Source organism: Aythya ferina (assembly GCF_964211825.1).
Source record: "Aythya ferina genome assembly, chromosome: 26".
NCBI classification, from domain to species: Eukaryota; Metazoa; Chordata; class Aves; order Anseriformes; family Anatidae; genus Aythya; species Aythya ferina.
Genome location: NC_140324.1, coordinates 2,602,478 through 2,720,571, shown reverse-complemented (window position 1 = coordinate 2,720,571; position 118,094 = coordinate 2,602,478). Strand labels below are relative to the sequence as shown.

General features: G+C 44.0%; 4 protein-coding genes across 15 annotated transcripts; 1 reads left to right on the top strand and 3 right to left on the bottom strand.

Annotated features, from left to right (window-relative positions):
- Positions 1-3,967: 3,967 nt before the first annotated feature.
- On the bottom strand, positions 3,968-28,408 carry LMNB2 (lamin B2). Its single transcript, XM_084498701.1, has 12 exons — positions 28,117-28,408; positions 18,824-18,960; positions 13,952-14,108; positions 13,214-13,339; positions 11,744-11,914; positions 9,216-9,341; positions 8,780-9,000; positions 7,859-8,150; positions 7,264-7,371; positions 6,282-6,401; positions 4,783-4,884; positions 3,968-4,473 (listed from the first exon to the last, which is right to left on the bottom strand). The coding sequence occupies exons 1-12, from the start codon at positions 28,315-28,317 to the stop codon at positions 4,432-4,434; spliced, it is 1,803 nt and encodes a 600-aa protein (XP_084354827.1). The 5' UTR covers positions 28,318-28,408; the 3' UTR covers positions 3,968-4,431.
- A 15,093-nt stretch (positions 28,409-43,501) lies between these two features.
- Positions 43,502-45,737, top strand: RPL36 (ribosomal protein L36). The gene is made up of 4 exons (XM_084498700.1): positions 43,502-43,565; positions 43,649-43,743; positions 44,979-45,113; positions 45,607-45,737. The coding sequence occupies exons 2-4, from the start codon at positions 43,651-43,653 to the stop codon at positions 45,694-45,696; spliced, it is 318 nt and encodes a 105-aa protein (XP_084354826.1). The 5' UTR covers positions 43,502-43,565; positions 43,649-43,650; the 3' UTR covers positions 45,697-45,737.
- Positions 45,738-48,054: 2,317 nt separating this feature from the next.
- On the bottom strand, positions 48,055-67,525 carry LONP1 (lon peptidase 1, mitochondrial). 2 transcript variants are annotated; one of them, XM_084498695.1, is made up of 18 exons: positions 67,114-67,522; positions 65,539-65,627; positions 65,013-65,132; positions 63,328-63,556; positions 62,738-62,799; positions 62,045-62,174; positions 61,560-61,643; positions 60,101-60,321; positions 58,279-58,417; positions 56,582-56,760; positions 55,331-55,418; positions 53,426-53,548; positions 52,625-52,741; positions 52,183-52,323; positions 51,932-52,097; positions 50,569-50,777; positions 49,115-49,279; positions 48,055-48,435 (listed from the first exon to the last, which is right to left on the bottom strand). In XM_084498695.1, the coding sequence occupies exons 1-18, from the start codon at positions 67,501-67,503 to the stop codon at positions 48,271-48,273; spliced, it is 2,817 nt and encodes a 938-aa protein (XP_084354821.1). In that variant the 5' UTR covers positions 67,504-67,522; the 3' UTR covers positions 48,055-48,270. The 2 variants fall into 2 exon arrangements, with proteins under 2 accessions (XP_084354821.1, XP_084354822.1); XM_084498696.1 differs by lacking the exons at positions 48,055-48,435; positions 49,115-49,279 and adding an exon at positions 51,387-51,478 and having other exon boundaries at positions 50,644-50,777; positions 67,114-67,525.
- A 1,712-nt stretch (positions 67,526-69,237) lies between these two features.
- LOC311423990 (excitatory amino acid transporter 4-like) lies at positions 69,238-108,124 on the bottom strand. Of its 11 annotated transcripts, none has more exons than XR_014685959.1 (12): positions 107,882-108,124; positions 97,698-97,861; positions 86,891-87,148; positions 85,827-85,964; positions 84,905-85,109; positions 83,916-83,958; positions 82,041-82,381; positions 79,187-79,420; positions 77,950-78,144; positions 77,375-77,509; positions 75,103-75,854; positions 69,238-71,003 (listed from the first exon to the last, which is right to left on the bottom strand). XR_014685959.1 is itself a non-coding variant. In XM_084498698.1 (12 exons), the coding sequence occupies exons 3-12, from the start codon at positions 87,102-87,104 to the stop codon at positions 70,972-70,974; spliced, it is 1,641 nt and encodes a 546-aa protein (XP_084354824.1). In that variant the 5' UTR covers positions 87,105-87,148; positions 97,698-97,861; positions 107,882-108,123; the 3' UTR covers positions 69,238-70,971. The 11 variants fall into 11 exon arrangements, 3 of the variants coding, with proteins under 3 accessions (XP_084354824.1, XP_084354823.1, XP_084354825.1); XR_014685960.1 differs by having other exon boundaries at positions 86,891-87,143; XR_014685962.1 differs by lacking the exon at positions 107,882-108,124 and adding an exon at positions 106,659-106,705.
- Between the last annotated feature and the right edge of the window lie 9,970 nt (positions 108,125-118,094).

The following is a 118,094-nucleotide window of genomic DNA, read 5'->3' as shown; positions in this document are numbered from 1 at the left end:
AAATGAAAATTTCTAATTTGTCTTGACATTCAGCTAAAACAATACTTTCAAAAATGCAATCACTATCTCACCTTCCACTCACTGGTTTACAACAAGGCTTTGTCTCCTGGTTATGTAGGATGTGGGGTTTGGACCCAACAGTGGCAATAAAATCCAATATCAAATATGGATTTGCCTTCGTTTAGAGATAAGACTTCCAAAACAAGATACAGAAAGAAGAGACTGAGTAGCTTAATAGTGAGGAAATACTAGAAGTGGCTACACGACATAAAAAACACAGATCATGGATGTTTGCATACAGCATCAAAATCTTCTTGGTACACACGAAAGAAAAATATTCTCAAATGTTCTGGTGTGTAGAGAGGATTTCTATGAGCCTCTTCTAACCAACCCTGCTCAGGTTGCAGTTAAAAGGCCTTCCTACAGGATGAGCATTAACAAGAAGGAAAAAGGGTGTATAAAAAAATAGTAAGATCCCTGAACTGAACTTGAGGTGTCCTGTTGCTCAAGGATAAACACACACAAAGAAGTGAATCTCCTTTCACAGTAAGGTCTGCTTCGCACTGCAATATGATTTTTGTGACTAACGCAAGCTGCAGACAAACTCGTCTGGCTTTTACATTACAGTCCATGGGAAGCAGGTGTTTATTTTCTTCCTGAGACTTTTGGCTCCTGCTACAAACACAAACAATGCCAGCTAACTCCCACCTAATGGCAAAACAGTGCTGAAGACAAGTGATCAATACATCAGTGTAAACTACTGTTTTTGTCAGGGCAAATCCAGAGTCCTAAACTAGCCTAAGAACACAGACCGTGAAATAAAGGTGTGCAGCAACAAAGCAATCATAGCCACTCTATTACATGGAATAAGTCACTGCAATACAACGGCTTAAGTAACAAATATAGAAGTGTGGTGAAAGAAGTGTCACGAAACAGAGGCTCTATGTAATTGTATCTCACTCCGCAGGACTCCATGTTACCCATGTTTTTGCAGACAGCTGGATTTGTTCAAACAACCATTTTTACATAGTACAAACTTATGAGTAGGTATACATTTACCAGTATTTTATGTGATTCTCTGTGCTCTACACAATGAAAAGATCAGCTTAACTCTCTTCCTGTAGTTATGCTGTTCTTATTCCTTCCCCTTCACCCTGGTGCAAATTATTCAGGAATAATTTTTATTATTTCATCCAGAATAAAATTGTTTGCTTGTTCTTCTGGAAGGAGAGCATCCAGATGGGCAGTTACACTCAAATACCTACTCTGACATAAGCTATACTGGTTAATTTCTCTAATCAGAGAAGCCTTAAAATCCTTTTTCCTGATAAGTCGAATATCTTATATATCAAATACCTTCAAAGCTCTACACTTGGTATCAGACAATGGAGTAGAAGCGTCGACTGTCATCTAAATTCCTCAAGAGTGGTGAGTGGCTTACCTACAGGATCAAATAGGAAAGGGGACACTGCTTTTTATTTGAACAAAAAAGCTTCCTTTAAAGAGAGAAGCTAAAGAATCAATGCTTTTTGCTTTGGTAAAGCCAAAAAAAATAATCTCCTAGTAAGGAGCACCAACTTTAGACTGATAGTACAAAAAGTGAAAGTAGTTATACTGAAGCTCAGTATCAAAAGCAAGAGGAAAGGATAGTGTCTAAAGAAAACAGACACAAAAAGAAAACAAGAAGTGGAATACAGTAGTTTTTCTGTGTCTTTTAGTTTACAGCTTGGAATTATTTCTTGAATTCTAAGTAGCCATTTAGAAAGCACTGTGGTGATGGAATCATACATTTAGACTGCTGTATTAAGCTTCTCCCACAGTATCAATCATTGTTGTCTATGAACACCTATAAATGCCTAAACTTAAGGAAAAAAGGAAGTGTTTCTAAAGTTACAAGAACAGCTTCAAATCTAAGGACAAATTCTGCAGACTGTTACTGAAGGGCACAGTGCTCACCACAAAACACCTGCAAGCACTGATCCTTAAGGCTACAAGAAGACACATTTCCCATACAGTAGCTGTTAAAAAAAAATATGGCTCAGGTAGCAAGAGGTTCTTCCTCATTCAAGCTGCCTTTCTAGCCCATTCTTTACAAAAAAAAAATCACAGAAAAAACGCAAATGAACTGCACATTCATTGCTTAGTATTTAAGATCACAGAACAATCTTATATTTACAGGACAATCTTAAAGGAGAATAAGAAATCTGAAAACTGGCCAATGTAAAAAAATAAATATAGATCTTAAGAAAAAATGCAAAAAAAACCCTCAAACACTATGGAAGGATATTATAGAAGCTGTGGGTCAGACAGGGAAATAACGTCCAGTGGTTGGAAGGTGCATTGCAAAAATATTTTTACACTGATTGCATTCATTTGTGTAACAGCAATTTAGAAAAGGTAATTGGTAACAGTATGTCTGAGAAACATAATTTCATTAGATATGTTTTAGAGAGAGAAAGAAAGACATGACCTACTACATATTTAACCTTCTACGCAAGCAGAGTGGGAAAATTACATTAGAAAAATGGCCAACAATGTCAATAAATTGATCCCATTAGCCCAAACAGCCAAATCTTCCTACTGCTTTTTTGTAACGTATCTTTTGATAACAAGCATAATTCTAACTTTGCATTAGTTTAACGTCAGTAATTCAATTATCCCACCCAAAGAGAGAAAAGCAGCATCTTGAATTTATTTTTGGATGGCAAAATATATCCATAGAAGTCACTTTGTTCCCACCCTGCTTGCATTGCAAAGCCTTCAGTCAGAGCCACTAAACTGACTTTCTAGGTTATATCTGTCAGTCATAACATTGTTCGAGAACATACATCCAAAAGCCACCGAAAACATTCAAACCTTGTAGTCTGTTTGATGAGTCTAAACTATTTGAATGACAAGATCAGAGTTCAAGAGTGCGGGTAAAAACAGGATTCTATGCTGTCATCAAATGGTATCCAAACTACTATTGGGAAAAAAAATATTTGCTTGTACAGTAGCCAATACGTTCTTTGGAACAGTTGATTACTTTTCCTAGTGCTTAAAGATGCACTGCTATCTGAATATTAACCTTAGGGGAGTCAGTTACCTCCACAAAAATGCAGCATAGGAAACCTGAAGCTAAAGGGACATGGTCAGAGACAAAATGCATCACACTGAAATAAAAATCATCTGCTACTAATACAAAGCATTCTTTATATAAAAAGGATTATTCACTTCACTCACTGTTACTTTGAGGATCTGAATACTGCAAAGCAATACTTATGTCCAAACCAACAGCAGTTCCTTTTAACTTTAAAAAAATGTCATTAAACTATTTCTGTGCTATTTTGCAAATAGTGCTTAATATATCTGACAATGCCCCTCGGAATATATGACAAGTATGAACAAACTGCATCTAGGTTTGACTAAAAAACTCAACATTTACACAGGATAACCTTTAAAACTCCAAATATTTATCATTGCCAAAAGTAAAAATATTTTCAACATTAAAATCTTAAGTCATTCTTTTCAATGCGGAGTATGTCAAAATGATTAAATCATGATGCTTAACATCATAAATACTGTACATCACAACTTGCATTCACAATTTAACAAGATCTCATTTGCAACAATGTCAAAATCCCTGGAAAACACAACAATTAGAACTCTGGTTTTGACACGTCCATACATTAAGATGGTGTCTATCTCAGGTAAGCAGAAGCCATCACTCTCCATCTTCCAAAGTAATGATATGGAGCTATGGTGTTGACAAGATTCATCTGTTTGTACTAGGCTGTCAAATCCTGGAGCAGGACAAAATGCCATGGTCCTGAGCCAAGACCAACAGAAAATGCAACTACCCTTTGTTACTTCCACTGGTGGAGTAGCATTTCTAATGAACGCGGTGTACAATTTTCTTAAGCTGGGCACTGCTGAGGACACCAGCAACTTACTACCATTTCTTAAAGGACAAACTATCATGAATCAATCCTGAGGCCCTGCATTTGAACATGTTTTCTTAAAATTCCCTCTTTTTTTTTTTTTTTTTAAATATAAGTTATCCTGGTTATATATGCACCGACTATAGATTTACCATACACTCAAGGAGTCTCGTCCCATTTTAAGTAAAAAAAAAAAAAAAAAAAAATCTTTTCTGCTGCAGGTTTGTACATAAGACTTTAAACTCTGTATGGGGAAAAAAATATTTCAGTACAGTGATTCAACCAGAGGGAGAAATAAAGAAATCTATTAAAAATTCTGGCAGTTTTGTTCAGTAAAGGTTTTTTTTTTTTGATTTTTTTTTATAAAAATGTACCAAGGAGTAAACTTCAAAGAAATCAGATGATACGTATAAAAATAGTTTTCAGTGGCTCTGGAAGGAAAAAAATAGCAAAAATAAAAGGAAATAAATGGAAAAAATAGCAAATAATAGTTTCTTTTTTTCTTCTTTCTTCACATCACTGCGCATCCTCTAGAGGTTGTTCTGGGATCCCCCTAAAATAAGAAAGACAGTGTTAAACTCAACTACACGACAGTGTTAAACTTCACTACATCCTTACTAGCTCTTGATATGAGCTTGACTCAAGTAGCAGTTCCTGGAGGAATTGCTCACACTGTATTCTCTCTGCACACTGTAGTGATGCTGCAGAGCTGCAAGCTGTTCTGATATTGCCCTCTGCAAGCATCTGTTGGAAAAATGGACCAGAAACTCAGAACTAGTGAAAACTTGAAGGGACCACCACAATCTCATTGCTGTTCAATCTAACCAGGCACAAATTAAAAACCTGGTCTGCATCTTATTACCTGTTGGTTGAAAATGTCCTCCTCTCCAAACTCTGCTTCATCCTCTTCCTCTTCATTCTCTTGCATGACTACCGACTTAGTAACAGTTCTCACTGCAACTTCCTACACAAAAGGAAAGACAAGGAGATGGCCCATAGTTTTTGCTATACCATCAATATAACACCCCACTTAAAGTTTTGAGGATTCAAAGCAATTTGCTCCAGCTTCAAAGTTAGCTGTGCAACCAAATACCTGAAACACCCTGAAAAGCACGAAAACATTCCTAGTTCTAACTACCAAAAGACAAGTAATGTAATTTAGCTTCAGGAATTTTCTTTCATTCCCTAGGTATTTGAACAGTAGCAGCCATGTTTCAGGTGGCCATTACTCAATTTTATACAAGCTCGTAGAAGACTCAGCTAGGAGCTGTCTGAGAGATATTGTAACATCAGAAACTAAAGTTTTTCATTATGATTACACAGCATTAAGAACAGTCATTATTTGTTAAGCTTTTTGTACCTATTGCATGTGAATTATCAGGACAGTCTTCCAAACCAGGCACTAAAAAGAATTTTAAAACATCAGGGAACTTCCTTTACTACTATTTTTGAACACTTTATTAGCAGTACGAAATTCTTCTGTAAACCTTGCAGCCTTGAAATTGTAGGAGCAAATTTTTAGTTGTGGAAAAAGTTGCCCTCAACATACACTTCTAAGCAGGGATACTACAGGTAACCACAGCAGGTAAGGACATGGATTTGAAGTATTTCCAGACACTATTTTAACCACTTCTTCTATTTGAATACTAAGCCAGAGAGCTTTCTATCTATACAAATGACCCTCCCTCCTACCTTGTCCTGTGCTGCTGTTCAGGCACAAAGTGCTTCCACAGAATTGCCAGCAAGAGAGGCAGCATGAAAACTGATACAACTGAGGTCTGTTTCAGTTTCCTATTTCTATCGGACCACTGGGATAATGGCACATTTATGAATAACAGCCAAAGCACGATCTTCCCTTGCAGGAGTCTTCTGCAGGGATAGTTCGAAAAAACAGTTGTGGGCAGATGTAGGACAACGAAGAACACAGAGAAACCAGTGCCAAATGAAAACTGATATACTTCCAACACTGAAAAAGCAACTATCTTTCCACATTAATAATGACACTGCATCCCAAAATAAGGTGGGTCCTACACACTAACTTTTAATTGCCAGCAATATTTATTTTCTCTGCCTCTTTGACTGAAAACACAAACTTAAATGCCAAGCAAATCCACCACTAGCAGGGAGTTTTTCTAAAAATGAGAAAAAAGTAGTCTACGGATGTAATAAGGATAACAATCACAGTTGTCTGAAGATTCCAAAAATCACAAAGATACAGGTATTTAATTACTTCAGTGTTGTACCTTATACTATATTAGAAGACAATGGGGGAAATCTTTGTTTGTTTTGTTTTCCCCAAAACAATTTCATCAGTTTGGGAGATAACCCAGCCCGCATTCTTATTCAACAGGCAGAGCCTACCTCTCCATCAGAGTTTACGAGGTATGTGCGGATATTGCCTCCGGTGCCCCAGCTGCCTTGATTCTTCCACACGAGAACAGAAGGGGGGCTATGAGATACACCTGCATCTGCACCCCAAATCTAGTGAGAAAGACATTCTGTAATCAGATATTTGTGTACATTTTATTTTTTAATATCCAAAAACTTCTAACTCTCCCACTTCTCTCTCCATGTTAGTTTTGTTTTGGATCTCCAGTGGTAATTTTACCCTACTTTTGCCTATGCCAGTACTTTTAGGAAGACATTCTCAGTCTGCAACAAAATTAACACTAGCCATAGTTAAGGGCAAGAGAAAATAAGTTATTCTAATATTGCAGTCATCAATTCTTTTCTGAATATAGCAGTTTCTACTACCACAGTCTCAATGACTACACTGTATGAAGCCAAGACATAAAATGCAACTTGTAATGTGCCAATTTCATTTTTGGCATGCATCTAAGCAATTGATACTTAAGTAGTAATAGCTGGAATTGATCAAAGGAAAGCCATTTTTTTAATTCTGAAAGGACATCTATTGCAGACTAAATATCAAACATAAAATTACAGAAAAGCAGCTGTTCTACTATATTTAAGGCTTAGAGTATCTAGTCTTAAAGTCTACCAGTTCAAATAAATGCTCCGAAATTTTCCTATTTCATGAAGTAGAGCAAGATTAACATTCCAAACCTGGACAAAGGTGTTTGAAAAAATCAGTCCTTGCCTCTCCTCCCACCCCAAATACCTTTTCATCTCTTTGTGTCACAAATAGTCTTAAATACTAAGTGTTAATATGGAAATCCAACTTGTATTTTGCCTTTCTGTAACTGAAATCCTACTCCTCTAAAGTAAAATGCAAGAAACCAGAAGTTATACCCTAAATCAGGCCAAACCAAATGTTAGATTTACAACTGCTGCAGTATCAACAAAATAACATTGTTTTTGACATACTTGAAGTATAACTTACTGTTACAGTCTGCCCAGCCCTGAGGACATACTTCGGAGTAAATTTATAAGCAATTTCCTCTCCGTCTCCGATTTGTCTTTTCAGTCTCCAGTTACCCAAAGACTGATCCTAATGAGAAAAGTCAAAGTTATTTAGGGTGAGCAAAACAGAGCAAACAGGCATCAGAACTTTCCCTAGATCTTTTTCAATTACATTTATTTACATGGTTGTTAGACATCTGCATTCTAACTTGAAAATATTTTTCTATACCCAAAAATAGTGTTATTTGTAAATCCTACAAGGTCATTCAGCAACAATTTAAGAGACATTTCACAGTTCTGTTATAGCCAGCAAGGCTGTTTTCAACAAGCTAGGTACCAGCACATGTGTTTAGATATTCAGGGCACAAACTACATTCTCTTACTGCATCAAACACTACACTCATGCTAGTGCAGTGTAGTAATATTCACCTTTCAAATGCCACTGTTAATTACTGCAGGATGACACACCTTGAAAAAAGCAATTTCTCTCAAGTGACTTTATCTACGTGCGCTTATTAGGCTGTGCAACATTTCAATTTAGCTTCTTGTTTCCTAGGAGTTCAGCTGGCACTCACCTTCTCTGAGTTGTTCTTCAGTTGAACATATTTGCCCTCCAGGTCTATCTCATCTATGCTGATACTTCCAGTAGCTGAAGCTTGCTGGGACATTTGGAAGCTACTGCTACTACTGCTGCCACTAATACTTCCAGTGCCAATTCCACTTGTTCCACTGCCTGAAAGCTCCTCTGCTTCAATACGTTTTCTCTTGCCTCGGGAAGAGCGAATAAGTGAAGTGCTGCTACTGCTGCTGCTGGAGGTAGCCCGAGAGACTGTAACACGGGACGAGGGACTTGGAGAGAGCTTCAGCCTTAACAAAATCAAGCAAGCATTTTATTGAAATGGAAGAAAACTAAGTGAAGATTTTTTTTTTTTTAGCTCATTCAGGGAACTACACACACAATAAAATGCAAAATACACTCAGTAACCAGACTGTAATATGCCCCAAAGCTGGTAACAGCCTCACTGCGTCTTGCCAGCAGGACTTCATATAAAGGAAGAGGGAGGCTATCCAGTCCTCCCAAGTTTTCTAGTAACATGACTACATGAGGTGAAAGCGCTGGCAAGAGCAACGCAAATCACATCATCCCTCCCTCCAGTATTTCTATTACTAAACACACTATTCTTGGCCTAACAATTTAAAAACAGGAAAACATAGAAGTATAAGCACTTAAATAAAAAGAGGAGATGAATGTCAAGTACAGAATAAATTGCACCGCACTTTGAGATCATTATGAAAAACAAAACAATGTAAGGACAGGTGTTTGGACAAAAACAGCTGCAAGTGTTCCATGTAACACACTGCAGTGCAAAGCCAATGTGATTGCAGGGAACTGTGATATGGTCACTTCTGCTAAAATGTTTAAAAAAAAAAAAAAAGGTAAGAAATGAAAATAACATTTGCTAGTCCTAAGATAAGCATATGGAATCTGTACTTACCTTTCCTCTTCTCCTTCCAGGAGTTTTCGGTAAGCACTGATCTCCATATCTAGTGCTAATTTCACATCAAGCAGTTCCTGGTATTCTGCAAGCTGCAGCTGCATCTGGTCCCTCATTTCTGTCATCTCCCTCTCCTTGGCATCTAGCATCTTCCTAAACTTATCCCGTTCACCAGCCATCATTTCCTCCAATTCATGAATACGATCTTCTGCTGCACTAGCCTAGGGAGACAGTATAACAGAAAACCCAGTTGGCATCCATGTGGGGTGCAATAAAAAAATAAGTTAAAATTTACCACCCTTCCAAAAAAAGATAAAACATTTATCTCCGTAAACTTCAGAAAATATGGAGGGACAGAAATTTGAATATTTGCAAACATTACAGTGCTTTATATTAAAAACAAGAGCAAAGTTGGCCCCTTTTTCCCCTTTTATACCTGTTTCTGAAGGCCGGAAAGCTGGTAGCTGAGAGATTCTATCCTCATGCGAGCCTCCTTCAACTCCTCCCGAGCCGCACCAGCAGCTTTGTCATTTTGGTCAGAGGCCAGTTTGGCATTCTCCAGCTGGAAGGCAAGTTTTATAATAGTCAGTTGCATTGAGATAGATATCCTGAAAATACCCTTTTGGTAGGAAATGAAAGACATTCAACCTTAAATAATTTTAAATGGAAATCTAGTAAGTTTATGACCAGAATTTCATAATATCAAGGAAATGTCCTAAGAGCCAAGAAAATTTGAGCCATATTCCTGTAAGATTATACTTGCAGCCTTAGAGTTTCTAAAGGCTCAGGTTCATGTTGCCACACACGATCTGCCTTCTTGCCATAAAAAAAGACGCAATGGACTGGAGCAAACGTTAGCAAGTTCGTGTCCTGGTCTAACAGTTCCCTGAATGCCCAGGGTGCAGGTTGAATATAGAATTTCATTAGTGTCATGTCTCAGCTGTCCAATTGTAACTTCCTCAGTTGGAGACGGGATCCTGATGCCTACAAGCTTTCAACAGATTCTTCAGGCAGGAATTAGCCTCTGCTCTCTGCATCCACACAGCACAGAGCATTTTTCTTCTGTCCCTTTTGAATCTGCTACTGGAGAGTTATGATCATTTTCCCTACTTCTACTGAAAAATAATAAAGATTCACCTTCTCTGTGCCATTCATCCTTTTACAGACATCATCTTTCCCTTCTCTTGACTCATCTCTTTTTCCAGGTCAGGTTTCAAGTATTCTTCATGCAGGACTTATTTCATACTTTGGATAGTCTCCTGAGCTGGTCTTCTCTGTATTACTCTATGCTACCTTCTCCAAAAGGACCAAAGCTTCACACAGCAAGCACTTCAGATAATGTCCTGCCATAGAGGCAAAATGATGCTTTTGATTTTTTTCTATTTTTTTTTTCTAGTGGTTCTAACTAAACAATCTGGTTTTAGTTGTTAATTTCACCTAGTGAATAAGCTTCATTTCTAGTGGCCAATTTTAGTCAACTCTGACAGAGCAATAATGGAGTTCAAAGCTATTACATTAGAAGTTGCACTGAAATAGCAATAAAATCTTCCTTGGATTGTGACAAGTCAATCCAAATATCTGGTTGTATAAAAATATGCGTTCCTAGCTTCCCTGAATAACGTCAAAATAGTTAACTTATTTTATATATTATCCATGTTGTTATTACCCTTTGAAATAGTTAATTTTTTCAGATCAATGTTCCTCAAACTGCAAATCATCAAACCAAAGATCTCAAAGGGAGTCTCAAAGTGGAGCATGTGGGAGAACAATGTTAGCAGTAGCACAATTTATCCACCACAAAAAGAATTAGAAGTGGCTACAATTATTGCTAAGTATTTTCAGTAACCAGAAGATTGACAGTTACTTTATTCCTTCAGGTAGAGTAATGAATATAAAAATACATACTTGTAGCCAGCAATTGCACCAGTACCAAAGCTGCTACTCCCCTCACACCTCCAGTGCTGAATGAACTGCGACTTGCTAACTCAAGATTTGTACAGGCAAACAAAACAAAATAGAATCATAGAAGTTGGAAGAGATTTTCAAGATCACCTGGTCCAACCATAATCGCCTACTACCAATGTCACCCACTAAACCACATCCCTAAGCACCACGTCCAACCTTTCCTTAAACACCCCCAGGGACGGTGACTCTACCACCTCCCTGGGCAACCCATCCCAATGCCTGACTGCTCTTTCTGAGAAGAAATGTCTCCTCATTTCTAACCTAAACCTCCCCTGGCACAACTTGAGGCCATTCCCTCTAGTCCTATCACTAGTTACCTGTGACAAGAGGCCAGCCCCCGTTTCCCCCCAACTTCCTTTAAGGTAGTGCAAACAGTTTAAGAAGTTTAAGAAGTGTTCTTCTGGATAAAATTACTCCTCACTATGCTCACACCTCCAACTTACATACTACGGTTTTCTCCATCAACACCTGTTAAAAAGTCCAGTATCTCGTCTGACCCCCACCAATGAAACTACAACTGCACACAGTAATTTTCTAGAATCCAGAACTAACTTAGATCATTTAAATGTGGTAATATTTACACACATTTACTGTATCAGGGCTAGTAAAAGCACTGCAAAGGCCCCAGTAAGAGAAAAGTGACTATGCAACCTTGTAATGTTCCTCTCAATATGGCCACAACTAGATTGCAAGCTTGATCGGACAAAGGCTTGTTCTGAAATCCACCCATTCCCCAAACTCCCCAGTGACCAGAAGTTCCAAGAGTTCTCTTGGAAACTGGCCTTTCTCAGCTAATGCTATTCCTGGCTATTACCTTGGGCTATCACCTCAGTGGAAATGGATCTGCACACAAGCACAAGAGGAAACATTTGGGCAGCAGAACAAAGCTTGTTTAAAGTATAATTACTAGTCTCCTTAAAAGCACTAGGACTAATGGAAATGGTTTTATTTCCCTGACCAGAGTTCCTGGCAGACAGCGCTGTGGATAGCAGTCGTTACCTTAGCCTGGTAGGTCTGCTCCAGCTCCAATTTGTACAGTTTGACTTGCTCATCATGTTGATTTCGCAGATCCTCTAGGGCCTGAGCCATTTTGGATTCATACTCCTGCTGACGACTAGTGTCCACCTCGACCAAACGATGTTCATGCCGTTTTCTTGTCTCCCTTATCTCCTGAATAAAAAAAGATAAAAAGATTAAGCTCCTGCTGCTTTGTGGTTTTACCCCACTGTGCAGCTGAACTCCACTATAGCCACTCACTCCCCCCCTCAAAGAAAAAAGGGGAGAAAATACAATGGAAACAGCTCAAGGGTTGAGAAAAGGACAGGGAGATCGTTCAACAATTATCACAGTCAAAATAGACTCAGTACAGGGAGGTTAATGTAATGTATGGCCTATCACTAGCAGACTAGAACACTGAGAAACTAAAAGCAAACTGAAAACACATTCTGCCCACATCCACCCTCTTTTACCTCCTCCTCCCAGGCAGTGGTCAGACACATGGTCTGATTTTTTTGGGTGGACCCCCCTTTGGGGACCCAGGAGTTGGACTCAATAATCCTGGTGGATCCTTTCTAACTTGGATATTCTGTGATTCTATACTCCAGCACCTGTCCTTAGCCACATAGCCTTGCCTAGCCCCTTAATTCAGTTTGAGCACTCACTTGATTCCATGGTAAAGCATAACTCAGCCACTACATTAGCAAATATTAAACTCAACAAGAAGAACCAGAAGTATTTCCTAGTTAATCAGACCAAAATGGTTTGGTGCATGGTCAGCCAAACATCACATCTGGCATGGGTGAGATGACGGGTGGAACACGTGGCAGCTGCTCAGAGCACTAATTAAATGAGCTCGGGCTGCTAAATAATCAAAGGTCAGAGCTGGTGTTCACAGGATGAAATAAACTGACCTGATACGTTTACTACTAGTACACAAAGGCCTTGCTTCCCTTTCTCATTCCCCCCTCACATGTCCTCACATGTGTATTCTTACTACTTGCTTTAGAGAAGCTCTAATCCTCCTTAGAATCACTATGAGCCAGTCCAACCCACTAAACAGGCAGAAAATTTCCCCAGCAAAAAGCAGGGCAATTGTATACTGTTCTCATCAATGAATACAGGTTACACTCAGGTCTAACAATCACTGAGGGTGGTGCAAGTAAGGGGCAGGGCCATGCAACCAGGTGTAGAGAAGGGGAATAAGACTTACCCTTTCACACAGCAAGCAGTTACATCAGCTCAACAGCCCAGGGAACAGTAATACCCTTGTCACTTGGCTCTTATGCCTATGCAACCACTGATTTATCATGCGACTCTTGCAAAACCTTTAACTCTTTTATTACTCAACCAATTCATAGCAAGAATAATATTGATTTTCCCTACGTGGACTAGCTAGTAATGGTTTATAATCAGTGTGAACAAGATCTACATACACTTCACAATATAATGAGATTATAAGGTTGATAATACCTCCTCAAACACATTCTTCCTGAAATCCAGATCCTCTTGCAAGCTCTGGCACCGATTTTCCAGGTCCACACGCATGAGTGTCTCCTTCTCCAATTGCTTCTTAGCCACAGCATGACCATCTTCAGCCTGGTAGAGAATTTGGAAGATAATGATTTGACTGGATGTCTTTTTTCCCCCATCCACAAGCCCTTTATGGTCCTCAATTGATATTTTTGGACCAATAATCCATAACAATAGATCTAATCTCAAGTTATTAATTAAAAAAACAGAAAGTGAGAATGTGTGCATGAGTACTTAGAAAAGCTTTCATGTTTATAAAGCACCTGTTTAAACCACAGGATTATTTCAGTGCAGATTGGTAATAAAACCAAGGATTATTAATTTCTCAAGCATATATTTCATGTTCTTTTTCTTGCCAGCACAGTCCCACTGGATACTTCCGCGTAAGTTTAAAATTATCCAGGATGCTACAAAGGACAACATTTAGTAACAAAAATATTTGGTAAATGTTTCTAAAGTATTTTTTTCACTATCAAAATTTCTAATATACCATGTTACTTTGGTTGTTTCACAAACATTTCTTAAAATTTATTTTTATATCTAAGAAGAGAAGGTAAAAATTAACCCTAAGTGAACTGAACCAGTGATGTTCTAATATAAACTAACAACAAAATTATTTATTTATTTATTTAGAAGGAACAACCTTTCTCGTGCTGAAGGAAACATTCACTGCCATACCTTAGCAAGTTGGGCACGCAAATCGGCCACCTCTGCTTCCAGAGTGCGTTTCTCATTCAGGACAGTGTTGAGTTCTGCTTCGCTTCTATGGAACAGCACTTCAAGATCCTTAATGCGACCTTGAGCCACAGACAAATCTGCATCTTTCTTTTTGTAGCTGAAACAAACAAAATTTACCTATATTTACACATGGATGCACACACACCTTGAGAATACCCTGGTTGCAATTACAGATTTGTGTTACTATACACTTATACTATGACTGTTGTGCCACTAGGTGGCTCCAACTGCAGCTAATTAAAATAATCATAAACCTGTCTTAGAACTCAGCTTGTGCCAATGTATTTTAAGTGTATTGCCTAGAAAAGATGAACACATCACTGGCAGGCAAAAAAAAAAAAAAATCCTACCAAAAATTCTATCTACTAGTCTTCATTGCAAAAGAACTGTCCCAAGAAGTGGGAATTCCTCTCTCATCATCTGTTTCTTCACTTACACTTGAAGCCTCATCATCTTGATAGCTTATCAAAGAACGTCGTAAAGGACAACGACACTAAAGATGGGTATTGTGAACAAAAATACCTAAATGAAATATAACTGTTCTCTGAGGCTTTTCAATCACCACCTCCTGTTGTCACGTTTATTAATGTAGTAGGAAAGCTGCAAGCAGCAAAATTAAGTGCTGTAATAAAGAAATCATCCTGCCATGTTTCTACTTCCACACTGTAGTAGCTATTCCACTCTGAGGAACAAACTTAAGAAGAGCTTAATTGCATTAGGAGAATCAGGATAATATAAATATTTTATCTTAAAAAGACTGATGTTTCAAAAGCACCTGAGCACAACTTAGAACCTAGTTTCCATGGATTTTGCTTCCTCTCTGGCCCTAGCACCAGCGTGTCCCTTCTGCTGTGCTCATTTTCAGCAGAAGCACAGAGCAAGCACATTGACACCGTGGTTCCTTCCAAGTAACTTTATTGATCCTTTCACAGGATGGCATATCCTTTCACAGGTGGGCATATGCATAAGCACAGATGAATATGAAGAGTCAGGGTGAATTTAGCTTTTGTAAAGGGAAGATAAGCTTCCCACGAAGTCAGTAAAAAAGCATTTGGAAAAGAAAGATCAACCTAAGCCAGTCTGCTTGGACTCCCAAGGTTTCAACAACATCACTTGCCAAAGGTGGCCCAATTCAATATGATCTGCTCTAAGAAAAAAAAAAAAAAAAAAAAGGCTTGGGATGCTTCTTTTTGTTCAATTATCCCAAGTACTAAAACACAGAAAAGGTTAGAACATCAGTATGCTACATGGTAAATAATAAATAAATAATTAAAATATCTGCCAGGGTATCCAAAACCCCCAAGAGATGGATCTGTACTCACACAATACTGGGGTGATAACATTTGTCACTAGCTGAAGAAGCTGCCTGAGTACATGGCAGAAAGACATCAGCATAAATGCTTGCACTGACAGACAGAACATATTCTCTCCTAGACCATAAGCCCTGACATAAATCCTCATGTAGCAAGCAAGGGTCTCGCAGCTTCCCAAGCGTGCTGGTGTTGCGCAAGCAGACAGCCCCAGGAACAAGCCAAGAGCGGAGTAAGCCTCGGGCTCCCTCCTGTGCATGAACTGGGCCCAACACCACACCCAGCCACACCCCAGGGCCTTCCTGGAGCATCCTCAACACTTCCAGGAAAGTGTTTTGCATACTAACAAATGCAGGCTTTAGCGGAGAAAGACAGGGAGAAAGGCATCTCTTGAAGATGTTAGCTGTATCTTGAAGGCATCTCTTGGAACTTGGCTATATTCGTGGCAGTAGCTAGAAAAGCCCTACAAGCTTGTAGCTCCACAACTAAAATTCAGTTCAGTTTAATCCTCAGGAAAAACTTCCCTGCACCCTTTTCAGCCATTGTTTTCTCCTACTGTGACTCCCCCAACTATCCATTTTCTTCCCTCTCTCACATGGGAGACCAAAGGAAAGATGCCCCAAGACAGAAGCCTGCTGTCTCCTTTCCCAGGAACCCAATCTATTCCAAGCAATCAAGGGAGCAGCAATGCCTGGGATCCCTCCTGGCATCCCTATGCCTGCTGCAAGCTTGAAAGAGACACTGAGGTAATTGTAAGCAACCATAAATTACAGGCTGACCTGCTCTTCCATTATACACAAAGCACTGACCTAAACTTGGCATGGGACCAGAAGCATCTGTCAGCCTGGGCAGGGAGGATTTTGGTCATCAGCTGGCTGTCAAGAGGACACCCTGCAAACAGACTTTTCAAAGCTGTGTTTGCAAGACTCGTATCTGAGATCTGGCCACATCACGAGCATAACCTTCCCTATATGTCCCCAGACAGACACAGCAGGAATACTCCAAGTACCTTACGAGCATCTTAAGGGACTGGAAGCAACTTGGTAGAAGAAAATTCAAAGCCAAGAAAGAATTCAATTCTACTCCTATAAACTAACAACAGACAAAAAGAAGTGTACTTTCCTCATATTTAGCCTATGAGCAGAATTACCCTGTCAAGTCAGTGAAGTGACAGATAATGGTACTCAACTCAATTGTCCAAGAAAAGTGCACAAAAGGGAGATAACTCGAGGGAAAACACCATTGCCACCACTTCAAGTGCACAACGTTCTACAAAATATTTGCAAAGTCTCTTAGTGCTGTCAAAAGCCTAAAGAACAGGAGACAACTTGCAGTGATTCTCATCAGCTGCAAAGCAAAGACAGTTCTGACAAAAATATCTTAAAGCATAGAAATACACCCTGCAGAACAGGAAACATGAACCAAATTCCTGGAGATACTGGGGCTGTTCGTTTCTGGACCTTGCATTAAAACCCACGCAAGCAGAATATTTGCTATCACCAGGACAACCCTGATGTCCATCTAACTCTGACTGCCACGCAAAACATAATATCTGAAATCAACATTAGGACTGTGTCCTGGTTTCAGTTAGGACAGAGTTAGTTTTCTTCCTAGTAGCTGGTAGGGTGCTGTGTTTTGGCTTAGGATGAGAAGAGTGCTGATAACATGCTAATGTTTTAATTGTTGCAGAGCAGTGCTTACACCAAGCCAAGGACGTTTCAGCTTCTCACTCTGTCCTGCCAGCAGGCAGGCTGGGGGTGCTGCAAGAACTAGGAGGGAACAGACCCAGAACAGCTGACCCAAACTGACCAAAGGGATATTCCACCCCATCTGGGGTCATGCAAAACAATATATAGGGGCGGCTAGCCAGGGTGTGAGGGCTGGACTGGTCAGGGTTCGGCTGGTGAGCAACTGCATTGTGCATCACTTGTTTCATACACATTATTATTCTTTGTACTATTATCATCATTATTGTTATTATTTTTCTGTCTTAATAAACTGTCTTTATCTCAACTCACAGGCTTCACTTTCCCATTTCTCTCCCCTACCCCAGGGAGGAGGGGAGAGGGTGAGCAAACAGCTGTGTGGTGTTTAGCTGCCAGCCCAGTTAAACCACAACAGACTGCTGGCCCACAGCTTGTAAGCAAGAAGATAGCCCCAACAAGAGGGACATGGAAGTAGGACCGGGTGGTATTTGTCTCACGTAACTTCAGATGCCTACACACACCACAAGGTCTTTTTATGGTTAACAAAGGCCTCAACAAGAGCCAGTAAATATTAAAGCACAATTCTTCCAACCACATGCAGGCAAATTTTCTGATATGAAGCATGCACCAAGTTCAATAGGCTTTATGGTGACTTATTCAAACAGATGTTTACACTACAGATATTTCATATTTGACCATTTCATTTAGGAGCAAAGTCCACAAAGTCTCTCTGATGGCTGACTTTAACAAGAGGGTCCAGCACAGAAAATAAAGATCCAGTGATAGAAAACAACAAAAATGCTCCATCATAAATAAATCAGCTAGTCAGAAAAAAAAAAAAAAGAATATATTTCATTATTTGTATAACCAGTTAAATGCAAATGAAGAAGGAAAATGGGAGACTTATGGTAGGCTTGTACTGGCATTGCCAGGCTAAGAGCAATTTTATGTCCAACAGTGTTCACAAACATACTGACTTGCTCAGGAGAAATCTGTACATCCCAAACCTTATCTACTAAAACAGGTACCAAAATTCAATCAGAAGCAAAAATCTTTTTGCCATGGCATATATTCACTTTTAAATTAATTTTCAGCTGCTAAACAGTATTTGAGCACAAAGGCTCCCTAGTGCAAACAGAAATAATGGATTACATTGGCTTCATTAGCCTGTTTATTATGTCAATTATCTTTACTGCAGACTAAACAGTATTTTTTTTTTTTTATGTAGTCACTACAATGTCTCTTACAGCACGCTTATGCTGTAGCTTCATGCATTTTCAAGCCAACATCGCTTCTACATTCCCAGTGTGCTCAGGGCCATGAATTTCCCTTCTCCTTCATTTCTGCTATCAGACATGCACTGGACCAGACAATAAAATTGATACTGTTTAAAAATTAACCTTCCTTGGATGGGTTAATTTTAATCTAGTTTCTCGATCCATTTTACTGAATAGCTGCATGCGTGCACACTCACATCAGAAGAGGCACAACAGGACAGAAGTGGGCACAATTAATTGTTTCAGCATCTAGATTTCAAATTGCTCATCAAATCACAGTTGATTAATCTTCCATTTACAGATACGTTTGTGTACATACCAAGCTGATCATTTGCTCTGACTAGCTGTACATTCTGAGGAATTCCCCTCTACAAGCCTGCACCTTCCCATTGATCTGTAACACTTCCAGAAGTCACCCACTAAGGCATTTTAAGAAGCATCAGCAGCATCAGTCACGCTGCAAATATTGCCCATTATCATATTAAAAAACAAAAAATGATCACACAGGGCTTTCCTTACCTTTTATTGAACTCCTCAAGTTCTGCTCTCAGTTTTCCGATTTCAATCTGTAATCTAGCCCTCTCTTTGGCGGTTTCATCCAGAACTCTTCGAGCATCAGCCAGTTCAGACTCATAGAGACTCTTGATTCCACTCACCTGAAGTAAAAAAAAAAAAAAAAAAAAAAAGTATTCAGACATGAGAACATCCCAAAGACTAAGCATCAAAGAACTGAAATGGATTAACAGGTTTCATTTAGCTTTCCTTAAAAAGAGTGTATGATATGACTTTGTTGCTTAAGAGCATTCTATATTGAACATTTTCAATTATTATACCCCTACAGTTAGCTGTGATCTAGTCCCAAAGACAATATTTCAGATTTATTCCCAGTGGAACGTAACAAAATATACCAAGTTTGAAGTGTGCAAGTCTTCCAAAGAGATCAAGTGAAGCAAACCGGCACACCCTACAGATAGACCTTAAATTATTCACGCTTGTTTCCAAGATTGGTGCTTTGGGTGATTTTTTTGAAGCAGTAATATCATTTAAAAACAAACTATGACAAATATTTTCTGGAATACAGACTGAGGTCCAATTTAGCTCCACTGTTCTTGTACTATGAAGCAAAAAAGAAATTGAAATGAGATGAACTACAAAAATACGAACTGTTCAGAGAAACTCCCACTCCTGTACTCTACCTCAGAGGATAAGGATCTATAGACCTCTCCCTGTCCAGACTCAGAAAAAAAAAATTAAAAAAATCTATTATCAGCCATTCAGACTGCAACAATGCACATCAAAGTCTTCAACACCTGTATTTTTTATTTATTTATTTTTTTAGAACATGAGATCATTTGAAAGGTGTATCAGATAGCAAGAATTTCAAGATAAGATTGTTGGTATTGCTTCTATCAAAGGGTGCCACAACAGCTATTATTGATGTAAATTCAGACAGAGCAGTAAGGGAGTGGGACGAGCCAAAAGCCGAACATACCAACTTTAGGAAGAGAAATTTCATAAAGCATAAAATGTAGAGACAAGAAAGACAACTGTGTTGCTCCTAGGAGTGCCTATTTCAACAGAGTGGCACCAATGACAGACTCAACCAACTGGTCTTCAAAAAAGACTGATTAAAGGCAGTCAGGATATAATTCAGTTCTTGATAGAGTACATTTCACAACCGTTCTGAAATTAACTATGATACGACAGTCTGAGGGCTGAAAAGCCTTAGCTTGCAAGCACACTGCATACCAGAAACAACTTGGTTGGCTATCCATGCAATCTTACATCTTTCTCTAAAGAATTCATTTTTTCAAGCCTTATTCAACTTGTTTTGTTATTTTTTTTTTTCCATAGCTGATAGACAGGAATTGCCTGTGACACAGGGCAATACAACTCTGCATTACCAGTTACAAGATTCAGGAAGTTCTACAAAGATGTGTATCTTGACTATGCTAAGATCCTTCATACAGCACTCCATTACGCCCAGAAGAAAACAGAGATTTTAAGGCTGTAAAGCCTTCCCCTATGGACAACTCGTCAGTGAAAATACAGCATTTGCAAATACCAGTACAAAATGCAACTGTCCAAGGGCCAAGCACTGATGCTGTACCATCAGGTACTACATCCACAACGCTCCCTCCCTAATGCTGGCCACCTCCACACCATCACCCCTACAACTTTACATTTACTAAAATACTTGTGCTAGGATGTTCTGTGGGAGCTTGGGTCTGTGTTGCTGTAGGTTCAGAGAGGTAACGTGAAATCCCAGCGAAGGACACAAGCACAAATCACTTCCCAGTCCTCCAAGGCATTCACCAGAATTGCATGTACAAAGAAAGCCTCTTTCCCCAGATTTTTGCAAACACTGCCACAAAAAGGTAACATAAGGATCAGAGCAGCAACAGGCAGTGAATGATTTACGCTTCAAATTCATGGCACTCCAAACACCACCACCACCAGAACAATATTCTGAACTGTGAATAAACACACTGCAATCCTTGTCTTGAAAGAAGATAGCAAGAGTGAACTAAAAATGGTATGATGCAAGCCATTTCAGAACCTACTGGTAAAAAGAGAACCAGAAACCATGCTACTTAATTAAAAAGGACTGACTCACATTGCTGTTGTAGTAACTTAGTATGGTTTTTTTTTTTTTCTGCTGTAGCATGTTAAGCTCTACTCTGCTCCTGTTCCAGTAACAAAGATGAGAAGGAAACACATAGCTCCAATTCACAGTCTGAAATGTTATCATGACAGCCACTTTCAGTAGCATTTTAAGCTAATCAGCAGACAGAAGTAACTGAGAAATGGGCCTCATCTAACCTGGCCTTGAACACCTCCAGGGATGGGACATCCACAGTCTCTCTGGGCAACCTGTTCCAGTGCCTCACCACCCTCTGAGTAAAGAATTTCCTCCTAACCTCTAACCTTTTAGTTTAAAGCCAGTTTAAAGCCCCCTTGTCTTGTCATTATCTGACTGAGCAAGGAGTTGCTCTCCATCTTGTTCAACTAGCAATAGGACTAGAGGGAATGGCCTCAAGTTGTGCCAGGGGATGTTCAAGTTGGAAATGAGGAGACATTTATTCTCAGAAAGAGCAGTTCAGGCATTGGGACAGGTTGCCCAGGGAGGTGGTGGAGTCACCATCTGGGGATGTTTAAGGAAAGGATGGATGTAGTACTTAGGGACATGGTTTAGTGGGTGATATTAGTGGTTGGGGAACAGTTAGACCAGATGATCTTGGAGGCCTTTTCCGACCTTAGTGATTCTATGACAATCCCCTCCCTCCCCTGCTGGCCATTCCGCTGCTGATGCAGCCCAGGATGCAGTTGGCCTTCTGGGCAGCAAGCATGCAGAGCTGGCTCATGCTGAGCTCTTTGCCCACGAGAACCCCCAAGTCCTTCTCTGCAGGGCTGCTCTCAATGAGCTCTTCTCCCACTCTGTGCTCATATCTGGCATTGCCCCAACGCAGCTGCAGAACCTTGCACTTGGACTTGTTGAACCCTCAGTAGGATCACATGGACCCATTTCTTAACTTGGGCTTGATGACGCTTCTAGCCCATGCTGGCTACTCATTAAAAAGACCAGAAAAATAAAAATTAAAAAAAAAAAAAGAGAAAGGAAATTCAATAAATGCATCTAGCAACTGTGCAGCCCATTTCAGGGTCTTTGCCTAATCACAATTCCCTGCAGAGGGTCACCAGATGGAGCCTACTTGTCCTTGAACACTCCTAAAGAATACTGGGTGCAAGAGAAAATTTCCAGTATCTTCCCTTTTTTGTCATTTTTTTTTTTTTTAAAGTATCAGTGAAATCATCAGGATGGATCATAGCTTAGAGGCAGTGATCCTTGCGTATCAACCCAGCTCTCTTGGACCCCTTTTCTCTTTAGAATCCTTTTTTTTGGCTTCTTGTATCCATCTGTTGCAGCACTCATCATGTGAGCTACCCCACTTCACCTCCATGACTCCAGTGAGGTTGTAGTGACCCCAATGCCCTGTTCCTGCTGGTTGTTCCCCACATTGCACACATTAGCATCCAGACATTTCAGAGAAGCACCATGATGATCCCCCAAGAAGAGCCCGAGAGCTTTCCCCACAAGGCTGTCCCACAGGCGCTTCCTTCTTTGCCTGCCTATGTTGTGGAAGATTCCATTTCATCCTTGTTCTGTTAATTACTGTCTCCTCTGTTCACATAACCCCAGGCCCTTTGCCTACCTACCACTTCCTCACCAGATCTTAGAGGAACCTCTGTCCTCCTCATTATTGCTAGTCTGAAGTTCTTATCAGGCTGACCAGTCTGTTGACAGAGATACCTTTGCCCTGCTTAGGTAGAACCTCTCTTCTAAGCAGTTGTCGATCCTGAAAGACGGCTCCATGGTTCTAGAAACCAAAATCATGTTGTTAACAGCAGTGCTGCAATCGACTGCTGCTCCGCGGGATCTCTCCTGTCACCCTCAAGCTCCACCTGCTCAGCAAACCATCCGAGCCTCCATCACACGAACAGTTGCCCACAGAGACGTGGAGTCAAACTCGATGCTCTCCAGGTCACCCCTGCCAGCATCACCTGGATGAGCAGCAGGGGTTAACAATCAGATGGCCAAACGAGTCTCAGGAGCTCCTCCGCAACTACCTGAATGCCCTGGTCAGCAGCAAACCTCCCCAGAAGGCAGGTCAGGTCCGTTTTGAAAATGTAGGCACCGTCTGAAGACGGGGGAGAAAGGAAATGAGCACATGAAGCACAAGAAAGCAGCGATATGTGCACAGAACACTTTGAAAGGCAGAACTGCTGGATGTTCTTAAGTCTACTTCAACCTTCCTACCTACTGTAACCCAACTGTGCTGAGAGCACTCAAGAAAGCCTGTGCAGCAGCTGAAGGGCAAACAAATGAACACAAGTGGTCCTACATCAATCACTTGAAAATCCTCAAGACATCACTCAGTGAAGACACAGGAGGCACACCAAGGCAACAAATCCACAGGCTAAGAAGCATGCCCCGTCCCCCAAGCAAGCCTGGACAAACTGGGTGAGGAAGCATTAATCAGATTAATGTGCATCAATGTGCCAGAGGTACGTGCATTCCCACCAGGTGTGGCTCCACACGCTCCTGTTCACCTGCTACAGGCTGCTGAAGGACTACCAGACTCACCAAGAACACCTGTTAGGGCACGGGTACTCTTTTTTCTGATGTGATCCCACCCATCCAGGCTATTGAAACATCTGCCTAGGACCAGGCACTCATCAGCATCAACATCACTGACAAAGGTAGATCATTCCCATTTTGTCAGTAGTATCGCACCCGTTCAAGGAAATCTATAGGGTTGAGAACCAGCTTCTTCACAGAGAGATGCTTGGTGCCACGGCACCATCTGAGTGAAACTGAACATGAGGTCACAGGTCTTGGAGGAACAGGGTTGCCTTTGCCCAAAGACTTCAGTAAGACAGCTTATGCAAGCATTCTCCCTTCTTCTTCATCCAGGCACAGCAGTTCAGCAGGTGTGAAACTACTGCAGGAAAGTGAGCTGCATACAATCACCACCCTACAGACGATGTCCGCAGTGGCAGAAGACCCTTTATCCTTATGCCTTGAGGCTATGACTCAAACGACCCAGCACTCACAAAAGCATCTGAACACATATTTCTCAGAGGTGGCAATGAGGTAGCATCAAAGCCACGTATCACAGCCCTGACAGTAGCTGTTTGCACAGCAGCTGCAGCACTGACAGGTAAGTGATAAACCAGGTGAGACCGCCGTGAAACTTTTGGTGGCTGTGACATACAAGGCTACAGCCACCTTCAGTGACACCCACAGAGGTGAGAAAACACAAGTGAGCAGGGAAGCCTGGAGATACTGCCTCTGCCACAAGTGTGATTGCTGCCAGTGCTGAAGTCTTCCAGGGATCTTCACTCCCCCTACTCATCCCACCCCTCTTCCTGAGGGTGAGAACAGCGGGATGTGCTCAGAACAGTGTACTAACCCCCGCCAGGCCTTAAAAATGCCTTTTCTGGAGGTAGGCAACCATAAGCACTGCAGTGGGAGGGAGGGTATTGGTAGTTCTAGCCACAAAGCCCAAACGCCAGAAGGCAAATGCAGAGGCTGGGAGACTGATCTCTCACAGTAGAAGATCAAGCTTGCAGCCATCTGAGGAACCTAAGGGTGGACAAATCCATAGGACCTGAGGAGATGCCTCCAAGGGTCCTGAGGGAAGTGGCAGATGAAGTTGCCAAGCCACTAACCACCATAGCTGAGAAGCTGTGGCAGTCCAGTGAAGCTCCCACTGACTGCAAGAGGGGAAATAAAACCCCCATTTTAAAAAGGAAAAAAAAGGAAGACCTGGGAACTACAGGCCAGTCAGCCTCACCTCTGTGCCTGGCAAGACCATGGGGCAGATCCTCCTGGAAACTCTGCTAAGGGGCATGGAAAATAAGGAGGTGATTGGTGACAGCCAGCACGGCCTCACTAAGGGCAGATCATGCCTGACAGATCTGGTGGCTTTCTACAAGGGGATTGCAGCTTTGGTGGATGGGGGAAGTGCAACTGACATCTACATGGGCTTGTACAAAGCATTTGAGACTGTCCCCCATAAAATTCTTGTCTCTAAATTGGAGAGACATGGATCTGACAGAGGGACAACTCAGTGGGTGAGGAACAGGCTGGATGGTCAAACGAGCAATGGACAATCACCGCTCTACCGATCCCATGACTTTTCCTACTGCTTTTCAGAACAACCTTAAACCTCCCATTTGCCTTTGATCATAGACATGTCACCTGCTCTCAAGGCAGAAGTTTCAGGTGTTAATGCAGAGCCCAGAGGGTGAGCAGTCACTCCTGCTTGCAACCCCATGCCACGCATCATTTGGATACTGAGGTTCTTCTGAAAATTTTCAGCCAGTATTAGGTTAAACTATCCCAAATAGTTCAACATGTGCAGCAGCAAGCTGTCTCCTACCGACTATGTATAAGTGGTAAAAAAAAAAAAAAAAAAAAGACTCTGGAACAAAAGCTAACAAAAAATTAACCAGGCCTGCTCCCTGGTATTAAGAAAAAAAATCATCTTTGATTCACATTGAATATTTAAGAGGATAATCAGGATATGGAAGTGTCTCAGTTTCTATAAAGCGCTGAACCATACCAGAATACCATCCTTCTTTTTGTGGGAAGGGAACAAGCACTCTACTCAGACTTACTCAACATTACACTATCACGACCAGCAGGTCATACATCATAGGCTTAAAGAAGTCAGATAACCCCTTTTAAACAACGTATTTATTAGAAAGAAGAAAAAGTAGCAGACCTAATGCATACTGAAATTAAAGTCTTGGAGTGCAGAAAAAAATCTGTAAAAGGTCAAGATAGTTATTAAACGTGGTAAATGTAACAAGAAGAATATCAGGAGGGAAAATGCAGATAACCACAGATAAGCCAGAGATATTCAAATATTTAGACAGCTAAAAAAAATAATCAAAGGAGACAAAACTTGCACACAGCTGAGGTTAACCAAGGGGAGTTTTCACCATGAACACCCTGAAAGAAGAAAATAGTATATTTTAAACATGCAGGACTAATATAAAGATATAATGATGTACCCAAACAGTGTGCCAGTATAACTAGACTACACTTAATAGTGCTTCTGAATAGTATTTTTTTTTGTTTGTTTGTTTTGCTGGTGGTCTTTTTTTTTTTTTTTTTTTAATTAGTATCTCATTTCATGCTAAGTCTGATTATTTTAGGAACACAACTTCTAATGGTGTTACAAGAAAATTGAGCTATCAGCACAAAATCCAGTTGACCAGTTTGGTACTGGAAGGACAGGGTTCTGCCACCCCAGGAAACCCGAAAACTGACAGCCACTTGAAGTTTTAAGGCTCACACAACCTTGAATCACTGTCCACAATCCTGAATCAAAACACTGATAAGACTGCCAAGTCTCTCAATTCCAGACACATGTATAGAAAAAAATAAGCTGTCCTAAAAGGAAGGGGGAAGCATTTAACAGATAGTCCAGGAAGCAAGTGAAATATCTTACAGGCATTGGCTCTTAGCACAGAAGGGCTTGAGGAATCCTAGAATATGCCCAAGAATTAAGATTAAAAAAAAAAAAAAAAGTCTGGAATAAAAGTAAAGAAAGGAAAGCTCCAGGGTAACGTAAGCAAAGTATTTATATCAAAATCTTCAGGCTTACTTTCCCTAATTACTGCATCTGAGTATTTTTCCAGAATTGGTAACACAAAACAGTTATTAGAAGGTGGTTTAATTTATACTAGATGTAAGATTATTTTTGTGTGTTGTGCTTGCCCTGTTCTTCCTCTCATTCCATATGTTCTTGTTAATGGAATTATATTCTGCCTCCTATATTTGAAGCATGCAATCCCTGTTTTTATCTCCAGCCTCCAGCAATCTACAACTCAGAAGTTCCCTGAACCAGACATGGTTATTCTGTTTATAGCATGATTTCACACAGAACAAGTGACACAGGCAATTTTTTATGTTTCACAATACCTAGTTATCTCGAAAACACTGAAGTTATATTACAACATTAAGTGATACACATGCATTTCAAGGTACTTTGGTGTACACTGACTGCAGGTAGGCTGACCACTCCCCAAACAAGCCATAGCCACATCTGGCCTACTTAAACTGAATTACATGAATGGAAACCCTTCTCCCGCTACCATCACCAAAACAGATCCCTTTAAAAAAAAAAAAAAAAAAAAGCCTACATTAGTGCCACAGCAATCCTTCACATCACACAAGTTTCAATGCTGCTATCTGCCAGCTTTCCATGAAAATTTAACTTAATTAAGTTTAATTTGTGAAGTGGGACACCTTACCTCGCAGACTGCCTCCAAGAGATGGAGGAGGGCTTGAGCTGGTACAGGATGGGTGGGACTGCCCCCAGCTGCACCCCTGACTACACCCTTCCTCCATAGGGGAAGGGGAGTCCTGGGGGAAAGGAAGAGAGGAGGGAAAAGCAAAACATGGCTTAGAGAAAAAGGACCAGCCAGTCTGCCTCCCGGATCACAGAGAAGGGACCAGATCCCCTTCCACACTAACGGATTTGATCCATGGCATTTGAAGGGACTAAGAGAGATTTTCTCTAGTTATAACCAAAGTTGGCATCAACCCTTTCAAATTCTTCACCTCATCGTAACAGCCACGGGGCAGAGGGAAAAAAAAAAGCAAAAAAAAAAAAACACAAAACTTGACAGTCTGTTTGCTACAACTCAATCGACGCGGGGGTCCGAGCGCTCAGCCTTGGTTTACCTGTGACTGGTTTACCTGTGACAGGGGAACGGGCTACAAACTACAGCGGAGAACCAGCATGCAGCAGATGAGACCTGCCCGAACGTTTCGATGCCTCCGAGAGCCGCATTTTGGGCGGCAAGCCCTACCCGGCCAAAAGGAGAAGGGCGGCGGGCGGCTCCAGCCCGGGCGCCCGCCTCAGGCTCCTTCCCGCCTCACGAGTTTCCCCTCGCTGCCGAACCCGGCCTGAGCTAAGCTCCGCGCGCCGCCAGCAGCCCCTCAGCCCGGCATCGCGGCCCCTACGGCTCCCTGAGGGGCCACATAAAATCAGGGTGGGCACAGAAACAGGCTGGGATTTCTACAAACCCGGCCCGCGGAGCCTCCACAGCGCGGCCCGCGCCGGGCGGGAAAGCGGAGGAGCCGCGGGGGAAGAGGTCGGGCGAGCCCCAGGGCCGCGGACTCCCCCCTTTTTTCGGAGGGAGCGGGGAAAACGCCTCCAGAGAGCCGCCGTCGTTACCCCTCCCGCCTCAGGAGCCCCGGAAGGGGGCCCGCAGGCCGCCCTGGGCCGTACCTCCCGAGTAGTGACCTCCTCCTTCTCGGAGATCTTCACCAGCAAGCGGTCATTCTCCAGCTCCAGTGCCCGCACACGGTCGATGTAGACGGCCAGGCGGTCATTGAGCTGCCGCAGCTCCTCCTTCTCCTGCAGGCGGGAGATGCGAGTCGGCGACAGCGGGGTCCCGCCGGGGGTGCCGCGGCTCGGGGTGCCTGACATGGCGCTCGCTTGGCGGGCAGGCGGGCAGCGGGCTCATTCAATCCAGCCGCACCGGGGGAGGAGGGAGCGGTAAGATGGCGGACATCGCCTCCCCCACCGCCGCGCCGCCTGGGAAATGAAGTCTCGGCGCCAAGATGGCCGCGCTGCGCCGCAGGGCGCGCCGGGAGGCGCAGTTCTCCTCACGCCCTCCATTTTGTGGGCTGTGGGCGGCTGGAAGGGCTGCGTGTGCCCCTCGCCTGGAATTGGGAGTTTGTAACGTGCTTTAAAGGCTGGGTTGGGCTGTCGTGGCTATGAATAAAGCACAACGTTAAAGCGAGCAGTCCTGAAAGTGGTGTTTTTACTGCAAACGTGAGGGATCGGAGCTATGGGTCAGGGCTGCTCCTCAAGTGTTTATTGGTGCTTGGATCTCAGCAGCAGATCCTAGTGTGTTGTGCAGAGCAAGTACAAGCAGTGCTCCTGCTCCCCACCTCACCCCCAGCTCCTGGGGTCCTGCAGTGATCCTGCTGAGGTGCTGCGAGCTGCCAGGGATGCAGAGCAGCTGCTCCTTGCTATGATCTGCCTCTGTGCTTTGTTAACAAAGCCCCATGCCCACCAAAAATGTACAAATAGACCTGTACAGTCAGCAGCCTTCCATATCCTCCAAGGGAAGCATTGATTTGAAGTGATGCTGTGTTCATAATTCTCACAATTTTACTGCATTCAGCTCTGGGGCCCCCAGCACAAGAAGAACAGAGGGACATCTTAGAACAAGTCCAGAGATGGCCTCCAAGATGATCAAGGGGCTGGAGCACCTCTCCCATGAGGACAGGCTGAGGATTGTTCAGCCTGGAGAAGACAAGGCTTTGGGGAGAACTTACAACAGCTTTCCAGTACCTAAAGGGGGCTTCAGGAAAGCTGGGGAGGGACTCCTTGTTAGAGGGTATAGTGACAAGGAGTAATGGCTTTAAACTAAAAGCGGGTACATTTACATCAGGTATAAGGAAGAAAATGATGATTTTCAGATGAGTGGTGAGGCACTGGAACAGGTTTCCCAGAGAAATTGTGGATGTCCCATCCCTGGAGGTGTTCAAGGCCAGGCTGAATGTGAGTTCGAGCAACCTGGTCTAGTGGGAGGTGTCCCTGCCCATGGCAGGGGGGTTAGAATTAGACGATCTTTAAGATCTCTTCCCACCCAAACCATTCCATAATTCCATGATTTTACTGAAAGTTGTAATATTTTTCTTATAGCATCTATTTTCACATTACATATCTAAAAGTGTTGTATCGGCCTGTTTTGAAGTGTTTATGAATTTGCTGTAATTCCTGTCTGCATTGAAATCCTGTAGGCCAGGGACCTGCTGTTTGTTTATAATGGGGGTAGAGCATTTCAAAATGAATACCAATTAGCTATTTCCAGGAGGGACTTTTTAGGAGTGCTGTTTTGTAGGTGTTAGAAACTTCCCCAGTCTTACTGAGAAGGTATAAGGCTTCCTAGCCTCCAGCCAGGCTGTTCAAGAAGGAAGTTATCCTGAGATCCTTTTGCCATCACAGGGAATGTAGCCAAATTTGTAAAAAGCCACTTGGAAGTTTTCACTTCCTAAATGCTTGAAGTATTATCTTCCCCAAAGCATATTTTTACTGAACATACACCAATTTCTGTCATTCTTACACATAAACTACTATATATTGTATTTCCATTTTCATAAGCTAGTTCCTAATGTCACAAAACTTCTGAGGTTGAAAAGCACTTACTGCAGTTTTGCCTTTTGGCTACCAGAGAAGGCTTAGAATAGGAAGATTTTCTGCCCGAGAAGACGGAAAACTAGATACAAAATCAGTGGTATGTGATCAGCAAAGAAAAACAAACAAACAAACAAACAAAATAGTAATTGTGTGATGTAAACAGAAAGAAAGTGAGAAAATATTGCATGCAATATATGAAAACAAACTCATGGAGGCAGGCTGAACAAATAAGCACAAGTGTGTTTATCTTTAACACATAAGCTAGATGATTCTCATGTTAGAGGATCTGGGATCCTAAGATCAAGTACACCTCAATCTGGAAGAACCTCAGTACATCAATACTCTGTTGTTGGTGAATAGCTTTAAGTCCCTATTGCAATAACTGCATATCTTTAGCAGTTGACCCATATAAACAGGTTTTCACCTAAGTATATCTATTTAAAAAATATGTATCCAATATGAAAGAGTTGTCTTGCCTTCCTCTCTTGAAAACAGAGCATGCCCTCCTGGCTGCAGATGATCCCACCTGGCCTTAGGTGTCATCTCTCCTAGGAGAGGGTTGGTTGCTTCTTCACCTGTCTCCTTCAGGGATTTCCACACTGAGCCTGTGAAGCTGTGGATGTCAGCAGGTTACTTGGAGGGAGTTTGTGAGAGATGAAAATAAGCACCTAGATCACTATGCCTGTCATTTCTATAGGCATTTATGCAGTGTTGGTATTTTACCATTACTGTTATCAGATTTTCTGTGTCAGTGAGATCTGATAATAGGTTATACATGATTATAATATGATTACTGAGTGTGAAACACTCAGTAAACACTCAGCAAACACTCAGTGTGAAACAGTTTCCTGACTGAACTCATAAACAGTTGTCTTTGTCTTGAAATAGATCCAGGAAATGACAAAGAAACGACAGACTACAAATCCCAGAGTGCTGTGGCCTCTCTGCTCAGCAGGGAGGTCTGACCCACCATCTGCCCGCTCAGGGCAGGGAGCCACACCAAGGACAGCCCAGGAGGCTCTGAAGCCACCTCCTTCCTCATTGTTTTCATCTGCGTCTCTAGATTTGAAGTACAGTGCGTTTTTTGAATTTCGGCGCCACTTGCAAACTGTAAACCAACTGCTGCTGGATCGGCTCCAGCCCCCAGCCTTGCAGGAGCTGCCCGTGTGAGTCTGTGTCATTTCAAACGTAGCTGCCTTCCCCTGGGCGAAGCAAAGAAAAATGCTCGTGAGCCTCAAGCTGTGCACTTGGAATGAACTTTTTCTCTCCCAGCATACAGTTCCCCACACCAGGAAAATCGTGGAAGACCACTAATAAAGTTTGGTTATATTAAACCAGAAGAAAAATATTTTTTGGAATGCTGAAAGCCTCTGAATAAGCGTTTTTGGGCTAGCTCATTTCTTTTGTTATTTGATGTGACACCCTGCACATCTATCATATTTTGGAAATTCCTTTAAACCTTTTTCCTCATTTTGTTTGATAATGTAATTCATATATAAGTCCCCTTTGTTCAAAAAGTTTAGCCCAAACTCCTCCTGTTATTTTTTGTCAGATTTTTAAATGATGCCTTACTAACTTTGTATGTTTCAAGTTTGTTTGTTTTGCCATCTAATATTACCAGTTATTTTCATAGTGCTGATCCCATGTCACAGTAACATATTTTTTTTCACATGTTTCTTGAAATACCACTTAAGAGATGCGTGGATGTGGCACTTAGGGACATGGTTTAGTGATAGACTTGGTAGTGTTAGGTGGATGGTTGGACTTGACGATCTTAAAGGTCTTTTCCAACCTAAAGGATTCTATGATTTAATATTTTCTACACTTCTTAGAAGGTGCCTTTCTTAAGCAATAGCCAGAACATTAGCAAACTTTTGTCTTAGGCACTTGTCTTCCCTCCCTGTTTGCTGAATGTGTATTTTTGCTTTTCATACCTCTGCTAAAGAGAACAGTTTGAGAGTGGGATGGGGAAGAGGGGAAAAAAAGGAGGAAGGGAAGTGCAAAAGCCAATAGTCAGTAGATGACTGTGCTTCACATGGAGTACTACACATGCTTTACTGGTGGAATCAGCATCTGTTCAAATACTGGTCGTTTTGTATCACTGTGATGATATAGGTTAGTGTTGAACCAGAGTCAATTTGTCTCAATATTTAGCAATTAGTTTACTATTAAGGACCATGAGTTCAGTGGTACACAAAATAATTTAATACTAAAACTCCGTCTCTGCTTTCAGAAGGTAGAAATGATTTGCTACATAAGGGCACAATCATTTACTTTGTTGTCCCACAACAAAGGGACAGTCTAAGGATGTGTAAGCCTTACCCGCCTGGGGTGGCAGAGGGCCATGGCAATCAGTGGAGCTGTGTTCCTGGCTTTTCAGATTGCAAACTTGTTTGGAGCACATGAAGGCTGCTGTCTCATCAACTTTACCAGGTTTACTTTTCATGTAAAGCTGAGGACAGGCTGGTGCATGTACAGCTTTCATTCTGATATAAAGTCAGGAACTTGGAAGTGCCTAGGCTCTGTTTTGGAGCCCTATATCAAAGGTACTTGCAACACCTGACTGTTTGGGTAGGTTAGGAATAAATTCTTGGGATGTCAAAGAACATAGGTAGCAGTGACAGGCTCTGCCTAGCACTCGAGTGCTTCTTCCCATTAGATAAATGAAAAAATAATTAAACTGGGTAATAAAGTCAAAGGAAAACCTCACATATCCTTTGACGCAAAGCATGTTCTCTGTCATTGGCCACTTTCCTGTACATTTTGATGTAAAGAGTTTTCTGATGCTGTCTTGGATTCCATAATGATTCTGACATTTTGACAAATCTGGGGACACGGGCTTTCCATTGCTGTTTCTTACCTCAACTGTTTTACTTTCTCAGCAGCTGCTGTCACGTTCTCTACTTTCTCATCCCACCCTTTGTTATTCATATGTCTTTCATAGCAAGATTGTCTCTGCCTTTCCTCTGGTCATCCAACTTCTTCTCTGCCTCATGTTCCTTATTTCACTCTGAACTGCCTAATTAGTTGATAGTCTCAGATACTTTCATTAATTTTAGGAAGGGACATGGATTGAACACATAGCACAAAACATTTTCCTAGCAGTCCACATTCAACCCAGCTCAGTGGTAATTTAAAAATTGCTACCAATGACTTAAAGACTGGAAGAAGTATTCATACTACACCACAGATTTCTGTTCCTGAATTCCAGCTTCCACTAAATAAAATTGCTTCCAGCAGGGAGATCTTCCTTGCCTGCTTATGAAAAAGTTTGCTAAGAGACATATAAAGAAGAGCAAAGAGGAATACAGTGCACAGTTGTGGGATTAAAGCAAACAGCTATTAGACTGTATGTAGAACAAGGATTTTTTCAAAACAAGACACCCTCTAATGTGTAGCAGATGTATTTATTTCTAATTTCCAGGCAAATAATGTTTGGCAGGACCCTTGGACAATAACATCCTTCTGCTACAGCATTTACCTCCTCACTGAGGCAGAATTCAACCTGTATCATGCTGGGAAATGCATTAACCAAGCCTGGGGAAGAGAATTCAGGTCTGTGCTTCAAATTGTTCACTCCTTTGTGGCAGAAAGGCAAGTGACTTTCAATGTCAGGAGGGCCTGGGCAGTTCTTTAGGTTCTAGTACTGAAACCAGATCCTAGTCTCATGTGACCAGAAAGAACTGAGAATTTTATTAAAAAAGAACACCTCATTTTTTCCCATCTCAACAAAAAAAGGAAGAAGCTAGGGGCTCCTCAATTTAAAACAATCCTACCTCGTCACTTCTCCATGCAGTGATTTATCATCCCGCCTGCCAAAAAGCCACTTCCGTAACACGAGAGCAGTGGAGAGGTTTTCTTCAATAGAGCCTTTATCGGGCTAAGGAAGTGTACCATTAGGTACTGAGATTTCCCTTTGCTGGCTCCCCATAGCTCAGGAATTCTTCCAAAGTAATAGGAAGACAGACTTCTTGGCAATAAAGTACTGTGAAAATACCACTGAAAACAAATGAGGTGGCCAGGTGGGAACAATACTACCATTTCCTTCTAGTCTGGCTGCAGGCAGCCCTGGAGCCTGGGGAGGTCAAGTCTTCATGTGTATACCTAGCTGCTATTTGTGGAGGTGATAGCAAATTTAATCTAAACTCAAGGAAGGGTTTGTGCTTATCACCTTTAATGAAATGTTATACCAGTAAATTTGGACATTTTGAGTTTTGATTTTCACATTCTGAGTCTTATTCTAGTCAATAAAGGACATCCATAGCATTCCATGGAGTTCAGGTTCCCTCAAAACGAGCAAGTTCCTAATATTTTAGCTATTTGGTAGCTTGGAGTGCCTAGTGCAGGAGGGTGGGGGCTGGCTCTGAAACGCAGTTCCTCTGGGTTCACAAAGCTTGCTTTATCAGCCAGGAGCAATCCCAGCTCTGCCTGCCCCTAGGATCACTTAGATCATCGCCACTCCAGCAAAGCTGTGGGAGGGGAGCATGTAGTGCTCACACCCCCGCACTGTTATATAAAACCCTGGCACCGATCTCAAATGCTAGTGAAAACAAACCCAGTGTTTTTTTCAAAACAACCATTTGGCGCCTTATTTTCAAATCCTCAAACCAACTGCTGCTGGCTCTGTGCCCATCACCATAGAGCTACTTACATATTTTCCCCCAGCAGCTGTAATAACCTGCTATGTTCCTCATGTCTGGCCAGGCAGGCTCAGGCTCTGTTGTGGTCTTGCTGGAGATAAGCAAAGATTTTATTCTGTTCAACAATCAGCCCCAAAACCTCAGTGTTAGGAACTCAGTTTTTAGCAAATAGAGGTAAAAGTAGAAATCTTTGGTTTCGCTTTGAAAGATAATTAGCACATCATGCACAGTAACATGAGAAATGCTGTGTACATGTGGGATTCTTTGAGACAGCCTCTGTCAAAGGTACAGTTTACAGAGTAAACATATGTGAGGTGGGGAAGACAACATCTGTGGAGATAAAGAGGCATGTGCTTAGGATCAGTCTCTGTTGTGTATATTGTATGATTAATACAGGAGATGGGAAGAATGCATGCATGCATTCAGCAATTCCAAAGTGCACTCTGCCCTAAGACATCAGTGTGTTTTACAAAGGATAATATATCAAGCACTGTAATGGGCTTGCAACAAAATTCACGTGACTGTGAAATTTACACAGTTAATATCTGTGAAACCACCACAGTGCAGTGACAGAGTGACCATATTGCCTATTGGAAAGATGAAGATATCATGCAGTGGCAATGGGAGGCATGAATGTCATTGCTCAGTGGGCGATATGCCCAGGTGCAAGCAATTTCACAGCTGAGCCTGCTCGGATTGAGTCCTTGAGCTCCCTCGAGTGCAAAAGATTATAACTCTGTGGAATCCAGAGAAACAACCTGTAAGCTTGAAGTATTGAGCTTCCCAATCTGCCAAGAGATAATAACTGACATGCATTTGCTAGCTGACAGTTCTTCTTCCCAAGAGAACAGACCAGCTCTCCCTCAGCATACCAGAAAGTGCATTGGGAGATTGCTTCAGTTTACCAGCACTGTGACCACTACCTGAGACACTAACCTCAGGCATAGCCCCCCCCAGCCACAGTGTTACAACCCAGGGCAGATGTGCACAACCCCTGTGGCACATGTGGATGTGTTCTTGATGCCTGCTCAGTGTCTAGCACCCCTTCAGTGGTGGTCTCCAAGAGTGGTCTACCTGTAAGCACCCATTGGACGTGTGAGACCTGGACTCTGCCTGCCCAGTTTAAAACAGTCAGGTTACGCTGATGTATGTTGGATGATAAAGAAGCAGTTGATAACCTTTGTTATGCAAGTGTTGATGATTTTGCATTTTTGTAGCATTTGTATGGGATACCAAGGAGTGCTTAGAAACAGTGCAAACTGCTAACTGGCCGCAGATGCTGAGGGACTCAGGGTTTGGTGTCGGGCTATGACCAAGTGAGGCCATTGACAGCTAATACCTACAATTTAACTTAAAAAGCAGTAAAGAGTTAAGTCTGTAACCCCACCGGCACCTCCTGCAGTGCACAGCTAGCATCACGTATGAACTGCTACTTGTAGGAGCCTGGCTGCCTGCCTGCAAGTCAGCATGTGGATGGCTCCGTTAGCATCCTCATTCACACACCTGCATCGTGCTGGTCTGAACAGGACTGCAGGAGCAAGGGCTCTGGTCTGTACAAGCCTGCAAAGCATTTGTGTGCTGCAGAGTATAAATCCCTACCTACTCTACCCCTCCCACTAAGCAAATACATTTTGTGTGAAATGTCACCCAGCGGTTTTGGTTCAGCAGCCACCCCGCCCAGTTTCCCAGTGGCCAGGGTTGGGTCTGCAGGACTGTCCTGAGGCCAGAGGGGAGAAAACCTCCACCCTGCAGCTGGCAAGGAGCTGGAATGTCTTCCAGTGTAGCAACTGGGTGCCTGGAGAGGCACCTCAGTGAGACTCAGGACATCTTTGGCTGAATGACCAGAAAGCAGGACTCCCACATGGAGAAAATCTTATGTGAAAGGTCTACATTACATGGGCCACTTAGGGGCACTGTGACTGTTTACCTATTTGCCTTTTCTGTCTTTTCACAGATCTCTTGAATTCAGTTTCTTTTTTTCTTTCCAGGTTTTCTCCACCCTGCACATTTCTCCTTTGATGTTGACAGCTAGCAGCACCCTGGCCATACCAACCAACTCATGACCAACTTTCCTGTTCATTCTTGTCAAAATGCCTTCTTATGTAAAATCAATAGCAACATTTGCTTTCCACAGGACTCTCCTGTTGGTGTGTGAACAAGGAAGGATCAACACCTCCTTGGGAGGTGGATACCCCCATTACTCTACTTTCTTCTACTCTGGACACAATCTTGCAGAGTTGTCCTTGCAATCCTTGACCTTTCAGTTGGGTCTTTTCCTGTAAAAACTTACTTTGGGAAGGACCTCCTCTTTGTAGTCCCCCGTTTTACCCAACCCTTGCATCATTCTTGCTGCTTTAGTGTTGCACAGTCACTGTAGCCTCTGGGGCAGAAGAGCATCTCTCCCCTCCCTTCTCCTTGTCGTCTCACTTCTACAGCTAGGATTTAGTGCTGCTTCCCTGCTTTGTATCCATCTTTTCCTCACTCTACCTTTCCTGCCTCCATAACTGGTGGCTGCTTCCTCCCCATCCGGTGGTCACAGGTATGTCCTGGGCTCTTCAGATGTCCCCAGGCAGCAGCAATGAAGCGTGGGCCGGTAATGCATTCGTGCAAGTGAGAAGTGGGAAAAGTTGAGTTTCCAGCTGCCTGGTGGTGTGTGGTGTGAGCAGACAGCACAGCTTTCTGCAGGCTCCCTGCAGCTGATCCTCTGGGGCAGTGTCACTGGAGACAGACAGGGCTGAGCTGGGGAGCTCTTCTTGTCTCCACCAGGGCTTGCTGGTCTCAGGCTGGGTGGGAGACTTGCTTAATGGGAGCAGGTCTGAGCAGGCAGTGACCATCCACAGGTAATACCATTTCAGACAAATGCTGCAGGAGAGCCCATGCCAGAGGGATGAGGGATCCCTTCACACAGACACCACACAGCCTGGGATGTGCACATATCCACCCGCACAGAGCACAGCAGCTTGTAACAATTGTCCTGTTCCTGTTCCAGGCTGCCGTGCCCAGGTAAAGGAAAACAAGAAACGAGGGCCAGCTCTCAACTTCCATCTGAGAAACCTTTCCATCCTCAGCAGCAGCAGCAGCAAATAGGGAGGTAAGTCACTGCTGAAGGGTGTGCTGGCAGAAGGGAGAAGCAGTATGTGATACACTGGTACAGCAGCTGCAGGGGAAACTGAAGTCCTCCTCTATGCAATACCCTACATAAAGAAAGGAGATTTGCTTCTCCAAGCAATATCCTTTTACCCAAGCTCAGCCTTTTTACTTGGAAGTGATGAGCAACTTGGAAGGAAGACCAAAGCTCAGGCATATGCAATTGCAGAAGAGGATCAAAAATTAAGACATTCCCTTGCATGGCAGCAGAGTTTAAGTACAGTAGCCCAGATTGTACAAACCAACCTCCGCAGCCCTGGAAGGGTTAAATTATTTCCTGCAATAGCAGCAACCCTCCTGAAATGGCAGCTGCAGGTGGTTCCTATGCTCGGACAGAGGAGGCATTGGACTGGCCAGGTGGATGACAGCCATCGTTCAGCAGCAGCCCCAAGGAACAGGCAGGGGTTGTTGTCCAGTTTTTCCTGGAGCAGGTGGGCTCAGGAACAGATGCTGGTATGGGACAGCTTGGGTGATGGCTTTAGCACTGTGCCTGTGCTATAAAAGGCTACAAAAGAAGCCTGTGCAGGAAGCATAGCACCAGAGACATACGTTGGCTTCTCTGTTCGGTGGTGTTAACAGAGGGGGACTGTCATCTGCCTTTCCCCTCTCGAGAGTGCTGTTTTCATGGTTTCTGTATGTGTGTCTGTATGTCCATGCACTTGCACTGCTTCAGAGGGCAGATTTTGGTTCAAGTGGAGCAGCTGGTGCCCTTGTTTATGGGGTCACATAAGAGAAGGATTCTGCTTTTTTTTTTTTTTTTTTTTTGGTTTGCTTATTTATTTATTTTTATTTTCTGGACAGAAGCTGCTGGTTTCTGATTTTGCTATTGGAAGTCTTGCAAGATACCAAATATTTCAGGGTGATATTTTCTCAACCCCAGTTTACTTACCAAGACCAGAGCTTTCTTTAAATTTAGTTCAAATGGCAAGAATCAAAGACCAATGTAAAAATTTCTCTACAATGTGCAAAGCAGTGTTTTGTATAAAGTGTGCTTAAACTTGCCTAATAAACCACCATCAAAGAAAGTGTTTTGGGTCTCTAACTGCCTCAAAGCAGCGAAAAACTTTGTGAAGGAGATGGTGAACAACACAGTCCAGCAGAAGCCAGCCAGAGGTCAGCCTGGCTGGGCTGAGACTGATGCAGCACGTTCCTGTGCACTGAGGCTTGCGTAGTAAACACTATGTAGGAGATAGACAAAGCTGACAAAGACAGTGGAGTCATTCTTACATAGGAGGGCTGTTTTTATTAAAGATCGAGTAGTGGGGAATCCTCAGCTTGCTTGGGCAAGGAAGGGCCACCCTGATTTGGCTCTGATCACTCCCCAGACAGCCCCATTGCACATCAAGGATCCTCTCCACCTTCAGCATCTCACCAAGAGAAGCTGCAGGGACCCATTCCCTAGCTCTCTCCTGTCCCCTCAGAAGAGCACAGTGGAGCAATGGTGGCAACTGTGACAGAGTGCCCAAGCTGTGCCAGCATAGCACTGCGTGCCTGTGAGAGGGGCACACTCAGAATCTCAAGTTTCTGTGTCTGACAGCCACAGTCACTTTTTAGATGGCAGAGAGATGTTATCACTGCTCCTGTCCCCACATCCTCTTTTCGGAGCCCTGTTCTAGCTGTTCCTGTTCTTGGTGCGTTCTTGGTGCATGGGGGTATTTTCATCCCTAACTGTGATGATCTCAGTTGCAGAAATACCGCATATGATGAGTCCTGTGATGGTTACGTTCGTGAGTAATTGTTTCCTGGAAGACAGTGCAGCTCCATCACTTGGGGAAACACCCTGCAAGAACATACGAAGCTGAGCTGATAAAACACATTAGCACGTGAGAGCAAACCTCAGTGCAGATCCGAACAGCTCAGATCCTTGCAGAAGTGAGTGGAGCTCTCAAGAGTTTAGGTCTAGAAGGGACAGCCAGGAGAGCACTGGGAAGCAGCACTTCCCAACAAGATTGGTGCACTCAGAGCAACAAGGTCTCAGCTCAAAGGGGAGGCCTCTGGCTGCCTGTGGGAATGGTGCTGAAGTATTTTCACACTGGTTGCTGTGTGTATTTTTGTTAATTAACCTAAGACAGTAGACTTTAAATTTAAAGTGTCCTGGATTTAGGCATGAGGCTGAGCCTCCTTCATGAGCAATCTCCTTCTTGCCTTCCTGATGCCCAGCTCTACCAGTTTCCCTGGATCTGCTGTCTCACAGAGTCACAGAATCACAGAATTGTCTATGTTGGAAGAGACCTCAAGATCATTGAATCCAACCTCTGACCTAACACTAGCAAGTCCTCCACTAAACCATATGGCTAAGTTCAACATCTAAACGTCTTTTAAAGACCTCCAGGGATGGTGACTCCACCGCCTCCCTGGGCAGCCCATTCCAATGCCTAACAACCCTCTCGGTAAAGAAGTTCTTCCTAATATCCAACCTAAAACACCCCAGCGCAACTTTAGCCCATTCCCCCTCATCCTGTCACCAGGCACATGGGAGAATAGACCAACCCCACCCCGCTACAGCCTCCTTTAATGTACTTATAAAGAGCGACAAGGTTGCCCATGAGCCTCCTTTTCTTCAGGCTGAAAAAGCCCAGCTCCCTCAGCTGCTCCTTGTAGGACTTGTTCTCCAGGCCCCTCACCAGCTTTGTCGCCCTTCTCTGGACCCGCTCGAGCACCTTGATGTCCTTCTTGTAGCGAGGGGCCCAAAACTGAACACAGTACTCGAGGTGCGGCCTCACCAGAGCTGAGTACAGGGGGACAATCACTTCCCTAGACCTGCTGGCCACACTGCTTCTTATACAAGCCAGGATGCTGTTGGCCTTCTTGGCCACCTGAGCACACTGCTGGCTCATATTCAGCCGACTATCCACCAATACTCCCAGGTCCTTCTCCGCCAGGCAGCTTTCCAACCACTCAGTGGGCAGAGTGACCCTGTGCTGCTTTCTAGAAGACATCCAGCAGAAAAGTATGGCTGGATCCAGGCAAATGCAAATGCCTACAACATGCAAGGCCTTGGTCAAGGACAGGTAAGACACGAAGGTGGACCATGGCTAGACAGCAGCAGGCTACAGCTTCCTGACTGTTCTCACTTCTGTGGAGGCAATTAAGTTAATGTGTGGATCTACTTTTTGAAGGCTGGTGCAATGTTGTGCTTTCTCAGTGATCATCAGTGATTTCCATGAGCTTTCAGAAATTAGACAGCAGTCTTGCATTGATATCAGCCAGGCGTCTTTGCACCACTGGCTGCATCTCATTTGGTCCTGTAGAGATGTAGGTATTTTCTCAAGAAATCTCTGTCTGTAGGCTTAAAAGTCTGGGAGAACCTGTTGGTGAAGACGAAGGGAAAAAAGGCACTGATTCAACCTTGGCCACATTAACCACATTTGGTGGTGAAAGCACATTTTCCTTGCTTGTTCTCCGAAATGGCTGATTCATGTAAAAATTGCCTTGAAGAGCATAACAGACAGCCGTTGTGTAAAAGTGAAAGAATTAGTCATCCTAGAGTCACCAGTTCTAAAAGGGAGATTCGGAAGAATCTGACTTGAAAAGACCCACAAACTTCCCTGCAGCCAACTATTTTACAACTTGGATTTTAAATACCTGTGTTCTTATATGCCTGCTGAATCATCGACTCCGGGGACCAGCTCAGGTTCATCCCCACCTGGGAATGTCTATGAGCCCTTTTTGCCTGACCTAGCCAACCGAAGCTTTGGGCAAAAGAATTAGTTACTCATCTGGGAACAGCCTCCATCCTTCCTGTACTTGGGCCAGACAAAACCTCCACGCTCCCCTGATGGAGACTTTGCTCATAACAGCTCTGAGAAATTAATAAGGGAAAAGAGCACGGAGACTTAATGCGGAATTAATTAAAGGGGGAAATTCTGCTGAGATGCAAACCACTTGCAAATGCTGGAAATGTGGGACAAGGCATTTACCTCTGATGGAATGTAGCAGAGGCTTTTGGGAACTGCAAGACTGGATTTTCAAGTAGGTGATAAGGGACTTGTAAAAGCAATGATGGGAGGCAACGGATCTAAAAGGATGGGGGAAAGATGGTTTTTCTCAGGGTTTTTAGTGAAGAATAGGGAGGCAAAATGAGGAGAAACCCAAGAAGAGGTTGGTAGCAGTACATCGATGTGTCTGCACATTGAGTGGGAAAGAAGAAAGCATCATGAGTGGAATATTCCAGTAGCCCGGTGAGTGGAGGAAAATACCCATCCCGAAGCACATCCTGGTTCAATTGTGCTCGCAGAATCAGGCTGCAGAAGGCAGTGGCCTCTTCCTCTTTCAGGCAAGTGCTTGTTTCAGAGCCACCTTGCTGGCTGGTGGCTACAGGGACCAAGTGGGTGGATGTTCCCCTTCTGCACACCCAGAGCTGATGTAGGCAGCAACCAAAATAGCCCTAGGCAGGGGACATGACATCTTGTCCAGCTTGGGGCGTACAACATCTCCTGAACGAAAACAAGGGCTTGTGGATGGATGGAGCTTTATTTGCCTTGTATGATAGTTCTGTTTTAATAAACATTATACCAAATTTGGGCTGATTGTAGAGGTGCTTATAACAAATTTGGCATTCCTAATGTTGCTTTAATGACTTTCAGAAACGTTAGAATGAAGCAGATTCGGGATTTCTTTTGTCTCTATGGGACAGTCACTTCCCTGCTGCACAGGTCCGTCAATATTCTGCCCTCCTGTGGAGAAAAAAGTTACAGCTGGACCTGCTCCAGGATGTATGGGATGAAGATTCCCCAGCTCTTGAATCTGTGCCATGAGCTGGGTGACAGGGAATCCAAACACGATTCGCGTGTTGGTTGAAACAACCACCCTGGTACAGCAGGAGTGAGTCTCGCATCCGGACTAGTTCTATACTGTGTGATCTATACATCTAATGTGATCTTTACATCTAATGGTGAGATGTAATAACTTCTTAATTATATTCTATAATTTGCTTTAAAATGAAATGTTTTCAATTTTATATTTTCAATTCAATATTTTCAGTTAAAAATATTATCTGCCTTTGAAAGTAGAAAACAGTTCTTTGGGTTGAACTACGTGTTCCTCTCTGTTCTTTCTAAGAGGCAAGGACTTGTTCAGGCAGGAAAATCTAAGCGCTTTCATTTCAAAAACTTCTGTTTATGCTGTTTAATTTGATCCGTTTATCAAAATTAAAATATATTTGTAAAACTATCAGGGGGAAATCAAACAGCTTCCTTCCTTGGTTTGCCCTTCAGAATTTAGCAGCAACCTGCTCGAGTCCTCTTACTGCTACAGAGCCTGAAAAGTCTGGAAGTGTGCACAAACCCTCACATCCTATTGAACATTAATGCTGCCTGCTAGCAAGGCCTGAGGCCAAGGGGCTTTGGGCTTGCAAGTGGTGGAGCTGGAGCTGAGGAAGCAGCAAGAGGAAAAGGCAAAAACCTTCCCCAGCAGCTCCTGGAGAAGCAGCCACTTTCAGCAGCATTTCAAGCACGAGCTAGACAGAAACTACAGGCGCTCTGGCACAGAGAAAGGCACAAATGCCATTCCCAATTAAGGACCATTTGCCCCCAGGGCAGCTGCCCTCCTGTGCCTGCGTTCAGTCCCCTCAGGGAGCCCGCCAGTCCTCCAGTCCGCCACCTCTATGGTGCTGAGGCGAGATAGAGCGGCCGCCGGGCGGGGCGAGGGGCGGGCTGGCGGAAGTGCCACCGGAAGTGCCGCCTCAGAGCCCCGCGCGAGGTCTTTCCTTCCGGTGCGGCGCCATCGGCGGAGAGGCAGGTGAGGAGCGGGCCGGGCCGGGCCGGGATCCGCCTCCATCCGCGTCCATCGGCGGCTCAGCGCTGACCGCTCTCTCCCCGCAGACATGGCGATCCGCTACCCGATGGCCGTGGGCCTCAACAAAGGCTATAAAGTGACGAAGAACGTGACCAAGCCGCGCCAGTGCCGCCGCCGCGGGGTGAGTACGGGGCGGGGGAGGGGGGGGGGTGTGCGCACGGCCCCTGAGGTACCGGGGGAGAGGGTGGGGGGGGGGTCGCTGGCAGCGGAGCAGAAATTGGAGGCGCGGCCCCGAGCTAACGGGGGAGGAGTCGGTAGTGGGAGAATAAGGTAGGTGGACGAGAAGGTGAAAGAAAAAGGTAGGTGAGCACGGCTTAAGTTGAATTAGTAGCAAAATAGAAAACGGGCTGGATGGCTGCCGAAGGCCTTCCTAGTCTGCTTGTTTGGGGAACAACAACAGGTTTCTATGTCACTGACAGCTGATGACAGATACCAGGAGCTATGAAGGTTCAGCACGTGACAGAAATTCAGTTTGCATCTTTTCTCACACTTTGGTTAAATGGAGTATTTGCACAGGGTGTTTGAGATGTGTAGCACTGCACACCCTGGGTTCCTCCTGGCCCCATCTAAAGGTGTTGGTGCATGCAGATGCGTGCAATAAGAGGTGTTATGGCTAAAATGAACAGAGAGCAGTGTGCCTCTGAAAGCACCGTGCTGCTTACAGCTTACAAGGGGTCTTCTGAGATGTGGTAATGGCATAATTGGTTTGGGGCCTTAACCTAGGGTTTGCCACAGCCCTTTGCAGTCCAGGCCTTCAGTCCAGGAAGACAAGTTCCACCCAACCATACTACTATGTACTTTGTTTTCAATTCCTAAATTGCATTTTGGTACTTAAATAGTAATGTACCAGCAGTTTGCCTACATTCTTTGTAAAGTTGCTTGTGTGGTGTTGGATTTGTTTCTGTATGTGAAACATTGCTGCATGGTACACCCAAACTCCTCTGTTTGCCGAGGGGAATATTTTCCTGAAAGCTCTGATGCGCGAGTATGATCAGTGTTCCAGGATGACTGAGTGCAGGTGACTAACATACAACTGGAGACTGCTTGGTTTAGATTATTCAGGTGTTCCAGCAGGGTGTATCCCTGCTCTCTAGGAGGTGTTTTCAGATAGCTAAGTCTGCTTCCTCTCCAGCTGTGCTAGAAGTGCAGGCAAGCAGCCAAGGTAGTTGAAAACCTTGCAGGTATGTGAAAGGGCTGTGCTGATCCTGGCACTTAACAAGGATGGTTTTTGCATGTTGCTGAATTGAGCTTTAAAACAAAAGTTATTTTATTGTAACTGCTTTGATGGAAATATTGATGTTGGCTGTGTTAGTGCTCGTGTTCATTGTGACTTACATTTTTTTCCCCTTCCTGTAGCGCCTGACCAAACACACCAAGTTTGTGCGAGACATGATCAGGGAAGTCTGTGGCTTTGCACCCTATGAGAGGCGTGCTATGGAACTGCTGAAAGTTTCCAAAGATAAACGTGCTCTGAAGTTCATAAAGAAACGGGTAGGTCAATTTGATGCCATAATGAGGATATCAGAAACTATTTTTGCCAACTTTGTTTTCTGCCCTTTCCTAGGGAAACTTTGCTGTTTATGTATTTTTTTTTTCAGTTGTTAGCGCAGTTAGCAGTCGAGTGACAGTGAGAGAGAGGGTGGCAGACAAAGATACTTTGCTGACAAGGCTCCAAGCTACAGCAATAGATTTTCTTTGCTGTTTTTGTATTATTTGCAAAGCTGGTGCTGGGAACAGGATAGCAGCATTGATGGAGGCTGGGTACCATTAACCAGGTGAATTGGGAGTTTGTTAAAGGCAGCTCCAATAGTTGAGAGCATCATCTGCCTTGCCCCCAAAAATTTAGAGTAGAAATACTACCGAGCTGTGATGTTAAGTAGTTCCTGGCTTGCCAGTTGAGGTTGATGGGGTTGAAGTCTGACAAGGTTCTTTTCCCTGCTCTTTGCTGGGATGAATGCTGACTGTACTGCTCTCGTCTCTGCAGGTTGGCACTCACATTCGGGCCAAGCGAAAGCGGGAGGAGCTCAGTAACGTCCTGGCAGCCATGAGAAAAGCTGCTGCAAAGAAGGATTGAGTTGTACAGTCTGTAACTCAATAAAGTCCTTTCTCACAAAAGCGGTGTAGCAGCTGTTAATGGTCTGTCTGCTTCAGTCTGTGGGGACTGGGATAGCTCCTGGGGATGCTGAATCCCTAAGATACAGTAAGCTGGAAAAAATGCTGCAGATGGTGATGCCCTTATTCTGCCACTCCCTCCTGCAACTTCTACCTTCCTAAATGTGGATGAACTCCTTTTAAAATCCCTTTTGTGCCTGTTGCAGTAGCAGGGCAGTTCCTCATCGTTCTCAAAACAGGCACTAGGGGAAAGGGAAATGCAGGAAAACCATCCAGAGCACAGAAGAAGCCCTGCAGGGACTGCAGGCAACTCTGCGAGTGTTTTCTGTATGTGTAGAGCCACAGCTTCTGCTCCTCCAGAGCAGCATGGCTCATGGCCTTCTCATGCTGTCTGAGAAGAGGCCTGTCATTTCAAAGAGCCTCTCATAACATAAAGAGACAGTGCAAAAAGCTAAATCCTGTTGCAGAAAACCTGCACAGGGCTTCTGAGGCTGAATACCCCATCCTGCCCAGCAGCCTGCCACAACAAGCAGTAATGTACCTGACTATAACCCATCCCTTCTTCCTTTCTGTGAACTCTACCTGTTTTCCACTCTTCTGTTAAGTCTACCTTTTGACTCCTGGTGGTTGCAGAAGTCCCCAGTATAGCATCAAGGAGGAGTTACATTCCACAGAACTCCTGTCCTACATTTGGTGGCAGCTGGACAGAGGATATCATCAGGTAAGGGTGTCACGATGTTCTCCCTTGAACTCCAGGCTGTGCTGTTGTCATCTGTCGCACCTGCTGTAAGGAAAGGGATGCTTCCCTTACACCTTTGAGCATCCCACCTTCTTTTAGGTATGTCGGCCTGGCTGTTCCACTGAACCATAAGTAAATCAATAAAAGGAAAATGAGGAGAGGAAATGACTGCCAGTAGGTGGTAAAGTCTGCCTGTCCTGACACGCCAGCTCCTCTCTGATCATGAGGGAGAAAGACCAGTTCATGACTGGCCCATCTGGGGATGCAGACAGAAGTTGCTGCAAAACACAGTACCTGTTTTCTAGCAAAGCACCATGCCCAGATCTGGAGTTAGTGCAAGAAGTACATATAAAAAAAAAAGTAAAGACGGTGATAATAGAGAGCTATGCTTTACCACTTCGCGTTGTTGTCAGGTCCTATGAAACAACAGGCCTAGATCTGTCTTTCCTTTGTATCCTGCAGGCTGACCAGGGAGTTTAACTGTGTTCTGGGACAGCCTTAGCTCAAACCTTTTTTGTCCAGGCTTGTGCCGTCTCAGGCTTGGTGTTGACCCTGAAACTGTCCTGTTGATACATTCCAGAGGAAGAACACGTCTCCTGGTTTCACTGAACAGGGCTTCCTTGGGATAGGGTTGGTCTCTGCAATAGACCAGTCTTCGAAGGCTGCAATGCCAGGGAAATCCTTTCTCAGCCTCCCCTACCGGTGTGTAGGTGTGCAGGCAGACATCAGGGGCAAGAATTGTTACTAACAGTAACAACTTTGCACTTCTCCCTCTTGATACTTCAACGTGTTCCTTCTGCAGTTTCTATTGTTCTTGCCTTTCTCCCTTTGCATCCTCCGCTCACGCTAGTTTCAGCATGTTTTCAAATCATTAAAGAACTGGAGTTAGTACCAGCTGCCCGAATTCCTTATTCTCCACCGAGGACTACCTCGCTGAGAGACAGGGCAGCTGCTGTTCTTCCAGCAGAAGGAAATGCATTTCAAATGCTTCATGGAACTACTCTTCAGCTATTTAATGAGTCCTATTTAAACTCAGTTTTTCTAGTGCTTGACATAGATGAAGTACTCAAATTCTCTAGAACAAGCCTGTGTTTATTGATGCACAATAGTCACACTAACACATTTAATTCCTTTTTTCCCCTCAGTGAACATAACACAGCTGCTATAGTGACAAAGCCTATAGTGGTGTGCAGTGCTGACTACTGACACTGAGCAGGTTTCTCTTTTGTGCCAGTTTGCTCTCTTTAAGCTTGAAACTGTTACTGATGGTATATGGTTTATTCTATAATAAAAGAACCATTTTTCTCTGCAGCTGAATTTGCTAGATCTACTGCAGTGTCCGAGGAGAATTTCAATTTTCCCTCTAGCTTAGTGTGGGCTTTTAAGCCAAGACAGGGAGAGGTTTTTGTGAGCTACTCAACCACCAGTACCACATCATGACCGCTCTATATGTTCTAGTTAAATATTTCCTGAAGCAGATACTAAGATTTACAGTGAAATAACTGAAAACATTAGTCTCTTTTATACTTAAGGGAAAACTAGCTCCACTGCTGCTGGCTGATAAGATGCACGTTCTCTAGGTAAAATTTCACAGCTTTATTTTTATTGGAAATACTTAAGTTGAATCATAATTCAATATGAAAGAGTGAGAAATACTTTATTCTACCAAAGCTCTAATTCATTTCAGCAGCTGCGCAGCAGCAATAGCTCCATGTCCCACTTCAGGACTGCCCCATTTCTGAGCTGAGGCAGAGCATTAAGGTACAAACCACCTTGAAGTCATCAGGTTGTTGAACATCATCCTCCAGCCGAATCCAGTTTTGAAAACGCTATATCAAACACCTCATTGTAGTGCTCAACAAAATGCACTTCTAGTCCTTCTGTAATGAATCCAGCAAGGTCGTAATAATCCTTTTTATTCTCTGATGGCAAAATGATGCAGGTAACACCTGCTCTCTTTGCCTATGGGGAAAAAGAAAATTATGCAGTCTGCGTGTTTAGTCCTAGAAATCCATCAATCTGCTAAAAACAGAGATTCTCTCCCACTTCAGAAAGCGAGAAGGAGCACAGTTATTAAGGAACATGATCTGGCTTTACTCTCTTCTTCAGAGAGCAGCAATGACATTACTCACAGAAGCTGTCACTAGGACAGATCATATTTCAAGATCTCCTCAAGCCCCCCAAAACACTTTCCAGGGGGTGTGTGGACAGATGAAGGGGGAGGTATTTTAGTAGGACTATGAGAGCACACCAGGGGACTGTTACGCTAATTCGTAGTGTTTTACTGAGTTTTAGAAGCCTGCTCCAACTTGTCTGAGGATAAACCTTAAATTCAAATGAAGTCTATCAGACCAACCCACCACAGCATGACCCATAGCACAGTTCTACAAAGCCTTTCGATACAGACACATGCATCAGAAACAGCACGTAAGTGGAACCCTCTCATCAACTGGCAAGTTTTCACCCACTCTCTGGGTGATCTTGCATTTATCTCTGGGGGCCATTCATGCTCCTGCAAGCGCAGCTCATCATCAGACCTGCAGACATCCTTATTGTATGCTATTCCTTCTGTAATGACCGTCATAAAGCAAAATACTCCTGAGATGAATCCATGATACATGGAGACAGAGAGAGCTCTTACCGCAATAGTCTTCTCCTTGATTCCACCAACAGGAAGAATCTTTCCAGTTAATGACACCTCTCCAGTCATGGCCACATTCTGCCTCACCGGGCAATTCATGGCCAATGACAGCAAAGCTGTTACTATTGTACACCCTGCACTTGGTCCATCCTTTGGTGTTGCTCCCTTTTTAAAAAAAAACAAAAAAAAAACAAGTACAAAAACACTTCTTACCTCATTCAAAGAGTAGCAAAACCAGACAAAACCTTTGCTCTTGTTGTTTTTACAATGGCACCAATTTCAGGTTGGTGAAAATTCACTACACAAAGCTTTTTGTCAAGTCGTCACTGATGGAATTCTTGAATTGGCCCATCTAATACATTCCTCATCTTATTCACGAGGAATAAACCAAATGAGTCTGGAATTTGGTTTCTGGACTGATGCCACCATGATACTCATAAGGCTCAGGACTTGAGCAAGTTGCAATTATCATCCTGAGCAAAAATGAGCGTGAATGCATTAAAGCTTTTTGTTGAACTAAGCCAAACATGGATGCAAGTAACAGAGGTCAGTATCACAAGGGAAGAGAGCATCAAGACTCACAAAATAATGGAGAACAATACTAAAAATCATTCAAGGCAGAAAGTACTGTTCAGTTTAGTACCCCAAAAAAAAAAAAGCCTAAACCAGTGACAGCCTGGATTTATCTGGTATCAAACAGATCTTTGAGGTGAAAGTTGAGGTGATGAGGTGAAAGCCAAGGAAACAAGTGTTTGAGGGAGCAGAGGAAGAGAAAGCATCTGCTGCTTTCTAATCCTCCAGGAAACCAATACTCAGGTTACAACCAAGTTTCTACTGCACTGAAAGCTTCAATAAGGAGACTGTGCACTATGGTAAATCATGCTTTAACAGAAGCGAAGCTTGTGTACAGTGGTACGACAAACTCTGTCTTCAGCAAAGCACCTGCCCAAAGCCTGGCAACACAGTATATGAGCACCTCTAAGGATCGTGCATGTCTATTCTCTATTCCAAACACTGGAGAAATGCAATCACTGACTAGGAACCACAGCCCAGAGAAGCATCTTCAATAATGTTAAAATGATCTGAAGCCTTTATGAATAACTAGTAACACAGAAACAAAAACTTCAGCTTCCTTTAGCTGCAGACTCATCTCTGCCATGGTTCCACCACCTGCACAACAGGGCCAATAGCTATAACAGAAGCCTAAGATTGCTTGCAGTATTATGAAATCCCCTGTATTCTTGCCACATATTTGCTGCAGACAGGAACAGACACATGGCTCATATGAATGTTTTCACAGGATCCTGAGGAAAATGTCTTCTTTTCTAGGTTTTACTGCTAAAAGAGTGCATTCAATACATGGACAACACATGGACAAATTGTTTCCCAACTTCATGTCATAGGTAGCAAGTAAACCTAGCTGCTGTGCACCTCTGAATTCTGTATCAGATTACCTCTGGCACATGCAGGTGGATATGGGAGGACACGAGGAAGTCATTGCTGGGTTCCTTCTGCATCAGAAATGCTCTTGCAAATGTGTATGCTATTTTGGCACTCTCTTTCATTACATCTCCCAGTTGCCCTGTTACTTCAAGGGACCCATCCTTGTTCTCCTTGTCTTTGGGTCGCTTCAGGGATGTTTCAACAAACAGAGTGGAACCGCCTAAGAAAAACAATAGAAAAAGGACATTCTGAAAGAAGTTAAAGGAAAATTTGAGCAGGCGGCTTTGGTGATGCAGAAGTGATGTCAGATTTGAGTCTGTGGCCCTCTAATGAGACAGAAGCTCTTGGGTAAAGAGCAATTAAAACCTGCTTTCCGGATCCCTTCAGAAAGCTTAGGTAGAATTCTCAGCAGACCTGCATTGACAGCCTCCATTCATTGCTTCTTTAGACTTTATACTCCACCAACACATATGCAACCCAAAGTTAGTGAAAACAAGCAGTTCTTATAAAGGTTTAAGGCACATTTTTGGCTACAAAGTAAGACAAGCTCACACTATAACAACACTTCTGGCCAGTTCTAGTTTCCATTGTCAGACACCTCTTTACGTTCTCCGCTATACTGATTTCTTTCCCTCCTAACTACTTCCAGGATTTCAGTTCTACCAAAAGTCAATTAGAATACACAGGAGTCATATGTAAAACCTTATCCTTTATTATGTACTGTATTTCCTTTCAGTGGTATTCATAAGCCTCCAAGGTACTATTGGGAGTAATCCAAGGACCTATGTAACTAGTCACTTCCACCCACCCCAACAGAGTGCTGGAATACCTGTATCTGCCCTTGACATCGAAAGCCAAGTCAGTGGTGAGACATCATGGAAGAGATACAGCATGCCCCAGCTGTGCCGTAAGCACCTCCTGCTTTTAAGGAAGTAAGACAAGGTTTTGTCCTTGCTTTTAGCAAGTATTATGCTTTTAATCGTTACTGTTCCTAATGGATGCAGTTCATACAGGATACAGAGCATGAAGAGAAAACATTCTGGCCTGAAGTCAAAATTAGCCTGGGCTTATAAAAAAAATGTCCTTTCTTTAGGGAAGAAGAGGTCAGAATCTAAAAAGCAACAGAAGTTAACATTACGGATGCCAGCAGAAGAACTTTGGTGGACTTGGGAGAATTCAGTTTGACTACCACACTCAATTTTTGAAAATTATATGGAAATGTAGACACACATTTCAGTTTTCCAGCTAGTACTTACATTTCAGAACCTGCAGCCTCACCTCAATGCAGGATAAGAGGAAGCATTTCTCCTGGAAATGCACATTTACCCAAAAGCCACTGTTTAACTGCACATTGGGTACCTGCACAACTCTTACCCATAGCTGTCCAGGCCAGACCCATCACCACTCCTGGAGGAGTGGTTTCATACATTCGATCCACAGTGAAGACGGGCTTTCCTACAAAGTCCTGCAGGTTTTCGGGTGTTACTTGGACTGTCTCTGCTTCTCCACTCACAATTTTATAGGCTGATTTTCTCAGTACCTGAGTGAGACAAGAATTTGTTTCTGTAGGAAAAGCTGCGAATGCTGAAGCAAAGAGGTCATGGTGACACATAATTTTCCGTTACCTTTTCTACTTGTTTCTGCAGATTCCTCACCCCACTCTCTCTGCAGTACTGCTTGATGAGAACAGTCAAAACATCCGATGTGATTTTGGCTTTGTTTTCATCCAAGCCACACAGAACTCGTGCTTGAGGGACCAAGTACCTCTGAAAGAGATCATCCAGCACATTCTTTTGTTAATATTTGTGGGGAAAAAAAAAAAGCCTGGTAGTTCCAATTTACTTAACTTCAATCTGCCATTAGCTGAATGACATTTGCTGGAGTCCACAGACTGTTATAGAATGCTGGAATTATTTTAAGTGGGTATTCAAATCAGAGGTACACCATCCACAACACCATGTGCCTAATATTTGTTGATATAGTTGGATGTAGATATGCAAGCCTGAAGCTGCCAAAAAACATTATTAGATGTAATTTACAGTGCATCACTGAAGTAGTTTCTCTCACCTCTGCAATTGCAAGTTTCTCTTCTGCTACATATCCTGACACATTGATCACTTCCATTCTATCCCGCAGTGGCTCTGGAATGGTTTCCGTTACATTGGCAGTACAAATAAAAAGTACCTGAAAGCATAACCAGATCCTTTTAGGCATTTTCATTAAGCTGCTACTTTATTCCAAGCAGTACATCCTCACTGCGTTTCTGTCTGAAGAGCTGGAGCAAGATCTGAAGGGATGGAACAAGGTCATGTCCTCTGTGGAGTCTTTTTTTTATTACAGATAATGCTTTGGATTCTAGAACTATGTAATAGGATGTTCCCTATTGAAGCATTACTGGATCTGGTGCTCACCAATGCAGACAAACTCATTAAAGAGGTTAAGATCAGTGCCAGTCTGGGCTGCAGTGTCCATGCCCTGGTGGAGTTTGTGATCTTGAGGAATACAGGCTTGGCAAAGAGCAAAGTCAGGACCCTGAATTTTTCCAAAAAGCAAACTTCCAACTATTTAAAGACTTAATGGAAGAGATGCCCTGGAACATCGTTGATAGGGACAAAGGAGCTGAACAGAGCTGTTAACTCTTTAAGGATGTTTTCCTTAGGGCACAAGAACTCTCCAACCCCCTGGGTAAGAAAGTAGGCAGGGAGGGCAGAAAACCGGAATGGCTGCGCAAGGACCTGCTGGCCAGCCTGAGGCACAAGAAAGAAATGCAGAGGCTGTGGAAGCAAGGACATGTGGCCTGGAGACAAGGAGGTTATCCAAGACAGCCAGAACCTAATCTTTGTTAAGTCTACACCTTAAGAACCTTACCTTTGATAAGTCCACAGGAACATCAAGGTAATGATCCAAGAAGTTAGAGTTCTGTTCTGGGTCCAGCAGCTCTAGAAGTGCTGAGGATGGATCCCCCTGATATCCTCTTCCTATTTTATCCACCTATGGGAGACACAATTTACATGCTACAAGATGTTTCTCACCACAATAGATTGCCATGTAAAGATTCTTTAAAGACTCCATCTCAAAATCTTCATGTGTTTGTTCATAAACAGCCACTACCAAGCTTTCTGTAGATTTACCCAAGTTACTATGATCTGATGAGCCTGTGGCACACTAACAAGACACAGGACTCTTAAGAGTGGTGTGGAGAAGCACCACAAAGTCTCAGAAGTGTGCGTGTAATTAGAAACAAATGAGTTAGCATGGATCAGCGGGCTATTTGCCAATCCAAGCTATATTCACAGAACCCAGAGTGGGAGGACTACACGGTGCTAGCTTAAACCATTCCCCTAATATTTAATCTAAGATGCCTTACTTACACTGCTCAAAGTGCAAAGTGCGTACTGTGGTGGTTTTACCCTGCTACGCAGCTGAACTCCACCACAACCACTCTCACTCCTCCTCCTCCTCAAAGAAAAAAAGGGGAGAAAATAAAATGGAAAGGGCTCAAGGGTTGAGATAAGGACAGGGAGATCACTCAACAACTATATCATGGGCAAAACAGATTCAGCACAGAGATATTAATGTAATGTATGGCCTATCACTAGCAGGCTAGAACAGTGAGAAACTAAAAGCAAGCTAAAACCACCTTCCTCTGCATCCATCCTCTTCTACGTCATCCCCTGAGCAGCACAGGAGAACGGGGAATGGGGGCTGTAATACCCCTGCAGCTGTAATACCAAAACCAATGCATACTCAAATAATACACATACACACAGCCACTGAAAACAGCTCAGCTAGAGGACTTGGCTACTTTGACAGAATCACAAACTGGCTGAGGTTGGGATAGACCTCTCTGGAGGGCATCATCTTGTCCAACATCCCTGCTCAAGTGAGGCCACCTATAGAGCTGGCTGCCCAGGACCAGCTTTTGAGCATCTCCATGGTTGCTGTTACTTTCTGTGTTGTCCATGCTCTCAGAAGGAGGACAAGCTCTCAACAAGGTGCCTCTTCACTGCTTTTTCCCTCCGTAAAAAGAATTAACTAGACAATAGTTACACAGTGTGCTGCTATGGCCAACACACAGCTCCTCACCAATGCCACTTAAGTAGAAGTGCCATGAGTAACAGATTTAATTATCTTTCAAATCATTACCAGTTACTTAATGGTTTCACTACACTGCAACTCCTTACCCAGCTTCTTAGTCCTCTATAGCATTTCCAAAACATCTGCTGTTGATCTTTCCCATGCATGGCATGTAATGGAACTAGAGATATCTCTGGTCCATTCTGAACACCTGCTTTTATATCCCGTCCCTATTTGCTTTTCCACAAAGCAGTGGACTGGTAGACCTGGCTCTTATTTATTCTCAAATCAGACCTGAAAGTGACTGTAAACATCTTACTCCTTATAGTATTCCTTTAGACTTGCCAAAAGTGACTTTTTCTAATAATCATATGTTTTTGTGCACAATGGTGTATCAACAACTAGGTAGGGAATGTGAGAGCTACTGAATTCTCTGAATACTCAGCCAGCACCACTACAATCCTCATGATCCAAATAATTGCAATTTAAAGCAAAGAGCACAACTGAAATATAAAAGCTGAAGTCTATTACAGGAAGAGAAAACAAAGGTCTAAGGTATCACTGTCACCTAAAGAACCAGAGAGCCCAGCATAATTTAAAAACAAAAAGAATCTAGTCACTGCTGCAGCTTTTCTATTGGTGTCAGTAACTGACATATGTTTTTAAGAGCAAAAACTAGAAGGGCAGATACATCACCTCATCGATCAGTATAAGTGGATTCTCCGTCTTGGTCTTCTTCAGACACTGGATGATTTTTCCTGGCATTGCTCCAACGTAGGTCCTCCTGTTTTACCACAGAACATGTTTAGGGAAGAACCATGCAGTACAGCACACATCACACAACACAGAATGCAGATGGTGGAACAGGTATATCCTGCTGGAAAACAAGCCTGCATTTCTTTAACATCTATCAAAAGCATTCTCCATCAACATACTGAGCACCCAGACCCATACAGTCTGCTTCTACTAGAGATCGGACTTGAATTTTGTCAGAATACTCCTGGACTGCAGTTTTTATCTTTAGTTTTAATCTCTTTTAAATCAGTGAGAAGCAAATAGGTAAAGCTAAGAAGTGAGAGGGTTGAAAAGCAACCTCTTGTTTTTAGTTAAATAAATGTTCGGAAAGGGAACGTTTCATTTCTTCACTTGGTAGACAGAAAAAAAGGAGGATCAGTGTAAATCAAGAGGTACACTGAAGGTACTTATTGCTAACAGCAAAACACAATCCTGTTAGAGGAACGGGCAGAAGAAGAGCAAGAGGATAACAGCAGGATGAATGCCAGGAGGCACGGAGCAGAGAACTTCCTGAAAAGCATCTAAAATATTTATCTCTACTTCTGTATCACACAGGGCAGAACCTCACAGGTTCAACCCATGCTGTAGAACTTGCAGAACTGCTGCTTTTCTTACTAGTTTGAAAAAAAATGTTTTAAGGTATACACAGGGGAAAAATACCCCCCTGGCAGGAGCTGCTTTACTGATTTTTGTATTCACTTCCCATTCCTCCATGAATATTCTTGTTCCCAAGTTTCCCTCATGCAGCACCTCTCTCCTAATCATTCAGACACCAAGTCTCAGTTACATTTGAAAACAAGTGAATCGCCTTGTTCAAACTGTCCCCATCCTCTAGTGCTGGCTATTATAGACAAACACAAATTAACGTTTGCATTTAAGTCCAATGCTTTTGTGAAGCTCTCACAACTTTTCAAAGATCACCTGTAAGCATACGTAAGAAACAGCAAGCAATGGCATTTTGAGGCACGGATATTATTTCGATGAACTCCTCCCTTTGCTATCATTTTCACCTCTTCCTCTATGCCAACTCTTGCTGAAGGGAGTTGGAGAACAGAGATGAAATTACACACATTGTCCAACTTCAGTCACACTCCTATTTTGACGACATTAATAAAAACTGCTGGACAGAGAAATTGCTCAAGGTACACTCACCTGTGTCCTTTTATTTCTGCCACATCGGTCATCCCTCCAACACTGAAGCGGAAGTACTCTCTGTTTAGGGCTCTGGCAATGGAGCGGGCAATGCTGGTTTTGCCAACCCCAGGGGGGCCATAAAAACACAGGATTTTCCCTTGGGTGGATCCTCGCAGCTGGCTGACTGCGATAAATTCCTGCACAACAGATGAAGCACCAGTAGTGAAGAGGGCAATTGCAGCATATTTGTTATTGTGTCAAGCAACACTTAGAAAATGAGCATCATACACAAAACCGGTCCCCAGAGGAGCTGGAGGGGGCAAGGGGAGAAGTTAGATTACTGGTGCAACTCTTCCACTGCATGGAATCAGCCACATCAGTAATCAAATCCACAGACCTGCATGATGCAACTCAATCTGACTCTGTATAAAGACTGGTTACAGACAGCATAAATAGTGCTAGTGCTGATGAGCAGCATGGCTGGCTGATACTCAAAAAGGACTGCCTGCTTGCTGACGTGCAACATGGGCTTACTGTAAAGCATTTAAAATAATGAATTAGATAGTGGGATTAATTCACATGTCTTGGGTACTACTAGGGAAAGAATCCCCCTTTCAGGATCAGAGAGAAGACATTTCACAACCTTTACCTTTTTCTACAGAGGGGAACAAAGCAATTTAATAAAAAAGATCCAGGATGGCTAGGGATTTATGGTTTGTTATACATATCAATATTTCACTGGTAGCTTAGGAGGTGCCTGTACAGCTTCTGTTTCTGTGCACAGTGATTACTGAGGTGGCCTAACTGCAATCAGTTCTGTCCACAAGGTAACACAGAGCTGTGCTACATACGGCACATCGAACAATAAGAGAAACTGTCTTAATGCACTGTTGGAAGGAAATGGCTTCTAGGTCAAGCTGAAGGCTAGCTGTACTCGGTAGCTTCACTGAATCTGGCAAGGTCTCGCTGCAAATTTCTAACACAAAATCAGTATTTGCACCTGCCTCCTCTCTACAGGGCATTTTCACGCGCTCCTCCCAGAATCCTGCCAACACTGGGGTCGTGTTTCACTGCTTGAAATCACTAGCTGCCTAAAAGCAGGATCCTATTGCTGTCCTCTGGACAGGCAGGCAGCTCCCACTGCAAGTTTCTGCAACCTGTTGCATGTGTCTAGTCTAATCTACAACAGCGTCGCTAACAATGGTAGGTGCAGGAGAGACACCTTCAGGCAAAAGGAAGGGAAATTGTGGAACAAGGCAACGTAATAAACCCTTCAGCTTGCAACACAACTCCAGGGACAGGTAAAGGTCATGAGGCAAACATGCATCTTAGCTAACATCTCCCCCTGCCTTAACTGGAGAAATTTAAGTAGGGGTTCAATACACTTTGGAAGGGCAGAAGCTTTGCCTGTTGTGATGAACCATTTTGTTGATACATTGATTAAAATCCAGAGATTGCTCCCCTTGAGTATCTATTCATTTCCTCAGCATACCTCTTTTAAGTAACAGAAGAGGTATATTGTCATTTAAATCAGAACATGACTTTCACCGTCACTGGCAATTAAACACATTAACTTATCACCAGAACATTCCTCCAGCTTTCTGTGATTCATGAACTAATGCAACTTCAATGGAGAGCCACAAGCTGAAACACAAACAAACTGCCCAGGGTCAGGCAGAGCATGAAGCTGTGCTCTCTGCCTATTCCTGCCTTACCAGGATTCGCTTCTTGACATCATCCATTCCATAATGATCCTCCTCCAGAACTGCTCGGGCTCTGGTCAGCTCCAGGTTCTCCTCACTGCACTTGCCCCACGGGATGGATGTCAGCCAGTCCAAGTAGTTCCGTGTAACACTGACAGAAACACGCAAGTGAGAGTGATTTAACAACAACCAGCTCCCACTCTCCACTGCCTTTCAAAATAACCTTGCCCAAAACAAATGGGGTATAAACTGTACTCATGAACAGGGGACTATGAAAATATCATCGTGATCTGAGCAGTCACTGCTAACCTTTCATTGACATCTTCATTCCCTTGCTCCTTCCCTAGAAAATCAAGACTTCTGTCTCAGGAAAGCAAAATCTATGAAAAAGAACCTTGGTCTAGGTAGTAAATTCCCTTCTGTTGAACTCCCACATCAGCTTACTTCCTTTTGCTTGCATTATTTAGGAGACAAAGGCTGTTGGCTTGCCAGGACTATCCCACATGAGCACTTATAGCTAGAATCACGTGGTTGCAGTAAATACTGCATAAAAATCCAGTTTGTAGCAAAGCAAGGCTTGAAAACAAGACCTGTTTGTTATCCAGTGGGTGCACAGCAATGCTGGACTTAAAGGTAATACTGGCTTTGTGGTTATTTATTTTTACACCTGATCTTACAGTCTGGTATCACCAACTAACACAAGCACACACTGCTCCCTTTTATGAGACATTTGAAACCATGCTGCGACTTTGCCAAAAGTTTTGGTCTAACGTTCTAGCAATAAAACAGACCTTTAATTTTAACTACAGATAATTATCAATGAAAAATCAAACAACCAGACCCGCCTAATTTGGACAAAAGGAAACTGCTAAACAATACTGACACTTTTCCGCTGTGGTATACTCCCCTCACCATGTTTCAGAAGTGGAAGATTTGAAATATGCCAGAGCAGGAACTTTCTGCATGTGACAAGTTTCTATTTTTCGTGTGAAAATCCTCAGTAATGTTGGTTTAAAAATAATAAAAAAAAAAAGCAGCACCTCCAATGTACTGTTCAAACACTTGGATTGCTGCACACAGTTTCCTTGTACGATTTCTTGGTGTTGTGCTGGTTCCTGTCTGAAGCTGAGTGAAATTGTTTGTAAGCTCTGCACCACTGTCAACTGTTTGAATCAGGCTATGAAACTTTAAAACAGCAAAGTAGGATTGTCTGCTTTCCTAGTGGACCAAGACAACATAAAGAAAGCTTCCTGGTACAAGAAGAAGGAAAAAGGGCTGGATGTATGGTATGACAAAGAAAGATTTCAGACTGGGAGAAAAGGATGTTAATGGAGAAACTAATGGCAGAGGTAAGCAGTTTAAACAGACTACTACAGAGGAGAACACGAGTGAAAGCAGCGCTTGTCTGTTCTAAAACTCTGCACACTCAGTGCAGGGAATCAAACACACAGCCAGCGTTGTGTTAGCTACTCACTTCTTTTCGCTAGCATCTAATGAAAACACCTAAGATGATGCGAGAAGAGACAAACTTAAGGACTGTAGGAATCGCTGCATTTTTCATGAGGAGGAATAGAACTGTACTTACACATAGCATTAGGTTGCAAGAGAAGAGCTAAAATGTTCCAAAAAAGGTCAAATACAGTAAAACCCTGGAGATTTAGAGAAGCATCCTACAACTATGGTGTTATCAGATACTACACGCAGGGAATACAATTACAACAAAAAGAGAAAATAAATACTTAAGGTAAGAGTTGAACAGAACTGGATAGATTTCTCCCATTTCCCACATTCCACTAACTAATCCTGATAGCAGAGGACACAAGCATGCACTCACTTGAATTCTGAGGAGTGATTATCCAGCAAGCCCAACTTGTTCAACTCTTCATCAATCACATCCATAACATGCTTTGGCACTACCAGATCTTTTAGTCGCTCACGGAATTTTTCTTCTATAGCATCCTTGTCCTCTTTTTCCAGACCTAGCTCTTTTTTAATGATCTTCAGCTGCTCCTGGAGAAGATACTTGCGATGCGTCTGCTTGATCTTCTCCTCAACCTACACACAGCAACAAGTATCGTTACTATTCTGTTCTTGGTACCACCAAGAAACATCAAATGCTTCCAAACATTTCTGAGTTATGACCTCCTCAGCAGCTGAAAATACAACAGAAATCTTCATTTGAAGCGTGTTCTAATATAACAGGTGACTCTAATTGTACCATTTCAAGCACTCTGAGACAACAGTATCTCCACAACTGTTTTTGTGTATATGTACATATATACAGATATACTGTAAGCTGGAGAACTTTTGCAAACAACTCTGGAAATGACCTGCAAAAAAATGAGCCTCCTTAAGAACATAGCCCCATAGGGGACTAAGCATTTTACCTTCACACATCCCTCCGACATACCATAACTTCTCATTCTTCTATGCCCACTATCCAAGCATATTGAAGGGCTCTGCAGTTTAATTTATCTCACAGAAGGAAAAGCTGTAGTTCATCCTTCTTGTCCTCCACTTAGGAAAATTAGGCTTGACTGACATTTCAGTTTTTTAGACAATAATCAGGATCTCAAAGTCCTTTTCACAAAGTTGTTTTCTATGCAGACGCCTGGCCTGTTGCATGGGATTATTCCAACTCACCTGTAGGACTATGAATTTCTCTTTGCTGAACTCAAGGAGGTTCTTACTGACTCTCTGAGAGACAGCACTACCAACTAGTTGCATTTTAGACTTTGTATTGTTGATCATAATCCTTTCTGTCCAGCAATCTAGCCAACTTTTTCACACATCTTGTACTTCATCCTTCTAGTCTATATCACCCAATTTGACCATAAGAATACTAATGATGACCACAACAAAGGCCTTGCTAACATCAAGGTATACAGTACGTATTGTTCTCCCTTTGTGCTCTAGGCCTTCTTATCTGAGAAGGTAATCACTTTGGTCAGGCCCAGTTTGCTCTTTTAAAATGCCTTCTGGCTCTTCCAAATCATCTCCTTCTCCTTCATTTGCCTGCACAGGCTTCCAGGAGAAAGCATTTAACATTTAACATCAGATTCTGTATTATTTTTACAAATGTGCAAGAAAAATCAAATTTCTAATGGAAAAAAGTATCAAATTCCAAACTCTAAAATAATCAACTTCCTTTAGTGTGTGTGTTATTTGCTTTAAAATTCATCACTGGTAGTGCTAAGCACCGCAGTGGTGGACATGATATAAATATATATCATATTATATTATACATGTATATATACATAGAGAGAGAGATCCACATTACTTGAAAGACTTACCTCCCTTCCAAGACGTTGCTGAAGTTTGCTCAACTCATATTCCTTCTTAAGAAGTGAGAGGGCTTTGTAAAGCCTTTTAGGAATCTGGAAACAATAGATACAAAATGAGTTTCCAAGCACTGTAGTCATGTCAGCTCCCTGTACAAAAGGCTATAATCTAGAATAAAAAGCTCCATCAGATTGCCTGGGAGTTACATTTCCTAATTCTCCAGCACCCACAGATGTACAAAGACCAACCATTTAGCAATACAGCAACACACAACCAATACGTTTGCCACCAAAGATGCAGAGCATCCTTTCCCTGAAGGCAAGTTATTAATTACTCACTATATCCTTCAGCAGGAATCTCATCACTGATACTAACTGATATCATCAAATGTAGTACTGAAATCTCCTCTGTAGTGAGGCTGGTAGAGAAACCATGGCATATGGCAAACACACTTTTGGTTCAGCTAATACAGCTTTAGTTAAAAGTTTCATCTTACACTGGTTTCTTCCAAGATATCTTGAAGTTCGTGCGACTCTGCTCCTGTCAGTGCTGCACCCATGTCACTCAGATAGATAGGGTTATCTACCACACGTTGTCCAGCCTGCATCATCTGAAGCACGGACTCTCTAGAAAAATGGTAGTAAAAACCAAAATGCTCAGTAAATACGTACATTCATAAGGGAGTAACATTATGGGGTTACTTACTTGTTATAATGGTAAAGAAATTAAATGCTGCTCAGTTTCATAGCAAAGGAACTTTTAAAAAATTTTTAAAAATTTTACCAAGCGCATACATCACTTGATGAAAGGAATGATCAATGATAAATATAATCAACTAGGTGAAGTGTTATCTCAATAGTCACACAAAATTTTTGTGTCCCACTATGCTAAGTCTCTTACTATGCTCATATTACATGCATCAAGACCGTGACTGTTATTGCAGTGAGTTTCACATAGATCCAAACCACCTGCTGCAAGTCCAATTGTCCTATTTCATAGGTTTCAAATGTTCCTCTCTTTTACTAACAATGGATGCTAAAGCTTACATCTCAAAACAGACTTCTAGGTAGCAATTCAGCAAGTGTCTCTTCTTTGTTACAGCGAAAGGACAAATGGAACAGAAAATCTCAGGGTACTTCAGCCTGAGAATACACCGTTCCCAAGGCAGAGCAGTGTGGGAAATATGTACCTGTACAAAGGGTTCAAGGCAATGATGTCCCGGATAGTTTTGACAATTTCTGCAGTAAGAGCCTATAAACACAAGAGAGAATTAATCAAGAAAAAGACTGGAAAAGGACAAGGCCTCAGTATAAACACAATGTTCCCCAACCCCTCCACTGTGGGAACTCAATCCATCTGTCTCCAATGCTGTGCTGAAATGGTATTTCATGTTGGGGCAGTTACTTCTCCTGGGGGGCAAGGGCTGCAGGCTGGCTTCCTGCATGCACAAAACTTGTTCTGCGACAGAGATACAGTCAGGTTGACCACTCAAGTCACCTTGGCGCAAAGGTCCGATCTGATAAAAGATATTACACAGACTTAAGCACAGTTTAATGTCTTCAGTCAGCAATTTTTTGAAGTGACTGATTCTAAGGAATTGAGGTGTTGCAATGAAAAACCATTATTTTCATGAAGTCCCCTCAGGCAGTGACTGTGAGAAAAAGGAAATGGTTTCCAAAGCCTGATATTAGAGCTTCATTTTAGAACTCTTCTGTTTAGCAACAAATATGGATGCAATTCTACAGGACAGGCTGAGGCTTGCATGATTAATTCACTTACTTTAACCTCTTCTGTGATCTGAAAATCTTCATGAACCACATTCTCTACTTCTACCATGAGAACTTCTTGCGAGGAAGCAGCTACAGGATCTAGTACCACTTCCACGGCTTGGTCCTTTGCTCCTGACTCCTCTTCAGCCTCTTTCTTAGAGCGTTTCTGTTTCCTTCTAGCTTTCTGTTTGTTTTCAGGCTCCTCAGGCTCAACCTCCAGCTGCCTGTTTATACGAATCCTGAAAGCCAAAAGAAACCAGATTCTACCAATTCTCCTCTGCTGTATGTAACTTCAGCTCTTCAGCATGAAAAGGAAAGAGTTGTATTTTGAATAACCTAAAATTCCCAAATTTGACAAAGGCAACTAATAGACTATGTATTTTGATAAGGTTTAGGTTTGGGTTCATTCTGTCAAAATAAGGCTTGATTTAGTAAAACAGTAAAGTGATAGATATGGATGGGACTTAAGTAATTTTACAGTGAGTATGTAATCTCTATTCACAGTGAGTAAGTATTCAAAAAAAAAAAAGTTAATTGACCTGCCTATTTCTGCTTCTGCTCTCCAGTTTTTGACAGGCTAGCTTTCTCAAACAAAATCATAAATAGCTGGAAGAAGTAATAGGAGGCTTTTCTGAAGGAAGATGGATACCTAAGCTGCTCCCACTGCGTCAAATCGTTATGTACTTAAGATTGTATCGTGATATTAAGTCGAGAGTTAAAGGAATGGGCTGTTAAAATATTCTTCAGCAAACAAAAAGACACCTCCTACTATTTCCTCTGTATCTAGTATGAACCCTGAAAGGTTCTTTCAGTACTTGGATATAGTTTCAAATTAGCTTTTACTCCTCAATGCTTCCTAAATGTGTTCCTGCTAACTTAATGCGTGATGCAAGATATTTAAAAAGGGACCAAGTTATCAAGTCAAAACCCCTTTGCACTCCTCTTGAAATGCTCATATTCAAGTTCAGTTCCTCAACAAAGTTTTTAAGCTCTAAAGCTCATCTGTCTTTGCTTGCCTTTCTTCCAACAATAACGCTAGTCTAAAAAATACGCTACTGCGCTTACCTTGCATGTATTCTTAGACCACTACAAATGAATTCCACTATTTCTAAAGAACATCATTTGTTTCAGACTGTAGCTTTCCCATTCCCTTCCTCAAGTTCTCATTACAAACACATTCATAAAGATGTTGCTGCCACATTCCAGAAGGTGTATGGGAAGAGCTAAGGGAGGGATTTAGAAATGAGAGGACCCACACTTGTAGGACACCACATCTCATTATTATGGCTGCTGATAAAACAATTCCATTTTCTATATTTTTTCCTCCAAAATGCAGCATGCTCCTGAGATCTGATACCCAGTCTGGTTCCTCCTGTGGAGGCAACTGAACAGTGCTCTCCATCTCAATCAAATAAAGACCAATTTCCCACATCTTGAATGCTTGTTTGCATCACATTATGGTTTACAGAAGAATGACATGCACGAGACTCTTCTTTTTGGGGGCTAACCTGCTGCATCTGTGACAGTAAACAGAATATTGCATCTGGAATACTGTCAGAATACAACGTGGTAACAAAATAAAAGCTTGTTGTACAAGAGCTGCATACGGAACTGTATATACACGGTGAAAATGATCAAGGGACATATCTTTAGAAAAAAATTCTGACAAGATGTGGTGGAAGTACAAGTATTTACCTTCGGTGCCCCATGACTATCATACGCAACTTGTCTCCGAGGTCTTGCATTTCGTGAATCTGTACAAAAGTTCCCATCTGGTAGATTTCATTCAGATCCTCCACTACATCAGATTCATTACTATTGAGAAACAAACAGAGTAGATATTCACAATCTTGAGAAAACAGGTAAAATATAAAAAAGGATAAAAACAATCACTGTTTGCAGAACTTGAAAACTGGATTCAGGAGCAAAGACTGTTCGCATTATTTGCAGTCATCACCATGTCCCTTTACAAATCACTCAATTATCTGGATGGTTCATCCCCCTCCCAGACAACAACAGCCCTTCCTATAGCAAGACTCAAGCCCCTGGCAGTGCTGGTGGTGGTAACAGAAACTGTCGTAGTAAGAGAATGGTCCAAGCATATATATAGATTTCTCTAATACTATCCAAGGCAGGGGATCTCAAATGACAGCCTTTTGTGTAAATGTAGGCTAGTCGTGGAATTATTTTATTGTTAAAAAGATCAAGAGAAACAACTTACTTGTCATCCTTTTTAAGGAATACACCAGCATAAGGCTGAGCAAGACGAACCTTCCTCCTCAGCAGCTCCACCAGCTTCTTATTTTTTACCTGAGACAATAAGTGTGAAGTCAGATGTAGATTTTCCATAAGCTTTGAACACTCAGGGTGTTAAGAGCAGGCATGGTGAAACCCTTTGACTGAATTATCAAGTCTAATCTTTGCTCTTTCCAGTCTTGTCTTCATTAAGGGATAGTAACACAGAAGTGGAAGAATATTAGAGAAATGGGAAAACTGAATATTTAAGACAAGGCACTGAGTATATGAAATTAACTTGAAGGCAGGGGAAGAAATCAGGCCTAAACCCTACAAATCTTCTGAGCAAGAAACTTCTCAGTCACTTGAGCAACACTTTGTAAGTATTTCTGTTGCTATCACTTCAACACCTGTGTGTCTCAGCCCTCCACTCCAACTAGGCAGCTAGCCCAACCTTCCCCATCAACCCATCCAGCCTACTTTAAATCCTCATATCCAAAACCTGTCCTGTTCCTTATCTCCTACAGCCCCAGCAGCCTACCCAGGGGCCCTTCCATATTCACGATAGTACCTCACTTTGTCACGAAAGTAATAAATGGTAGCTCTGTGAATTCACAGGATATAAGACAGCATTTAACAACTGTCTGAATGTAAGACCTGACCTGTGCACTGAAATTAATCACTTATATATAGAAGTGTCATATGATTACATGTCTGAAGATCACAATAATACACAAGCTTCTACGCTCCCCAACACAGCTACAAAGCCACTAGAATTTGCATATATCAGATTCAGATATGCAAAAAAAATCCAGTAGGAATTACATTAGGATAAATAGCACTACATGAATAGGGAATTATTGGTTCAGTATCTGTTCCATTTCCCCCAAAATTGGTTTGGAAAAATACTATTGGGTGGTACAAACATGAGTGTTTGTTCCAAAATGATTACCTTCCAGGAAGAGAAAATATGTCTGCCTTGTGAGCTCACATCACATGTCAAAGATCAAACTTATATTTTGCAATTATCATCCTGTCTCAGCACCCAATCCCACTTAGCAGCGTTGCTCTACACTGGACTCGAGCTTTCCTCTTGCACCTCACCAATTACTGCCTTCACAAAAATATTCCTCTTGGTGCATCGACACAAGCCCATGAAGCTAAACCAAGGACACTTTCCCTTAACCTTCAGCAAAGGAGCGAGGACAGCGACCTCTGGAAGAGTTCCCGCGCGATTGCCCCCTCAGAAGCAGCATAACGGGCTCTGATGCAATACTTGTGAAACCGTACAGCCGCTACCAGCCCCAAAAAGCAATGTGTCAGTAAAATTAGACCGCTAAAAACTAACACGGAGAGGCAGAAGGCCCTCGAGCATGCCACACCGCGCTGCCTTCCCGAGTAATTAAGCGGGATTTGTAAATAATAAGGACAAAAAAGGCACAAACCGGGAGGGAAGCTCCCGAGCCCGGTGCCTGTGCTGCAGGGGAGCCGCCTGACAGAGCCGGGGCCCGGGCACGGCCCCGAGCTGCAGCCCCGGGTCCCCCGCCCCCGGGCCGCTCACCTCAATGATCTTGATGAAGCGAGGGAAAACCGGGTTGCGCGTCACGGCGATGAGCGGCACGTTGGGGAAATGCTCCGGGACCATCAGCGGCGTCAGCGCCGTCATCACCGGCGCGGCCCCGCCGGGGTCCGCCCCGCCGCCGCCGCCGCCGCCGTCCTCGGCTCCCCCGCCGCCGCCCTCCAGCGCGTCGCCCCCCGCCAGGCCCCCAGGGCTCCACTGGTGCCACCGCGGAGCGGTGCTGAAGGCGGCGCGGGCCGGCGGAGCGGGGCTCGGAGAGGCGGCGGCGGGGCCCGGGGAAGCCGAGGCGGCCGCCAAGAGGCGGCGCCGCGCGGGCCCCAGCAGCGCCGGCCGCCAGCGGCCGCAGAGCCGCAAGCAGCGGGCGGCCGCCATGCTGCCGGCGGGCGCTGCCGCACTTCCGGCCCGCGCCGCCCCGCGCAGGCGCCGGGGGAGCCGCTGGGACTCGCCGAGCGTGGGGCCGCGCACGTCCGCTGCGAGCTGCGGGGGCCTCCCCCTGGGGTCGCCGGTTCGAGTCCCGGCTCGGCTGGGGGCCGGTGGGCTTGCGGGAGGAGCGGAGGGGTGTGGAGGGGCGGCTGTTGCTGCTGCTGCTGCTGCTGCTGCTGCTGCTCCTCCTATTCCTCCTCCTCCTCAGAGTGGGGAGGCTCGCCCGGGAGGCGAGTGTGGAGGGCCACAAAGATGATCCGGGGCCTGGAGCACCTTCCTTACGAGGAAAGGCTGAGAGAGCTGGGTCTGGTCAGCCTGGAGAAAAGAAGGCTGAGAGGGGATCTGATCAATGTGTATAAATACCTGAGGGGTGGCAGACAGAGGGACATGGCCAACCTCTTCTCAGGGCTCTGTGGGGACAGGACAAGGGGCAGTGGCCACCAAATGGAGCCCAGGCAGTTCCGCACCAACACGCCAAAGAACTTCTTCCCGGGGAGGGTGCCGGAGCGCTGGGACAGGCTGCCCAGGGAGGCTGGGGGGGCTCCTCTGGAGATATTCAAGGCCTGTCTGGATGCCTCCCTGGGCAGCCTGCTCTGGGGAACTGCTTTGGCAGGGGGGTTGGACCCGATGATCTTTTGAGGTCCTTTCCAACCCCTTCAGTTCTGTGCAATTCTGTGGAGAAACCAAATCGCCCTGGGTGAAACGAGGAGAGAAATGAAGGGAATCAGCTGTGATACTGAAAGAGAAAAGTGCACCACAGCACCTCCCTGAGAGGCTTTGGAGGAGTGGGAAGAAAGGCCACACAGTCCCTTGCCTTTGCTGTACCTGGGCAGGTCCCTTCCCGCTAGAGAGAGGACCCTGCACAGGCAGTGCCCTGCAGCCCCTTTGGTCAAGGCTCTGTAAGGACTCTCAAGTCCTCAGTGGGACAAGACCTCAGTGGTTACCCAGCGTAGGGTGCCCAGGGCCACGTCCAGATGGTTTTTGGAGATCTCCAAGGAGGGAGGCTCCACAGCCTCTCTGGGCAGCCTGTGGCAGTGCTCCATCACCACACAGCACAGCAGTGCTTGCTGGTGTTCAGACAGAGCGCCCTGTGTCACCTCTTGTTGTGCCCATGGCCTCTCATCCTGGCACTGGGCACTATTGACAAGAGTCTGCACCCTCCCTTCAGACTTTTACATACATTGATAAGACCCCTTTCCTTCCCAAACCTCCGCTTCTTCAGCCTGAACAGTCCCAGCTCTGAGCCTTTCATCACAGAAGTGCTGCAGTCCCTTCATCACCTTTGTGCCCACTTGTTGGACTCTCTCCAATAGCTCCATCTCTTGTACTGGGGAGTACAGCACTGGACACAGTGCTTCAGGTGTGGCTTCACCAGTGCTGAGTAGAGTGGAAGGATCACCTCCCTTGACCTGCTGGCAATGCTCCTCATAATGCAATCCAGAATACCATTAGCCTCTTTGCCACAAGGTCACATTCCTTGCCCATGCCCAACTTGGTGTCCGCCAGGACCTTCAGATCCTTTTCTGCCAACTGCTTTCCAAGCTGGTTGGCCTTCAAAATGTACTGGTGTCTCATGTTGTTAAACACATAAAGATGTGTGATGCCTAATGCTAAAAGTAACATTCCTAACTGTCATGGTTCCGAGGGAAAATATTAGAAAAAAAAAAAAAGAATTGAAAAGCATTGTGGAAAAAATTCCCTTTATTTTTCAAATATGCAATCTTTATTGTCACTGAAACTCACAGCATGAAGAGAAAGGCCTTGGAAATTAACATCGTAAAACTGCCAGAATGCTACAAACACGCTATATAGCAGTGATTTCCAGTTATTTCTTTCCTCCTTGGGTATAGCAAAAGGACATGATTTAAGGACAGATCATATGGGCAGATCTGGCTCCTGAGACAGTGTACACATATAACATACTTAATGTGATTCATGGCCTATTGTGTGAAAATCCATATTCTTCATCTATTTTTTCTCTTTAAATTAATTTTGAAGAGATGTGCCCTAATCCAAGAGCTCCTCATGTACATATGCATTGAGATAACTCCCTATTTCATCCAAATATTGCCCATCTGATCATTAGGAATAAATTGCTTGCCAAAAGGAGAAACTTAGATAATTTCTGCAACTAGAAGCTGCTACTGCAGTAAAGAAAAGACTGTATAAAATCTCAAATATCTGATAATTTAAAAAGACAGCTGATAAAATGATTTCATATTGTCAGTTATGCAGTTTCGAAGGCTGATTTAGTACAAGGTCAGTGTTTGGGTTTGGAAAGAATACAAACACTTTCATGTTATTGGCTGAGCTCTTAAAAGACTGCCTCTTTGCAAGGTTAGACACATCAGGGACTGGAGTCCTTGGGATATATGCAGGGAATTCAAAGATGAATTGTAGAGTTCTCTCCACATGTTGATAAGTTCTAATTATGTCACCAGCAGGTACAACTCAAAAGCAGCATGCATTGAGCTCCTTCCTGACAAACCTTGCTTTAGAAGATTCATTACGGGAAAGATATGAAATAGCTTCTGCTGCTTTAAGGATAAAATTAATTATGCAAAACAAGTCAGGCATCAAAATTAAGTATGCAACTTAACAGAGTGAGAGTTTAGTATCTTCTTTCTCTTTTGGATTAGCAAAAAAAAAAGTTAACTCTGTGTATATATGTATGTATTTGTGTACACGCGCCCCTTTCATATATATATATATAAGCCTATATATATATTTATATCTCTCTCTATATATACACCGATATATATATACCTATACACACAAACACACACACACATATATACGTAAACAAATTCCTAACAATACTGTCTGGGTATTGTAAACGGATAGACAATCCCAATCATAAATTGGTTAACAACATGGGTAAACACCAGAGCTAAAAAATATGATCTGAATTCTGAAATTCCCCACAGTAGAATGGTTTGCAGTATTCAAAAATGACTACTTGTTTGTGCTCCGTTAATCTTGTGTGGAAGGTAGGAAATCACAAATGGCCAGCCTTGGAGTGTGCTACTTTGTGGGAACAACTGAGGACATTTTGATGCAATGTGACATGGAGAGCCCCTTTTGTGGTATGTTTACATATCTGCTAACAGCAACTGAAAACAGTTTAGAGTCCTGCTGATTTTTACAGAAGTATCATTAGGATCCTTTCAGATAGCTTTTGAAAATGATCAAGCTAGGAGGACCCTTTGCAATATCTCTAAACCAGAAAGCACGTGCATATATTATAAAGCCAGAAGGGACCCTTATGATCATCTAGTTTGACTCTAGGTATAACCCAAGCCACAGACTTCCCAGAATTGATTCCTATTTGAGCTAGAGTCCAATCCATCAATCTTTTCTTCCAATTCATCCACCAGTTTGCCCTTTATATACAGGAAGTCTCTTCAGGATTAGAATTCAATGCTTTCTTGAGAAGTTGGACAAATAGTCTGCAAAAAGAAGAAAAGAAGAAAAACTAGATGCAATTCAATATGGACAAATAGAAATTACTATATTCAGGTAACAATAATCAGCAGCACAAACACAGGCTGGGAAATTACTAGCTAGGCAGCAGTTCTGCTTAAAATGATGTAGGAATTAGCATGGATTACCACTTCTATCGGTGCTGTCATGCTGTTGTGAAAAAATCAAGCATTTTACTGGATTTTGTAAGCAGGTCTGTTCTTTATGATGGGTTAGACTCATGTCAGCTGAGCTGTGTTAATGGTAAGTTAGTGCTGTCTTAGCCCACTGCAGATACAAGCTAATGCAGTGTATCTTAAAACTCTTTGATTAAGATCCAGTCTTTGGATACAGCCATCTCATCAAAGTTAGAGTCTAACCTCACTAAGATTTAAGATAAGCTGAACAGACTTGAACTTGCTGTAGGTATGCGTCATGGACAGTTACCTTGATCAGCTGAAGCAGAGCATGCTGTTAAACTATGGTAATTTGAGTCTAAGATCTAAATCTTAATGTACATGAAAGAGTCTTTTCTCAGTGCTTAGCACTAATAAATCTTTAGTTGGATTGTTGTGTCAAATTTTAGTTACTCCACTTTAAGAAAGATGTGAAAGAGTGAGGAAAAAGTCCAGAGGACAGGAATGTGAATGATTATTACCTGTGAGGGTATACTGAAAGAACTGGGTCTGTTTAGTCTAGAAAGGAGAAGAGCAGACATTATAATACCATTCATACAAGATAAAAATGCTGCAAAGAGGAGGATAATAATCTCTTATCCTACTCACTGGGACAGGACAAGAAATAATGTTCTTGCATTGTAACAAGAGAGATTTGTGTCAGAGAAGAAAAAAAAATGCATTGGAACACTTAACTTGGAGATCAGAAGAGCTTAACAAGCAGCTTTTTTTTTTTTGGGGGGGGGGGGGGGGAATTGTTTTGGGTCTAGCTCTTGCTGCCTGGGAGCATAGGATGTCCTAGATGACTTCTTGGGATCTTTTTCAGTGCTATTTTCTATAAGTCCCATAAAGACAGGAAAAAAAAATCCCATGTATGCTGAAAGTCATAGTAACTGCTCTCTATTCCTGGGTATAAACAGCAAGTAATTATGACCAAGAAGATTTGAGCAGTTAGATTTTGTTGTTTTAACATCTCAGACATTCTTGAGTGATGTATTCCTGTTAGTGCTATTTACAGTCCTATACCAAGAATGACTGTCCTAGAAGCTATTCTTATATTTTGAATATTTGTAATCCTCTAATTGAATGTGGAGAATAATAAACACTGCTGTGAACTAAGTGTTCTGGCTTTCTGCTTGACAGGTTTAGTTTTGCCTCAAAAGTTGGACTACAATAATTTATAAAAATTAGAAAGAAACAATTGGTAACTTTTCTTGTTTTAGACTTGGCAACCTTGATATTGTAGCTACATTTCTAGCTATTATGGGGCAGATAGCATCCGTTTATTTGTTTTACAGCTACAGAAACCAAAACACAGATGGAAAATGATCGGTCAGAGTATGTGGACCAGTTTGGTCCCTAAGGTCCTGGACCCACAGGTGTAGCCAGCCTTCCCTCTGGGATACCTGACCTTGGGCACCCAATGGCAGGTAAAAATAAGAAAATAATGTTAACCAGAGCTCCTTCGGGTTCCTTCTGAGTTTGTCAGTCTGATTATTATTATTTTTTTTTTTTTAACTGGTCTTGGATAGGGAAGTGATAGTCCAGCCAACTTAAATAGCATAGTTCAGGCATTAAGAGTGAGAAAACCCGAAGTGTAAGACAGAAATATTCTGTCCATGTTACTGTGGCAGAGATGAAGGTGATTAATGCAAAGGTACAGGATAGATTTTGACATCTGTCCCTGCCTCTGAGCTGAAAAAGTACAAATTTGTACAAGGCAAATGTCCATTTGTAGAAGCCAAGGCCCACACTTGATTATCATCTCAGTTTGATACTTGATGAACAAGGATCTAATTCCCATTTACCTCCTCCTTCCTTTTAAACAGAATTTTAATTGTCTAGATGTTATGCACAGGTCAGGTCCCATATGAAAGCCAACACTCATTGAACTGGGACATTTTTTTTTGTTCCTGTTACATCTCTGTAACCAAGCAAAACTTAGGAAACAGTTACGACAGCTGCAAATGTCATCTTTTCCTAAATTCAGCAGCATATTCCACACAATGCCAGTTTCTTGGGCCATGTATATTCTAATGAAGAGTTTATTATCTTCTGCTGTTAACCAGCAGTCTTCCACTATCTCAGTTTAATAAAAAAAACAACTGACCATCACCTTTCAGGGACCAAAATACCACTGGGTTATACAGTTGCTCTGGTTGCTTTTACTGATGACAGTCTCAGGAGAGGAAGGGTGCACTGCACCAGACAAAGCATGCAGTAGGTCAAAATCTATACATCTAAGAATGTTTTAGCTGATGGGATAGAAATAATATTTGTGAAGAACAACCAGATACGTAACTGTACAACAGCAGCTTGCCCCTGCTAGCATAGATCTCTTGTCAGAACAAGTAACCTGCCTCCAGTGGTCAGGAAACAGCCTGCTGCTGTGAAGTCTGGGGCCAACTACTACTAAGCAGGACTACAGTACAATTCTTCTGTGTTACCTGTTTTTATCTGAAAGAGATGCATTTGACTGTTTATCTCAGATTCCCACCTTTATCCCAACCCATAAACATAGAGAACTGTGTTTACCTACAGGTTGTGGAACATGGCAGCACAAATGTATAACCCTGCAAGTCCTGAAGGACCAAAAAGAGCCTCAGGATCTGGCTTTGGGCACTTCAAGAAATGTGTTCTAGGAAGTTTTTCTTACACTGAGGAGCTAAAGACGGGCAGGCGTGATTGTAGTTGGAAAAGCTGCCTCGAGCAGATGGCTCTGGGGTCTTCTGTCCTGTGGTCCACTTAGAGGTGCCTGTCAGCGTATGGCTAGGGCTTTTGGATGGAAAGGATCATTCTGGGAAGCCAGGGTAGAGGGGTTCAAGAGATGTACTGAGTCTGGAGTAATGAGCAGACTGGTTGATATCCTCAATCAAGTTTAGATAGCTCAGCTGTGCCAGGAGGCTGTTTGCTGCTGTTTCTGGCCTTTCAGAAGCAGAATAGTTACAATAGAGTAGCCCCAAAACTGTGGATCCTTTCCATCTTCAAAGTTGGGTCTTAGGTACTCATTTTCTGGATGTTCGTGGAGATGACCTGAAGATTATGAAGCAAGTCCTGCTGGTCCTGTTTACTGATGTGAGACATGAGGACTCTGTTCCTCTGTTCCATGGAAGGGGGATAGAGCACAGACAAAGCAGGTCCCTACTTGTTGCTTGGACCTATGAGATGATCCAGATGTCATGTGGGCTTATGCCCATGTGTGAAACAGAAACTGAACTCAATTTGGTAGGAACTAAGAAATTTATCCTGATGAAAACTACATTTATAAGTTTGGGGTCTGGCATCTTCTACAAGTGCTGAGAAGCGATTGTGCACTGTCTAGAAAAGATAAAGAGCTGTAGAAAGGCCAAGAGATTTTGAAGCACATTCTTGAGCACTGTGATTGAAGGAAAGGCGCTTCTGAAAATAGCCAAAGATGCCTGAACGAACTGTTTCCTTGGAGTTTTATGATGAGGAATTATCTGAGTGAAACGGGTGGTAGGGAGTCATCCCTGGCATGGAGGCACCATCCAGCTACTCAGGTGGGCAGACTGGTCATGACCTATGCAGTTCCCTTCTGGTTTCAATAAGAGAACAGATTTCTAAAAAGAAACTAAGTTAACTGCTGTTTGGCAGAGCTTTGTAGAGGGGAGAGCTGGTTCAGAGGCTCAATAACAGATCTAATCAATTCTTCAATTGCTGCTTTCACGATCCTTTAGCTGCTGCCATTAATAAAAGGCTGGTATGACCTCTATTTGTACTACCAGCCAGCACAATAAGCCCTGTCCCTGCTGCACATTCCTTCAGGAGCTGGGCGACATTAATACCTACAGCCAGAAAGGTTGCCAGAGGAGCAAGAAGCCTTCAGGAAGCATTAGTGGTGTTACTGTGCAAACACCAGGACTGTGAGCAAGGAGGACACTGGGTTTACCATAAACACTTGCCAGTGAAGAGTTGAACAGGAGTGCTGGGGCTCTCCAGAGATCTCCAAACGGCCAATGCTAAAAGCTTTACATGCTCAGGGGAAGCCACTGAACAAATAAAGGCTTTGCTGCTCTGCAGCTGTTTCCTGCAGGAAGGAGACATCATGGCAATATTCTGGTCCCGGTCCACAGGTGGTGGTGTCACCAACCCACTTTGTCACTTAACTGTGCTCATACTTAAGCTCAGAAATGAGGGAGCTCTTAGTCCAGCTCATTCACTGAGTCTTACTTACTCAGGTCAAACTCTTGGATCCCGATAAGAATGACTAAATCAGGCTTTTGTGGAACAAAAGTTACTTTGCAGTTTAATTTTCTCTTTTTTAATGTCAGTCGGAAAGAGATAGGGGAGAAATGGGATTAAGGGAACTGCATGTGGGAGAGGGAGGAGAAAAGTGTAGATCTTTGAAAGTGGATCTTTCTCTGTTCTCCAGAATGTCCTCCAAGACTTCTTTTTCAAGTCTTGGCTTTTTACAGCATTAATTTGCTCTCTGCTGCCTGATTTCACAATGCTGTCTCACTCCTGGGGTGCCAAAGGGTGTCGTTCTGTGGGCAGACCAGGTGGGAAGGCTGCTGTTTCTCCTCTATCACAGAATTACCAAGTTCGCAGTCCTGTGCATCCAGCTCGTGCCGGGAGAGATGCTCCACAATGCCAGCACCCAGAGAATCCCCCAGGACATTGGTGGTCGTTCTAAGGCGGTCTCTGAAAAATCAGGGAGAAAAATTAGATGCAGCTTCTTAGTATCAGCTAAGGGGATTAAGAATATTTCAAGAAACATGAAGTTTTCTTCAATGATTTTTTTTTGACTTTTCAAGTCACTCTAATAATTGGCATTTCAATATTTACAGAGAAATTACTCCCAGAGAGCTCTCCTACATTGCTAGCCTGAGTACAGGCTTCACATTCATTCCTGTTCTGTTGCATTCCCAATATCTCAATGAAAAATTTTGGACTTGTCACAAAATCACAGAATCACAAAATCACAGAACAGATGAGGTTGGAAGGGACCTCTGAAGATCATCTAGTCCAACCCCCTTGCCAAGCAGGATCACCTAGAACACTTTGCACAGGATGGCATCCAGGAGGGTTTTGAATATCTCCAGAGAAGGAGACTCCAAAATCTCTCTGGGCAGCCTGTCCCAGTGCTCTGTCACCCTCACAGTAAAGAAGTGCCCCCTTATATTTGTCTGGATCCTCTTGTGCTTCAGTTTGTGTCTGTTGCCTCTCATCCTGTCACTGGGCACAACTGAAAAGAGACTGGCTCCATCCTCTTGCACCCTCCCCTCATATAAGTTATATACTTTAATGCGGTCTCCCCTCAGTCTTCTCTTTTCCAGGCTAAACAAGCATAGTTCTTTCAGCCTGTCCTCATACAACAGGTGCTCCAGTCCTCTAATCATCTTAGTAGCCCTTCTATGTCCCTCTTGTACTGGGGAGCCCAGAACTGGACACAATACTCCCAGAGGAAATGAGGAAAATGAGGAAAAACATTGTTACTGTGGACCCACAGAGATGGATTCCTCTCCAAAGGCCTGCTCAAGCCTTTCTGCAGATTTAGATGAGCCTTGCCACATCCATTATAATTCAGTTGTATTTGTTTTATAAATTCAGAAATTCTGATGCAAACCTATCCCAAAGGACCACCCCCCAAAAAAAAAAAAAAAAAAAAAAAAAAAAAATCAGATCATGTGTCTGAGAGCATCGTACAAATGCATTCTTCAATCTGGTTCCTAAGAACACTCCTGTGAAATCACTTCTCCTAAGGTTTTAAAATGGAAGAAAGCAGAAAAGGAGCAATGTAGCTGGCTAGCTGCACCCCTCTATGACCTCCTCAACTTTGTACAGGCCAGTCTTATCCCACCTGCCTTGTGTGGTAGGGCAGAACCAGCATCACTTTGCAGCATGAATTTGTGTATTACTGGCACAACCTGTCCCTATCAGCCTGCAGATTGTTTCTGATAATTATCTTGTTAGATAAACCAAACAAAGGACATTCTGCTTGGTCACCAAGCTGGTCTGTACATGAACTTGGTCACTGAAGTCTATGGTGAAGACTCTAGTATGAACAGAGGGTTACTGTGCAAAGGTCTCGTGGATACGAGTGTGTTTCAGGCCTCAGGTTACTGAGTCTGCTTGTAGCAGAGACAGTGGGAATGCAGATGAACTCTGTACACATTGGCAAGGAACACAGAGAAATGCATGCTGCTGAGCAGAGAACTCACAGAAACCAGTCCACAGCGATGATCAGTGTAATATCTTCCGTAGGCAGCCCCACTGATGTCAACACTATGACCATGGTCACCAGTCCTGCCTGGGGAATACCTGCGGCTCCAATGCTGGCTGCCGTGGCAGTGATGCTGGAGGGAAGAGGAAAGCACAGCTATCAGCAGAGAGAAGAAAATAGGCAGTTGCATTTGCAGAAGTGTCAGGAAGCATCTTAACATATTATTTTCAAACCATCTGGGCAACCCTTCTGCTCTGGTCACAGAGCAGGATGGTGACATCGACACAGCACCCAAGCTTCCCCTGCAGGCACCCACCCATCATGGACTGCACACTGCAGCTCTATCTAAGGGATGGCCCAGACTTGGAAATCCAATAAAGGCTTGAGGGGAGCCTCCAAGATGTGGCACCCAAAACCATATTTACTTATACCCCTGGAGGTTTCACCTTCCTTTTCCATATTTTTTTCTAATCTCATTGTATCTTCTGAGCAAAGGAGGAACTTGAAAGCACCTCAGATAAGCCAACAAAACTGGAATCCCTCCTGTAGCCCCATAACTCTTTCAAAAGTCACCTTATTGTGATGATCTGCCCGAAGTCAAGTTCATAGTTGTTGACTTGTGCAATGAAGATGGCTGCAAGGGCCTCGTACAGAGCAGTGCCATCCATGTTAATTGTAGCTCCCACAGGCAGAACAAACCTCGTGATGCGCCTGTCCACGCCATTGTTTTCTTCCAAACACCTGAAGGTGATGGGCAGAGTCGCTGAGCTGAAAGGAATTTACAAAACAACATGAATTGGGTATATGCTGACTGTGGAAGAGGGACTAAGCCTCTGCCTGGTTTATGACCTTACCCACCTGCTTTTTCACCCTGCCATGTGAGCCAGAGGCCAGATGCTGCTAGGAGAAAGAACAGTCTAAGCAAGGGTTCCTCAGATATGCTGCACGCTGCAGTTGCACGTTCAGACATGACTTTCCTCAGGGGCTGGGTAGGGGCTGTGTGGCCCTGAAGCTGGTGAAGCTGGTACAACACCAAAAGAAGGTGATTCTGGGGAATTCTGGGTACATAGGACAGAGCCTCAAGACCAAAACTCCTCTTCCAGCTATTAAAAAACTTGAGTCCTCTCTCTTCCCCAGCTCAGTGCATAAGACAAGAATGACCCAAGTGTGAGAATATATCTTGCAGCAAAAGCAGAGAATTGTTTCTGAAAGAGAACACGAGCAAGAAAAATGCTGTGTGTTTCGGTGTCAAAATGCACGTGGGAGAGACTCTGTGCTTGCCAGGAAATGAATACGTCAAGAAACACCACTTAATAATATAACAGCAACCTACAATCTGTTGCTTTGGTTGTGTGAGTCACCGAACATTTGTTTGTGCTTTTGCCTAGGCTTCCTGTGAGTTTAATGCCAGCTGCACACAGTCTGTGTGCCTGGAAAAGAGAAATGTGCAAATGTGTGCAAGTACATGTGTGTGGAGATATGTGCACGGGGAATAATGTTGGAATTGAGGGGTGATTGATTTGTCTTTTGAGCTCGGTATTTCAGTGCTGCAAAAAGAGCCTCCACCGTGCTTGGTGAGGAGGACTATGGGTCACGCACTGATGGTTAGAGATGGCAACACAATTCGGGCTCCTGAGCAGGGGAGTGGGAATCCTTCCACTCTCAATTGAGTTGGCTGGACCAGTGCAAAAAGCTGATAGTGCTAGAAATGGTGAGACCTCAGCACTGCACTGAGGGCAATGGAAGCGCTGAGAAGCAGCCCCAGAATATCCACACCGTACTTCTCCCCAGGACTATGTGGCCATCGTACCTTGAGGAGGTGCCCAGGGCTGTGATGAGGGCCTGCAGAAGCCCTGCAATGAATACCCAGGGGTTCCTGTGGGTGACGATAAAGTAGAGCAGCGGCAGGATGCAGAGGGCATGGATGAGGAGTCCAACGATGACAGTGAGCGTGTACATCCCCAGCTGGCCCCCCATCACTGCAAGGTCATCCATCTCCAGGATTTTGCCAGCAATTAAAAACATGATCCCAACTGGGGCATACCTGTGGCAGAAACACAAGGACAATTCTCAGAACTGATATCCACACTTCATACTTGCTTCAATGCATGCTTTCTGGACATATCCTCAATAAGCTGCCACATCAGAAGTGTGCTAGTTAGTGGACGATACTGCTGGTTTCTTTTCTGGCAATGTGAAAAGATCTTGGACTTGTTTGCTGTGCAGTCAAAAAACAGCACTTGATGCTCTTTTGGGGAACTGCTGTGTGCACACAGTACGTGGTGAAGGTTTCCTCCTCCTTCCAGGTTCCTACATGTCTCCTCAACACTCCTTGTAGCACTGCTAGTGGAGGTTATACAGAGGAGTTTGCACAGTCCCTTCCTTTCCTAACAGCCTGAGCTGAGGGTGTCCTTTTTACTGAGAGGCACAGAAAGTTACAGAAGTAAAAGGGAAGGAGGGAGCAGAAGCAATATTGTCCTGCATGCTCTGGGATATCAGCCTTATTATCTTTAGAGGTTCACGTACAGGGAATAGGAACATACAGAAAATCCATAGCTAGTATAGTTTGGACTGGGTATACCAACATCTGTGAAGGCAGCTGTGGCTTGTATGAAACCTCTTTTTGAGGTGCAGTGGTAATTTTACCTTGCTGGGCAGCTAAACTCTACCACAACCGCTGGGAAAGGGGAAGGAGAGGGGGGGCTCTTGTTATGAAGACGTCTGCCCTCCCAAACAACCACTACACATACTGAAGCCCTGCTTCCCAGGATGTGGCTGAACATTGCTCATCGATGGGAAGTAGAGAATATTTTTTTTCCCTCCCTTATGAAGTCTTTTTTTTTTTTTTTTTTCCCCTTTAATTAAATTATCCTTATCTCAACCCATGAGACTTTCTTTTTCTTTGCAGCATACTTTCTTCTACCCCTCCTCTTCTGAGGAGGGGGAATGAGACAGCAGTTGTGGTGGAGTTAACTGCCCAGCAAGGTAAAACCCCACAGCTACACTGCTATCCTTTCCATTCCTTACAGGTTTTTTCCCCCCATAACAATGCATCTCATGAGCAGCAGTGAGGCTGCACAAGAAGGAAGTCATGACACACACATGGAGAATATCATGGGCACTAAACTAAACATGGACAAATAACTGGACTAAAGAAAATCACAGCTCCATGGCCACACCTCTCAGGACTTGGCCTCTACAGCTCGGGAGCTCACATGCAATTCATGCACAAGGCTCAGAGGTCCACATGCCAAACTCCAACTTAGCGTAGGAGGTTTGGAAAAGTTTCAGGAAAGGATTTCACAAATATTTCATTTCCTCTGACCTTTTTTGTAGAAGACACTCTTGGCTGCAGGTAATGACCAGATCTCCCTAGGAAAAAGAAGCTCCCGGGAGATGCTCTGCAGACTGTGGCTTCAGGAAGGAGTGCTGAGCCTCAGGGGATACTCCTGCCTCCTATACCAGCAGGATTTTGTTAAGTCAGGAGATGTCTTCAAACATTACTGTGTATGCGCACAGGCAGCTTCCTAAGTGCAACCAATATCCTATCCCTCAACACCCTGCCTTTCTTTGCTGGAAGAGGCAGTTGAAGGCAGTTTGCAATCGTCTCTGGGAGTAGCATGCAGGTCCACTTTTTCCACTGTGTTCTCCCTTTCTTGCCCTTAGGCAACTCTTATCTCCCCTTAAGAAAGCAAGGCCCCAGATTTTGGCTTGTCTGTGGAGAAAAAGATCCCAGAGGGGCTGGAACTCCCCAGGTAGTGAATTTCTCTGCCATGGGCTCAGGGTTCCCCTTTATTTCTTTTTGTGTAAGACCTGTCCCTCTGTGCCTAGGATGTTTCTCTACAATACAAGACTGTGACTAGAAAACCAGGGAAAGAAAGCTGGAGTGATCAAAAATAGGGGAGAGGATGTGGGGCTAACAGATGCCCTGTCAGGCATTTCCTTGTATTCTGCCAGCCCCATATCTTTCCTGTCTCATGGTACCTACCACAAGCTCCTATTCAGAGCTTGAGTTTTAGATAGGTAAGGAGCTTCAAATAAGATTTGTTAAAATGCTGTTTTCTAAGAGGACTCATTGCAGCAATGCCTTGCTTATCTGAACCATGTAGTACAGTCAGCCTTACACAGGAAGCACCAAGCAGCTGAGCTCTAGAGGAGCTGGGGCCTGGGAGACCTCAAACTGAAAGGCAGTAATTTTGAGATGATCTTGCCAACCCAGGTCCACTTTCACAGCTAATGCATACAGGTGTCACCCTGAGTGGCAGGAAACTGGCAGTAGGTTATTGTGACTCATCGCTAAGTCAGACTCCTGAAACATAGCTGGAAGGAAAGCTTTCTGTGGGAAAGCCTCACACCCTACCCCTGTTGGTAAGGCTAAGAGATCTTCCACTTCAGCTCTCTGGTCTTCCAAGGATGTTTCCAGCAGCCTCAAGGAAAGCAAGTCCTGGTGTACCTGATATTTCTAAGGTAAAAACAAAAAAACAGGAAATGAAATGTGAACAAATATCCCATCCAGACTTTTCCCTCCAGCCTGATGGAGCCAAAGGAGAGCTGTGCCCATCTGCTTTTCCTGTGCATGTCATCCTTAATGCTACCCCATTTCTCATCAGGTCAGCGGAAACTGCACCTGCAGACCTCCTGCTCCAACCGGCCGTGTTCCTCACCAGATGATAATGGCCACCAGCCTCATGATGGCTTCGTTGAGGCAGTTAAAGAACTCCCGCAGGGCCCGTCCCTTCTGCTTCATGCTGCCGATCACCAAACCGAAGCACATGGAGAACACTACCAGCCCCAGCGCGTTCACCCCATTGGCTGAGCCTGGGATGGGAATGACTTCTTCAAAGGTCAGCACCTCGGAGATGGTCCCCAGGGCATGAGTGACGTTCTCCAGGATGCCAGTGAAGTTCTCAGGCACAGGGAGTGGAGTGGTTGTCACGCCTGCTGTGACATTGCTGCTGTGGAGAACGGTTCTGGTGAAGACCCTGGTGCTGTACTGCGTCTTGTACTGAAATGACACAGATTATCAGATGCACTCACAGGCCCTTGTTCAGAAGCTTAGGACAACATGCTAGACTATTGCATTGCTTCCTAAAGAAAGGAGAGTATGGCAAGTTCTTACTGACCTCTGTGGGAAACTTGCCTTGTGTGTTCTCAGTCTCCCTGGCTTAGTGCTTTCATTGAAATGTTCACAGAGCTTAAGGTCAAAAGAGAGCACTGGAGCATCTGGAGGACTTCACCTAGATACCATTTACTGACTCGGGTATGGTTGTATATTGCTAAAGCATCCTTTTTGTTAATCTCAATTTAAAAATATTGAGAGACCAAATTCTGTACTGTCCTGGATTGTTTGTTTCACTGTTAAAATCTGCATTGACTTTTCCATATGAACTGTTGCTCTCATTTTACAGTCATTATTACTTCTAATATCATGCATCCACCTTGGGCATGAGATCCCTTGGTCCCTTTGATATGATTGTTCTCTCCTTTGGATATATTTATACTCTTGCAAGACAAAGACTCTTTATTTGATAGACTAAACAGACTGAGTCCCTGAAGTTGTTCACTTATGACCAGTTTTGGTCATATGTTATTTGATCAGTTTTCCTCTGCACTGTAGTTCTTCTCTGTAGCCTTCTAATGTTTAACAACTTTAAAAGGGAGGTAGTTTATCTGTGTTCAGCATTTCTCTTTGCAATTAGAGATACTAACACAAAATTAACTACTTCCTTCTCTGTTTGGAAATCCTAGGCTCACGTAGGACCATTTAACCATAGAATAAAAGTTCACAGTCACTGATGTTCTCTGCAATATCCCCACACCCTTTTCAGAGACCCTGCTTTCCAGGATATGGTCTCCCTTTCTGTAGGACTCTTCACACTCCTTGTTCCTAGACATGTGATTTTTTTTTTTTTAAGTTGCATTCAATCACAGTTTACCAAGTTTAGCAAAAAAAACAAACAACAAAACACCACAGGATTATTTGTTGGACAAATACTTCTAAAATTGCTCTTCCCTCTAATACCAAACACCATGACTACAGCAACCTGTTACTTACCATCAGGCGAAGGTGTCTATCTTGGAGCACAGCTAGGGAACCCCCAGCTCTGAGGCCCAGATATTCTGGCTCCTCTTTATACTTCTGGAACCCTTTATACTGCTTCCAAGGGCACTAGCACTATGGAAGAGACAAATCCTTGGAGAATCTGTTCCCACTTTACTTCCAGTCCAAATCTGCTAACTGAGGTTACACAAATTCTTCCTAACTTTGAGTGTGGAATGAGATGGAAGCAGGAAACCAGAGTTGCTCTGCTCTGTCTACTCCAGGGTTTGAAGCCCCCCACGTACAGACAGCCTAAAAAACTTGCATGAGGGATGCTATAATACAGGCTAATGACTGCAATGCCCCTTCTTGAGCAGTTGGAGTTAGAGAAAAGCAGTAAAAAAGCAAACTTTGTTCTCATCCCTCAGAGAAGTAGGCTGGACCATTGCCTACTGAACAGGGCATCAAGGAAGGTGATAGGTTAGATGGGTTTTCATACCTGTTTGAAGCAGGCTTCTACCAGGTTGGGCGGGAACATATTCCTGCAGTAGATAAAACAAGGAAAGAGTTAATTGTCCTGTTTGACTAGCAAGCAAACATGGGCTTCATAGAATGGTCCCAAGACAGACCCCTGAGGGACACCACTTGTCACTGGCCTCCACCTGGACACAGAGCCATTGACCACCACTCTCTGGGTGTGACCTTCAAGCCAATTCCTTATCCTCTGAATGGTCCACCTTTTGAATCCATCTCTCTCCAGTTTGGAGATGAGGATGTCATGTGGGACCACATCCCTGGTCTTTGCTTCTTAATATCCTGACAAGCAAAAAGGGAGAGGCTGAGCACCTCAGAGTTAAGCTTACAAAATGGTAAGAATGGATTGACTTTCCCAGATGTTTAGGATGAAAATTTCCGTTTTGTTTTTCTGTAGAAAATTCTGAAGTTGGGACTTTTCAGTCCATTGCAAAACAACACTTAAAAAATATAACTTTGGAATTTCCCACAGAGCAGGAATACCCAGCTGCCAGTAACATTCCCACACTTTTTTTCACAGACCCTGATCACAGATGCTGCACAACTTGGAGTTCACAACATCTGAAAGGATATAAAATTATCTGTACTATCCTCTCTTTCTTTATGGTGTTAGCTTTAATAAATAGCATTTAAAATTTCAATTTTACAGAGTCTGGGTACCTTTTTTACTGGGATCACTAATAAACTAGCACCACCTGATGCAAAACAGCTGGTTAGCAGAATGGGCCTGATTTGCTCAAGTGTAAACTCAAGCATGGTACAAAGGCTGTAGCTCTGCAGAAAGGTGATAAGCCTGTCCTGACTGAGCTAAAAGTAGCAGGCCAGGCAAGACTCAGCCAAAGACCTCTTTCCCTGACAGTGTATTCCAAAAGCTGTGACACTTCAAAAGGACATTCAGTGCAGGAATGTACTCTCACTGATACGGACTCACATGAGACCAGCTTGTTCACCTACCTCACCAAATCCATGAAGGCATCTGTGGTCTGCACTTGCTCAATTCTGCCTTCTCGGTGAAGCTTGTCCTTGGATCCTTTCCCTGGGTGGATGATGATCACCATGAGGATGCCAATGAAGACTGCTATGATTGTGGTCACCATGTAGTAGACCACAGCCCGCATCCCCATCTTCCCTGAGGCTCTGCCATCCAGTGAGGCCATTCCTGTGTAGGCAAACAGTCAGACAAGGTGAGAAGGTCTATTATCTATCAATCTTATATTATCTTAATATAAAACTTCCTCCTAAAGCTATCAGAAAGGAAATAACATCCAACCCCAGTACATTGGATCTTTACATTCATAATGGTGGGATGTTTCAGGGGTGGAAAGTATTGCAACCCTTTACACTGTCTGAAAGTTTGCTGGCTGGGGTATCTTCTGTGAAGACCTGGATGAAACAGGCTCTCCAGCTGGTGATCAACTTCAGTTCTTTGGACTGACACAAATTAACCTCTCCTAGGCTACTGGAAACTTGAATCAGATTTGGGCAACACACTTTGATGTTTAAGGTTATGAGGAATGAAATCACAGAATCACTGAGTGCTTAATGTTGGAAGGGACCTCTGTTGGTCATCTTGTCTAACCCTTCTGCACAAGCAAGGATACCTAGAGCAGGTAAATCCTTGCTAGTGCTCAAGAGTTGGGCATTCGAAACACCACATTGTGCCTTTCCCAGTCTAATGAGAAAGCAAAAGGTCTTCTGCTTCTCTTTCCCACTACTGAGTCAGTGAGGGTATGAGTGTAAATCATGGTCACTACAGCTGTAGGTTTAGGCTTGTCACTATTAGCCCACCTTATCCCAACACCTGCAGTTGGGACACAAAGGGGTACTCTGACAACTAGCATAGTCTTGGCTGAAAGCACCAGAAAGCTCTGCTCACCTGTAATCAAGCTAGAGACAATGAGAGGAAGAACCAGCATCTGGAGCATACGCATCAGCAGCTCTCCTGGGAAGGAGAAATACTTGATCTGGCGATAGGTCAGCTGGTAGGGCCGAAGGGAAAATGCCAGGATGATCCCTGTGAATCAACAAGGAATGAGAATGGAAATGGAAAAGTGTGATCCAGTGGTCTGTCCCTCAGTCAGTCCTACAATATGGCTTTCCTTTTCTTCTTCTCCTTTCAGCTTCTCCCCTCTGCAAAGGAGCCAATGCTCTTTCTTTTCTAAAAGGTTATGTTCCAATTTTTACTGTATGCTTTCTCTCCCTTTGACATATCTGTATGCACAGGAGCCTTGTGCTGAACCACAGGTGCACCACTCCCTGCTGTACCATCTGCTGCTCCTCTGGAGTCTGTTCCTAGGAAGATCATTACCACCAAAGAGATGTGACTGCCCACCTTGTTAGCCCACGGACCTTGTCCAGCCACCTATTAGAGCTGAGTTCAGACAGCCTGGATTAGAAGTTAGGGACAATCCACTATCTGCTTGGCAGCTTTAGTTTGCACAGTATCACAGACTAGTTGTCTGCATCAGTTCCCCCTTTTTGTACTATGGAACTAAACTTGTAGGATGCTTTTTGGCTTACAAAACATAGCACAGATTAATGGTTTCAGGAGAACTCTGACAAGCCTGCTGCATGTAGAGTTCAGCTTGAGGCTGGCCAGCTAGCAGCAGTCAAAATGCTGTCCAAATCAGAAGAGCTCTTGCATGCAAGACAACAGCCCTTGCAGAGGGGGAGTGTGAGGGAGTCTTTGCTTCTGGCTGGAGCTTAGGGAGATTCCACAACAGAAACAGTTTGCTGATCTAGCTCTACTAATCCTCAGAAAAAATCACCCAGGTTTGCTCAGAGGCTTCTTGTGAGTGCAGCTATATACAAAGGGGCTGTCCAGTTTCACTTCCCCAGCTGATTTATTATGATAAAATAAAATCTTTGTGGGATAAACTTTTCCCCACATTTATATTTGGTGCCCACCACCTGCCCCTAAGCCCACCATCAGCTCCATACCTAGTAAGACTGCAGCGATGGTGAAGAGGACGAAGGCATTTCTCCTGAAGAAGCTCTTGGCGCTCTCGGCGGTGATGCTGTGCATCCGTTTCTTGGCCCGCGCTGCCCGCTTCTGCACTGCCTGCCGGAACCTCTGGACCCGTCCCTCGGCACTGAGCCTCTTGGCTGCATCCTCGTTGAGGAACAGGCTGTTGACGTGGCTCTGCTCGCTCATGGCTGGCACGGCCGCTCGGTCCCCAGGGCACGGCTCTGCCTGTGCTGGGCAGGGAGGAACACGGGAAAGAAAGCATAAGCTGCAGTACCTGACACCTTGCCTTCATTTTCAAGTCATTTCTCTGGGACCCTGAGCATCCTTATTTAGTGTTGAATAAGGAACTGGTCTCGGTGTGAGGTGTCAAAAGGACCACTGCAGTCTTGTCACGACTGTGGCCAGGTAGGTGCTCTGGTGTCTCTGGAGAAGCTCTGGCTTCTGTAGCCCACCTGCACCAAGGAGCAGCCCATAGTGGCCTGGGGAGCCAGGAGGGGCTCCACAGCCACCTAAGTTTGTTCTTAGACATTTATCAGTTTGCACAGAAATGAGTTTTTATCATCTGGCAATAAAGCCAGTTCCAGTACACAAACTGGCTCCATAAATACTAAGATTGAGATCAAACCCACTCCAAAGGACCAGTTCTGCTCCATTACCTACTGGCCACAAGGCCTGGAGCAGTCTCTTTACTGTTCTTCCTTCATTTTTCACTATTATTCCCATATTCCTCAAATGAAAAGAACAAGGGAGATACACTTGCATATCAATTGAAACTGGAGTGCTAGGAGGCACCAATAATCCAACACTTCTTATCATTTGGAATATTACTGCCTACTATGCAGGTGCCAGTTCCCTACTGTCACTGTGCCTTGGCAAATATGACCTGAAAATGATTATTTTTTCCAAGAGTTCACAAAGAAAATATGACTAGATGAATCCAAACAACTCTAAAAGCACAAAGTCACCTTAGTACATCAGCAGGTGCTGAGAGAAGTTTATTTGGAGATGCAAGTCAAATAACAGCCGCTCCAGTTGCAATCCTAATTTTAAATCAAAGAAACCATCACATTTTGGGATTATATTCTCTATACAATACATATCTAGTCTCTGTCATTTGTACCCAGATAAATATCTGTAATGAATCAAAGGCATCACCTAAAACAGCCATCATCAGTTCATGGTATGACTTGTTTTATTTGGACTCTTTTTTTTTATTATTATTATATATATATAATTTTAATAATGACACTGAATTATTAAATGTTTTCATCTGTAACTGAGGTGATATTGAGAAGCAGATTTTAAGACATATTTAAGAACCAGGAGATGCAAAAGATGCACTGATGATTCTGAAAATCCCTCCAGATGTCTCTGCTGCCCTAAAATCTAACCACCTTTAAAAGAAGGCATTAAGTATACAGGCTTTAAGCCACACAAGAATAAAACTAGGTAATTAATCAATCAATTTTTCTTCCTCAGTGCCTGGCCTCACAACTGAACCAAACTCTGAATACAAGGTCTGGAAAAATCACTGTTAACACACGGTGTAAGCTTATTTTTGGATCACTTTTTCAACATTATCGTTTTCTCCTGGGCTAGAAACACAACTGCATGTCAGATGAGATGAAGCAGAGGATGTATGTTTCCTCCTCAGCCCAGGGAAAGGGAGAGAGATACCTTAACCTACTCCCCTAAGGGACAGAGAAAACTGGTGGAAATGCAGGGGAGGTGCAGGGATGGATCTGTACAGCCAGAACTGGTCCCAGTGCCAATGAGGGGAGAGGACTGGTCTGAAGGTCTCAAAGCAGAATTGACTTAAGACAGGCAGATCCAGAAGATGAAAGCTCTAGCAGTACAGAAAGGCCACCACAACACACAGTGCCCGACTGTGGATTACACTTCTACAAGAGCATCACCAGGGCTGGCTGGAGGCAAGGAGATCCCGTGTAACAGGCACAGGGCCCAGCTGGAGACTGGAGGTTTACAGGGGTCTGGAACCTTCTGGAGCTGACAGACCCCAAGGAGGGACAGGGCCGGCTATGGCCAGGCCTCAGAGTGACAGATATAAAAGTTCTCCAGGGCAGAAGGACTGTGCAGAGTTTGCTTCAACCACGCTGATTTGGTACAAATCAAGCACCCGTCTACAGAGCTGCAATGGGAAGGGAGCTTCATTTATAAACTTTTGACTTTCCATTCTGACTTCCCTTTTGCTTCACTTTTCATTAGGAAATTAAGTTTTGTTTTGTTTTGTTCTATTTTGTTTTGAAATGCTCCCTTCCATGACGAGGTAGGCCTAGGCCCAGCCACCTCAAAACTGTTCTGTGCTCCATTCACTGCCACGCTCTATGTCTAAGTAGGTTGGGCTGCGTGGTCAACATAAGCAACCCCTCTCAGGCCCCTCACCCGTACTTAGAAAGATGGACACAGGCAGAGAAAGGGACGGACATCACACATCACCCTAATGGCATTGCATGTGCCCGCCTGCCACTATGGGGCACTGCAAGATCTCTACTGTGTGTGTGCTCACACAGTGACCACCAGAGTTCTCACTTTGCCAGGCATGTTGTTCTCCCCTCCTGAAAGAGATGAATGCTTGGCCAGGGATGTCCCACACTGTGGAAGCCAGTGGAAAAAAAGAAAAAAAAAAGTTTATTTTTTTCCTAAATTTCACCCCTGAACAGAAGAGCTCTGATTGCACATTGTCTTCTCCAACAGAGACATGGAGGAAAGCCTCATGTTCGTTACAGAATCACAGAATCATTTAAGTTGGAAGAGACCTCCAAGACTACTTAGTTCAACCTCCGACCAAACACTAACCAGTCCTCCACTAAACCATATCACCAAGCTCTACATCTAAACATCTTTTAAATACCTCCAGGGACGGTGACTCAACCACTTCCCTGGGCAGCCCATTCCAATGCCTAACAACCCTTACGGTAAAGAAGTTTTTCTTAATATTCAACCTAAACCTCCTGTGGAAATCCCCATTCTAATAGAAGAATCATTTACACAGATGCTAATGCCTTCATGAGGTTCAGAGCAGTAGAGAAACACGCCTGAGGCTGCTGAGCCAAGTCAATCCAAGTCCTCCCAAGACTAAGCTGCGTGAAGGCCACTGGCAAAGATTCTGGGTTTTTGCTGCAGGATCCTTGCAGTGCTGCTGTGGGTCACCCAAGCTCTTGGATTTGCAACAGCATTCCACGGATTTTGGACAGAGACCTAATTCTCGCTTCATCACATGTTCACTTCCTCATTACACCACCCCCACTTCTTTTCTGCTGGTGGAGCCAATATACATAAGACTGGGTGACAATTTTGCCTGTCTTCCTCCTTTTCACTGTCAGACTGCCTCCTTTTCACAGTTAGGCACAAAATAAGGAAACTCCAAGTTACATATTCAGTGCATTCAGTGCATTGATTTTGTGCCTCCTGAACTTCACAGTACATTAAGAAGCTATCTCTGTACCCTAGAAGAGTCTTGTATTATCTAGTTGTCTCCCAGTTACAGATTTAGACAAACAAAACGGTTAACTGTAAGGTTCAAATGAGACAGGGATTTCACACATCTTTTATCCTCCTGTCTTAGCAGTTACTAGTATTACTGTCCCTACATTAGGACACCTCTCAGATCTCACCCTTTGCTATCAGACTCACTGAATAATCCCTTTCCCGAGTTTAACAGGATCAATCTTATCTTCCTTTGTCTGCAGGATTTCCAGAAGCCTGTCCCAGACCTTACTGCTCTAACAGTGAGAAATGTAATTGTTTGCACCGTCAGTGGCTTTTGGGACATAGGATGACTTCTTACAGGCAAATGGCTGACTGCCCAAGGTAAACACTTCCAGAAGGTAAACCACCAAAGAAAGTGTCAAACCCTCCAAGATTTCTTACACCCCAACCACTGTTCACCAGAAAACCAAGCAAACCCTGGTAAGGTAAAGTGCTACCTCACTTTGACATGCACAGCTACCATTTCTTCAATGAAATGAAAACAGTCACATTGACAGCTCTGAAATCATCCATTACAGGCTTACTAAATGCAAACTAGGCTTCCCATTTGCCATGGTGACCCCAGGAGACCTGCACTAAAACATGGGTATGGAAATGTAGACTCATCTCTCCTCCAAACTTTTTCTTAGTGTCAGACCATACCACAGCAATGACAAGAATTCCTGTACAGGGAAGATGGGAGCAGAACCCACTTGTATAAAGGGACTCACCTGCTTTTTTCTCCAGATGTCTCCCCATCCACATGTACTGGAAGACAGTATTTTTGTGCAAAGAAAATGAAATTTCAATTTTGATGGAAAATTCAGGATGAGTCACTAGATCCCATGTTCCACCATATGCTCAGCAGCCTTCTCAGAGCAACGCTTATCTCACAGAAGAAGCTCACCAGAAGAACTCGCTCCTGTGAAGTCCCCACCCTCTCGATGACTAGCTCCTTTCTCCATCTGCATATTTTGCAATACAGCAGTCCCCTCCACAGCACATTCCCTCTGCATTGCCAGCCTGAAATTGTGTAAATATTCTCTATTGCATCAGCTGGAAGTTCTCAGACTGCTGCAGTAAGTCATCAAAATACACTCCTTGCAGATAAACAAGCTGCCAATGGCATGGATTTTCCGTCTTAGGAGGAGAACGGTGGCTTTGATCTCTTGGTAAAGGTTCTCCTATTCATGTCTGCTTTTCCAATCTCCGTTCTGCCAAAAGCATTGAGATATTTGAGAGAGCATTTTTGGAGGTAACTTCAAGACTAGACCAGGAAGGACAGGATGTTTTGTAAGAAAGTTCAGTATTGCAAAACTAATGCCTAGTTCCTGGCAGTGAAGTTTCACATAAACAGTGGAATGTTGGCTGTTTTAGGGAGAGCAATCAGAAGATGGTGAAAGTAAAAAATGGGGAAGTAAGATTTTTGCACTGTATTTTTTGTTATGCTTTTTGCAGAGTTTTGTGTGGTCATCTTCCCATCTGTATGGAGAGAGGATTTCCAGCACAGTAGGATGGGCACAACAGACAGGTTTGTGAAGAGCGTTTAAACCTATAAAGAGCTGAAAAATAAGGAATCTCTGACTCAACAGAGATGTGTTTTTTCCAGCTTGTGCTGTGTTTGAGGAACATCCCTCCCCTCTTTGCCTTGTCTTCACTAAAGCTACCAAATCAGAAGAGCTGAAACCATCCAATGTACATCACCTTCCATGGGTATATTTTAAAGACACCAGGTAACAAAATCCTGGCTGAAGGGAAAGCAGAAGTAGCTATTGCACACTCACCAATCTTGGAGAACATTGTGCTGGGGCAGATTGAAAGGCATTTCAAGAACAAAGCTATTATCAGGCATAGTCAACATGAGTTCATCAAGGGAAAGACTCGCCTTAGTAATTTGATCTCCTTCTATGATAAGGTCACCCACTCGGTGGTGGAAGGAAAGGATGCGGATGTAATCTTCCTGGATGTCAGTAAGGCCTTTGATACTGTCCCTCACAGCAGCCTTCTGGACAAGCTGTCTGACTGTGAGATAACCAGGTTCATGCTACACTGGGTGATGAACTGGCTTGATGGTAGAACTCAAAGGGTTTTAGTGAATGGGGCTACATTTAGCTGGTGACTGCTCACTAGTGGTGCTCCCCAGGGCTCACTTCTAGGGCCAGTCCCATTCAACATGTTAATGAATCATCTGGATGCAGGAGTTGAATGAAAGAGGTAGTTTCACTGGCAGGTTAACAGGGGTAGCCTCAAGGCAGATTTTTATCCCCATGCCACAGATCGCATACTTTTACCTCCAATTGCAGGCTTATCCCTAAATATCACTTTATAGTAAACAGGAGCTAAGAAATGTCAGGACACTATTGTTCTGCAGAAACTGGCTGCTCATGGCTTAGGTAATTTGCTCCATAATGACTCAGAAGGTCAGGTTAATGGTTGGACTTGATGATCTTGAAGGTCATTTCTAACCTCAGTGATTCCACAATTCTATGATTCTTTGAAACTCATTTCATTTTCCAAGTGGTATCCTAGTTCTACTCAGATCTCTGACAGGGCGATACAAATCTGCCTTGATGCTACCACCTACTGAGGGTTATTCGCAAATTTATCTAACTTTTGCACAATGGGGAATGCTGGGCACAAGCACGAGTCTGCCCATCCATCTGAAGTCCTAAGGACAGCAATAAAACAGCCCCACAACACGGACTGAGCTTTCTGCTCTGCGTCCACTGCTCTGCTGCAGCCTGGTGGCTCACAGGGAGAGTCTTGTCCTCAGAAATAGTGGGAACTGGGTAGTTCCAAACTTAGAAACAGAAACTAAGAGAATAAAATATTGCACTCAGCAGAGAAACTTCTTGAAATATCATAAATCACAGAATCACAGAATTTTCTAGGTTGGAAGAGACCTCAAGATCATCGAGTCCAACCTCTGACCTAACGCTAACAGTCCCCACTAAACCATTTCCCTAAGCTCTACATCTAAACGTCTTTTGAAGACTTCCAGGGATGGTGACTCCACCACTTTCCTGGGCAGCCTGTTCCAGTGCCTCACAACCCTTTCAGTGAAGAAGTTCTTCCTAACATCTAACCTAAAACTCCCCTGGCGCAACTTAAGCCCATTCCCCCTCGTCCTGTCACCAGGCACATGGGAGAAGAGGTCTGGATGAAGAGGTCAGCCGACTGTGCAGCATCTGCGGCAATGGAAAAAAGACTGACTGCATATTCTGAGTCACATCTGACAGCAGATACAAGAATGTGAACCCCCAACTTCACCACAGTAGGGGCAAGCAGAGTCTGTGTGTATTAGGTTGAGAAATAAAGACTCCCATAAGGAGTCTGAAAGGCTGGAAGACTGCGGCTTCTGGCAACAAGAGGAGAGCTCCTGCTTCACCTGCAGATCTGCAGCGACGGGACAGATTCGGCCCTGGTAAGAGAGGAGGGCTGAAGGCTCTGACCAACAAAACTCTGAGCTGCTGGAACCCTGTAGGAGCACCAGGAAGAAGCGGTGAGGGTTAGGAATGGAGACTCCCTTCTGAAAGAGACAGAGGCCCCCATCTGTCATGCTCTGGCATCTAGAGAGGTTTCCTGCCTACCTGGGGCTCAGATCAGGGATGCTGTGGAGAAACTGCTGATGCTTGTCCAGCCCTTGGGCTGTTGCTCCAAGTGATATGGCCAGAAGATTCTCGGAGCATATGAAGCTTGACCACATGGCTTTGGAGGCAATGGTCAAGAGCATGGTATGGTGGCCCAGGCGTTGTCTTCACTGATCCTGCTTGTGAGAGGGACTTGTGGAGGCCTGAATGGATCCTGCGGGTGAACAGCTGGTATAAATAACAGGTTTTTGGCTTTTATGGCCATGGAGACATTCTGTGGATGCCCCATCCCTGGAATTGTTCAAGGCCAGGTTGGGCAGGGCTTTGGGCAACCTGTGCTGGTGTGAGGTGTTGTTGCCTGTGGCAGGGGGGTTGGAACTGGATGGTCTTTAACATCCGTTACAACCCAAACCATTCTGTGATTCTAAGGCAAAATGATGCAGGAAATTCTCACAATTTTCTGGGAAAAAGAGCACAGATGTGTGCCCCTCTGAGGTGCATGTATGCTAGTGAGCACAACAGCATGGCAAACCAAAAGGAGAAATTAAGAGATCCACATGAAGTAACAAGGCTGCAGTCTCATTGAACTCAGAGATGTGGTGGCACAGCTCACCTAGCAGAAGAGCTGGAGAAGACAAGTACAGGCTCCTCGACAAGAATAGGCCAGGAGGGGGAGGAGGTGAACAAAGCATAACATTGTGGACACTGAAGTACAAAGAAATTCTACTTATGCATAAGAAAAGAGCTGTGGTGTTTTTTTTTTTTTTTTTTTTTTTTTTTTTTTTTTGGTTTGTTTTTTTTTAACTCTTTAAGGTTGAGTTCTGGAGCAGGTTGCCCAGAGAGGCTGTAGGGTCTCCATCCTTGGAGATACTCAAAAACAGACTGGGCATGGTTCTGAGTAATGGTCCTGAGCAACCAGTTGTGGCTGACACTGCTTTGAGGAGGAATGTTGATGAGATGATCTCCAGAGGTCCTTGCCAATCTCAGCCATTCTGTGGTCCTTCCATGTCCTGTTGAAGCACTGCGTGACAAGGCTTTGCAGGCCTCTCACACAGCACTGACACAACCCCATCCCCAGTCGTGTCCTGGAACTAATTTATACATCTAATTGGCACAGGGCTATGGTCTGGTTTCCCTCTCTTCTTCTCTCACCCTCTAACCCCTGCATAGCATTCTTGCACCACACTGAAAAATAAACAAGAAAACGCTGCTTCAGGGAAATGACCAAGTGCCATTTGTTGCAGACAGATTGTAAGGACCCCAGGGGTGTCTCAGCAGAGGGGGAACCATCAGTCAAGTGCAATCCTCTGTGAGATACTCCTCTGGGACAAGGAAGTTCCTGGACACTGGCAGGATGCGGCATTACAGGGCACTCTTGCCATGGTGTCTGGTGTTGGAGAAGGTAAATGCAAAGTTTAAGTGAAGACTTTCTGCATTTTTGTCTTGCCCTTTGTCCTCCTGTGGGGCAGAGCATCAGCACTCAGTCCGTCCCCTGCTCCCTCTGCCCAAGTACGGCAGACATGTCAGCCAGATAGCACAAACCCAGCCCCAGTGCAACGCAAAAACCTGTGTGGCCAGCACAGCAGAGGAGAGCACTGGTGTCTCCTGGTGGACTCAAGCTCTGGGCTGGAACAAACACTCTTGTCATACCTTGGGACAAATGGATAGGAGATAAGGACTTAAATGCTAGCGCTTTATGTTGTTGTCCCACTATTGCTAAAGTCTGTGTAGAAAAATACACAAAGGGTTAATCTAATTAGTCAGTTGTACTCCCGGGACTGACAGAAATCAGCCAAATTAGAACTGCCCATCAAAAAGTCTCTCTCCAGTTTACCAGCCTCCAGGGACTGGAGTGGCAACAGAATCCCAAAGCTGTGGTGTTCAGTACAGCGTGTGCTGTCACACCACTGCCACGAGCACTGGCCCAGTGCTTAGGCAAGCCTTGCTGTAAAGACAGCACTGGAAAAGGAAGTCAGTGGCTGGTGCCCCCCTGAAGAGTGGCTGCCCCAGGCTCCCTCTTTCTAACACAACTCTTTACTTTTTCTTTTCTTCTTTTCTTTTCTTTTCTTTTCTTTTCTTTTCTTTTCTTTTCTTTTCTTTTCTTTTCTTTTCTTTTCTTTTCTTTTCTTTTCTTTTCTTTTCTTTTCTTTTCTTTTCTTTTCTTTTCTTTTCTTTTCTTTTCTTTTCTCTTTTATCTTTTTTATTTTCTTTTTCTTCCCTCTCCTTCTCTCTCTCCTTTTCTTTTTCTTTCCTTTTCTTTTTCTCTCTCTCCCTCTCTCTCTCTCTCTCTTTTTTTTTTTTTTTTTTTTTTTTTCCATTGCTGAAAGCCAGCCAGGAACTGTGAAATAATCAGCACTTTTGAGCCCACTGTTTCTCTTGTCTCCAAGGAAACTCTGCTATTATGTTTAATATCAAAATGAGTAGGATTTTCAAGGAGGGAAGTCTCCACAAGGAGCAGCAGGGAAGCATGCTAAGGGGGAGAAGAAGGAGAAGGAGGAGAGAGGGTCCATGAGAAAGCTGCTCGAGTCTTTCTGAGGTGGACAGCTTCTGGCACTGGGTCAGAAAATAAGGAGGCAGAAATTAAATAGCCCACTCTTGTGAGGAGAGAGGGAAGGATCAAGCTTGGAAGGAAGGGACGCACCAGGCTGCTCGTGGAGGGCAGGCAGGGCCGTGCCTTGCTCTCGGGGCTCTGCTCAGTGGCCTGGCAACTTCAGTTTAACAGCAAGCAGGTCCTACCTGCTTCTGGACAGACAACGGGTACTCCAGACCAGGAATCTACAAAATACCTCCAGCACCAAGAAAAACAGACACTTCGCAGGGGCTGTCTTGGGTGCCTCTGCTCCTGTCGCACTGCCACATTGGTAGCTCAGTGCCTGCTGTCAGGAGCACTGAATCCAGCCACTGTGCCATTATGTGTTCTGTTTTCCAGTACTGAGGACCAAGACAGAGAGGGCTCACAAAGCCTTGGGCTGAAGGCACCCTCACCCCTCTTGCTCTTGGATCCTCTGCAGCCCGCCCCATTGCTTGCCCTCATAAGGACAGCACATGCTGAAAGCAATGCAGCCAAAGTGCCTACACAGAAAACTTCCACTCACCAGCCCAGCTGGGCTCAACTCAGCCGTCTTTGAGTTGCTATAGCAGCCCCTGGCAGGGCTTCCCACTCGGTGCAGTGCTAGGGCTTGTCCATTTTTCACTCCCTGACTGGCAGCCAGCTTCCCCCCAGCCAACTCCTGCCACAGCGATGGATGCAGGATGAGAACGGATCTGCCCAGGGTCCAGCCGCTGGCACATGTCGGTGTGAGGGAACCGGCCAAGTGGAGGGGACCATGCGATGGGCAGGAATTTCATCCCCACTAAGCCCTGCAGTGACAGTGATCACTTACTGATCAGCTGGCTTGCAGCCTAAGCCCAATCCTGGGAGGACAAGTCCCTTTCTCTCCAAAGCCCCCTGCTCATACTGATGTCCTGTGACGAGGCTGGCTCTTTCTGCCTGCCCACCAGGCATTTCACCCAGCCCCAAGCACACAGTCCCACTTTTAAAGCACTCCCTTGGGGGCAGTCCCCTCTCCCAAAGCAGGGCGAGAACTATCCCTCCTGCCCTCTCATGCATGTGCCCAAGGAAATCGCCTGCTGTCCTCCAGCCACTGGACCTGGCACCGCTCTTATTCATGCATCCAGATTTGCTGACAAAACCACTCACCTGGAACAAGCGTCAGTTGTCGAGCAGGACAACAGCGGGTCTTTTTCGGCTTGGGGGATTATTCTGAGTTGTTTTGTTCTTTAATTCTTTAAGCTCAAAGGCAGGATGCAGGATTTTCTCCTTAGAAAGGTGCAGCGTTAGCAGAGAGCTCTGAGCAATACCTCCTGAGAGAGGAAAGGAAGACTGTAATATGCTCAGGATACATGGCAGTAGGGGGTGGGGGAGTGGCATGTAGGAGGAGACTGAAAAAATCTTCGATGATTGCAGGAGACCAGAGGACAGCAAGCACCTGTCACCGTGATGTTGCATTTAGTCCACACTGAGTTTAACAATACCAGAGGTTTTGCACTTTCTTCTCCCTCCTCACACAAGCTGCAAAGAGAGTTAGTAGCAACAGAGAGCAGGGAGAGCTGTTAAATGAGAACCAGATCTCATCCCCATCCCAGTCCTGCCCCCTCAGTCTGCTGCCTTCCTCGAGGGTGGCTGTGTGCAGAAATCCAGCCGGCAGCAACAGCTGTATACTCGGAGCAGGCAGGTCCTTCACCAGCCCCGTCTGTGTAAGCAGGGCCTCAGAGATCCAGACACACCTCTGTGGTTTGTCCAGACCGGCCTGAGGGGATGGACATGTGTCTGCGCCTCAGCCAAATAGCTGTAATTTCCCAGTGGTGTGTTAGGCAAGTCACAAGGCAAGAATCCGTTCACTGGGTGTGCAAAGGAAATACGTTAGCAATCCAGCCTGTCAGTGAGCCAAACTCTGCTTTCAAGGAAGCAGGCACTGTCTTTACTCATCTCACTGCAAGAAGGACATCAAGGTGCTGGAGCGTGCCCAAAGGAGAGCAACGAAGCTGGTGAAGGGTCTAGAGAACAAGTCTTATGAGGGGCGGCTGAGGGAGCTAGGGTTATTTAACTTGAAGAAGAGAAGGCTCAGGAGAGACCTTATTGTACCTTACAATTACCTTAAATGAGGCTGTAGTGAGGTGGGGATCGAGCTTTTCTCACAAGCACCAAGTGGTAAGACAAAGGGAAATGGTTCCAAGCTGCACCAGGGGAGGTTTAGGGTTGATATTAAGAGAAATTTCTTAACTGAAAGGATTGTGCAGCACTGGAACAGGCTGCCCAGGGAAGTGGCTGAGTCACCATCCCTGGAGGTTTTCAGGAAACATGGAGATGTAGAACTTAGTAACATGATTTAGTGGTGGACTTTAGTACTAGGTTAAATGTTGGACTAGAGGATCTTGGAGGTCTTCTCCAACCTGAATGATTCTGTGATTCATTGATCAATTAAATATTGATTCCCACTGCACTTGGGAGTCCTGCATTACAAAATGTACACTAATGCATGATGCCAAAAACACAAGTCAAATTGAAGGTGTGAGTGACACATAGTGCTAGCTTCTGGATGTGGTTAAGTGATGAATTATTACCAAAATACAAGCCCAAGGTTCCAACAACACTTCTATTTCTATTCCTGTCAGACACACAACTCACGGGGAGATGCGTTGGTTGTAACCTGCTGGTAGACTTCTCCCTATTTCAGGTGTAGGGGCTTTGCTGTGTGCCCCAGCTTCAGTACACACCAACAGCAGTGCACCGTGTCTGCAGCCAGAACTTGCCATGGAGTGTGACTTATCCAGCAGGGAGAAGATCAAAGCCTCAGTGTCAGGCTCATCGGGCAGAGTCCTGGAACTGAAATCCCCCAGCCCTCTGTCCTCTTTGGACTCTGCGGGAAGGGGAGAGCTAAACCTCCTCAGCCCCATGCTACAGAGAGCAGCTCCCAACACGCACTGGCTTCCTTCCAGAAAAAGACAGACATCAATCAGGAGGGTGATTAGCTGGGATTTTGGTGGATGGGCCATTTGGAACCTAGGGTCTTGACTAGTTCTATCACTCTCCCTTGTTATAACTTCCTCCATCTGCCAAATCAGCACGGACACAGACCATTGCTACATCAGGAGGCAAGGACACACTGTCTGCACCCGACAAATTGCTCGGTCTTCATGTGACTCAGTTGCTCATTTGTAAATGGAGGAAACAGCGCTAGTTTTCCTACTGAAGGATACAGAAGTTCAGTGAGGTCTCAGGTCATGTGAGTGTCAGCTGGGGACTGGAAACCCTAGCCCTGTACTCTGCAAAGTTTCAGTTATCTTTTCAGCAAAACACATATTGGAATGTGAGATTTTTTTTTCTTCTTCTTTTTTTTTTTTTTTTTTCCAAAATAAATGTCTCTGGTTTTGTGACACAGACTCCAGCATTCTGCCTGCACTATGCACCCAAAGTATTCCTGCAGAAATGTGGATGAGAGCCAGCCCAGCAGCAGAGGGAAAAGGAGGCAGATTGTGTAAGTGCAGCCTTGTGCACAGCTCATCTCTGCTCCTTCTGCTGGTTCACGGCCATCGGCTGCCAGTGGGGTGGTCCTGGAGGAAGGACATCCCTTAGTGCGCCTGCCCTGCTTCTCCCAGTGCCTTAGCCAGCAGCTTTATCACAGATGGGTACCTGACTTCGCTGTTAGCTGTGTGCTGCAGGCTTGGGTGATCAGCAGCAGTCAGAAGAGTGCTCTTTGCATGGACAGTGCATTTCTGACACTACCCAGCGAGGGGCAGAGCTGCCACGCACTTGGCCATCTCGCAACAGCTGCACTTTTTTTTTTTTTTTTTTTTTTTTTTTCCGTGAACCTACTTGAAGGAGAAATGGTTGACTAAAGGTGGATAATTGCCTGTTTTCACCTTCTATGCCTGCAGTTCAGCTTGGCTCCTAGGGTCTGTAGTAATTCCTACCCAGTTTCTTAAACCCCAGGTTAATACCTCTAAGCCTCCTTTAGCCATAAACTCACAGTGATTAGTGCCTTAACACTTCTCTTTCACCAATTTCCTCAATGTTTCATTTTGACTTTTACCTACGGCAGTTTCCAGACACCTTCAAGTTATAAAGTAGGACACAGAGCAGCAATCTGAAGCTATGGAGGAGGTGAAGAGCTCTGCTCCCTCAGGATGGTGGCCCTAGTAGAGGGCAGAACCTTCCCAGGGTGGAGCATTCCTTGGGGAACAAACCCCACCATGAGATAAGACCCCGAGACTTGCCTCTTCCCGTGAGTGCCAGGCACACCTCATCAGCCACGTTGCACAGAGGCCATGTGATACTGCAAGTTATCGACAACAGGTATAAGGGAAACTCTCGATGTCACCCTTGTGAGACGCATTGAGAAGAGATGAGACCACGGCTCCTCATGGCACTGAGTTACCGCTCAGTCCACTGAGCTGTCTCTGTGCAGCCATTTGAGAGTGAAGATAAAGAAAGGGCTTGTTGAGAAACAGCCTGGAACAGCTTTTCCAAATCACCTCCCTTGTGATTTTCTCTGTAAAGTGCCTTTCAAACTGATTTATGCTAATCTCACAAGTAGACTAAAAATGTCATATAGGGACAGGGCAGTTTTTTTGGCGCCCACTCCCTCTTTAACACACCCTCAGTCTCTGTCTCTGTGTGGCTTGGAAAGACCTCAGTCCTAAATGAGTGAAGTTCTGGGGCAAGGGCTCTTGAGACAGATTTTTACACAGGGCTTATGGGTTTATGTCTCTCTAAATGAGGTTTGCAGGCCCAGCAGAATGACTACATCTTTTTTACCTCTTTGTTTTTTAAGGGAGACCTTGATTACCTATTTGGTATTTGAAAAGCAGAACACCTAAAGATGGACAGTCAAGTGTTGATTCCTGATGTAATTATAAGGAAAGCCCCACACATGAATCTCTGTTAAAATGCAGTCCTGGCACATTCGGGTTGCTGTATGCAACTCGGATGAAGCATTGAGACTGCAGGATCAGGTTGGGAAAAAACAAAACCCCCAAAAACAGCAGATAGCTGTGTCTGTTATCCCATAGGTTCACTGCTTTACAATCAGCATTTATTGTAAACAGCCTTTTGAAAGAGATAAATCTCTCTGAACTGCTGTGAAAAACACATTAAGGAGCATGCTGCAGTGAATCACCAGGGTGTGTGCACCCTTGTCACCTGAACATGCTGATGAGGAGGTCCGTGAGCAACCCTTACCTAGACCTGTCAGAGGAATGTGGATGGTTTCCGCTGGGGTGTTAGAAAACCCAGTTGCTAATATTCCCACTTGCTAATTGCCATGGGGAAAGATGTGATTTTCTTGTATGTTAAGCAACCCTTCAACTCTTCCTTTCCTGGATTTTGCAATTCTGTGGTCTGGTTCCCCTTGTTACAGTAACCTCACTTTGGGGGCTGGGATTAATTTTCTATCTTGCACTGCTCACTTGGCCCAGGGAGCGTAGTCCAGCCATGACCTTCATTCAAAGTTAGCAGAGTTTCTGCAAATGAACCTCCTTTTCTGTTTCACAGAGCTGCTCAAATAATGGAATTTCCTTCCTATGGGAAATGCCAATATTTCAACATTTATTTTTGCCCTATTTTGAAACAAAAAGTCAAAACTCAAACTCTTGCAACACACGATGTTCAGAAAAATTCTAGCAGAAATGTAAAGAAACATTTTGGCTGGGATCAGGCTGATGTAAATCTGCTCCCACTTGAGCTGTAATGTTTCTTCATGTGAAGAATGCCTCTCATGAGCATATTTTTACCTTGTAGGATAGACTGCAGCTCTCATGTTACACTGCAGCATGCCCTGTTGTGGAGCTCCTGCGGTGCCTCGTCCTTGATGCAGCCTTGAGGATGAGCAAAGGCCAAGGAGAACAGGGCCAGAAGGGCCAAAAGAGATGTGGTGCAATTCTTGCTGACAGGACATTCTGGTTAGAATTTCTGACAGCCAGCAAAGAAAGTAATAGTTAAAAATTGATATTTCTGATGAGAAAAAATTCTCACCACCGATTTTTGACTGGGTTTCAACTGATGAGTGAGACAAACTTGTCTGAACTCCTGCCATATCTGCTGTTCAGAGGTGTGGCCATTTTCTCCTTGGTTCTCCTGAGAGTACATGGGATCGAGAGGTTTCAGCTACGCTGAATGTCAACTCATGCTCCCTGCTCCTCCCAGGCACACAGGGAACATGTGCTGCACACTTGCAAGGGCAGTTCTGCTTCAGGAGGCTGTGTCATTTGCTCCATACCATTTTTCACAAACCTCAGTATATCACTACATATAGCCCCTGTCAGTATGAGCTGCAAATGCCTAAGCTGGTGGTGATGTCCGAAGTCCTAAACCCAGCATTTTGTCAAACTTTTCCACAATCTTTACTGATATTTCCACCGGAATCTCCTGCTCTATCCCCAATATGTTCCTTAGTGGAAACTCACCCGAATTCTCCCACCCCACCTCCCGCTCCATTTTCATACAATTTTTGAAGGACCATAAAACATCCTGCCAGCATGAGAGACAGCATCACTCCTAGGGACTGCTCTTAAAGAAAAAATGTTTTCTTATTGAAACTGTCAAATGCAAATTGGTTCAAAAAGAATATTTCCTGCTGTGGAGAAAGGCACTATTCAAAACTTGAGCTACACAAGTTGGATGTGCCTTGTCACTGCTGGTCTTGGAGCAGCCAGGACAGGCTGCTGTCCCTGCTTTCCCTATCCCTTTTTCCACAATTTTATTTCTGACACATCTATCTAGCACGGCAAGAGGCAATTCAGACAGGCAGGAGCTAAATGCCCATCCTAGCATGAGATGAATGTGACCTGTTCTTATCCCTTCACCTCCTGCCTTGTCTGATTTCACCACATTTCTTCTGAGGGATGCATTTCAAACAGTGAGGCTCAAATCTTACGTATTTTCTTCCACAGTTCAGCGTCTTTTCTGGGGGCATTAACATGTTCAGAGTCTTTCTCACTTTGCCCTTTCTGTCCCCAGCATCTCCTTCCTGCTCTCCTTCCCCAGCCTCCCCACTGATACAGCTGGGTGATAATGGGGCAACGAATAATGGCTGGGGAGAAGAGAATCCCACACAATTTCTGGGTAAGAGTTGGGTACTCAGGAAACAGGTTGTTAGGTTGGCAGCAGCTGCTCTGGAACAGTCTCTGGCTTGAGGGATGTGAGCTGGTCCCTGGGTCCTGGGAAGTCACAGAGGGGGAAATTTAATCTTCAGTGAAGGGTGATGGCAGCCCACAGGATGACCATGGTAGCAGGAAGGCCAGAACTGAAACAGCTTTTGGGTTGAGAGAAAGCTGCAGACCTGCACGTGGGCTATACCATGCTGTATGATTGCGCCTTTTGTGCAGCCAAATAATACAAAATTTGTGAACAATGTTTCTTGGCAGGAGCAGCAGTCCACTGAACAGTAGTGGACACAGTTATTACTTATTCTGAGTGTGGTTTGTTTCTCCGGATGAGAAACTGTGATATAGCACCTTCATGTACACCCTGCTCCATATTAACAGCCTGAAATGCCTCAACTGGCAATTCATTACTTCAGGGGAATGGCTTTCATGGCTTTCCAACAACAGCATGTGACTTCTGGGCATCCTATATTAGTGAGTGGTACAAGCTGGAAAACGTCAAAAAAACCTTACTGATATTTCAAGTAGCTTGGTCCGATGCTACTGTGGGTTAAGTCTGCCTTCTCTGAGCTGGGAAAACAGGATGGAAATACTTCTGCTGCTCCGATGATATATTTGTCCAAATTTAACTTGGCCCATTTTCTCTGGTATTCTCCACATGGTATTACCATTGGCATTATGCTCTTCTCCATTAGTTCCCAACGCTGTATATATGTATATTACAAGGACAAAAGGGACCATTTGTGATCATCTAGTCTGACCTCCTTTTTCAGGACAGGAATAGTCCTGTGTTAATTAATTTTCTTTTAAGTAGAATATACTATTTAGAAAAATTTCTGAACCTGCATTACTCCTTTCTGGTGGTGATGAATTCACCACAATTCCAGGCAAATTATATAAGCCTGGGTCTACCTGACCCTTGAAATTATGCATGATAATTTGGAAGAAGCAGTCAGCTGCTGCTGTAAATGAGCTGAACTGAACTTAGTGCTAATAGTAACACTGCCATTATCACACCAAGAGCCTGTAGCATACCTTAAACAACATTTGCATGTAGACATGCAAATCTGATTTCACAATTTGCTTTCCTTTAGGAATTTATGCAAACATTTACTAGCTTTCTTGAAGGAGAATTCAAAACTACAGGATTTCAGAGAAAACAGCTGTATGGCAATTCTACACCCTTGGCTTTCCTTCACAGAATTTCAGAATCCCCTAAAACCAGCTACTTTCAACCACTCCTGATGGACTTGGTCTTTCATTCCCACCAGTTCTCTCTAGGAAAATCACACTCTACCTATCTCTTCTTCAGAGACTTTTTTTTGTCACTCCTTTTATGACACCCTTCTGTCATGTTTCTTACACTCGTAATTTTGACAAAAAACCTGTTTACCTTGGGGTATAGCCCTACTCTAACACTCAATACTTTGAAGTATCCAGATGAAGGTATAGCCTTCTCCAGAACTGGTGTCTCAGTGACAACTTTTCCCCACACAGGGCTACAGAAGTGTCTGGTGGGCACCCATCACCCAGCCAGGTGGTGTGGATTTGTTGTCTGTGGCTTCCTGGAACAAGCAGGGAGCACCTGACCTGCAGGTATAGCACTGGGCTTAGAATCACAGAATCATTTAGGTCAGAAAAGACCTCTGGGATTATCAAGTCCAACCTTTAACCTTGCACTGCCAGGCCTACCACTAAACCATATCGCTGAGCACCACATCTACACATCTTTTGAAGACCTCCAGGGATGGTGACCCAACTACTTCCATGGGCTGCCTGTTCCAATGCCTCACAACCCTTTCAGTGAAGAATTTTTCCTAACACCCAACCTAAACCTCCCCTGGCACAACTGGGGGTCATTTCCTCTTGCCTTACCACTTGCTGCTTGGGAGAAGGGACTGACCTCCACCCTGCTATAGCCTCCTTTGAGGTATTGGTCCTGTCCCCTATCACAGATCATAAAGCAGAAGGGTGAAGTGGTGGCCCTGATTCCTGTGGGTGTCAGACTGAGCTCAGGCAAGCACCCAGGACCCAAATTGTAGCACAGAGAAGCTTGGAGTGGTGCTGGCTGCACGCTGTCAACAGAGGCAATGCAAACTGTCTCACAGCTCATTACAGAAACTGAGCCAAAGGGAAGGCACGTTCCCAGCTTATCAGGCCACCTCCTCTGTGAGCTCTCTGATCTACTTTTCAAGTGATTGTTCCTGACCTAGGAGAAGCCCCTGAGAAATCTCACAGTTCATAGCCTGCAGCTAAATGGGCATCAGCAAGCAGCCACGGTGGGGAGGCGCAAGCGTGGCACGCGCAATCTGCCTGCCCGGCTGGAAAATTCCACTCCTCTTCATCACTGCAGACCACGCTCGGGCGCTTAGGAAGCAAGCCCTGCCAGCGGTGTGTTTACCTGCCTGCCAGGCTGCTGCTCTGCTTTGCTGCTGTGAATTGTGTCCCATTTGCCAGGACACCTGCACTATCTGCTCAGCGCTCTTTTAGTACCGTGATAAGAAGTAGCTACGAAACAGCATCCTGCTTCCTTTGCTCTGTTTCATTGTATTATTTTAGCACGGCTGACAGTAATACAGGGTAGCTCAAAGGGTGAGGCTCTGGAGTAAGGATGTCAGCAGGACCAGCTTCTCCTCCAGCTCTGGCCAAGCTGTGCACAAGAACCCAGCTCCTTGATGCTTTCTCTCCTGGCACCTCTGCTATGTGAGCAGCTGCGGACATCCCCACCCCAGACCAACCTGAAACCTGCTAAACTTGCGTAGAATTGGTCAAATGACTTACAACGGTGTCTTCTGACTATCAAACCACGAATCCCAAAGTAATGCTAATAAATATTAGAACATTTAGCCTTCCAGTACTGAAGGAATACTGACTGGCTGAAGATCGGAAAGGTTTCAAGTGCTCCCAGCCCCCCTCTCTCTCTGCCACACTTCCGCACAACTTTCCCCCCTCTCCCTTTTTAATGCTTGCGCACTCCCACCCACAGACATGCTCCTACCTTCCGGATTTGCAGCTGTGCTTGCTGTGGGGATGTTTAATCCCCTGTTAGGAGGCAAGAAAAGCCTGCAAGTGTCTGGGTGGAAAGCCTCGTGTTACAATGTCACTGAGGTCACCAGCAGCCACCCATTAGCAACCAATGGGAATAAATCCCATGGGAATTAGGCAGCTGTAATTCCTGGAAACTAGGCTTTGCACTTCAAACGTACTATTGCTGGATTCCTTTCAATACTAAGCACTGAAATACCACAGAAGGCATCTCAGAAGCTTACACGTATAAACAGCAAAGCAAGAAATAAACATTATTCAGACTTTTTCCTGTAACGTTCTGAAAACTTGCAGCCTCTCACTTGCTAATGGCCTCAAAGCACCCAGCTGCTTGTGATCACTGCAGGCACAAGGAAATGCAGAGCAAGTGTCTCTACAACCATCCAAGAGACCAAACAAGCACCTTGCAGCACTAACATATTCTTGGCACTGAGAAGGGCAGTGAGGTGCAAGCAGGATGCATGCTCTGAAGGATTTTACTTAGGTCCTCAGTAACAGGGTTGTTTACTAATGCTTCATTTCCGTGATATGCTTTCCCTTAGTTGGGTTTTTAGATGCATATACATGTTTTATCCACATGCTTAAAATAATGCCTCAAAAAACAGTCAGTGGGGGAGGTCTGTTAGCACTTTCCAGGTCAGTTATTTTAAAATAAGGTATCAGAAGAGGGACAGGGATTTGAAGAAGTGATGCTTGCTCAGTTTAACCAACATTTCCAGGCAACTAGCACATAACATAATTCTCGAGTTCTGGTTAAAGTGCATGTCTTACATAGCCATGGCAGAAAATGTAAAAGAGAGAACAGGAGTGAGTGAGGTGACAAGCTCGATGTCCTGCCTTTACTTACATGAAGCCCAGAAGCAAAGCTGCTTCTCAAAGGTCACAGGCATGTGAGCTTCATGGATTTGCATACATTTTGTAAGATAAACGAATTGTATTAGATATATCCCATATCCTCATCACCCATTCCTGTGACAATGGGAAATTGTACAGAATATCTGAATACCAGCAAAAAAAAAAGTGTATTTCTGAGCGTTGAAAGTCTTTTAGCACCTTTAGTGCTTTCCCTGGATCAGAAATCCTCTCCAAGTTTAGGATCTCCTCTGTGGATAACAAAGTCTTGATGCAAAATCAATCATCACACTGATTATTACTTTTACAAGGTTCTCACCATACCTGCATGCAGTAGACCTGAAGCGAAGAATCTGGAAGTCTTGGGAAGCAGCAGGGAGCTCAAGTTCACTCAGGGGCCAGCCTCTGCCTGCTGAGGCCAAACGACAGCATCTGCAAACTCCCAGCTGCAGAGGAAAGCCAGGCACTGAGCTATCAAAGATGGAAAGAAATCCTTTGGAGAGGAGCAGTTATCCACAAGCCCCACACAGCGTCACATCCGTGGCTTGCTCCTTGTGCCTTCTTGTGACTTTGACTTCTGCCGGCCTCCAGGAGCAAGGCTGTGCTGTTGCCCTCCCAGTTGGGCTGGGAGCCAGGGTCGGCACGAGCTGCAGTGGAAGGAACGCGGCGGTCCCCGTGGCTGAGCAGCATGCACAGATAGCGGCATGGCGAGAGCAGACGGCTGGCAGGGCTCAGACCCCGTGCGCTTGCTGCTGGGAGATGTTGGGCAAGGGCTAGGGAGGGCAGCAGGATCTGCTGGAGGGGAGAAGCAGGAAGGAGCCAGGAGGCCTGAGATCAGCTTTAGTAACACTGAGAGCTAAGGGAGACAGCTTGTCCTGGGGAGAGAAGTGACTGCAAGTCACAGTGATAATAATGCTGTTTGATATTAATGATGAACCATTTGCAAAGTCAGAACAGAGGGGGCCCTTCTCAGAGCACACAGACAGGCACAGAGGTCCCTGAAAAGTGCCAGACAACCTCTTTCCTGAGCCCTGAACAGGGACCAGCTCCTTGCTGGCCTAAGATGACCCAGTGGCAGGGCAGAGCTGCTCAGCACCTGGCTGCTCCTGCATGGGAACATTCAGCTGATGCTACATGGTTTGTTGCACATACATCCCACGTACCAATGCATGAAGGTGTTGCTCAGGTTGCTTTCAAGAGACTGACTACTTAACGTCTACTTCTACAGAATCACAGTGAGCACCACAGCTCAGAGGAGGAAGTTTGGAAGACGAAAAAAGTCATAAAGAGCCTGGAAAAGCTTCTGCATGATTTTGCAACACACTGGACTAGCTACAGCCTGTCCCTATACTGCAAAATCTTGTATTAAGGGAGAAGTTAAGGACTCGTGTATTCTTTTGTACAATACATTCTTCAAGAGATTCATCAGATAGTACAGAAGCAACTAGAGAAAGAAGCATAGGAGATAAAGATGACTCGAGTATTACCCAAACTCACAACAAAATTGACTAACTGAAATGAGAAGAACAAACACTTAATTACACTGCAGTTATACCCAAACTTTCAGTTCTCATTTTCTTTTAGTCTGTAATTGACTGGTTAAATCGTCTATGATATCTGAACAGAAACAAGTGTAAAACATTTGCAAGGTGTCTGACAGTTCTGTGAAGTGTCTCGTGCCTATGGCTTTGTGCAGCTAGTCCACACAAGCAGCTGAATCCAGTGTGCTGGGGAATGTGCACAGATTCACGTCCCTGAAAGAAGTGGTCTTCAACAGCATTGCTGTGGTTCTCTGGAAATCGTAGGTGCGACAACAACATACAGGCTATGTTTATTTAGGCTCATTAATTCAACTGATCAAGAAGAGCTGAAGACGTGACTTGAAGTAGTCAAGTGTCATCAGAAGACATGAAGAGAGGGCATATTAATTTAAAACAAATACAGAATAAAATTCTACAGTTGGGAGCTGAAGCTAGACATGTTCAAACTAGATACAGCCCTTTACGAGCAACAATTTTTAATCACTATCGCATGCCAGAGTATCAGAAAAGTCCTTTAATTCAGCATGCTTTATGCCAGAATTGGATATCACCTTTCAAAGCTATGTTCTAATTCACTCATGAAGCTAATTGCAGACAAAATGAGAAAAATTCTTTTGCTATACAGGAGACCAGTGTGGATGTCATTTTTGCCTTTAAAAGCTATGAATTGTACTAAATGTCACGTGTCTGGATTTAATAGAACACCTGATCACCACGAGAGAAGTTGGGAATTATCAGAGAAATTACAAAAAGTCAGTGGATGCAATCAAGCTCAAATTTACCACTGGTAATTCCTAGAATGGAACTTCTAGGAAGGTCTCATGGTCTGCCAGGACATCAGTGGAGACAGGCAGCAGCTCTGGCCTCCAGCTGTGTCCTGTGCAGCAGCATAAGCACTGGCTTTGCAGCCAGCAGCCACAGCACAAACTCCCATGCACAGTATCACACACTGCTGCACACATAAGTGCTTCTTTGCAATTTTTTTTTTTTTTTTACTCCTTTAGCAAGAATAGTCATTTCTATATCTTCCAAGAATAGAAAAATCCTTAGAAAAATACAAGAATAGTCTCAGTTGCCAGCACTGTTTCAATGAAATCAACATTACTTTAATGTGACTTTGAAAACAGCTTTATAGATATACATATATTTTCTGCTACAATAAGAACTATCTTACTGCTTTGTTCATAAGCAGCTATAAATCCACCTCTTCCAGACTGAAGTTTGGAAGTGCCCACTTACTCTGTGATGAATGCATTCACCAGAGCTACAGAAAGTCTGAACAATGTCAAAGGCTAAACAACTCAAAATTCACCTATATTTCTTTGTGGGTTATGTTTTCCAGATCTTGCCTGTTTTCCTTGTCTGGCTTCTCCAATTGTTCTACATCTTTTCTGAAGTCTACAGCAGCCCAACATGGATAAGTACTCAACATGAAGCCTCTAGTCAGTGGCGATTAAAATCAAAACCTTGCTTTACTTTGTGTACCAGAGGCATTTCAGAGCTCCCCAGGATACCTGTTCTGCAGCAGAAGAGCACTGTTGTATTTGCAGTACATTTTGCAGTACTGTATTTGAGACTTGCTGGTGCTCTCAGATGCAGTAGTGCCTCCTATAGACCACAGTGATAGTCCTATAATAAACCAACAAGATGCAGAAATGTGTTAATTTTCAAAATTTCCTGCAGACATCTCGACAGGACAAATAAAGAAAGTTAGGGTTTATTTGTGCCCATTATACACTAATTTCTCTAACTTTTACTACACTCTGTATCACAGAGGCACCAACAAGAAAGAAAGGCAAGAATGCAGTGAATCAGGACTTTATATGAGAACAGCCAAAAGCAAGGAAGTGAAATTTTGGAGTAAGAAATTGTGTAAAATGAAGTGCTTGCTTCCCCATCTAGTGGTTATGTTGAGAAGGAAGAAGGCTCCAGTAAAAATTGGCTGTTGGTCACAAGGCTGGGGCTGTACGCATTCACCTGTGGGATTGAACGCTAGGATCGAACACCACAAATGTGATGATACATGGTTTTGCAGGTCCTCTTCAGATGGTAAGGCTGTTCCAGTGGTAACTGGTCCACATCCTCTTCCCCTTCTACCTTCACAGCTCATCTTAGACAGTACTCTGAATGTGAAAGAGATCAAATATATAACAAAATCATAGAACGATACATGTAGGGTAGGACATTTTATATTTTAACTTCCTGTTTAGAAAAAGGCTGCATCAAAGAAGATGCTCTTTGCTCTTTACCTCTTAGGTTGTGCCAAACACAGACTCAAACTGCCAGCATCTCCCAGCAGTGCAGGGAGATCAGTGAAGTACATAAGCCATTTAATTCAACCCCTGTACAACTGTAATTGCTGAGGCTCTTGCTCATACTTTTAGGCCCTGTTGTTATGTACAACCCACCAAGAGCTGTGAGAGCTACCAGCATACCCTTTTATACCATTGGGTCCAGAGAGTCAAATCCTGAGAACAGGGTTCGAGTTTCAAAAGAAATAGAGATGGGAACTATAGACTATGAACCATTCTAAGGCATTTCTTTGTGTTTATGAGTGTTCTTAGTTGCCCTCTCACATATACGTGTTTCTGGAAGTCAGCCACAACTTTGAGTGATCCAGCTTGCTCCCTCTGAAACAAAACATCATCTCTTTCCAGAAGGGCAGTTTCAGTGATCCTCCCTCCCACCCCCTCGGCATTTTTAGGATGGGGCCGACAGGTCTTGTGCTTTAACACATTCCTGCAGCGCCTCAAGCAAAATGACATCTGGCCTGCTGCTCTCAGGGGTGATGAAGCCTCCTTCTTGTTATCCTAGACTACCATCTAGTGGGTGCTGGTGATCACGTAACAGCCATAGAAGAGGGATATGTGGTGATTTGAGACCAGGTTGCTCTTCTGAACTGACCCAAGAGAAATGCCCTGATGCAGAGCTGTGTGCCAGCAGGAAGCAGGACTAACCCCAAAGCTCAAGAAGACGAAACCTGCTTCATGGCATCCCAGAGATGCCAATAGCAGTTCTGGATGGCTGACCTGGCAGTGCTGAGATGCATATGGGTGCTGGGAGGCAATGCTCTGAAGAGCTCTGGGAGATGGTCCCCCTCTAGAACTTGGGCGAGATGGCAACCTGGCCTTCATATCGCCTGCCTGCCTGCTCTGGCTCCAGAACAAAGGGGCTTTGGGGAGGGCAAGCACCTTTCCTATATGCCCCTTTCCCCTCTACCATTAGCCTCTCAGATATCCAGCATGGCTGGCAAGCAAGACATGCAGGCCATACAGCACCCAAATCAGATGGAGACCGGGTCTGGCATACCAGCAGAAGCCTTTGCCAACAAATCTTCTACAGCTTTTGTTACAGAGGTGCAGTAGATCTTTGAGATCCCTTCTGCATTTCCACCAGACATCCTCACCACCAGTCCTGTTGGGACACAGATTGGCACTGCTGAAGAGTAGAACTGTCTGGCACCTGAACATGGTCATGTCCCTGCAGAGCAGAAAACATAGTGCCATGTCCTCAAAGCCAGGCCAATAAGCCCAACCCTTCACGCATTGCTTCCTATCATCCACCACATATGAAGCTGTGAATCAACACCTCACAGTCACAGGTTTCACCTGCCTCTATGGCAAATCTCATTTGTGTCTTCTGGCTTCAAAGCCAAGGATATCCCTGAAGCAACAGGCTCTCCTTCCTCATCCTGATGGCCACCTGCTCCTGAGGAGCCCGGGGAAGAACCAGTGCACCACCTTCCCATCTCTGACCTTGATGTCACAGCTGCAAACCAGGAACAGGTGAGTCTGGACATGACCACGGACGCTGGGTGAAGCCAATGCCACTCATTTGTACAGCAGCTCTGACCAGCAATGAAAACAATGAAGCTGATCATTGGCAATGATATGAGTAAATATCTTTTGTGACTGACTGGTGGGTGGTATAGAGCAATGAGAAGAAGGGGACATCTGTTTTTGGGCTAACTCCTGATCTCAGATAAAGCAGCTCTGATGCTCAAGCACCAGAGGGACCCATTCTGCTTCATGCACTTCTTGCCCTCACTGCTAGCAGTACAGAATCACAGAATCACAGAATTGTCTAGGTTGGAAGAGACCTCAAGATCATCGAGTCCAACCTCTGACCTAACACTAACAAGTCCTCCACTAAACCATATCGCTAAGTTCAACATCTAAAGCTGAAGGGTCTGTCTGGAATGGTTCAACAGTGTCCTCACATGGATGGGGCATGGTACCACAGCCTGCAGTGTAGTGCACAGCTGAGGGACACCACTGTGCAATGCATCCTCCAGGGCATATCAACCTGCAGATGCATGGCTGAATGAATTCTTCATCCAGGTCATGCTGGCCATCACACCTGTCTGCAGTTTTCTTGAAATGACTACATGATTGTCAGCTGTAGCAGGGAACTGTCACGTACCAGTATGGTACAGTGTCAGATGCAGGCTGATATTCACAGCTAGAGAGGGGTAAGTCCTAGCCTGGATGTGTACAGAAGGGAGGTGGAGGTGCTAGAACTGAATGTGTAATTGTGGTACCAGATGATGCTGAACATGACATTTTTTGGTATTCTGCTCAGCTTTCCACCCAATTTGACAGTCTCCTCTTGCAGATGATTCAGTCATAGGAGTTCCCTGGCATAACACACACGTGTGAAACCCCAGCTACCCCCTGTAGCTTGGAGTAGTTGGAGAGGTTGGGGCACTGGACAATCACCTGAGGCACCCTGGCAATGGATATCCTTTGGGGATTCATATTCCTGGCCTCTAACTCCATGAAGTTTCCACCCTTGAATGGCCCTCAACTGATGTAGAAGAATAGGATAGCAAGACTCCTGAAAACAAAGGCAGCTGCCTGCTACAGTGGCACAAGTTCTTGGAAGACACAGCCCTGCTATGGAGGGCAGTGACCACCCCCTTGCAGAGAACCTGGATGTGGACCTTTCTACCTGAAAACCTTGCAGTCATCACTTTTATACTCTTATAGGGAAGTTGAGCTTGACAACAGCCAAGGTCTCCTGCACTGTCAGGTGTTATTGGTCAGTAAGTTGTGACTGTGTCCTGTGCATGCCTCCAGAGAGGGGTGCAGTGAGTAGGCACAAAGGCTAGGGCAATGATAAGACTCAGCTCTGTTCCAGGTCCTGTGTGTTTTGGATGTGGACCTTCTGCTGCTGGAATACATGAACTCCCCCAAGTCACCTGGCTTCCATGAAAAGGTCCACCCTCAAGCAGAAGTGAAAACAGAAGCAGAGACCTAGTAAGAGGTTTTGTGACATTTAGTTCCAGTGATGGCCGTGCCAGCTATAACCGCATGCAGCACTTACTAAGCTGTCTGTTTTTTTAATGGAAGGCACTAAGAAAGCCAATGTACCACAAGCATTTCTCTGTGCGTGTGTGCACATGCATGAGTACCTGTGCATGAAAGTATGTACACGTGCACACATGCAAGTGTCACTGTCAGAGGTGTGCTTGTGTTTGCGTCTCTGTGTCTAGGCATGTGTGCATGTCTGCAGGAAACCTCAGCGATGAATGCAGCTTTTGGTAATGAGTGCTGCAGATCGGTATTCTTAAGGAGGAGTAAACTCACATTCTGGAGGATTATTGTTATTTTTTAAAACAGAAATCAGTGCATGGGAGAGGCCTGGCTTGCTTATCCCAGCTTCAGTTCAAATGAGCCCATATCCTTTTTTGTGCTTCAAATTAATGGAAGAAAAAAAATAAAATGAGACTGATTTTTTATCAGACTATTGAAAAATAAGCAGAACTGTCTGCCAACACAGCTGTACTTTGCATCTCTCCTCAGTGGAGAGGAAAATAGACTAAACATATCAGGTAAGATGCAGAAGGAATTCTAATATAAGAAAAGTTAAAGAAAATAAATATGAAGCAAATTGTACTGTTGGCTAGGATGACAACTCACATGTCAAAACAGAAAAGAACCAAAGAGGAACGATGAAGACACTCCAGATGGATCAAATCAGAAGTGAAAAGAAATGAAACAAGCTCACAGAGTTCTAACATCCATTGTTTTCATATACTTACCATCAGTAATTAGACTTTGCAGAGACCCCAGGAATAGGGACCTAAAAGTTAGAGTTTTTTTGTTGGTGTTGTTTTTGTTTAAAAATAAACAAAAACAAACAAACAAACAAACTGATCTAGTGGGAGGCATCCCTGCCCAGTGGGGCAGGGATGATAAGAACTGGAAATGAGATTATGATCACCTGTGGTGCTGTCTTCACTCTACAGCCTGTTTCCTATACTGCTGCTGCATGCTTATACCTATGGATCAAAATGCCCAGTGGGGTTGGAAATAGATGGTTTTTAAGGTTTCTTCCAACCCAAGCCATTCTGTAATTCTCTGATTCTATGAAAAGGATTGGTGGGGATCACCATCCTTGGTGGTATTCCAAACTCAATAGGAAGGCCCTGAGCTGCATGATTTTGCTTTGAAGTTGGCTTTGCTCTGGGTGGGAATGGGGACTGGAGACCTCCAGGCCTTGGTGCTTAGGTAGCTACTGCCAGGAGACTGATACTATGATGTCTCACAAAAAAGGCCACAGGCTTAGTTGAGCAGCAAAGGCCCAATCGATAAAACTGGAAGGCAGCAACCTAGCATACCTGCTTCAAAAACATCCCAATGCACCTTTGTCTGCATTAAGCTTTTTTTACATAGGACAGAGCTACATGATTTTGTGAAGGATGCAGTAAGGGTGAAGCAAAAATGATGGTGATTTGTGTGGGGCAGGTGTGTAAGCTGTAGTGAAGAAGACACTGTAGTGATGGGTCATGAATGGAGTGGTATGGTGAGAGGGATGTAACAGTGTTATGTTGGGGTATTGGTGTTTTGAGGCAGACATTGCAGCTTTGGTGATGTAAGGATCTGTTGGTGAGATGCATGGTTTCTCTCCAGAAGGATTGCTTTAGTTACTGAATATAGTGCTTTAGTGCTTTAGTTACTGAATATAAAAGAAGGACTTAAACATATGAATTTTAATGGACTTTGGATATGCAAGGGTCTCTTCTGACTTTACAATTTCTCAAGGTACCTGTCCATAGGTCTCAGTTAAAAGTAATCAAAGAAGTTTTAAAAAAAGTAATCCTGATCTTGAAATAACCATGCCTACAAGGAAACAGACATGCAACATTTCTTTTCCTCTTTTAAGAAGATATGAAGAAAAAATTGCTCCTCTACTTTCTTCTTCTTCCCCCTTTTTAAAGTTTACTGAAACTGTACCTGATGCCAACAACAAGAGTAAGTGTAGGTTTCTCATATGGACTCATATGGACTTCCTCAAAACTATCAGATATCTTCTTTCCTTACAGATGGAGAAAGATGGAAGACTTTCCTTTCCTGGGAAAGGCTCTGTGGCTCACTGTCTTTGCTAAGTGGGAAGTAAATATTTGATAAGAAATCATATGCTGAGTTAGAACCTCTGAAAACACTAATGGTGGTAACTAATGTCACTGTTATGGTGTTAAGGATGCTCACATTAACTTATACACAGCTGTTAGTTTTCAGGGATGAACTACTGCCTTCACAGTTGCAGGTGCCTTGAAGTCAGTCCACCAGATGCATTTTCTTAATTGTTATAATTTCCAGCAAGGAAGTGTTTGCAAATCTGTAGCTTAGCAGGTATTCAATAACCCAATGTCGTTAACACAGTGGTTTCTGGCTAGGGGTCATGATGCCACAGGAGGGATCAGCAGTCATGAGAGGGATCAGGATTCTAATACTACATCGTGCAGAAGTGGGTCCAGAAGATCCACAGAAATGGTTCTACCAGCTGGGAAAGGCTGTGAACTGCTACCACTAGCTGTGACATAGGTCAACTGAGTTTAACATAAACCCATGCTGCTGAAAAAAAGAAAAGGGAAGTCCTATCCTTCCTGAGGTTGCTCGTTCCCACCAGCTGTCTTGTACCACAAGTAATCAGTCCAACAGAGCAGAGACCAGAAAAAAAAAAAAAAAAAAAAAAAAAAAGAGGTGTTTGACTGGATCAGTTTGAGCAGAATCTGACTTAGTGTCCTGGATAGAACTCCCGATTTATAATGGTCACTGTGTCATTACAAATCATACAAGTGCTGGTAGAAGGCATCTATGGAGACCTCTTGTACAACTTTCTGCTTGAGCCAGCAACAGCAGAAAAGGTTGTACATCCACTGACCTACATGCTGTGCACATCCAGCGTGATCGTCTTCTGGTCCAGGGCAGTGGTAGAGAGATAAGAACTGGAAATGAGATTATGATCACCTGTGGTGCTGTCTTCACTCTACAGCCTGTTTCCTATACTGCTGCTGCATGCTTATACCTGTGGATCAAAATGCCAAGTGATATTATTAGTATCATGCTACAAAGCACAACACTGTGTAAATCTTTCAGGGTCTGAGCTCATTAAATTATGAAGTCTCAGAAGAAGAAAGTGTCCAAACAGGGTGGTTGTGGTTTTTTTTGTTTGTTTGTTTTTGAGAGAGAGAGAGAGAGAGCACTCTGCCATAGAAAAATATTTAATTTGTCAAAGTCATAGTGACTTTTAGGCCATGTCCCTTTAGAAATGCTGACCTAACAATAGTACTAATCAGAAAGCACGGCATTTATAGTATCTTAATGGCATGCACCCAAAATAGATTCTAGTTATATCAGCAAGTTGACAAGCTCACAGGGTACAGACACCTCTTGTAATTAATTTCTAAAAGTCACAGGAACTGTAAAGTTGGTGTGGGTGGAGTTTACTTTTTATTGAAATAATAAAGTGCCAGAATCACATTTACCCTGGTATTATTATAGACTTGGAGGTAAATTAAATCAGAATCTGGCCTCCAAACTGTGATAAGATAAAACTGTTAATTTTCCTCTCTTGTGTTAATGCCGGAGAAGTATGGGCTCTAATTAGAACATGAATAGAGAACACACTGTGACCTGCTGGCTCTTAAGGTCTAGTGAGTGTAACTTTCAGAGGTAAATTCTTGCTAAATCACTTCCTTTAACTAGGTC

Coding starts and splice junctions, on each gene's coding strand:
- LONP1 (XM_084498695.1), bottom strand. CDS start 67,503: ATGGCGGCCGCCCGCTGCTTGCGGCTCTGCGGCCGCTGGCGGCCGGCG. Junction 61,644..62,044: donor ATATCTTGGAAGAAACCAGT/GTAAGATGAAAC, acceptor TATTGTTTCCAG/ATTCCTAAAAGGCTTTACAA. Junction 55,419..56,581: donor GCAGAAATAAAAGGACACAG/GTGAGTGTACCT, acceptor GTGGTAAAACAG/GAGGACCTACGTTGGAGCAA.
- LOC311423990 (XM_084498699.1), bottom strand. CDS start 91,172: ATGTGGATGGGGAGACATCTGGAGAAAAAAGCAG. Junction 79,421..82,040: donor CTGGTGGCCATTATCATCTG/GTGAGGAACACG, acceptor TTTCTGCCACAG/GTATGCCCCAGTTGGGATCA. Junction 75,855..77,374: donor ATCGCTGTGGACTGGTTTCT/GTGAGTTCTCTG, acceptor CTGATTTTTCAG/AGACCGCCTTAGAACGACCA.
- RPL36 (XM_084498700.1), top strand. CDS start 43,651: ATGGCGATCCGCTACCCGATGGCCGTGGGCCTCAACAAAGGCTATAAA. Junction 43,744..44,978: donor GCCAGTGCCGCCGCCGCGGG/GTGAGTACGGGG, acceptor CCCTTCCTGTAG/CGCCTGACCAAACACACCAA. Junction 45,114..45,606: donor TGAAGTTCATAAAGAAACGG/GTAGGTCAATTT, acceptor TCGTCTCTGCAG/GTTGGCACTCACATTCGGGC.
- LMNB2 (XM_084498701.1), bottom strand. CDS start 28,317: ATGTCAGGCACCCCGAGCCGCGGCACCCCCGGCGGGACCCCGCTGTCG. Junction 13,340..13,951: donor TGCGTGCCCAACTTGCTAAG/GTATGGCAGTGA, acceptor ATTCTCTACCAG/GCTGAAGATGGTCATGCTGT. Junction 9,001..9,215: donor TTTCCGGCCTTCAGAAACAG/GTATAAAAGGGG, acceptor CTGTCTCCCTAG/GCTAGTGCAGCAGAAGATCG.